General features: G+C 34.4%; 1 protein-coding gene across 4 annotated transcripts; it reads right to left on the bottom strand.

Moving 5' to 3' along the window:
- Positions 1 to 46564: 46564 nt before the first annotated feature.
- RPS10 (ribosomal protein S10) lies at positions 46565 to 123210 on the bottom strand. 4 transcript variants are annotated; one of them, XM_089820659.1, is made up of 3 exons: positions 123057 to 123210; positions 122638 to 122983; positions 46565 to 47170 (listed from the first exon to the last, which is right to left on the bottom strand). In XM_089820659.1, the coding sequence occupies exons 1-3, from the start codon at positions 123171 to 123173 to the stop codon at positions 47118 to 47120; spliced, it is 516 nt and encodes a 171-aa protein (XP_089676785.1). In that variant the 5' UTR covers positions 123174 to 123210; the 3' UTR covers positions 46565 to 47117. The 4 variants fall into 4 exon arrangements, with proteins under 4 accessions (XP_089676785.1, XP_089676786.1, XP_089676787.1 ...); XM_089820660.1 differs by having other exon boundaries at positions 122638 to 122974; XM_089820661.1 differs by having other exon boundaries at positions 122638 to 122968.
- Between the last annotated feature and the right edge of the window lie 20969 nt (positions 123211 to 144179).

Raw genomic sequence — 144179 nt, 5'->3', positions numbered from 1 at the left:
TTCTTGGTGATCCTTGCTGGAAGTGCCATGTAAGTACCATCAATTAGGTTGATAATGATTGAGAATGTTTGTCTTGTGTGCCCCCAAAATTGAATTCTCAATACAAGCTAGATTTGGTAACCACATTGTTGTTTGAGAGGCTTTTGCAATTGGAGTGATGGAAATTGCTTTCACTCTCACTTGCACCAAGCAACAAAATTCTTATCATGGGAAGAGTAAGAAGACTAGGGTTGATAAAATGTTCAATTTTATGGACAATAAATTAATGGAGAGTGTTTTTCTTTTGCTGAGGGAGTTGTTCCACCAAGTTGAGAAATGTCACAAAACAAACACCGACATCCATTCCAAGATCATGGCATGGGCTCTGCAGTTGGGCATTGGGTGGAATGGAGGAGCTTTTTGCAAGTCCATTCCAAGAATTGGGGTAAATTTGGGTGAAAAGAAGAGTGGACTACTAAGGATTAAGGCACCAAGTACATGCCATTTTTGGTGGTTTGATGAAAGATTCAGAAATAAGAGGTTTATAGAGGCCAGAAAGGGATAGTTTACAATGAAAATGGTAGTAATGATCAAGTTCCTGGATGAAGACAGAGAGAGCTTTTTTTTTCACTTTGTGTCACATTTTCCGTATCATTCAACATCCCTGAACTCTCAAGAATCAGTCCTCATAAATTATTATAAGATTAATCTAGAATTTGATGATTCTTGAACGTAAACAACTTTGGTCAGAGAATGTTTTACAACTCATTAAAAGACAAGCTGAGAAATCGTAACTTTGCTAGTTCTCCAATCCAAATTGAGATACACCCCTGAATTTTGTTTTGCAAATCAAATACTCAAAGTTTTGTGCAATTTTCAATAGGAGGAGGAGTAATAGCTTGCAATTTTTTCTTTACTCAGATTTAGTGTCTCAAGTAGAGGAAGATTCCCTAACTCTTCTGGTACTGCGCCTTTGAAATAATTTTGAGTCAAATTCAAAATTCTCAATTGAGAACATCTGAATAGATTTGTAGGAGTGACATCACTTAGTGCATTCTTTGAAAAGTCCACAAATACTAAAATATTATTGGCAAGACATATAGATAGCGGAATAGAGCCAGTTAACAAGACAATTGCAAATTTCGCGTCACTAGAAATATATTGAAGAGCCTCCATATTTTACTTGTTGTAATCTTTGTAATATATTGCTACAGATTGCTAACCAAAGCTCCAAAACAATTTTCAGCAGAAAGAATATCAAAAAACAACATTAATCATATTTAATTCAGTACAAATAAGCTCTTATGTTTGCACTCTTGAAATGCAAACTGTTAAGAAGATTCTATCAAGAATATGTATCTAGGGCAATTGAAATGTATTTTGAAATTCTCACATACATTCTGCTCATTATCAAAATTATGCAAGAATTATATATATTTTTGTGTAGATCCACCAAATATTGGTCACCTTTCAAAGTGATAAGAAGTTGCTTCTTGAATAAAATTTGATTGCACAGAATCATCTTGATTGTTAAAAAAATGTTATATCTTTAATATTCAATTGCAAGCATTTAGGGAAAACTGGAATCAAATGCAATATGTGAATAGTTAATTTTGAGAAATTTGGTCAATAAAATAAAGGAGAGGAAGAATCAGTTCAACCCATATAACAACTACTTCGTGGGACTTCTAATTGTATGCAAGAAGTTAAATATAAAAATTCAAATACATCAGGACCAACATAAAACCTTCATGAATTCAACGTTCAAAAAGATATTGGATAAAACTATCCATCAAAGTAAAACACTTGTACCTTTATTTTAGGTGAAAGCACAACATTGCAATCACGCTGGCAAATCCAACTCCAAAACACAACCGCACTGACACTGCCCACCATCGATCCATCTCGTCTGTATCTCCATCTGCATCTGTCACTGCTGTGTTGTTCCTTTGTGTTTGGCCACCTATTTCACCCCCACCAGATCTCATTGCTCCATTTTCAATATACCTTATGGATGTCCCTATCTAACTATATATCTTTTAATTGCATATAATAACTAATTTATGTGCTTTTTCATGACTATGTTTGACTCATATAATTGTGATCTCTCTAGCACTATGATGTCATTTAATATATCTTGCTAAAGCTTGTAAATTTTGTTCCTTTTGCCATGTCATGTAATATGCCTTTCCTTGTTGCTTATATGTTTTGAAATTGTTGTTAGGCCTTGTAGCTTGTATAATTTGATTGTTGGAGAGCTTCTACAGCTAAGCAAGAAGGTTGTTGCATGAGTTATAGCTTTGCGCTAGAGTATGAAAATTATATATTTTTTAATCTTATGTATATTTTAACTAGACTGTTAGCTTATATGTTTTGAAATTTCTTTTAGTGGCTTAATGTTGTAAGGTCTCTTGAAATAAGACCTTCAGGCAGTTGGTCAAAGTTTTACAAATAATCTTATCCACAAATTTGCCTAGAGCAATTGATTGAATGTTATAAAAGGTGATTGGGTTAAATTTCTTAGGAATAAAGTCAAAGAAAGTATTTTTAAAATATTAAAGTATTTAGCTAGGTCTAAGAAGATTTGTGTACTTTTGACAATTTTTCTTAGTTTGTCAAAGTTGTAGACCGAAGTTTTCATAGCCCAATTTTTGCTTCCTGCAAAGAATGATCATGTCAGATAATATAAGTTAAGAACAAAACAGGGAGACAATCGCTAGATTGTGGTCTAACTTGAAAAGAAAAGGTGATGGAAAATTTTATTGTCCTTGCAAAATTTCTAAGGGCTTAAATTGTAGAAGACTGCTAATCAAAATAGTTAAGAGACATTGTAGGGAGAATGGTCACATTGAAGGGGGGCATGACTATCATCCACTGGTAAGTTGTTCATTATATCATTTTAACAATTTATATACATATGAAATCACTTCATGATGAGTTGATTATCATGGTTTATTTATGTTAATTAATTTTATATAGGTTGATCTCCCTAGGGAAGTACATGATATGAACCACAACAATTCGAAGAATATGGTTTTTGAAGTTGAGGAACATGGAGGTGTGAATATCCAAGGTGAAGATAATAATCCCATGGAAGATGACGATCATGCACCAGAAAACACAATTGAAGATGATGGTATAAATACATTGATCCATGATACATTTAGTCCAAGTGTATTTGATCATGATGATGATGATAGCCTCGATGTACCTCTACTTGAGAAGGCATACAAGCCCCTATACAAAGACTCCCAAACAACTCTTCTCTCTGTTGTATTGTTGTTGCTAAGCTTGAAGGTTATGAATGATTTATCCAACATAACAATGTCACGTATGTTAATGTATGTCATATATGTCTTTATAGTTAAAAAAGGGTGAATAATGTACCACTAATATTGTTTATATTAAAAACTTATATTTTTTGTTGTAGATTGATAGGCGAGTTTCTGTTACCACCATCAAATATTCTACCTCGCTCATATCAAGAATTATCTGTTGTTATGAAAGATATTGGAATGGAGTATGAAGCAATACATGCTTGTCCCAATGACCATATTATATATTAAAAGAACATGAATTTGCAACACAATACCCTATATTTCATACGAGTAGATATCGAACAAATCGACTAACAAAAAAGTGCCTCAAAAGGTTCTTTGTTACATCCCCATTATTCCACAGATGCGACAGTTATTTAGGTGTAGTTGCTTGGCTCAATTTATGGTTTATGTTTGTAATTTATATATTTCTATTGTGATGTTTGTTTACTAATTGTGTAATTGATGATCGTGAAGGTCGTCAAGGTAGTACTGAAAACCTTCCAAAGGGACTAAAAAGCTATCCCAGACAATTTAGTAGGTTACCCTACTACGAGCACTTACAAATTATGCATTTTTTCGATACTATGCATATTGGAAAGAATATAACAGAGACATTATGGAAAATATTGGATGGAAGGCGTGACAAAGAAAAAATTGTCAAAATTTGTAATGACATTCATGAATCCAATCATGCATTGAAGAATTTCATTCACTCAAATAGCAACAGAGATCAAATTAATATAAGTGCCCTTCCTTGGTTATTAACGAAGCAGCAAAGTGATGCCATAAAAGAAGTCATATGAAAAATTCAATTTCCCACAGGATTTGTTGTGAACATAAACAATCTCATATAAAAAAAAAGTGAATTTGGGCCAGGGCTCAAAATGCATGATTGGCATACTTTCATCAAGGTAAGTTATGTTCTTCTGTATTTAGAATATATTCATAAACTATGTGTACTATTTGTTATGTTATGTTAGAAAACAATGAAATGATTGGTTTATAATTACTGCAATGCATGCTTCCTCTATCTCTCCCAGAGCACTTCAACAATAACATCAAGCAAGTGATATACGATCTTGAAAAATACATGAGGTAAGCAGTAATATCTGTTCAATTTTTTGAATATATTTATTATATTCATGATTTTTTTTTCTTGCTATGTAATCCATTGTATATTATTTTGTAAAGTCTCCTATCTATATATTTTTTGTGACTTGAATCTCTTAATGTAGGTGGTTGTCATCTAAAGAAATCCATAAAGAAGATATAAAATATTGGAAGAGAAGAATTCCTCATTTATTGTGTGAAATGCAAAAGTGTCTACCTCCAACTTTTTTTAATGCATAGGAACACTACCTCATACACCTAGTTGAGGAGATTGAATTGTGTGGACCTGTACACACTAGGTCAATGTGGATGGTTGAGAGGTACTTGAAATCTTTGAAGGCTTTGGTTTGACAAAGAGCACATCCTGAGGGTTCTATGGTAGAGGGATATATGGTATACTAGACTATGGTGTACATTACTAAATATCTTCCTAAGTTTGCATCATATATCCATGTAGATCGCATTTGGGATCTCGAGCCTTTTAAAAAATTAGAAGGGGAGTACTTGATGGGGAAAGGTACATTGAGGAAAGTGAGAGGTAATAAATTATAAGATGTTATTGTAATAAATTATTTTTTAATCTTCAAAATAAATCGGTTGTAAGTTGTCTATTTTATTTTTGTATAGGTGCTCAAGAGTGGGATGCACTACATTTGTATATTGCAAACAATCTTTGATTAGATGACGGTATGGATTGAATGATGTCAACATTTTGGTCGCACATTAACATGGGAAGGTGTATCTTCATTGGTTAAAGAAGCTCATCATAATGGAGATTTCAATGTTACGCAAAGGGAAATAGATTTAGCACGTGGTTCAAGAGATTTCCAGATATGTACAAATTTATTAATCACCCGTATGTTTATCAACTCATGATACAATAATTCTAACATGTTTCACATATTATTGTAGGTTAAACACCACAAGGCTATGTTCTATAATGGTTAGAAATTTTACGTCAAAGTGAACTGGATGACACGAAGAAAACTTGTGATTCAGGAATAACTACAGTCTTTCAAGTGACTAATATTTCATCTAGAAATGACTTACATCCTCGAGAGTCTGAAAATTGATACTATGTCATTTTGGATGATATACTTGAGTGTGACTTTAGTTCCTTCAAATTAGCACTCTTCATTGTCAAATGGTATAGGCTACGACTTAATCTAAATGATCCTGATAGAACTGTTATTGAACATGATAATGGATTTATAATGGTTAATACAAGGTCGTTTGAGCCAGTTGGGGATGAGCCTTATGTTCTTCCAAGCCAATGTGAGCAGGTATTTTACTCAGAGGTTCCACATAAATCGGGTTGGTCATTTTTTGTTAGACATGAATCGAGAGGAAGGCCAATAAAGTATAATGCGATGGACGAAGAAGATATCAAAGAAGTAGAAGATGATGTAGAGGATGATCACGATTGATAGTTATTAGATGATGTTCCTGACACAAATTTTCATGAAGAAGAAGAAGATGATGATGACGATGATGCTACTACTAATGATGATGATGAAGATGATGTTGATGTTGATGATGATGATGTTGATGATGACAATGATGACGACGACAATTATGGCGAGGATGATGATGATGATGACGATGATGATGATGACTAGGAGGATGATGATGATGATGACGACGAGGATGATGATGATGAAATTTAGAGGTATGCCATCAATCCTTAATCTATTTAATATTCATTTCTTGATAGAAATATATTTGTCTTTTATTGTTACATAGTTTATTCATTATCTATTTAAAAGCTACAAGTTTCAACTACAAATAGAATATTGCTAATCTAAATTAACTATTAATATAAATTAATTAAATAAAACTATTTAAAACACATATTGATGCGTGAATGTATTGAGCCTTATTTTCTTTCAAGTCAAAAGCATTTGTAAGTGTTTAGTTTAGAAAAGGGAATTCATTAAATATCTATAAAAGGGAGTTGTACCTAGAATAAAATTCATAGGGAAAACATAATATAAGTGCTTACCCAATTTTTTGGTTAATAATTCTGCCTCTGTAGGTGATGTAGAGACCCTAGGTGGACTTGCAATCATTCATAACAAGAGGGACTTCCATAGTGTTCTCACAACACCAACCAAGCATCTTCATAAGATCCCTCTCCTTGATCCAAGCCAACCCCATAACCTATCAGAGTGCACACCAAATCCTTATGCCACCTTAGGTTCTACATCTTTGGAATAATCCCATGAATGTCCCTCAATCCATCTAATGGATTCATCCAAGCAATCTAATCAACAAACTATGAAATGCTCACAATGCCTCAATAGGTGCCAAACTTGACTTCACCTTAACTTGGTGTTTCCTCCACCTCCACACACATCAAACAACTTCAAATAGCATGTCCCCAAGGTGACTAACCCCTCAACTCATCAACTGATACAAAAACCCAATTTTAGCCCTTCACTAGGCCTACTTCCCTAGTAGGCTTATAATGTGAGCCTGATTTAAGTGTTATATTGTGTACCTTTTAATGTTTTTCATTTTTATGTGATGCTTATGATGGATTTGATTATGATTATGATGTGATTATGCTCAAAATAATTGAATTACATTTGTAGGAAATTGAACCCCTTTCAGGAGCATCCCGCACAGTCTCATGGATCGACAGGTATAAGTCAATACTCCTTATAGACAGTCTATTTAATACACTTATCAATAGTAAGATTGATGTCTTCTAAGATCTCTCCCATTTGCAGGTACCAGTGAATAGGTTTTTGTCAGAAGTGTCTTCCTTGAGTGAGGGAAATATAGGAATAGAAGAGGAAAGTGAGACATGCAATTTATCTAGAACAGGGAGATTAACTAGAGGTCAAAGGACTAGAAGGAAATTCAATATACGCATGAATTTTTTCCTTGCTCAAGGGGGGTCATGTTCTTATGATGATGAGATGGAAGGCGACATCGAGGTGCCCTTGAGGTACCAACATCTACAAAAACATTGGATACCCAAGGAACTTCCTCCAATAAACATTGATTTTTGTGTTGACGAGAGGATATATCACATAACACCATCATCATTACATAGTTTGTGCCTATTTTTTATGGACGGCATAAAGGTGTCTTACAAAAAAGTTTTAGAATTGATGGATTATGTTGGACCATGTTACGATTAAAAAAGTTGGATGCATATTGTTCAATATAAAAAAAGTATGCATAGGTATGCCCTCTCGGAAAATTATATACAACAACAAGACAATAATCAAAGTAAAAGTGTGGCTATATACATTGATGGAAGGCCAAAAGAAACAGGGAATATTGTGGGTTTTATAAATAGTACACGACTTGGGTCAACTATAAAGCAACCCAACTGCATATTTGAGGCCCGCGAGGGAAATCGTGTATTCAACTATGCGATAAAATCAATACGTACAGGGGAAGAGCTTCTTATTGATTACAATTTGAACTGCATAGATACAAATGAGGCTACTATCATGGGAGTGGTACATACTATTAAACAAACTTCTAATCAATGACTCCAACATACCATTTAGTCAATAAATTTTTGGCTAACATTTTTATACTTGATCTTTAACATAGGGGCACAAAATGGAGCAATTGCCCGGAGGGGACGCTGGCGATGTTCTCAACTCATCTATACATGAGCAGGTAAAACTCATTGTAATTGTGCAAACTAGATAGAAGCAAAATATTAGTTTTTTAATGTTGTTTTCTTCATTGTTTTGGAGTAATTTTGATAATACTAATACTATTGTTGTCACAAAGGGCTAGTGATTGGAGGGAGGGAAAGGAACTTGCAGTCTCTCAGCAGCCCCCCCCTAAGGAGGACCCTTTCTATATTGATTTAGCAGAGACCGATGACTCGATCGGTTCGATTAAAAAGGTGCTAAAGAAAATTGGTAGAGAAATTATACATTTGGCAACCATAAAGCCTACTACTCAGGAAATAAAAGATAAGGGAACTGAATTGTTGGACACCTCTAAAACCTTAAAAGTAAGTATTAATGAAATTTTTAATTATAACAAGAGTTCAATAATGGTTTTTATGTTATGCTCTTTTATGAAATTAATTAAAATATGGATGCATTGTCTTTATAGAGTTTTTTGCATGATTTTGAGCCCCATTCCCATGATGAGGGTGCTGCAGGTGGTTCAGGTAGATCGCATGTTCCATTCCCCACTTGTGTTTTCCAATGAATATATATAGGAATGATCATAATCATTTACAAAACATGCTCGAACAATCCTTTTTTTTAATGCTCTAACAATCTTGTCCATGCTAGTCCACACATTCTATATTTATGCATGCTCTAACAATTTTATTCTTCAGCTTCAAATCAATTGTATCCTATGACAATGCCGCCTCCATCCAGGACAACCACAAATCTCTTTTCGACTGCTGAGTCAACAACACGTAGCTTACAGGCATCAACTGTTGCACCATCTACTGGTACACAAATCCCTCTTTTCCTCTGTTATGACAGCAACAAACAGTTTTTTTTTACAACTTTTTAACATCAATTATCATTTGTTCTTTTATACTTCATGACAAAGACTAATGAAACTTATGAAACTTTTTGCAATAGGGGCTACAACATCATTTCCTGGATGTTCCTATGTTCCTAGTACAAGAACGATGAAGGATGTCATATTGATCGTCAGCGACGATGAAGGCATTCCATTAAAAGTAGCCAAAGTTCCAGGTACTTTAAAGTTATTATTATTCTATAGTGATATAATAGTAATTTATTTTTTGATCACTCTTCATTGACTAATGATCCCATGATTGTTTTGTAGGGAATGATGTTTTTTGGAGAAAACTTGGTGATGAGTGTTTGCGAATATTCGAGACCACCTTGCATACCTGGAGGAACATCATATCCTAACTAAAACCCCAAACCACTATTTTGATTTCATATCATTGCTAGAATAGTTTTCCTTTTCATCCATTTCTTGAACTATATTAAAGGTAGCTTCACTTCATTTATGAGTCTAACATGTTTTTTTTTCGCTTAAAAGGTGAAATAATCAAGACAAACCGTTGAAGGATGATCTTATAGAGAGCATGACCCAAATCTTTGGACCTCGTGCATTCGAGAGAAACAAGCTCCTTGAAAAAGTTGGTTTATGTTTGAAGTATATTAGGGACCAGTACAAAAAAAATTTACTAGGATAACCCCAGGTACGAGTGTCTGCCCTATGTTCCTGAGGCTAAGTGGCAAGCTCTGATTTTGGATGGAAAGTATAAAGCTGACAAGAAAAATAATATTACACTAGTAGAGAGTACAACAAGGTATGTGATACTGTTGAGAATGTAATTATGTACTAATTAACCTCTATATTTATACTATCTAACATATTTCAAACTTTTCATAGATTGCCTGACACATCAAAGGCAACAAAGGCAAGACTAGAAAAGCACGGGACACACAAGCTTGGCTCTGGTGGTTTTTCAAAACTTCAAGCATGAGTTGTAAGTATTAGTAAATTAAAAATTGTATCAAATTTTTTATATAATGTGATGGGAAATGCTAGGATAGACTAGCTTGTCTATGTTCTTGATCCTCAACTTGGATCTTAGTGTTCCTCCACACCAATATATGATGCAGAGTAACATGCTTTGGAAGCACCAACAAAATCCTAGCACCTTGGAACAACTAAGCAATTCAAGTTATCACCCCAATCCTTTGTTCTCCACAAGAACATTCAAGGCTTGATTCACCTTCAAACAAGGAACTAATCTGCTATTACAACTGCTCCTTTAATTCATGGACCCAACTCATCACATAAGGTTGCATACTAGTTACTTCTCCCTTGTACCATTCAAGGCCTCATACACCCAACCTTGACACCAAGTGTTTTGGACAACTCCAACCCTCTAACATAAATGGAAACCAAAAAAAACATCAACACAACCCAAAACAAATTAGGTCTAAGGAAAACTTGATGTTACCAGTCATAGGGTAGATTGTAGCACTTGACCTTTATTCTACACACCCAATCAAGAGTGCAATTGGATCCTCTAGGACTCCCGAACACCAAAGATAGCTTAGAAAAACTCCAACATGACCAAAATAAGGTGTAACAAGGCTTGGAAACCCTGCTAACTATTTACCATTTTCCTTTGATATTTTAACTACCCTCCATTGGTTGATGAAACAATGCAAGTAAAATTCACCATACCACGCAAAAATGCAGGGCTCAGAGTTCAAGAGATGCCTCATAGAAGAGGATAAGATAATTGGCTTCCAACAAGGCTATAGAGTTGTGGCTGAATGGCTACGAGCTGAAATCAATGTGGAAGGTTCTAATAATGATGCATCTGAGCCATAGGTAAATAAGTAAAATGAAATTTATTTCAAATTGAATAGTTTACCAATTAGTCTATTTGATGTTAAGTTCCAATATAAAGTGATCATATCTATTTTATGAAAGAAATGATAACAATGCCTAGGATGTTGGAATGCAGCCTAACAATCCTTCTACACAATCTGTGGGTGCTGAAGGTTCACATGATGTGCATCCCAGTGGTGGAGGTATACATTTGCTATTAAATTTTTTATATGTAATTGCAATTGGTGTTTGGATTAACATAACATTTTGTATAGTAGCTGTAGAGGATCGAGGGGTCGATGTTCATGAGCGTGTTGACTTTGAGTCTAGACAAAATGATGTGGTCAGATCAGGTAAAGAGCACGATAGTTATGTTATTTAAAATAATTAAATACTTGTAACAATTATAATTAATTATTTTTAATTTAACTCTTTTATTTTTTATTGCAGAGGACCCCCCTTTGCAATAGCATAGGAATTATAGATCATCAAGAACAAAGAACAGAACAATTCATGAGGGGGGAATTGATGATGACACTGATGCTCCTCTTAGAGCTTACATAGAAAAAAGAAATAGAAAGAAAACAAAGAAATGATTTTCATCTACATACCTTAATTGATAATGACTGAATTTTATGTCTCAATGAATTTAATTATGTGCTAATGAATGTTTATGAATTATGTGTTAATGCAAAATACTGATGAATGTTGCATGTTAATGAATCTAATGTGTTAATGAATGTTATCATGTGATATTGATTGAATGTTACATTTTATTAATGGTTGAAAGAATGAATGAATGTTAGATGTTAACGGGGAATGTAGAGTGATGTTAGGGGGAGGGGGGTGGGGCCAAATGAGCTTCCACCTTCACGTGGTTGGCCTTGTTTAGTAGAGAATATTAAACTATTCTCGAAACAAAGTGAATCTCAATAAGATACTAAATATTTCTCTATTTTGTCCTATGTTTAGACTGTTGTCCTATGCATCTAAGACTTCATGCTTTGAACTGTCATGAAGTTCTAAACTTGTAGCTTTTTTATTGCATCCTTGGATCTCAGCACTGTCTTGGGACTGTGTTATCACCAATGATACACCAGGCAACATTCATGAGAGAGATCTAACGTACAATCCTTGGATAGCAACATAATAAGATCTTCTAGCCTATTAGAAAAGCTTCCTCATGGATCGATGGAAGAAATTGATCATGCTTAAATTCCCATAGTTTGGTTACCCAAACACAGTTATAACTGAACATTCATGATAGGCAAAAAAGGAATGTGAAAGAAGCTTTGGGATTGAATATTCTATGTAAAGTAAATGCCTGAAAGGAATGCTTTGAACCTCAACAAGATCAACAGCCATTTCATGACTGTTCTGATAGTTATCCAAATATGTACGGGAGCTTTAGAAAACATTAAATGATGGATAGAACTGGTGAAAAGCATCACAACAAGGAAAAATTTGACATGTCTACATAAAATTTGAAAACAACAAGAACTAAAGTCTGTGGCAGAGATTTGGCCATCAAATATGTTTTGGGAATTCTAGAAAAATTTCTCTTACAGTCAATACAGTGCATTGCTAGGTAAAGCTAAAACCTCAATTCCAAATTATTGCGTAACTGCAAGGTCAGCTTATCTTGTTCAATTTACTATTGTTGAAAGCTTGGATTTGATTTGAACAATTGGGTTTCATTTGTGAATTAGCAATCTGCTTTTCAGTTGTGTTTTACTGCTACCTAGGGCTTACACTAATGGGTACAAGGATTAGGTGAACTGTGGAGGCCTAGGCTCCATGGCATTTTTATGATAGTACAAACTGTTGTTGAGACACAAGGTGGTGCCTGATTGTTTGTTGAATGTACATGTCTGTTATGGTGTTTTTGACCCTGTCCTTACAAGGTTGAGTTTCATTAGGTGTTGTCATCACACATATCCTTCATTGTATTTTTGGTTGTATTTGCAAGGTTGATCTTCATTGTTGATTGCAGATACATATATCCATTATAGGTATTTTGTCTCTGTAGGACGTGGAGCTCCATGTGAGATGAAAATTTGGCCCATTGGGAATTGAAATTTTTGCAACTTGACTTAGACATAAGGGTTGGGTACGTCTCGATATTGTGGCAGCAGAAGAGATGGTGGACGACTTTGCATTTATTGGTTCTGGATGTGGTGTAAGGTATTTTTTTGTTTGTAAAAATGTGCCAACTGATAGTTTGAGGAGGTACTAGTTATTTTGTTGGGCACATGACAGGGTCAAGGGAAATGGAGGTCAGACCAGAGGGAACTCAAAATTTGGAGAGCTCTGCCAAACATAGTGCTAGTTTTAGGGAACAAAAAGAGCAACATGGGAACATTGGAAAGGGAAGGGTGGAGGCCACTTTGCATTCAAAAGGAAGGGATTCAGGTCAGGAAATAACTTCATTGGTTTTTCTGTTTTTAATATTTTCAGGCCATGGACTCATTTTTACCCTTTTTTAATTTATGATCACCACTTCCTAAACTATGTTGCTAGTATAATTAGCTTTTTTCCACTATTATATATTTGATCCTAACCTTGTTTGGAAACGTACTAGTTTTATGAGTATTGCTTTCCTAGGTTTGAGGTAGTTTGAGGATCTATGAAGTGAAAATAACTTTGTTTATCTTCTTGGACAATAGTTTACCAATACCTGTTGTTCGCAAGAATAAAATACATAAATGAAATAGTGCCTTATATTATTATCAATTCTTCAATGGGATCTTTACATACTAGAGTGTTATTGTGATCGCTATTTTTTGCCTTCATAGAATCTAGTTATGTTGACCTTCACTGCACGTAACAATATTTTTCTCTGAATCTTGAAAGCTTTCTGTGTGACTGTCGCAAAAATTGTTCAAAATGGACTCTAAATTTCAAGACGCATTTTTTCTAGTTTTCAACTATTTTTTAGAGTTTCCAAAAGTTGGGAGCATTTCCTTCTAGTTTCTTGTTTTCTGAAGTGGCATTTTTGAAAGTTTTGGTCATTTCTTGGACTAGGTGCACTAGTTGAGTTCAAATTTCATTTATATAAAGTTTCCTAGTAGTCATCTCTGGTTCTTGTTTGATAAAAAAAAGGGCTTCTAGAAAGCTTCTCACATGCACATACTACACAGACAAATTTCACACTCACACACCCACAAAAAAATCTTCACACACGTGCACGCGCATGCATGCATAGTCTCATTTTCTTTCTCACACACATTCACATCTTCTCACTCTCTTACACACACACATTATGTCCACCTCCACCTGACTCACCCAACTCAATCTCCCTCACATACACATTACTCAACTAAATCATACACATGCACACTCTCCCCCCCTCTCTCTCTCTCTCTCACACACACACACACACACATATTTTATCCATGGGACTCAGTCAACTTAATCTCCCTCCTTCACTCTCTCTCTCACACATGCACATACATTTTATCCATGGGACTTAGTCAACTTAATGACACACATTATATCCATATGACTCGCTCAACTTAATCTCTCTCACATGCACATTATATCCTTATGACAACTCAATTTCACACATACATAATATGCAAATGAATGTCTCATCTTAGTCCCTCTCTCACACACATTATAGCCCAATAATTCACTCAACTTAATCTTTCTCTCACACACATGTATCCACATAACACACTCAACTTAATCATGATGTGATTTTAATCTTGTGTGCAACCCTTCCTTTTGTTCAAATGCTAGTAGTGATTTCTAATTCTTGTGGCATTATACATGTCATATGCCCACATGCACATAGACATTTTATCCATGGGACTCGCCAAACTCAATCACACACATTACATCCATATGAATCCCTCAACTTAATCTCTTTCTCTCACACACAATATCCTTATTAGTCACTCAATTTTTAACTTCACACACACAGAATATCCAAATTATTTTGCTCAAATTAGTCCCTCTCTCACACACATTATATCCCAATAACCTACTCAACTCTCTCTCTCTCTCTCTCTCTCTCTCTCTCTCTCTCTCTCTCTCTCTCTCTCTCTCTCTCTCTCTCTCTCTCTCTCCTCTCTCTCTCTCTCTCTCTCTCTCTCTCTCTCTCTCTCTCTCACACACACACACACACACAACACACTCAACTTAGTTATGATTTGATTTAATCTTATGTGTGTAATCCTTCCTTTTGTTCAAAACTCTAGTAGCCATTTCTGATTATATGGCATTATGTATATACATTTTTTCATTCCTATACTTCCACTGATTCAGGTGGAGAAGATGAAGGGAAGCGGAAAGGAAGAACTGGAGATAGATCTAGTCCGAGCAAAGTAGCAAGATCAAATATGGTAGTGGCAAATGATTGTGAGCCTTGCAAAGGCGTGGCTTCTCCTAATGGAGTTGCTCATTCAAGATACCCAGAGAATCTCATAAATGAGGAAAATTGGACCTTTGGTAGTACACAAAATAAAGATGGCAGGGGAGATGGTCAAAGGAAAGTCTTACATAGATATGGCTTTGTTAGCGAGTGTTTTGAATGGGTCCAATAGTGGAAGTCTGCATGGTTGACACTGAAATTAATCACACTGCAGGCAAAAGGTTATGTAGTTCCAAAAGTAGAAAGTAGTTATCTTTGGGCTTGTACTTGCCTTATAAATATTGCAAGGTTATGGCAGGTGGTTTTTGTATTGTGTTAAATTGTTGTATCAGAGACATTGGATCTTTCCTTCATTTAGGCATTGCAGCCTTCTTTGTGCTACTTTGGTGCAATTTTCTTAGTTCCATAGCTATTGTGGGCTTCATTTATGTGCTATCTACTATGGTGGGTTATCTAAAGCTAGACTTAACTTCTTATTAAATGAACTTATTGATTTTATTGTTCATTGTAGTATATTGAAACTTCAATTTTAGATTTGTTTCAATTATGTTGTTTCTTATATATATCTTGCTGGGAGATCTGTGCCCAAATCCTTTTACCCCCTAGTGTTTTGGAAGCTGGTGTGTGCAATTTTGAGTAACAATTGAGATCCATTTTTTTTCAAAGAAATTAATCAACGATAAATTATCACTCTACCTATGATGAAGCACATTGGTCTTCCTCAACCCTAAGAGTGATGATCAGATAAAGCTTCTCTTCCACTTTGGGTAGCGACATTGTTTGAATTTGAAATGCAAACATTTGCGTCAATGACACTTTCAATAGAGAGGACAAGCGGGTGCATTCCTTGTCTACGAATGCAGACATATAAACAATTATGTGATCGTAATATTGGATATAAAGAATTGTAACTCTCTCCAGTATTTGATGAGTATATGGTTTATATGGTATAAATTTCACTTTGTTGTTTTTTACATATGGAAGATTAATCCTTGTGTAGTTAGCAATCTTGTAACATCAAAACCTAAGTGATATAGTGTTCATTATCTAAGAAGTGTCAAGGAGAGTTTTTTTACAAAGTTGTCCTTGTGTAAACCTAAGGGATTTTTCAATCAAAAAGACATTATAAGATTCTTTACCTTCATTCTAAATGCAGCATCAATATCTCCATTGCTTGAGACACTGTAATAGCTACTTACAGTAAGTTACAATTTTATTAAGTTGGGGACAATTTTAAATTTGCTTTTGTTTTTTACTTGAGAGCCTTTTCTTTGAGGTTATTTCTACATATGTGGTACTGCATTATTTCAGGTTCTTGGATGTGTCTTTATTTGTTTCATATTAAAAAATAGTACTTAGGGAAATATACTTTGCTAATATTTTTTAACGTGCCTATATATTTTATGATTAGGCAAGTCTGATGAACCTCTTATTGTTCCAATAGTAACCATCAAGAACTTGGTAAGAAGAGGCTATCAGCATCTAATTATCTTGTGTCAGTTCTGTCATTTCTTTTTTTCAAAGAGGATCATCATAAACTATTCATTAGTATTGCTTAGGGATAAACATAATTGTTTTCTCTAACAGGGGTAGGGAGTTTGAGTTTTCACAAAGGGAAGAAATATGCAGTTTATTTTGTCTTACTAGTCCATTATTGTTGTTTTTTGTGGATTCAAGGCATGATATATGGTATTTAGTAAGCTTCATTTGAACCATTTTTACGAACATGCTTCTTATTGACATTTGATTGAATGGCCTAGGTAATAACTTGTGTAGTAGCTTTTTTTCGTGGCAATACACATGGAATATTGATTATGTTTAGTTTGGGAGCACAGATGTTGTGGATGTATGGGAGCTTTTGGATCACAAGGACATTTTCTTTAATTGGAGGTAGTTTCCCGCCCAAGGTTTAAATTTGACCATTTCCTCTTTGTTGTACATGAGTAATCATTTTTTCAGTTTGGAGTTGCCATTCCTAGTTTCTCTGGTTTGTATCTTTTATCAATATATTCCTAGATACGATTAGCATTGATTATGTGTTTTTAATTGTATTTTTCAACATTCAAATTTTTTCGATGTTGCCATATGGAATGTGTTGTGCAGGTTGGAGCTTGTTGCAACTATAAAGGTATCTAGTTTTAATCTTTCCATCTTGAGCTTGCATTGCAGAAACGTATTACAAACATTTGTAATTATGTTGTTTTAAGGAATTCATACTACGCTATCTTGAAAACCCCTATTTCAATAAGCCTTTATTAAATGCTAATGTTTCTCAGTTTAAAATTGTGTTAAAAATAGTAGGTTGACTTCGAGTTTATTAAGTATTATAGTTTTTTATTTATGTATATCTATATTGTGCTTTTCTCTTTCTGACTGCTTCTTTGCTTTCTATTTGTATTCAGTGTTGTTGCAAATTTTAGTATTCATAATGTCCCATTCAAGATTCCCAGTTCAAAGTTACCTTTATATGGTCTAAATGTGTGCCTATACCCCCACCAATTTTTGACCAATTGTCTTATTCATCTTAAACTTTTATTAACTATTGATTATAATGAAGCAAATAGATATATGAAAGATAAACTCATCAAGTCCATGTTTTATGTATTTAAAATGATATTTCTAAGAGGAAGCTTGGTAGACATTGGTAGAGAAGATAAAGTGTGGTAACCTCTAGAATGACATATAAATGTTATTATTTCTACTTTCTGCTATCCAAATAAAAAAGAATGCCACACGCTAGATTTTACTTCCAAAGCAAAGATACAAAATCATATGTTATCTGATAATTACCAATTGGTAAAACTACAAGCCATTTGAATGAGAAATAGTATGGGACAAATTGTCAAAGACACATATCGACATGAACATGGGCTTAGCTCTTGAGATGCCTCCAGAGGGCAAGGTTAATATTAAGTTATTTGCATCACACAAACACGCAGGCACACTCTAATTAGTAGCCATTCTTGGCTCCCCAAAATCCTATAACTTCTTTTTCTATCCCTACAACGGACAAGATTTGATGAAATACTTTAATTTGGAGTTGAATTAAATATCAAATTGCTTTGGATACCTGCAACTGGATTTCTTTTTTGGATCACATTTTAAATTGACACATGCTTAAGAAAAAATAACTTCCATCAGGCTTGGACAAAAATCATAATCTAATTACCAAAATTGTAAAGGTCATCTAAAAGAAGCCAGCAAATTTTTATTTTTTGTTTTACTTTGTGTCTATCGCAATTGCGATGTCAACCACAAGCATTGTGATGGGGTCGTCGTAGCAGCGACGCCCACTGCCATCGCAATTGCCAGGGTTTCTGTTGCAATTGTGATGTCAGCCACAACCATTGCGACAGGCTTGCTGTAGCAGCAACGCCCAACTGCCGTCGCAATTTCTAGGGTGTCCGTTGCAATTGCAACGTTAGCCACAAGCATTGCGACGGGGTTGGTGTTACAATAAAGGGGTTGCATAGCAACAAATATGCATCGTAATTGCAACTGTAGAGGGTAGACATCATAATCTAGAATGAAAAAACAATGACGTCTATTACTGTCGCAGTGGCGACACATTGATGTCGTAATTGTGACACATAGCTATTGCAAATCAATGCCAAATGTATTAGTGTCATGATGATGATGGTTATGATAATGGTGATGAAGATGATGATGATGGTGATGAAGATGGTGGTGGTGATGGTGATGATCAAAGTTATAAGAACGATGATGGTGATGATGATGATAACATGGATGAAGATGATGATCAATGACTCCCTTGAACAATCCAATAAGGATAAATAGATGACAAGAAATACTCGATTTTGTCTTTAAGAATGGGATTGATTCTTATAATAGATCTCATTGTTATTAGATACTTGCACGCATAGGTTGGGATAACACCTTTCTTTTTCAGAAATGGACATTTAATGGTTAATCATTGTCTTTGCATAGTTGTGAATAATCACTACTAATTAGTTTGTTCACTTCACTTGTCAATATTTGATTAATCTTCCATACGTGGTGATAAAGACAATATCATGTTGATTGTTCATAATGTGACTATCTATTTGTTGGTAGGAAAATACGTACATATTTACACACACACAACTATGGTTGCATTTATGTTGTTTGATGTGAACATGGGAACACTTGAATGGTGTGAAAAATTTTTTCCTTTGATATTCAACCTTCATAATCAATACCTCTTATAATGGTTATAATTGATGGGTGATTATGATGATCATTTGAGAAATACACAAGGTGATAATATTTACATGATTTAGAACTAATATTTCATGTAGATACAAAAAAAATTCCTATCATAAGACTAGTGAGTATAACATTTAAACCAATTGCCTCCAATTAATATTGACTTGAATATACAATCTACTATTTTATCAATATTTTTTTTTTGGTAAGTCTATTACTTTCATTTCACTATTGATTGCTAAGAATTACTAATCTTTTTCACGGGGCGACATGGATATACCACAAGACATAGGTGACCAGCTCACACACCTTCTTCAGCAAAGATAAACCTTAATTATTGTAATTGTACAAATTATATAGAAACAAATGTCCTATTATTTTGTTCTTTTCTTTATGGCTTTGGAGTTATTTGGATGGAATTTTAATGATATTGATGTCACAACTTGATACTTATTAATAGTGAAAAGAAAAAATGATAGCAGATCAAATGCGATTTAAAACATGGGCGTCATTTGTAGATGACATTGTCCGTAGTGCTGACCCCATATTCATGGCCCACCAACTCATGCAAAGATACAGTGATGAAATTATCAACATTATCCTCGAGAGAGACCTAACCGAGGAGACAGAGGCATTGAAAGAAGAACTGATACTTAGAGTCAATTCTTTGAAGGTAAGTAGTAATTAATCTTAAGAAATAATAGAAGTTAAATAAATGTTTATATTTTGTATTATCTTGTGGATCATGATCTAAAATATTATGTGTTCTTCTATAGGATTTTTTGACACCTGTGAGACCCACATGGTCAACATGGTGGGGGTTGTTTTAGTCTCAAATTGGTTTTGACAATTGAGTGTTAACACACTTAACCAATTCTTAAGTTGATGCCAAGTATAATACAAAAGTCGAGCTACAGTGTGTGTCGAGCTAGAGATTCAATAGGTGTTGAGTGAACTTTAGGTGCTGAGTGAAGTTCAAGTACCAAGTGATAAGTGATGTTGAGTCACTATAGGTGTCGAGAAGAGTATAGATGACGAGTGAAATAGAATCACTATAGGAGCCGAGTGAGACAAAATTCCTATATGTGCCAAGCATCAACAACTAGTAAGCGCCGAGTAATACATAATCAACATATGAGTTTGTGCCTTCACAAACTCAAATGTAAACCATTTTTTGATCTAACTTAGGATGAATCTTGAAGGATCTTGAAGATAAGATCAAATATTTTGCATTACCTATGTAATCATCATGCAACTAATAAGAAAAATGGAGAAGGCATGCAACCAATAGGAAAAGTGAAAGAATTGAGCAGGAAATGAAGAATGAATATTGATCGTAGATTCATACCTAACCCTAAGTCTTCAAAGCCTTTAAAAGGAGGACGAAACCCCATTATATGTATGCATGAGTAAGAGATTATGGGAGAATGCTAGTGAAGTGCAGAAGGGTGTAAAGACTTAGAAAGAGTAGCACAACATTGCAGAATTCAGTTGATCAAGAATAGAGTATCAGAGTTTTGAAGAGAGACATATCAGATCAAGCAAGGATCAGAACAAACAGAGCAAAATGAGGATTTGGAATTAGCAATTGAAGATTGCAAGTCTTCAGGTCAATACTTTCTAATACTCTCTAGCCATTGTATTAGGAATGAAAATCCTATGATGATAGGTTGGTTTAATAGCCATGTTGTAAGCCTTTCAACAAGGTGCTAAATCCTTTACCAAGGTAACATTCCAAGTGAGTTTTTGTAAATCATTTAACTAGGTCACTTTTACCAGGGTGTAAATTCTTTAACAAGATAGACCTTTCACAGGGAAGACCATTAGAAGTGGTCAAACTTTGTAACCTTAAATTGTTACATACTGCTACAATGATACTTTGTGGGTGTCATCCCCACCCCAATTTTACCTTCTCATTTTGGAGGGTTTTTGGGTTACCAAAATCTTGTGTTATCTATTTTCATGCATGCTTTTACTTTTATGTTTATTAGATGAATTAGATGCATGTGAATGATTTCAGTAAAAAGATTTTGAAAAGGTTAAAGTTAGTTACTTCTCATTCACCCCCCCTCTCAAAAGTAAATCTTCCCACTTATAAATTCCAATAGGTTGTAGCTCACAACCTTCATGTACGTAACACTTCCTCTTTACAACATTACTGAAAATTACAGTATTATTACACCGTTGAGTTTATTTAAGGAAGATTTAGCTATGACTGAGCGTTATTCCATACTTGGGTCTCTATTTGAACTAGTTGGATATATGCCAACTCTGTATATATATTTAATCCATATATTTAGCATTACTGAAAATTACATTATTATTACACTTTCTCTTAAATTAATACTTTCTTGTATTCCTATGAGAAGAAATAATGCAACAACTATACATATTGTGAAACAATATGACCAATAACAAAATATTGTGGCCCTACTAGTGCAACATTGTTTGTTTTAATCAACATTATGGCACTTAACTTTTATTTTTAGATGTTTCTAGCTAGTACCCCATTTGATCTTTATTCATTGCAAATGTCTTTGCTAATAATGTATTCTTTATCTCATGATGAAGTGTGGACACCTCCTTTGGTTGTCGCTTTGATATTGTTGAGTGCATTGTTGGCAAGGAGCTTGCAAACATCTTCGACTATGCCAAGTACAATTGGTAAATCCTCGTGTTATATTTTGTAATGTGCTAATCATGCATTTTTTTTGGGGTGGATTTTATACTCATGGACCTATTTTTTGCACTAATAGATATACCTACAATTGATAGAACAAGATAGAACAATACTACTGAAGTTGAACCATTTCCTAGTGTAGCCTATATGACAGCAATAACTTTTGTCCTATTGTCTTTCTTTTGTTCTAAGGACAACTATCCTTTTCCCTCTATGTTCGTAGCTTGTTGCATCTCACACTATATAAGTGAATTCCCAAGGCTAGAGGAGGGTCCAAAGTCTATATAATTTTTAGTGTTTATGCTATTGTTTGTAGTCAGTCCATTTTTATTTCTATTAATTGTATGATGTATTCAATTTTGCAAGTCTAAGAATATTGAATAACAAGTTTTTCAAATCTGGAGTTGTTATTGAGTTTATACTAGTAATGTATTAGTTTCAAATAATATTAATACAAGAAGGGAGTTTTGAATATCTGTGTCTCTAAATTATGTCTCCATTTTCATATGCTTGTTACTTTGGGGTTAAGTGAGAAAAATTCATGTAATTTAATGCATCTTAGATAGGTTGTATGTCAATTGATTGTTGCTTTTAATTCAAGGAATTAAGTAATTGCTTCCATAAATAGGGTTTCAAAGCATTTGAGAGGGATATCATAAGAATGGGGTTTAGGGTTAACAGCTAATAATTTTAATTGCAAGGCAATTATATAGGTCAAGTATTTACTGATGCGACTCTATACAACAAATGGATAAGGCACTGATCATAAGTTGTGATGAAAATTGATGTAATTGTTTGGTTACACAAAGTACATATAAATAAAATCAATTTTACTTTTTTGTAATGAAGAATCAAATTGTTGGTCTTGACTTATTTGTAATAATATTTTTCTAAATTATAGGTAGCTACTGTAATCAAGGAGTTATTACAAATATGAGAAGAATTGCGACCATTATGTGCTATAGGGGATAAGATCTGGAGAGAAGAGTGTGAATGAATGAACTATGAAAAAGAATATCAAAAAAAATATAGTCATTCTCATCCCTAAGGTGCACCCGCCTTGGCCCTATAGAGCCTAAAGTGTAGAGAGTCCTTGTTATTCTATGGAAGTTGGTCTATATTTTAAGAGAATTTAGTTGAATATAGGAAGTAGTTAACCATTAGACTCAATCTTGTCTTCTACATCCAATCTTCATTTATTGTCATGCAAAATTGATAGGGATATGTAAAAACCTTATTTATTCCTTATATCCCTAACTCCTTTTCCTTCACATTGAATGAATATATTGAAGTTGGGACGATGCAGTTACCTCTTTTCAGTCTGTCACCCCAATTCATTACATAACTGTTAGAGGGGTCATGAAGGTGCGACACGATCATCTCAACAGTCAGGGCAACTTCATAGCTCATAAGGATAGCATCCAATTTCAATTCCCAAAGTTGTGACTAACCATACATCACATGGTCATAAGTCAAGTTCTTCCTTAAGAATACCTTAGGGGGGCCACGATTTCCATAAGCGTCAGATCTTGTTAGATCAAGGGTTGAAGATGTAAAAATTTTAGCCAATGCGAGAATATGAGCTTTTGACAAATGTCTTGGTGGGTCAGGTGCATATGAGGTCCTTATCACATCGTTGCAAGAGCTAACAAGTTAGGACTTTAAAAAATTAAGATGGAAAACTCTCGCGCATTCTTTAAAATGTGAATAATGTAAATCCACTTTTAGGAATCTAGGGGAAAAAGTCTTTAGGGTAACATAATTTTAAGGATTTCAAATGGATATGGATAACCTTTCTATGCACCTTGCATCCATATTTTCTTCAATGATGACCATTGTACCTGCTATCAAATCTCCTTGCAATTAACAACCTTTGAACTCACCTTTAATTCAATCTCTCTCTCTCTCTCTCTCTCTCTCTCTCTCTCTATATATATATATATATATATATATATATATATATATATATATATATATATATATATATATATATATATATATATATATATATATATATATATATATATATATATATATATATATATATATATATATATATATATATATATATAGAAAATGATTTCATATAACTAGCTAAGTTTTGTATCTAAAAAATTTAGGGACTCATGACAAGATTTGTTGGATCCACAAATAGTGACCTTGCAAGCCTTGTAAAGAAGGTTGTGTACACTCGAAAGTGTCCCACTCTAAACCCTTCTATCCAAACAATTCCATGAGTTTGGAATGCTTGGATGCCGGCTTAGAGCTCCCTATCCACGGAGTGCAAGAGAGTATATTTCAAGAATAAAAAGGCTCTCAGATGAGCCTTAGAGATACTCTTCTTGCTAGTAAACCATGCAATGGGAGGTTTCAAAGACAAGATGCAAGAATGCAAATGTCCCAAGGAATTCCTCAAGAATGCAATGCAAATGAAAATTAAGCTAAGATGATAATGCAAAATGCAGCTATGCTAAAACATGTATGAGATTGTTACAATACCATTATTAAGCTATGTGAGATTAAGCTACATGTAAAAATGAAAGCTAAGGTAAGCTAGAATGCCATGATGCCATGGATGAGAGAATGTAGACAAGAAATAGAAGTTCTCCACAAAGCTCCAAAGAAACCTGTTAGAAAACCTACAGCATAACAATATTCAAAAATGAGGATGGATCGATTGAGGGGGAAAGCTCTCTCCCTTTTAAAGATGTATGGACGGTAGAGATCAAGATGAAGATGGTGGATGATCAACGGTGGAATTTGAAAAGAGGAGTGATCCATGTGCACACACAAATCAACCAATAGAATATAAGTTGACTTGTCATATAAGACAAAAGTCACAAAGCCTTTTCTTTTAATTGCAAAATAGAAAAAGGACTTTATGTGTGCACTTTAAGTGGGTTAGAAGAATGGGGTCTTTTATTTAATTAAAAGGGGACATGTTCTTTTAATCAAATAATGAACTTAGGATAGCATAGTCAAACTATAGGTTATAATCAAATAAATTGATTATTAGCAATTTGGCTTAGGTAAGTGATTAAATTAATTTAGCCAAAATGTTGAAAAGGGGGCTAATAGTCTAGATGACCATTTTTAGGTGATTACAGGTTGTAATGCTTAGTCCTATTGCTTATCTAGATCATGTTACTTCTCCCCTATCAAGAATTGCAACAACAATCAACCTTGATCAGGTACTTTTTTGTAATTATTTGTTAAATACATTTCTATGCTTTAATTCATATGTATACCAACTTTCTTTAATGCTCACCATTTTTGCTAACGGATATACTTGGCTCTAGGCATCTATGAATACAATACATCAACGTAATTTACAGAATCATCTATTGAATATCAATGCAAATTTATGAATATCAATATTGCATTATACATTCTCTTTTATGCTGATTTAATCATTCTTTAAATCACATTTTGGATTTTTCCATTTGTTTTATGGGAAGTAGTTGCTAGGGGTTTGAGGTTATGGATCTGTAGACTCTTCTAGGACTTCAAAAGATGTTGATCTTTAATTACTAGTGACCATATAATAAGTTTTGATAAATATTTATTTTTTATTTTAGACTACATATGTCTAAGCTTATGATTGGAGTCGACATCTTTTGGTTAGAAGTTAAGCTTATGTGCACTACTTAACAGGTTTGGGAGATAATGGGTGGGAGCCAAAGGGAGGATTGATTGCAATGGGTTGTATTTTTCATTCTTTGTTAAAAAAACATTTGAAAAATACTTTTTTTTTCTACATAACTTGTTTTTGATGTATGGTTGTAGCACTATTGAAGAGCCATCTTAAGTTAGCAATCATTGACAGTATCTTAAATTGAGATAGCTACATTTACTTGGTTATTATAAAAAAAATTCATATTCAATTTTCAAAGGAGTATTCCTTCAATAGATGTAGACTAGTTCATATTTAGTTTTCAAAGGAGTATCCCTTTGATAGATGCAGACTAATTTTGATCGATACATTCCATCAAAATGAGCTTTAGAGTTTAAGTTATGATGATGCAAAAGCTAACTAGAGTAGTCCATTTCACACCATTATAAGTGATCAAGGTTAGCCTAGGTTCAAGATGGAAATGATGCAAAATGCATTGTTTGCACTGTTGCAAAGAGTTTAGTGCAAACCATGGTCAAGGATATGGAGCTACACGTTCATTATTCGCACCATCGCAAGGTTATTTGTTAAGTTAAGAACCTAAATCATGATGGTGCAATGATAGTTAGTCTAGTGGTTATTGTAGTTTTGTAGCAGTTGGTGGAAAGAAACAACAAGCAATCATGATGGAGTGATCAATGGTTGAAAGGTGTCTTCGTAGCTTCACAGGTCTACACAATCAATGAAGAAATGAAGCAGTGAAGTTGTGATGGCATAAAATAGTTGATTGTGAGACAATTATCTTTGCCTTTTCATTTCTTTGTAACTGCCAAACATTTCATGTCTAGTAGTTGTAAAGCAGCAATTGTTTTTTAAAAACAAAACAAGTTCATCAAAATTTCCACCAATGCATTGACCAACATTGGTGGAACTTTCAACCAATCTTGGTGGCAATTTTGACCAAAGATTTGTCCTGAATTTGACCAATGCATCGACCAACATTGGTGGAACTTTCGACCAAAGATTTGTCCACATTTCAACCAATGCATTGGCCAACACTGGTGGAACTTTCAACCAATCTTGGTCAAAAATTTTGACCAACGAGTTCACTAGGATGCAATGACAAAACAATCCAATTTCAAACAAATAAATCATTGACATTTTGACCAATACATGCTTTTGTCAAAATTTTGACAATAAAAATATCGACAAACCATTTGGTCAAAAATTAGACCAACGTGGGTCAAAATTTTGACCAATTTTCATCAAAAATTGAGTCAAATTTTACTAGTGTACCGATTTGTAAAAATATACCTTTAAAGAGTCTCAAAGACATCATTAGACTTGCACATGACCTTGTATTTCTAGCAACTAGGACATGTCATCAGATCATGCAAATCAGAGTACACAACACTCCACTTTGCACTTTGTACAACACTCTAGCACTTAGCACTCTACACAACAATATGCTCAACACTTAGATGCACAACACTCTAGTGCAAATCATGATGATTGGATACAAGTTGGAGATGTCTGTATCACTACTAATGGACCAGACATTTATTAGCATCATTTGTGAGAGTTGAGTTAGTTTGATGTAGGCACTAGTATAGGATCATATGTGGATATGTTATTACATTCTACTAGCTCTACACCACCCCCATCTTAGCTACACACTCCCTTGCAATCTTCATTACTAGAGAGGATTGAGATGATTAGAGATATAACTTTTTTTGATGACACCATGGTGCATAATGATGACCATGTTTCTCCTTAAACCCATGTATCTCTTTTAAATTTCTTTTTTACAATAATAGATACACATGTATATCCATGTGCTAATGTTTATAGATGCATAACATTTTGATATGCACAAGTAGTGAAGCATACTACTTCTAATGTGGGCTTAGACCATGGTGGAAGCTAGGAACAATATTATGGATGTAATACCTGCTACAACTGGGAGGATTTGATGGATGAGACCCCTATTAGTGCTTAGGTGACTTTCAAATTTGCATGTACATGTACAAGTGTATGTATGTGTGTGTAACAAATTATAGTACCAAATTTGCAGGGGTCAGATGATACTTCACAACCAGAGGATATTAATGAATCTCAATCAGATGAGTACTCTATTCTTATGTACCTTGATGACTCTCTACTTCAGGACATGATATTTTATAGAGAAAGCAAATTTCCACAATCCATAGATAATCAGTAACATTTTTGGATTCAATTGTGTCATTGTTTTTACATCAATGTTTTAGGTTACTTTGTGATCCATCATCAGGATGAAAGATAGAGAGTAAAAGTGAAACACAAAGCCTATAAAATAAGGTTGTTAATTGTTTGGTTCTTATAATTCCTTCTTTAATTTTCTCTCTTGGTTTCTTTCTCAGGTTTCCAATTAATTCACCTCCTCTGAATTAGTCTTCTCTATCCTCTGCCACTTGTCCTTCTCTCTCTCAATCCTCTTTTGTAGACTTTGTCTACTACTTTGTCTCTCACTTTTTCTCTCTATTTTTCATCTTGATGATGGATCACTAAGTGTGATCCAAAACTTTGATTCAAAAATAATGACACAATTGAATCTAGAAACATTAGTGATGATATTTTTAGTTTATCATTGATCTTCTTGAGACGTGTGTTTATGATTCATGAAAAAAAAAGAAAATGAACAATATTTTAACCTAAGTAGATTGAGGAGGTTAACAAAGGTCACAAATGGAGTCTATATTGGCTTTGGTTGGTATGATCCCCTCTCGGTATTCTCCTAACCATGTATCTTCAGATAGGTTGGTTGACTATAGTAGGGATGGGAATGGTGCTCATTCATTGATGCCACCTCAGATGAGTTCACCAATTACTTTTCCTGTGGGGCCTTGGGGTTCTTCTTCTTCTCCAAATTATACGGATTTGAAGATAAGGGGGGATAAGAAGGGAAAGATCTCTATGGTGGATAGGGTTGATAAAGTTTTTGTTTGGTCCTTATGCTATGAAGTTGGTTAATGGAAGAAGTTTGAGTTTTGTTATTGATCAATTGAGGAAACATGTTGAGACTAGGTTGTTTCCTATATCTTGATCTAGTGCTCTTGATTTTGATGAAAATATTGTGTGAGAGATTGACTAGTTCACATATGAAGCTTCCTCTAATGTGATTATATATAGATTTAGGGGATTCTCACCTAGTCTCTTAGGGCTCCATGCTTGGATTTCAAAGCATTAGGAACCCATCATTTCAGACTCAACTTAGTTTTTTATGTAGTTACTAGGGTATTTTCTTTTCCATATTTGTGAACACAATAGATAGAAATATCATTATGTGTGAGCATGTTTTCATGTGGGAGGATCACTGCCCATTGATGATTAAACCCTAGAATAAAGAGTTTAATATGTATTCTAAATGGTTATATAAAATGCTTATGTGGGTTGGATTCCCCTACCTCCCACTTCATCAGTTGGGTGGATTCACTCCTTAAGTAAGTGGGTGAGGTGCTAGGAGATATTTTGATGGAAGATACAAAGTCTTCTGATATTCTTCATTCTACCTATGCTCACATTTTGGTGGATATTAATGCTTCTAAGGGATTTCCTATAGAGATTAAACTTATGCTTCCCAAGGGCTATTGGATCCAACCATTGGACTATGAAGGGATTCTATTTAGATGTAGAAGGTGCCTCAAACCAGAGCATGTGGTAGCTAAATGTGACCTAGAGAAAATAAAATCTAAGAAGCCTTCTTCATGGTGGAAAGGCGACTCTCCTCTGTTAACCCCAACTGATAATGCTATTAATGTATGTGAAAGAGTCATATCAGTTATTATGTTATCATTGATGTCGAGCCTTAGTTGGTTAGAAATTATGCTAATTCAATAGAGTTTCATATCATTTAATTGATGAAGAGGATTTGAAGAAAGTATGATGATGTAATTGTTTAAAAGTGTATGCTAATCAATGGCCACTTGAATGTGTTAGACTTTGACATTATAATTTTGGTTTGATTGTTTAACATGATTTGATTAATTATTGAGATCATGTATAAGAAAGATAATTTGGTCAATGAATTAAGAACCACAATATTAACTGAGCTACTACAATTGTCAATGAGCACTTGATGAAGAAATGAAGGTGTAGTGTCAACTGAGCAATTTCAGTGTTGACTGAGTTTAGTGTTGATCGAACAAGATGTAATGTTAACCAAGCATGGAAAGGAAAAATAATTTAAGAAAATATTTAATCTAAGACCAACATTTGATGAAAACAAGGATTATTCAAGAAGTTTCAAAGATAAGGATGAAGTTTACTATGAGATCTATGGCTAGAGGAATTTAAAGAAGATATGATCAAGGAGATTTAACAATTGGAAATAGAGTGCAAAGTTCAAGGTGGAAGTATATTTCTCGAGCTTCTAGATTTAATGAACATGAACTTGATGAAGATCTAACAATTTTGATTAAGTAGCAAAACCTGAAAGATTCTAAAGGAAAGAAAAATAATCTATTTAAAGGATGAACACAATGTTTATTATTGTTAATTGTTGCTAATTGTATTAATGTTGAACAAGTTGAAGAAGTAAGGAGGGCCAAGAAAGAAATGTATTGTGAAGATTAAGCAAAGGAAGTGCTAATTTAATGTGCGAAGTGTGTGAATCATCCATAAAGAGACCAAAAAGAGATTGTGCACAAAGATTGAACAAGCAAGACAGTGCTAAACCTAACAAATCATTTCATTGTTTCTCTCTAATCATTGTAGAAGAAAATTCTCTTCACCTGAATGGACTTAACAACATTTTGAAATCCTATATGGTGACATTCTATTGAATATTCTGTAAGTCCTTTAGAGCAAGCCATTCTTTAAAAGTTTTAAAGAATGAGTAAGGTGTAGATGCTATGCCCTTAATATTGGTGTATATAGGGTTATGAATAGTCAACTTGTGGCTATCTTAATCCTTAATTAAGTCATGTTATCATTATTATATTATTATTTAGGTAGGCAAGTTGGCCTAGGTGTTATGTAGGGTTATGTCTATTCAACCTAAGCATAATTAGGCATATATAGGAGGTTGTGAGTCTTATTTCAACATCATATTGTGAAGTGTGTTCTCATTGGAGATATTTGGAGGTTGCCCCCTCGAAGTGGCCTATTACTCTTAGTTATTCTCAAGTATTTATATAATATTTCATATTATTTCTTCTATTGTGAAAGTTATTTCATTACAAGTGGAATAAGAGCATGATCTTGGCACCATGGAGGCAAGATTTTTTCTCAACTGTGGGGTGATTTTGGCAAGAGCATAACTTTCAGAATTTAGCAATTTTTTCAAATAATTTTAAAGGGTTTTTGAAGCCCATATAAAAGAAGATGTAGTCCAAAATTTAGAGGAATTGGAACAAATTTGAGAGAATTAATATTTCTACACAATTTATTAAGATCTTCATATCTCTCACACCTTGCTGAATTGGAGTATAACTTGTATTGGGTTTTTAATGCATAGTAGAGGATCCTAAATTCAAAGCTTGGAGAAATTGAAAAACAAAAATAAGCAAGATATTGCAAAATTGGGAAAATTTTCTCTCAAGGCAACAAATTTGCTAAATTTTTGTGGGATTTTTTTTGAGTAAGGGTATCTTGGCCCTAGTAAGTTACAGTGAAAAATAAATAAATAAGAGAATTTACATTTCGTTTGTGTGATTTATTTCAAAAATATTGGTTTCCATCATGACAGGGCCTTCAACAAGAGGCAAAAAGAATGCTACCACACTGAGGAAATCCTCTAATCAAGATTGGGAAGCAACAAAGGACAGTAATCCCAATGAGGAACTTAGTAAGTTCAAGGAAGAGGTGAAGAGGGATATGTGTGACCTATGAGGAGATATATCAAATATACAAAGCATCTTAAGCACCTATATGAATGAAACAAGGAAGGAGCTCTCAAGAAATCAAGGTGAAACCTTCAAGTCGACTAATAATGACACAAATTTTATTAATCCTATGGGATCTAGAAATTCTTTTGAAAGGTGGATATGCAAAATTTGATGGAAAGGATCCTCTAATATGGATAAATCTAATGGAGAATTTTTTTGAAGTACATCAAATCCCATATGGACAAAAGGTCACGATGGTTTCCTTATATCTAGAACCAGATCAATTCATTTGGTATTGTTAGTTTTGTACTCATAGGAGGAAAAAGGGACTCACTGTATCATGGTCATTTTTTATGGAAGAACTCCAAGCACAATATAGCAATAGTGTGATAGAAAACTTCTTTAGCCAACTTGCTAAGCTTTAACAAACAATATTAGTTAATGATTATATTCAAAAATTAAAAAATCTATCCTTAAGAGTGGATACAATTACAAAGGACAACTTGAATGATTTATTCTTGGGTGGTATCAAGGATCACATTCAACATGAGGTACGCATGTTTTGTCCCAGCTCAGTAAATAAGTCTTTTAGATTGGCATGTAGGATAGAGGAGAAGTTCTTGATTCCTAGAAAGCAAGGGGCTAATGTGACAAGAGAAAAATGATATTCAACACCTTCTCTTCCTCAACCTACTAGGTTAATTGCACAACAAATTGAGGAGAAAAGAGAAAAAGGGTTGTGTTTCAATTGTGATAGAAAATATAGTCAAGGACATAAATATAGTGAAAAGAAATTGTTCTATATTGAAAGTCCCAAGTGAGGAAGAAGAGGATGAACCCATATCAAAGGAGGACAAGGAGTTAGGTGAGGAATCACATGATTCTCAATCAATCATTTCTTTTCATGCACTTTCAAGTTTCAGTGCACCACAAACTCTTAAGGTAGCGGGTTTCTTAAAGAAGCAGAAAGTAATAGTGTTGATCGACTCAGGTAGTACTCATAATTTCATCAACAAAAATTTAGCAACTCTTCTAAATTGTTTTATATATCTAGCCCCAGAATTTCAAGTTTTGATTGCAGATGGGGGCACAGTTAGTTACTCAGGGAAGTGTCATATCATCAAATTATCCATGGGTGCAACGGATATTGTTTTGGGAGTACAATGGCTTACTACATTGGGAACAATTGAGATGAACTTCCAAGAATTATTCATGCAATTTCAATCAAAAGGAAAGGTAGTAGAGCTAAGGGGATTGAAGGAAAAATCCCCATAGATGGTAAGCTCTCATCAAATGCAAAAGCTTCTTAAGAAAGGTGTAGATGGAATTGTGGCCCAACTATGTTCATTAGACGTGTCTCAATCTAATGCTCTTACTCATCCAAATTTACAAGCAATAATTGATCGTCACTCAGTGATTCTTAGAGCTATGCCTAAAGGACTTCCTCCTAAGAGGGATCATGACCATGCCATACAACTAGTTCCAGGGAGCCAACCACCAAACATCGGCCCTTATAGTTACCCACACATACAAAAAAGTGAGATAGAAAAAAATGTTCAAGAAATGCTAGAGGTAGGAATTATTAGGCATAGCCAAAGTGCTTACTCCTCACCTTTTGTGATGGTGCGTAAGAAGGATAGAGTACTCAACAAGTACACCATTAAAGATAAGTTTCCTATTTCAATCATTGATGATCTTCTAGATGAATGAAATGAAGCTATGTATTTCACCAAGTTAGATCTTAGATCGGGTTATCACCAAATTCGAATTAAAGAGGAAGATATTTGTAAGACAACATTTCAAACTCATGAGGGTCATTATGAATTATTGGTGTTGCCATTCGGTCTTACCAATGCACCATCTACATTCTAAAGTTTGATGAATTCCATTTTTAAGAAGTTCTTGAGAAAGTTAGTGTTAGTGTTTTTTTATGATATATTAATTTATAGCAAGACTTGGGAAGAACATTTGCAGCATGTAGATCAACCATTACAATTACTCGAAGATCATCAACTCTATGCTAAGCCATCCAAGTGTGCTTTTATTCTTAAAGAGGTGGAGTATTTGGGACACAGTTTCAAATAAAGGAGTAAAGGTGGACCCTAAAAAAATTAAGGCTATCATGGAATGGCCTATTCCAAAAACTATTAAGAAGTTGAGGGGTTTCTAGGGATTGACAGGATACTATAGAAGATTTGTGAAGAATTATTGTTGTATAGTAGCACCCCTTACCACTCTATTGAAGAAGGATTCTTTTCATCAGAATGAATCTACTAATGTATCATTTGAGCAATTGAAGAAGGCTATGTGTACAACTCTAGTGTTTTCCACTCTAGACTTCACCAAGGAATTCATTGTGGAATTTGATGCTTCTAGAAATGGGATAGGAGCAGTTCTCATGCAAGAAAGTTGACCAATTTATTCTGAGAGTTGTTAATTAAAAGGTAAAAATCAACTCAAACCTATTTACGAGAAGGAAATGCTAGCAATCCTTCATGTAGTTAAAAAATGGAGGCCTTATTTAATGGGTCAACACTTCAAGGTTAAGACAGATCATGATAGCCTAAAATATTTTTTGGAACAAATAATATCGTCAGAAGAGCAGCAAAAATGGGTCACTAAGATGTTGGGATATGACTTTGAAATTGTATACAAGAAAGGGAAGGAAAATATTGTGGAGGATGCACTTTTTAGGAAGGATGAAAAAGATGAAGCCTTATTGTGTGCCCTTTCAATATTACTAGAAAATTGGGTGGTAGAAACCAAAGAAGAGTGGAAAAATGATGTTGCAACAAGTAATCTCATCCAACAAATAAAAAGTGACCCTAGTAGTTCAGACAAGTTTTTTTTAAAGGGGGATGTTCTTTGGTATAAAGAGCGCTTGTATCTCTGCAAGCATTCTACTCTCAAATACAAGATTTTCAAAGAACTACATGAGTCCCAAATTGGTGGTCATTTAGGATTTTTGAAGACATACCATTGGGTCAAGCAAGATTTTTTTTGGGAAGGGCTAAAAGGTGACGTTAAAAAATTTGTGGCTGAATGTTTGGTTTGTCAAAGAAATAAAGGGGAAACAATTAAGACACCAAGTCTCTTGCAACCTTTATCTATTCCTAGCCAACGTTGGGAAGAGGTATCCATGGACTTCATCACAAGGATTCCCAAATCTAAAGGTCATACTGTCATCATGGTAGTAGTTGATCGCCTCACTAAATATGCACATTTCATTGCATTATCACATCCTTTCATAGCAAGCGTAGTGGCAAAAGTTTTCTTGGAGAATATCTAGAAGCTACATGGTACACCTAAGGTTATTGTTAGTGATTGTGATCCTATATTTACTAGTCACTTTTGGCAAGATTTATTCTCATATTTGGGTACTCCATTGGCTCATAGTTCTTCATACCATCCTCAATCATATGGGAAAATTGAGGTTGTTAATAAATGTTTGGAAGCATATCTACATTGTTTCACTTCAAAAAAACAACCTCAATGGATAGATTGGCTACCTCTTGCAGAATGGCGGTACAATACCTCTTTTCATAGCTCATAAAAAATGTCTCCAATTTTGGCACTTTATGGATATCATCCTCCTTCCATCACATCATCATTAAAGGTGTCACCAAGAATTCAGGCAACAGAGGATCACTTGCTTCATCAACAAAAGGTACTTTCAGGACTTAAGGAGAATTTAGCTATGGCACAAAATGAAATGAAACAACAAGCAGACCAACATTGTAGTGAAAGAAATTTTGAAGTTGGGGTCTGGGTCTTCTTGAGATTGCAACCTTATAAACAAATCTCAATGAAGCAACAAAAAAAGAATAATAAGTTGTCTCTAAGATATTATGGACCATACCAAATCATGCAAAAGATTCGTAGTGTTGCCTACAAGCTTGATTTGCCACCAACAACAAAGATACATCCAATTTTTTATGTTTCTTGTTTGAAGAATGTAACTAGGAAGAATATTCCTACTCAAACAGTACTACCAGAACTTGATGAAGAAGGAAGAATAATTTTGGAACCAAAGTGCATTCTTCAAACATGCACAAAGAAGTTGAGGAACAAGACCATGACTTAGTATCTCATCCAATGGAAGAACTTACTAGTTGAAGAGACCACATAGGAGGATGAGGAGTTCATTCAAAAGAATCCACACTTAGTTAGCATTGAGGACACTGCTTCTTTCAAGAGAGGGGGCATGCTACACCCTTAATATTGGTGTATATAGGGTTATGAATAGTCAACTTGTGGCTATCTTAATCCTTAATTAAGTCATGTTATCATTATTATATTATTATTTAGGTAGGTAGGTCAGCCTAGGTGTTATGTAGGGTTGTGTCTATTCAACCTAAGCATAATTAGGTATATAGGAGGTTGTGAGTCTTATTCCAACATCATATTGTGAAGTGTGTTTTCATTGGAGATATTTGGAAGTTGCCCCCTCGAAGTGGCCTATTACTCTCAGTTATTATCAAGTATTTTTACAATATTTCATATTATTTCTTCTAATGTGCAAGTTATTTCATTACAGTAAATGATCTTTGGTGAAAATTCTCTAGCAAGGTCCCATTAAAAATGTATGTAACCTTTAAAAAGGCCGGCTCCTAATAAAGCTCACTTCAGAAGAGTGAAATTTTTTGATTGCAAGGTCCCATTAAAAATGTATGTTGCAAGTTTATTGCATGTTTATTATTTATTGTTGCAACTCAGATTATGCATGAAGATTACTCTGATGCTCAATATATTAAGTTGACAGTTTGTTACAAAGTTTATATCAATTTATATTTTGATGTTAGATATAGTTACCGAGTTAATGATATGAAAGAGTAAAGTGTTTAAGTTGGTGAAAAAATATTTATAAGGCATGTAGAATAACTAGTTATAACTAATTCACCCCCCTCTTAGTTATCTAACATCCTCAACACTATATGGTTTTTAAGAGTTCATCTTAGGCGGTTGAGCCAAATATTCATATCACTGGGTTTGATGTGGGTTCTATGGGTTTTGGTCAAGTGGCTCCTAGGAGGGCCTGTTTTAATTCTTAGGATAAGTTTGATGGTGCAGCTCCTTTTGGTGATGGTGTTGATGTAGGGTTTGTGAGCTTTGGTCATGTAGCTCTAGGAGGAATTTTCTTACTTCTCCTCATAAGGGGGTTGATGGTGCAACCCATTCAATTTTGCGTATTCTTGATATGATTCCCATTAGGTATGTTGGTGTTTTTTATAAGGTCTCTGATGATTTTGTTGGATTTTTTTGTGTTTAACCAATTGATTAGTCCACTGGTGCAATCCTTGATATTGATACTTGTTCTAGGGGAGCATCGGGTTGTGGTTCTATTAGCTCTATACAACGTGTTGGCATCTCTAGGGGTGTTAGGAAATCTATATTGGGTTCAATGACTTGACAAGATGTGGTTGCTAAGGTGGAAAATGGATGGATCATGATTAAAGGAAATCATTTGATGAAGTCTTTGTCTTCCTTTGAAATGACCCATTGATCTCAAATGAAGGGAGCTAAAGGAAAATCATAATGTTCCCTTTGCTTGAGGTTGAGGGGCCTTGTTGTTCTTTCCCTCATGTGCAGTTTGAGTTTTAAATGCTTACTCTTTTAAAATTGTTGTTTGGTTGTGTTATTTTGGGGCTACCAAATTGTGTTTTCTTTGGTAGCGTCTTGCCTTTTTGGGGTTCTAGATCCCCTAAAAAATCTCCATATTTTATCTTAATAAGAAAAAAGGTCACAAATGAAAAGCTAAAAAGTAGATGGTTGATAGGTAAAAGAAAATAAAATTGTGATTAGTAAACAAGTGAATCAAGAAGCAATTCACATTCTAAGGAACCAAATGAGTACATGAGTAATTGATTCTCACACTAAAAATGGTTTAATTATAAAGCATGCTCATGTGAACCACACAACTAGTATGTTGCTATCACAACAAAAATCTTGTAATAATATAGAAAGGAATATTTACTATCTAGAGAATTGGAAGTAGATGGCTAGATATGTGACATTCAATTTTTTAAGTAAGCTTAAATGTGCATTGCTATTTATTTTTTTTGGCAAGATGTGTATAGTGTGTAACATATAAAATTAATACATGTGAAAATACAAAGGAGAAACCCCACATATGAGGGGAGAGTACAATCAAGAAGTGGAGTTTAGACCTTGGGTGGAGGAGTCAACCAAACCTCAACACACACTTTATCTACATAGTATACAAAGATGACTACACAAAAGAAAAGAAAACCAAATCCAAAGAACCAATAGCACAAAGATTGCAGTGTAGTGAGCTCCACTCAACCCTTGAGAGAACTAAACACAAATCTAAAAATAGTCAAAATCTCATGTGATGCCTCAATGCCAACAACATTAGATATACATGAGAGAGGAGACAACTAGATTTGAGAAACATGTCCACAAGTTATAGGAGCATTATTATACACCACATGGTTCACAAAAAAGTTGTTGATGGTAGTCCAATATGACATACACACCACTGTCAAAGCACCAAACTTGCCCTTAGAGAAGATGCAAGCCAAACAAGTTGTAAGAATTTGCCTAAGGCAATAATTCAATGCCAAGATCAAGAAGCTCAATAGATAGCACAAGAGAGACAAATGAGAATGGATATCAAATGATTGGATGAATACATCATAGAAGAGCCTTGTATATAAAGGCAAATAGAATGACTAGGAGTCAAAAAAGAGATAATCATCACAATTAAGGACATGTCCACTAAGGGTGGATTATCCTCCATTGTGCATGAATGTACGTGCAATAATGAGAGGATAAGAATACATAGGTGTATCTCATAAAGAGATATAGTAGACAACATGTGCTCAATTGGAGTGCAAACAATTGTATTGTCTACATGACAACTCATATGAATATGCAAACTCCTAGGTGTCTACATGACAACTAATATAAAAATGAATTATCCTAAGTAAATTTAAGTAAAGTGTAAACAGTAAATACTTATTTACACCAACACTCCCCTTAAGTGCAACTTAGGGGAATGCACTTAAGCTCACAAAAGCTAAATGAAAATGCATGATGGGTCTCGGCTACTAGGCCATGTTAGGTACCTATGTACAATATGGAATTGCAAAAAAATGCCATGCAATCTCTCATAAAGCAGAGAAAGAGGGAAAACCACATGGGAAAGACCCCCCTTAAAAAAGAGAGATAAGTACAATAAAATAAAATGAGAGAGAAGAAGACCTTATGTTAGGAAAAGATCCCTCCCATAAGAAAGAAGCGAGAAGTCAAGTGACTCCCCTTACTGAAATATCACGCACCCCCAAGAGATCTCACAAATGGATATACTTGACCTTAGTGAAGGGTTTGGTGAAGATGTCTGCAACCTGCTCTATTGTAGAACAATACCTCAACTCAATGACCTGCTCATGTATTAGCTCTATGATGTAGTGCATATGAACTTCAATGCGTTTGGTTCGTTGATGTTGAACTGGATGTTTTGAGATCTCAATAGCACTTTGGTTATCACAATAAATGACTGTAGACTATGGAAAGTTGAACCCAAACTCCTTTAGGATATGTCGTAGCCATATAGCCTATGTAGCTACAGTAACAACCCCTCGATACTCAACATTAGCCAAAGAAAGAGCAATAGTATCTTACTTCTTACTCTGCCAAAAAATGGGGCCAAAACTAAGATGAAACATTTAACTTGAAGTAGACTTGTCGGAATCAAGATCTCTTGCATAATCTGAGTCTGTGTTTCCAACCAACTGAAGTCCAGTACTTGTTGCATAGTGTATCCCATGTGTATGTGTACCCTGTATGTAGTGCAAGATGCGTTTGGCAGTCTTCCAATGAAGCTCATGTGGCTCTTGCATGAAGCAAGAAATCATGCCAACTATAAAAGCTATGTCAGGGTGTGTATGTGTCAAGTAAATAAGACTCCCAACCAATTGTTTGTACAATGTAGCATTAACAAGTGGAGTGGAACACTTTGCCTCTAAGTTAACACCTGAAAGAAAGGGAGTAGGTGCAGGCTTACAATCGCTCATGCGAAAGCGAGAAAGTAAATCAAGAGCATACTTGGGTTGAGAAAGTGTGATCCCAGCTGAAGACTATGTGATCTCAATACCAAAGAAATAATGAAGTAAACCCAAGTCTATCATAGCAAATCTATAGAAGTCTTGACACTGGCAATGATGGATGAAGTACTTCCTGTAATGATCAAGTCATCTACATAAAGTATGAGTATCAAGTGTGAGTCATACCTCCGAAGAATGTAGACATTTGAATCTGAATGACACTTGGTGAATCCTATTGAGAGTGGGAAGGAATCCATCTTGGCATACCAAGCCCTAGCAACCTACTTAAGGCCATAGATAGATAGATCTCTTCATGAAGATCCCCATTGAGGAAAGCACTCTTCACATCCATCTGATGTACAATCCAACCATGAGTTGCAGCAATAACTAGTGTCAAACAAATGAAATTCATCTTAGCTATCAGTGCAAAGGTCTTAGTATAGTTAGTACCAGGAACCTATGAGAAACCTTTGGTAAAAAGTATAGCCTTATACTTATCCACACCTCCATCTGCTACAAACTTGGTCTAATAGATCCACTTACACCTAACCAACTTTCTTCCCTTAGGAAGAGGAACTAAGTCCCAAGTGTTGTTTTTCATTAAAGAGTTATATTTTTCCTCCATGGCCTTGTCTCATTCAGAAACCCTTGATGCTTCCTTAAATGACTATGGATTAGAAGCAATGGAAATATATGCATGTGGAAATGATTTGTGTTGTGCCCTTGTCCTCCTAGTATCTGAAGGATTCCTCACCAATGAACTTGTTGAATCAAGTGTTTGTTGTGCCCAATGAGGTCTAGTGGAAGAAGAAGACGAAATATCCTCAACTATTTGTGGACCCTGCGAAGTTGGTGTCCTATGAGTCAAATTTGAAGGAATATCATCTTCTGAGTCACTATCATCACTTTCCATGAAGGAGGAAGAAGGAGTTGAAGGAGCCAAACTTAGACAAGTTTTTTCAAAGTGAACACTCCTCTCAAAGAAAATTTCATGTCTCTAAATCCACGAGTTTGTATGCCTTAAGGTGGTCAGGTTATCCAACAAATATACACGGTTTACTTTGAGGTTCCAATGCCTTCTATTTTTGTGGAGGTATCCTTGCCCATGTTGGACAACCAAAAACTTTAAAGTGTTTTACACTTGGTTTTCTTCCACACCAAGCCTCAAAAGGTGTAATTCAATCCAATGCCTCATGGGGACTTTTGTTTTGGATGTAATTGGCACAACACATATCTTCTACCCAAAAAACTTGATCTAGAGGCTTATGTTATAGCATACAAGTGCTCATCTCCTTAAGGGTTCTATTCTTCCTTTTAGCAACACCATTTTGTTGTGGAGTGTATGCAATTGAATGCTGAAGATCAATAGCCTCATGAGCACAAAGTCTATAAGTCTTGAGTTCACATACTCCCTTCCATTATCTATTCGAAGAATCTTGATGGCTTTCCTTGATTGCTTCTCAACTTGAGCTTTATCAAACACTTCACTCTTATGAGCAAGAAAGAAGACCCAAGTGTAGCGTGAAAAGTCATCAATGAAGGTGAGAACATAATGAGCCTTTCCAAATGATAGCACTGGAAATGGGCTAGCTACATCACTATGAACCAATTCAAGTACAATAGTATCTCTCCAAGACTTCCTCTTGTCAAACTTCTCTTTGGGATGCTTGCCTGCTTCACAACCTGTACATACACCCTCTGAATACTTGATTTGAGGTAGACCTATGACCATATCCTTGTTGCTAAGTTATCGAAGGTAGCAGTAATTGAGATGTCCAAACCTCTCATGCCATAGTTTACTTTGTGAATTTGAGTGGGTCAACAAGGCAAGGGAAGTGGACTTAGGCACAAAATGATAAAAAGAATAAAGGTCTTGTATCATGATTAGCCTTTCCAATTGCCACCATAGAATCATCCTTTAGATTTTTTACCATAACTGAATTAGGAAGGAACTCCACTTTGTTGCCACATCCATGGTGAGTTATTCGGTAGATTGAAAGGAGGTTGGTGCTAAGGTTGGGAACATGAAGAACATCCTTGAAAACTCCATTATCCAACTCAACATTCTCTTTTCCTTCAACTTCCACTTGTGTGTCATTTCCCACATAGATGTAAGGTACATGTGATGATTTCAAAGAGAAAAAATGCTACCTTGAAGCACCCATATGATGTGTAGCTCCTGAATCAAGAACCCATTCCTCAAAATTATTTGTACTTGCTACCAAAGCGTGTCCCTTACCTTTTGAAGTGGATGAAGATCCCTTATCCTTATAGGCATTTGACACATCAATTTTGTGTTTCCTCATAATGTTTAGCAACTCATCAATTCGCTTATCTTACACTCATGTTCATCATGACCATTCTTCTTACAATAGGCACAAGTTTTCTTCTCCCTTTTGTTGAAGTTGTTCCCCTTATTATTGTTGGAAAAAAACTTGCCTTGTTGTGAGGAAGATTGTTGTGTGTCATCTTGTGGCTTAGCCTTCCACTGCTTTTGCTTCTTGTTGGAATTTTTACCACCTTGATTCCCCTTATTAGCCACCAAGGCTTTGGACTTGGAAAATTGGAGAATTCCCATACTGACTAACTTTTCATGTTTTAAGACCAACATTCCTAAAAATGACTTGAATGAAGGCTTAGTGAAGGTACTTCTCATTGTTAACTTGTGGGTATTATAACTTGAAACAAAAGCCGCATATTCAGGAGGAAGATGAGTCATCACATGTTTGATCAACTTTCCATCCTTCATGGGTTCACCACAATCCTTAAGTTGTGCCCTATACATGTCTACTTGGTAAGATAATCTTTGATGGCGTCAAAATTCCTAGGATCCAATTTGAGAAGATTGTCCTCAATGGTGTAGGCTATATCTTCATCTACTATCCCATACAATGCTTCAAGTTTATTCCAAACTTCTATTGGATTGGTAATGTTCCTGATGTGATATTTGATAGGATCTAAGATATTCTTTAGCAAGGTTGCTGAGGCCATCTCTTGTTTTCATTCCCACTGTTCTTTACGAGACTCATTAGCATCATCATTAGGTTTCTTTGCTACATTAGTTACAAATGTAGTAAACCTTTTTCAACTAATGGTTCCTTTATCTTTTCTTTCCAAGTAGCATAATTATATGGTGTTAATTTAGAAAAAGAACCCATAATGCAAAAGAAAGAGCACAATATCAAGGAGATAGAAGAACACAAGACACACACCCCCTTTCACTCAATCAAATAACCCCCACCCCCCATAAAAAAAGATTTGGCACTTGATATTTAGTGCGGATACAATAGCCACTTGCTAATTTTGGGCCGAAGTGGAATTTTGATTTTTGATATTTACAACTGAAAATATGAAGCTATATATGACTCAACAAGATAAGATACAAGAACTCTCAAGGATCTAATTAATTACAAGTGCCAAAATAGGCTAAAAATGACTAAATGTTGAAAGTACCATGTCTACTTAGAATTACTCCAAATTGATACCAAACTTGGAAAGTAGACAAAAAATTATGCTCTTTCAAAAAAAAATAGCACCTGAATATGTGTTCATATGAGCCCGAATGAAGCCTTGGAAGTTGTAAAAATCAAGATTGGCAATTTTCAGAAAAAAAATTAGGAACAAAGATCACAAACAACCTGCACCAATGTGTAGATCACAAAATTGTACCCCCCCCAAAAAAAAAGCTCGAAAAAAAGAGTCTGTATGAGGGAGATATTGTTGTTTGAAAATCACCTCTGTAATTATTTTACCTGAATCGTTGTCGCTGCACCTCCAAAAATCAAATGACTTTAGATTTCACCTCAAATGTCCAATTTGATGAAACAAAAGTTGATTTGGGAGTTTTTTTGACCTTCTGAATGTGATAACAACATCTGATTTGCACCAACAAGCTCCAATCTTGACTTGCAAAAAAAATCTCTCCAATGGCTATGCAATGAAGCTCCTACAAGCTCTGATACCATGTAAGAATTTGCCTAAGGCAATAATTCAACACCAAGATCAAAAAGCTCAATAGATAGCACAAGAGAGACAAATGAGAATCAAATGAGAATGGATATCAGATGATTGGATGAATACATCATAGAGGAGCCTTGTATATAAAGGCATCTAGAATGACTAGGAGTCAGCAAAGAGATAATCATCACAACTAAGCACATGTCCACCAAGAGAGGCTTATCCTTCATTGTGCATGAATATATGTGCAACAATGAGAGGATAAGAATACACGTGTATCTCATAAAGAGATTTAGTAGACAACATGTGCTCAATTGGAGTGCAAACAACTATGTTGTCTACATGACAACTCATATGAGTATGCAAACTCTTAGGTCTCTACAGGACAACTAATATAAAAATGCATTATCCTAAGTAAACTTAAGTGAAGTGTAAATAGTAAATACTTATTTACACCAACACAAGTTAGTAAAGTTGTAGATTACAAATTAGAGAAAACCCTCATTAACGCACAAAGAAAGCCAAAACCATGAACATCACTAAACACTTGCTTAGACAACATATATTATGTTGACAAACACTAACTAGTAGAGGACAACAAAGTGGATTTACTACCAACTACAAAGATAAAGTGATCAATGGGAAAGTACAAGCCCACTAGCTTGAAACAAAGGAAAGAAAGAAATGAGCTCCAACCATCCAACAAACCATTAACCCACAAATTTAAACATTTACAAGTACCCACCACACACTGGCAAATATACCAATTGAAAATAACAAGTACTAAAATGGTTTCCAATCACAAGAACCAACAAACAACAAGGAACATGAAGTTTGTATACATATCCCAAGAAAATAGAGGAAGAGGACCCCTAGCTACAAATGAGTCAAGACGGTGTGTCAAAAAGAAAAGACTTACGAAGAAGTGGATCCTCCATAGCTTCCCTAGCCCATGAGACTAATTCTTGTAAATCAAGTGTACAACCTTTGTTAATCAGAGTATCTGACACACCATTGACTTCCCTATAGCAATGTCGGATCTAGTAATGCTAAAAAAGGAGAAGTAGCCAAACTTCTTTATTTTCCAACTGGGGGACTTGAATTTCTTGATAGAAACCATGATATTCTTGGAATCTCCTTTAGTGACCAAATTTGATACCTTGTAAGAAGCATCGAGCTTGACTCCCACGAGGAGAGCCCTTGCCTCTACAATGTTGTGTGTCCCCTAGGATCTTAGCAACTAAAGTTGTCATTATGACACCTTTGAAGTTTCTCATAACAACACTAATGCCTGAGATGCCTAGGTTGCCTCTAGAGTCCCCATCAAAAGTTCATCTTAATGAAATTAAGAGGTGAGGGTTTCCACTTGATATCCTTTCTATTACTTATCCTCAATTTGTTCAATAGGAGATTTTCTTTGAAAGGAAGCAAGATGTGATCCCATTCAACCGAAATGTGAGTTTTATGGAATAAAACACAAATCTGCACTTTTAGTCTTCATATAAGTAGTGACAAATTTAGAAATAGATGCTTCAATTTTTTTATAACGGCTCCAAGGGAGCTAACCTAATTGCATTTCTATGTATGTTTGAACTAAAAAAGTATTTAAGTACTACATTAAGATGTGAAAATTGAAGCAAATTATGTTGATATTAAGCCATAGATGTATTGAACTACATGTGAAGTTTTACTAACTTCCTTCAAATCCATGTACAATACGTGATGAAAGGTTGCTTGCACTCCTCCATAGAGAGGACAAATGGTATGAGCAAATGACTTCCATAACTTTACCATTTACATAAATATATTTAATAATATGAAAAAGACATGCTACATCTTGGAAAGAAATGAAGATTTTAGGTTTTGCATAGAAACTACATTTACATGCATACTCCATACTCCACATGCAATGCATTGTACAAACAAGTACAACTCATAATTTGTAATCCACATTCCTCATTTTTTAACAATAATTCAGTTTTCTAGTATTATTATTTACAATTAGACAATATAGCATTAACAAGTATAAATATCTTTACACATTTATCTAAAAAACTACTAAAAGATTTCAATTCAAAACTTTCTACTTGAAAAATTATTTGATACTAATTCAAAAAAAATTATTAATAGATTCAATACATTAATTAATTTGTCTACATTTAAAGTCTTTTGTCTTACTAATTTATAAATACTATACTTGTTATTTTTATTGTTACATTCAAATGATAATAAAAATTAAGATAAAAGAGAGAATTTTTATTTACTCATTCCATTACTCCATCCCTTCTGCCATTAATTACCAATTGTACACCAAATGCTTGTTTATAAAGGTATATGGAAGTGTCCCTTACAATAGAATTAAAGCATATTAACCATCCCACAAGTTGGAACCATAATTAGGGCTATAGAAGCATGATGTGACAACTCTTACTAATACGGTCGTGGCAATATATCATATCATGGAGCAAATATTTTATCAAAGATTTATTCCATTGTAACAGCGCCTAGTTTGTAATAAAAGACTGCAGAAGTTATTGTGTAGATTTTCAGTGTCAAACTCAAGCATATGTTTAGGTTCAACAACTTAACAAAATTAATGGAAAAGGTAGTGCAGATAGTGCAAACTCTAATGGAAGCCACATATCATACTTGTGAGATTTAAGACAAACGATAAACGTTCTGTCCAGATAATATTTTTTTGTATGGAATTTTCCTCCAGCTTGACCATCTTAATCTCATTTTATCTCTCTGCTCTAGCTAGCATTTTAATTTTATGTTTTGAACCTTTTGTAACAAGGTGCGTATAGAACGGTAAGGATATATAGAATCAGATGTAATCTATCTATACAAAATGGGGTTCAAATACAAACTTGATACAATTTTTGTACAAGGATTCTAGAAGCCTCCCAGATCACAACCAATATAATTTTGTGAGATTGATATCATGATAAATTTATTCCTACTACACGACATCAGAAATTTCATAATTCAACTGTAACGAAGACAATCTTCAGAATGATATGGACATATTTTGTATGCACAATAAATTGCTATTGGAAACTAAAAATTTTTAACCATGGTCATGCTTATTAACTATAGCCCTATGGATATGAAGATTATGTGATTGTTAACAAATCTCGTGGCCCTAATTTTAGCAGTTCCCTTTTCTGGGATTTCCAACGTAAACACTTCCTCAAGAATCATTACAAGTTCAACAGTACCTAGGCTGTCTAATCTCAAAGTTCTAAAGGAAATTTGATGGCCTCAATTTTATCAGTTCCCTTTTCAGGGTTTTCAAAGGCAGGCACTTCCTCAAGAATCATTACAAGTTCAACAGCACCTAAGCTGTCTGATCTCAGACTCTCTTAAAAGTTACAGAGTGAATAACCTGCCAAGGTTACAATTGCAATGTCTTAAATTAGACGCATAGGATCATCCAAATATTTTGGACTTATCTGCTTCAAGGTATTATAGCTACAAAGTATTTCAAAAAATAATTACTGAAATGGTTTATAAAAAACTCATGACATGCTGAAAAGAAGAAATTTCATTTGAGCCCAACGTGTGAACTCCATTTCAACAAAATCAATGGTCCTTATCAAAAGGTTCCTATCATGGCATCAATCCTTTTTGGAACTCATATCCCCTTGAAGGGCGCTGCTTGAACCACGCACTGCAATCAAATGTTATTAAAAATATGATAAGTGGAAATGAAAGTACAGCAATTAAATAAGGATAGCATTAAATACAAAACATAAAAATCTTTGGCTGGAAATACTATGATAATTAATGCGTAGAAAGCTTATAAATTGCAATTAAATAAATATTGCTTATCCAACTACTTGATAATGGGCTTAGAAGAAATACACTGAAATTTCCCAAAAGAAAATCCACACCTAACAGGAGACGGGCATAATGGAAAACCTTTTAACATTTACAGCCCAAAAGAGATGAACACAAATAAATTATATTATTAGATTCCTTGCATTTGGGTGCCATTCCCTGTGATTTTTGTGACTGGTGTGTCTTGAAACAATTGAGATTCTTGCTCGTGACTGTAAATCAGGGTTTCTTCCCTAATGACGCCAGAAAAATGTACTCACAACAGTAACACATCATGGAATTAGTTGCAACTGGAAAATGTACATGCAATGAGTTTAATCCTTACTGCATTCAAAAAGCGTTGAAAAATGGGATGCATTCTTTATGTTTCACATACTCTTGAATAGATAGGAAAAATAGTTCTATTTCATCTGACACTTTTAACACAGCTTTGGATGCTCTGTTATTTTATTGAAATTATTAAACAGATCGATTTTTGATAAAAGCACTTGCTTTCCATCTACACCTCCCCACAAACATTTTTCCCTGTAATTATAAGTATTCATCCTTCCGAGTTTCTCTAGCAAACTTCATTGTGATGTTGATTATTCGTCAACAAAGTTTGTCTGCTTCAAATGATAGCTACAAACAGGATTATCAACAGGTTGTCTTGACTCTTAACCAACAATCATTTGGTGACATCTATGCAGCCAAAAATATGCACCCAATTCGACCCTTTTGTAGTTTATTTATTAATTTAAAAGTCAAAGAACAGTTATATGCACCTGGTTCGACCCTTTTTGTAATTTATTAATTCATTTAAAAGTCACAGAACCACTGTTCTGCGACTTTTAAATGAATTAATAAATTACAAAAACAGTTGAATCGGGTGCATATTTTCAGCTATTCATTTCTCCTACTAACAGCATTTCCATTTTCAGAGTGAGGGCATTGATTTTGTGATAGGCCCTTCCTATTCTAGCAAAGCATTTACTAAGAACTACTGTGCAACAAAAGAATTATTCTCTGAATTCTCAGTATGTTGTTCACCATATATGATTTCTTATTCTAATTATACTTTTGTAAAGCAACTGATAGTTCGTTTGTAACAATTTACAGAAAAAAACAATTCTGGCATTATAGCCAAAGAATTGAATGCAGCTCTTCATCTAGTTATGTAGGAATCAATTTTCCCACCTATGGGGATGCTAGCAATCTCACCACATGCCTCTCAATATACTGAAGATTTGAACACAATTAACATAGAATTTCTTTCTATTGCATTAAAACTTTAAATTAAATTAGTTACGGCATTCATCAAGTAAAAAGAACAGGCTACAAAACATATTAATGGAGCTTTCCAACCTGGAAAAATTAAATGAAATTGAAAAATTAATATAATAAACTATGAAGTCAAACACATTAAAGAGGAATTATTTTAACAGACCACATGGAGACATGTCTTCCTAATAATGTTTGGAAGCATGAAAAGAGAATATAAACCCATAAGCCCAGCTTTTTGTGACAGAACATCAACCACCTACCCTCTATACAGTCAGCATTTGAAGTCCGCAGCACATACTTTCTTCAACATCCAACTGATCATAGTAGCATATAATAGCATTAACTGACAAGCACAACTTTTGTACCACAACCAACTGCCTTACAAACCTTGCTCAAACTTCTGGCAAAAGTACGTCTAGATTGCTTCCTGCTTCTATATGATCTCTATGTCCTGTTTCCATGAAACCTTTACTTCTCGTGATATGAACTCTGCAGTGTGCTATCATTAAATCACTTTTTCTTTCTCTCATACAATCATTTACCATTGTTTTTGTACAATCATAATTAATTGTTGTCACTCTTTCTTGCAGTTGTAAAACCTACCCTCTATGCAGTCAGCATTTGAAGTTCATACCCATCCTTTCTTCAACATCCAACAGCCCATAGTACCATATGATGGCATCAACTGACAAGCACAATTTTTCGTACCATACAACTTACTGCCTTACATACCTTGCTCAAATCTCCAGCAACAGTATACTGACATCACCATATGCCAATATTGCTTCCTGCTTTCATACAATCTCTATTTCCTATTTCCATAATACCTTTGCTTCTTACTGTGATATGGCTTCTGCGGCTTGCTATCATAATCATTGTTGTTATACAGCTGTCAATAATTATTGTCATGCAATAATTAATATATATTCTCATGTGGCCACTTTTTCTTGCAGTTGTACGAACCTTTCCTTGAAGTTGTAATTGGTTCTTTCCTCCTTGTTCATAGGTGATCTTCCCCACTGGCAGTCATATGGTCTTCCCTTTCAACCTTACTATTGTAGTGAAGTCTCCCCTTCAAAACGCCATATGAGTACTCCTAACTGTTGTCATACAACTACGTATCATTCACTTAGCACTTGTAGTATTCACAGCAACTACTACAGTAGAACCATCGACAGTTCATTTCATGCTCTTAGTCTTGTCAATCCTCTATTTTGTCTACTTAATTGCATTCTGAAAAATTGTAAGAAGCTGAATACAGTAGTCCTTTGGAGGCACTTGCCTACACCGAAAAAACAGATTGGATGCTCTAGTTTGTTGGGAGAGTATATTATCTTTTTTTGGAATTTTTCTGTTGGTAGAATTTAACTCTTGTCCTAAGGAGAGGGCATCAGGAAATAATTAGACGCCAATCTAACAGAGCAAAAAAATCAATGCAATATACAACCTTTTTCCTAGGTTTTTTTGCAAAGTTCAAATTTTAATGAGACAAAGCCATGTTCCTCAAGCTTTAAAAAGCAGGACTTTGGTGAGTATTTTGGAGTTGTGTATTTTAGTAGTGATGGCTAGAAAAATAAATCTACAAGTTACAGGTTTTCCACCCTCAACTGTATGTCTTCAATGCGGAAGACAGCTATATGTAAAAGCGTTTTCAAAGTATGGCACTGCTCAAGATGACTCTAGAGAAAAACCACAGCTACATTTCTAATGATGATTCAAACATCTTTGCAGTTGAGCAGAGCTGGTTCAAAAATGCCTGCACAAAAGAGTACTAAAAAAATAAATGGGCAACACCAAACAAAATTCTAAAATCAAAGCCATGCCCACACCTGAAACTCCCAATTGGTAGAATCTGACTACCACAGAATCCAGAGTGTGATGAAGCAACAACCTTGAGGACCATGAATTGAAGGCATACATAGAGAACATTAGTGTTGTTCTCCAAATGCTCTACTTCAACAACTATGATTTTGAGCCGTAACTTCATTGTATGGCATCCACCTGCAACAAAGAAAGCCAAGCATCTTTTGTGTACTAGATTAGGGGGTGTGCATCGTGTACAGGCCAGCTGAGTCTACTAAGCTCTTCATACCCTCTTCCAGACTCTCAATTCAGACACCAACAAAATAACCTTCTGCAGCTTTCGATTTTGACCACTGTATTTGTTTGGGCTAATCTTGTCTTAGAAAAATGATTTTTATTTCATCTTTCTGCGATAGGTTGAATATGGAATTTGTTAAAATACATTTGGAATAGCTTAACCTAAAAACATGAAATTGAAAATGATAAGAAATTAATTTTACCTTGCTTTTATATTAATGAAAATTCTAATGTAGTATTTACTATTTTGTGAATGATTTATAATTTTATTAATATATATGGCCTCCAATAATAACCATTTTCTGAAAGGTGGAGAACCTGGAGTTCAAATGAACAGAAGATGATCTCTCATGTCGAAGAGTTATGTTAGCTTTTGACTACATAAATATATCTCCAAGTCAAATTTTAGGAATTTTCAAGTTGATTTGAATGGTACCAACAAGCTCAAATTCGCCATGTAAATTGTTGGTGTGGAAAGTGGTATTTGAGTGCTGTCTAGATGCCACCTAATTAAATAGACCATCATGGCATTATTTGGCAGGTTTCAGGTTTGCATGCTTTTAAATAAGGGATATTTAATTCAAAGTTAGGAAATTTGAAAAAAAAAATACATCAGAATTATATAAATTAGGAAATATTTAACATTCACAATCATATGTTTATATTAGGTGTTACGTGCCCAACTAGCTCATAAAATGAGGAAGAGAGACCTTGGAAAGGGCTTCTATTATGGATACATGGATATGAAGAGAATAATGCAAGGAAAGCAATCTGGAATTTGAGAACCAAAAGGGATCCTTTAACATATCATCAGCCATCAAGAACCCACAGATTTGCCATTGTCAAGTTGGTAAGATCTTACTCATTTGCAATGTGATTTCAAAATGCTATAAGAGAGGATTTGAAGAGTTCTTGACAACAAACAATTAACTTCAGAATAAAAAATTTAGGGGTGAAAAAAGCTTACTTCCAATTTTTGTGTAAATTATGGAATGTCTTGTTTGAATGCATCAAAATTGTTTCTTAACCTCAATTTATGTATGCATGCAAATAGGGAAATTCATATGGTAAAGACGAGAATTCTCAAGGAAATTGAAGCTTTTTTGTTACTTAAGAATCTAAGATTGAAAGATCTGTCACCTACTTGACAGAAATTCAAATAGGTAGAATATTCAGAATTTCATTGAAGCAAATATTTAGCAACTGGGACTGATTTCTTGAGTACGACTATCAGATATTTGTGGCTGCATGCAGATGACTTTTTGGATGTCCCACATCTTCCTTCAGCTTGTATAAATCTTTCCCAGGCCCTGTGATGATATCCCAAGTACTGCTGTCAAATTCCAAGGACCACAATTCAACAGCTAGAGGCTGCATTTCAATTCCAGAAAATGTGCTAAAAATCCAAGCCCTGCTTCCAATATAGTAACAGCGATTAAACTTCATTATCAGATTCTGCCAAGAAGAGAGGGTTTGTGTCCCATTCTAGTAGAGTTCAGGGTATCTGCCTAGATTTCTTCCCTCACCAGTTTGAAGGCAAAAGAGAAAATATCATCCAGATTTTTTTTTAAACAATTCCATTGGTATCTTATAGATCATACAAAAAGGCATCAAACAAAACCTTATATTACTGGGCTTGTGCAATTTTTACCGATAATTAATATTTGCTTCACATTAAATATACCACCTCAAGTTATCGGCAAGGGATGATAAGTGGCCCCCTTTCAAACGATGGCAATGAATAATTAGATTCTTATTAGCAAAAACTATAGATTTTCGTACATAGACACCATTATTAATTTTGTCCCCTTGATTAGGTTTAGCCTATGGAGAATAATCAATTAATAGGATAACATTATTATTTATTTGCTTATTAGCTAACCAAGAGGGGAAAATAAAGTCCTCCCTTCCCAAGATTGTAGGTCCTCTAGCAATGGAAAATTAGGATGTTGTAGAATCTCTTCACCTTCACACATTTCATCCTCAACCAGTAAGTCCCTCCATTATATCAAATATTCCCAGACCATCTTGTTTCTCAACTTCCCATCCCCAGTGAGCAATACCTTCAAGAACTACTACCAAATTTCCTTCCTCATCTAGTGGGGATAGCTCTAGAGATACAAATGTGTGCTGGCCTAACACCTTGAGACATGAAACATGAAACACATTATGTATTTTCTGCCTTTTGGTAACTCCAGCTCAAACACGTCTCCAACTGTCCTTGATATCCTATAAGGCCCATAGAAATGAGGTTTTTGTTTTTGTCGAACTGCTCTTCTTCAGTGCAGATTGTTTGTATGGTTGTAGACACAAGAAAACCAAGTTCTTGGCCTCAAATGATCGCTCAATTCTATACCTATTCGCATACATGTTCGATTGATTGTAAGCATGTTGAATGTTGTCTTTCAATGTCCTAAGGATATCCTGATAATTTTGTATTGCTTTTTTCACCTGAGGAGCCTTGCTATCATCAAAAGCCAAATCTACAAATGATAAAGCATCATATCCATACAAGGCCCTATAGGGGGACATGCCAATCAACATATGAAAGACGATATTGTATCAATACTCGACCAAATGAAGCCATCCAATCCAAGCACATTGCTGGCCTTAAACATAATTTGGCCATCACTGACTATGGTTCTATAAAGCCTGTGCAACTTGAACACCTCTCTAAAAAGTAGATCCGCAACCTGAGGTGCTGAAAAATATGTAGCAATGGCAAAGAAATGTGCATACTTTCTTAACATGTCCACAACTCCATAGATGCAATATTTTCTCTAAACCCTGAGATGAAATCCATGGACGTTCCTTCCCCATTTTGTCCAAGTACAAGCAATGGCTGATGAAGGCCTACGGGATAGGTATGTTTTCACTTGTTTTGCTAACAAGTCAAACATTCTCTAACATGTTGCAAGTTTGCGACATCGTCCATAAGACCCTCCAAGAGACTCATGCACTTGACAATATGTTTCAAAGAAACTTGGATGTCTTGCTAGAGGGTTATCATCTGATGCCTCATAATCTTGTCCTTCAATTAGATCCTGGTACAAGATAAATATAGTCATTATAATAAATCACATCATCTCTTACACAATATACATCATCTTGCATGCATTCATTAATCAAATCAAAGGAAAAAATGTCTTTGGTATACTCAGCCAATGATTGAGATTTCCAATAAGCTGAAATATTAGTTAGAGAGAAGAGGGTGGGCTTCCTAGAAAGAGCATCAACAACAATGCTATTTTTTCCCTTGATAAATTCCACATCAAAATCATACACTTGAATCTTGCTTACCCATTTTTGTTGTTCATTGAGATATTTCTATTCCAAGAAATACTCAAGACTGTTGTGATCAGTTCTGACAACAATTTTGCACCCACTATATGGTGTTTGAACTTAGCTAGCACATGCATAATAGCTAGCATCTCCTTAATCATAAGTGGAGTACAATCTCTCTAGATCCCTAAGTTTGTTCTTGAATGCAATAGAGTGCCTATTCAGCATCAAACTACTCCAATCCCTTGACCCAATGCATCACACTCAACAACAAATGGTTATATGAAGTTAGGTAGTGCCAACACTAGGCATGTGCGCATGACCTCCTTGAGCTTATCAAATGTCACTTGTGCCTCATCACAGCAATGGAATGCTCCCTTTTTTGTGAGATATGTCAAGGGTGATGCCAATTGTGAAAAGCCTCGCACAAATCTCTTGTAGTAACAAAGACCCAAAAAAACTCTAAACTCTTATATGTTCTTGAGGGGGCAGCCAAACTAAAATTGCTTGTATTCACTCCTATTGTACCTTAACACCATCAACTCCAATCACATGTACCAGATAAAGAATCTTTAACATTTTGAACTCGCATTTGAAAGCCTTCACAAACAATGATTATGCTTCCATGATACTCAAAACTACATCCAAATGTTGCAAATAGTTATTCCATCTCTTGTTGTATATCAATATATCACCAAATTAAACTAAAACATATATCTCTGGACTCGAACTCGGGGAGTCCCGATGCCAGGACTCTTGCCGGCGGGTGAGATGGAAAAGACCAAAAAAACATAAAAATGCTTTGTTTAATAGGACTTTTTTGGTTTGTATAACATGTTATTGACCTAAAAAGGTCATTCCACCATTTGCTTGTGCTCACAAGAGAGAGGAAAGAATTAGAGAAGAATATTGGAATTTTGAGAGAAAAATCAACAAACCGGTTTGCTCTCCCGTATTGATTGCTAATGGTTTGTGCATCTTTCTAGCTTGCATTAAAGCATTGAGAGGAGCTTAAGGGAGCATTTGGAGGAGGTTTCTACAAACTTGTATTTCCATTGCTTGTGCAAATTTGAAGAGGTAAGCTACAAGTTGTTGCATTTCTTTGTGTTATTTTATACTATGTTTTAAACTTTTACATTTGTGTTTTTTTAGTATTTTTACTTCTCATTTTGTTTAAATTTGTTTGGTCTCTACTCTCTACTACTAGTCTACTATTTTTTTACTTCTCATTTTGTTTACATTCATATTGCGGCAGGCTGGCAGCGAACAGTAACTCATTGAAATTTGATATAATGTCTCAACAACAAGGTGAGGGAAGTGGAAATAGGCCTCCATTTAACCCTAATGCAGACCCAAGTGCAATAGCAAGGGATAGGGCTTGGAAACATGCCATCCCGGGGCACAAAAAGGAAGTTGTTACATGTTGGCATTGTGGTGCGGTATATAATAGGGGAGGAATAAATAGATTGAAGTATCACCTAGCACATATACCTAGACGTGATGCTAAAAAATGCAAAAATGTACCCCAAGATGTTATGTGAGTCATGCAAACTCTTCTAGAGGAAAAAATGGAGCAAAAAGAATTGAAAAAGAAGCAACATGAAGAAATGGCACAACTAGCCGGAGCCTAATAGGTGTCTTCTAGTTTTCGCTCTCCATTATTCCCTACTCTACCTACAGATACCACTGCTTCTATGAGTGTGAGCATTGGGCCTCGCATTCGCAAGCAAAAATCGACACTTGATTCTATGTTTGCTCCACGCACGGCTCCAAGTTCACAGCCATCGCTTGAGGGCATGGGTTGGAACAAGGATAAACATGATTATGCAAAATTGGCACTTGGGGACTTCTTCATCTACAACAACATTTCATTCAATGCAACAAGGTAATTATTTATGTAAATTTAAATTTAAGTCTTCTCTTGCTTTCAAAGTTACAAGTTTCAGCTTTCAATAATATGTTTATTTTGTTTATTTTAATTTGTATTTTGTTTTCAAATTTATTTATAATATACTAATTTGTTTAACTTTAAATTTTATTCTATTTGTTTTAGGTCCCCTTATTGGCAAATTGGAATCGATGTTGTTGCTGTTTGTGGTCCGGGGTTCAAAGCCCCTAGTGTTGAAGAGCTAAGAGGGCCTTATTTTGAACCAAAAGGTGGTTGATGTACAAGTTGAAATCACGAAGCAGCGTGAAGTGTGGAAGAAAAAAGGTTGCACCATCATGACTGATGGTTGGACTGATAGGAGTAGAACACTCCTCAACTTTCTTGTTTCTTCATCAGGTAAACTGTAATTGTACTTAGAGTCTTAGACATTAAAAATTTAGAAGTAGAACTTGCACTTAAGTGATTAAGTTTATAAATTTTGAATTTATAAATTATGATTCATCATTAATCATTATACTAATTTGTTTCTTTTTCTTCAGGTGCCACGGTTTTTTTGAAATCCATTGATGCCTCAGGAAAAACAAAGAATGTTGAATATCATTGTGGGATAATGGATGAAGTGATAAAGGATGTGGGTGAGGAGAATGTGGTGCAAATAGTTACTGATAATGCAGCAAATTATGTTGTTGCAGGAAAGCTTCTTATGGAGAGACACCCTCACCTATTTTGGACCCCTTGTGCTGCTCACTGCATTGACCTCATGTTAGAGGATCTTGGTAAACTCCCTTGAATCAAAATAGTTATAGAGCGAGGAAGGAGTGTATTCAAATTCATATATAATCATACATGGGTCCTCAACCTCATGAGGAAACACAATGAGCAAAGGGAGTTGTCTCGTCAAGGGGTCACTAGATTTGCAACCAACTTCCTCACATTGAAATCCTTGCTTGATTCAAAGGGAGGTTTGAGATGCATGTTTGTCAATGAAGAGTGGCTTGCATCATCATATGCAAAGACCACTGCAAGGATTGCTGCAGCTGATCATATTTTTGACGAGCCTTCTTTTTGGACATCGATTGCTAATATTGTGACGGTAATTTTCCTTTTTGTCCTCATTTCAACTTTATTTTGTTTATGAAATTATGTTATAAATTATTGTTCATTTTTTAAAGAAAAAACTTAAAGCTGATTATTTCTTTTCCAACTTTCACAATGATTGCAGTTTGTAAAGCCGCTTATTGTTCTCCTACGAACTGCCGATGGAGAGAAGCCCTCAATGGGCTAAATTTATGAGGGCATGGATAGGGTGAAGGAGGCTATTCGCTCTTTTTTTTTTGCAGGGAATCGAGATAGGTATGGGCCTATATGGGATGTCATTGATAGACGATGGCACAATCTACTTCATAGGCCTATACATACAACGGCCTACTTCCTTAATCCAGCATACCAATTCAGCCCACATTTCAAGGCCGATGATGAAGTGTGGAGTGCCCTCTACGATGTTGTAGAGAGAATGTCACCTAATTCAGCAGTTAGCACAGATATAGTCCGTGAGATTAAGCTATTTAAGAAAGCTCAAGGGGACTTATTTGCACGAGAGTTGTGCAAGAAAAATAGGACAGCATTGATGCCTGGTAAACACTAAAAATCGTTGATTCTATATCCTAATTTCTAATAGTAATTATATTACCATCTTAATTTGATAAATTCAAAGTGATTGATATGATTCAAAAATTTCTTGTTTCAAATGCATGGTGGGAGATATTTGGCACAAAGGTGCCAAATTTACAGAGGATTGCGATTCGCATCTTGAGCCAGCCATCTAGTGCATCAAGATGTGAATGTAATTGAAGTCTTTTTGAGCACATACACTCAAAGAAGCGCAATAGGTTGGCAGTGCAAAAATTAAATGATCTTGTCTTTGTTCACTACAACCTTCGCCTTCACCATAGATAGATCCTTAGCACCGATACAACACTGATTGTATTAGAGAATGTTGATCCTCATGCAGAGTGGAACACAAAGGTGAATGATCCTGTCTTCAGTGATGAAGATGTGGAGTGGGTAGATCAGGTGGATCGAGAGGTTGAGGCAGTAGCAATGGCAGTTGAGGAGGCTAGAGCACGAGGAGACAGAGTGGAGGACCCTAAGGCTAGGAGTGATGGATCCCAGGTTGATGACGAAGATTATGTGCATGAGGAGGATGATGATGATGAGGATGAGAAGGAGGTTCAGGGTCAGCCTCAGACACAAGCAGAGAGGATGGCTCTAGAGTCTTCCATGACTTATCTTAGGCGCACTCGTAGGAGGACATAGAGGATGGCTCTAGTTGTTATTTTGATATATGTTTTGAACATTTGAATTTGATACCATGGATTTTGTAATCCATGAATATTGTAGACATTTGAGTCTTTGATACTAAAGTGACACTATGTTTATTACTTTATAGTTTATAACTTTATATTATGTTATTTAGTTTTTTATCCTTCAAAAATTTGTTTTTATACTTATGTGATCTATGCAAAATTGTGTGTGTATTAAGTAGCTTCTATTTATTTCAATTATTGTGTATTTGATGTTAATTGACTAAAAGATGCATGAAACAATCTTAAAATCCTTAAAAATCTTTGAATTTCATGAGTTTCTCAATTTTCCGAGTCCTTGCCAAGTCTGGTTGCCGAGTTCAAATCCGAGTCGGATTTTGACTTTCCGAGTCAGAGGCGAGTCCGAGTCCCATAACACTGGTTCAAACCCATGATCAAGTGGCCAACTAGGAAGAGTATCCCCAAACATTGCACTGTACTTGTTAACACTATTTGGATATTAATATGATACTGTGGATCACTACTGGGGAGAGATATACTAGATACAAAAACTGGGCTGACCATTGCAAATCATCACATCTGAATAGAGCCTCCATCCTCCTTATTGAAACTACTTGAGGACTAATGTCTGCCATAGCCTTAAGTCCAATTATCTTACCATCTACCATAAATTCAAACTGCATTTTTTTGAAGTTCTAAATATATTGCTCAAGGGACTCTAACCACTCGAGACCCGTATCCATATTACTAAGCCCAAGTAAATAAAAGTCACATGGTAAGGTGTAGTCTCCAATATGAATGCTCAACTAGGGAGTCACTTTGGTGCAACTCAATGGAAAACCATCAACTATGACATTAAATCCTAGAATCTCCTTAGTCTGAAGCCCACTTTTCATTACTAACCTCCCATCACTAATATTATGTGTAGCTCTATTATCTACTAAGGAAACCATCCATTATCCCTTAAGGCCACGCTTCATTTAAAAAGGGTGACTATGAGGAACTCTGAAGGGTAGCAAAATTGTGGAGTCTCTTTGGCTGAAGTGTCCTCCAACTCTATCTATTGCTGGTCCACCTGTGCATCATCCTCATCAATACTGACCTCCTGCTTGTCTTGTCCTTCATCATCAGTGAGCTCAATCAAATGCACTTTTCCTTTCCCAAGGCAACCATGACTAGGCTCCCAAAGTTCTGAAACACAACTTTTTCCTTCTGAGTTCATTCCTGGACTACTTTTTCCTTCTAAGTTCATTCCTGGACTCTTGATCAACCTTGAAAGAGATCTTTGGCTGATTAAAACTTTTTTTATCAAATTTCCAAGGGCTGAAACTTTTCTTTGGTGGCCAATAAGATGTACCCTCCAAATCAAGAGCTAACCCATTAGCATCATGTAGGAAATTAGGCCTATGGACCTTAACCAACCCTTTCAATTTGTCACTTAAGCCTTCAACAAAAAACATTGTGACTCTTTTTTGTGACATGTAATGAACCATGACAAAAACAATTTGGAACTCATTAATGTAAGTCTCCACATGTCCTACTTGCTTCAATTAAACCAATTCTCTATAATAGACTTCGATATATTTTATGTAAAAATGATTAATTGGCGTTTTCCCAAATTCTGCATAGGAGTGTATCGTGGCATGATCCTATGATACTAGTCCATGGTGCCACCAATCACATGCCACTCCCTCTAGGTGCAGGGTAGAAAACTATATTTGCCTTTTCCTCCTCCAAGGGCTTGAGTGCTAAGAATGTGTCTTAACTTGTGGACCCATGACCTTATTATTGCCCATGTTCCATCAACGGGTGGTAAAAAATTTTATTCAATGCATCCTTATATTATACAGGTTGTGCACCCAACATAACTTCCCTCTAGGCCTCCTGTCTTGCCTCTCCAAAAAAAAAAATTTAACTGCCATAATTTTTTGTACAAACTTGCAAAACATTAACAGGAGGATTAGTGCCAAGGGTGAGATGTAGATAGGAGAACTGCATGCAATCTTGATTTCTGTGCAAATAAACATGTAGGTACTAGTGACGTGTGCTCTTGCAGTTGGCAATCCAAGGGCTAACTTGATATAGGTCTTGAACATAGGGATGGATGAGCTATGAGCAATAGATAGTTGTGAAGGTGGATGGATGCAAAGCCATCTCTATTCCCACTAGTTGAGAATCAATTGAAGGTTGTTAAATGGAATAGGTCAAATCATCCTATCCTATCTCTAGCATGCCTAAATTAAATAGGAACCGTTATTCTCATGAACTAGTAAACAATGGAGTTTCTTCTGTTAGTTTGTGGTGACTGATCAAGGAAGTACTGTAAATACTTCATAGATTCTTTGAAAAAAAAAATTTGGGCTACTATTCGCCAATGGCTAATATTCGCCAATTGGCTATTGTTTATATTTGCCAATTTATGGCCGACATGTTGTAACTAGTTTTTACCCTAAAGCGGCAAAAATACTTGTATAAAAGGGCTTAGGGTTAGAGATTGTTTCATAAAGTCTGATGCAAAAATTGGTTCTTGCAGCAGTATTGAGCTGGAAGGGATTACGGATTGTAATCAGGTTGTAATCACTAGATCGTAATAATATTGGACTTGTTGTTTGGTGGACGTAGCCCAAGGTTTGGGTGAACCACGTTAAATCTTGGTGTCTTGTGTTCTTTTTTGTGTGATCTATTATTTTCTAATATTGTTTATATTTGTATGTAATTGTTATTTCCGTCTGAGGTTTAATCCTAACATCTTCAATGTCAATATTGGAATGAATTGTGTATGGACCCTAAGCTTGTGAAGAATCTCTATGCATAGCAATTTCTTAGTCATTGTTTACTAATGCATATGTAAATTGCTTAGTAAATTAGATGTCTGATGTGGGAGTATGAATCTGGATTTCTTACTGATTTAAGGAACGGGGTTGCAAAAACTACATCTCAATATTGAGACATCAGCTAGCCAAATGTATTGTCCGTGAATACAAAGGGGTTGTGGCTCAGATGCAGTGCTTAGACCATGTTCTATAGCATGTGACTGCTCATTGGTTGGGTCATAAGCTACGAATATGACATGGCCTATGTGTGCACAAGGTTCTTACCCATTATTACTTCATTTTGTCTCTCAGATTAAAAGTAAACCCCATACTCTAGGGCTGCAGTTCCAAAGTGCACATGGTCAGAAGACCCAATTTTAATTGGTTGCAATGTTCATGAGGAAACCAGAATGTTACCTAATACTTGAGCAATTGTGATTACGAAAGAGATGTAGAACGAATGATGTTCTCAACTATTGATAAAATGTACTTGGGCCTAACATTTGAAGGGCACATAAAAACTTGTAAATGATGTTCAAAAACCTGTAAATGTGGCTGAAGAATGGCATGTCCCCACTATTGGACCAAATTCTGATTTACCAGTTTACAAAAAACAGTATACAGCATTCTTGTGACCCAAGAAAAAACATAGTGGCTTCACTGTAGAGATGAATATTAACTCTCCTAAATTATTGTATTATAAATCTTAATATAGTAGTTGTGATGTACATCTGATATTATGTTTATATATTAACTTATGAATGATATATAACAAGTGACGTTCTCAGCTATTGATTAAAATGTACCTTGGGTCCAACATTTAAGGGGTTATATCAATTTCAATATTTATTAGTGACGCTGAAAACCCCACAATGGTGTTGAAGCACAATAGTGTGCCACATTAATTTACCAATTTATGTAAAATAGTGTGCCCCAACCTTGCAACCAAGAGAAAAACATGGTAACTGAATTGTAGAAGGTATTCTATATATTTATGTGTCCTTTAAACATTTTGTATCATACAATTTTCCCTCCAAACCACAGGCATCAATTTTATTAGTTGAATGTAATGTCCCCTTTTAGGGTATACCTGATTTTTGCCCAAAAATTACAATTTCAACAGTACAATTTATTTGCGAAGAGTATTTCATAACTATATTACATTATAGTGATTTTGATCTTGTAATGCCCCCTTCCTAATTTGCCCTAAAATCACAATTGCAACAAATTAGGGTCAAGGCTAAATCTTACCAATTAAATATCTTTGTAATAATTATCCCCAAGACTTGAACTCTGCAGTCATAAACAATATATACAAATACACACACATATAATTAGGGTTAGGCAAACCACATCATATTCACAAATTATCAGTAATGCCACACAAACATATTAAGGTTTGGATGAAGAGACATAATGGGTCTCCATTCAAAGCCATTTCTACACCAGGTCCAAGAGGGATGAATGTCCACCACAGCCCTCTTACTTTGTGGCTTGTACCAACTTTCCCCATCCTGCCTCATCTTCTAGAAAACACATACCATTAAAGAGTTGGGCAGAGGTTGTAAGTGGGTTCCTCAACTTTCCTTTGTTTGGGCCCTCTAGTCCTAGGAGCCATTCTGATCAACTCCAGGACAGCCTACGTACATAGTCCTCTCAAGCCCTCTTTGCATACACCTCAGGTCCCTTCCTTTCTAAATGGGTTCCAGAGAGTCAAACATCTCACATATTTGTTATCATAGTCATCACCATTGATATTAATATATGACAATCAATGTAGACTTGAGCATTATTCATTATATATATAAGCAAAATACATTTATCTAATAATTATGATGGACAAGCATGATAACATAATATGTAATGTCCCCCACTTAGCCAGTTTGGAGGTATGTTGTCGTTAGCCCATTCTTGTATGGTCCCGAGGGCTAACCAGGACTTCAAAAGGGATCCTGAGGTTATTTGGCCTAGTCCAATTTAATTACAAGCCAAACGGAGTTCGTTTGTTGGGTTGTCAAGAAGACTTACTATTTTTAGTAAGCCAATAGGGGGATGCAGTGCCTTCAATTTTCAGTGACAAGATGAGATGCCTTTTATTGGGCTCTTTCTAATGAGCTATTATATGTGGGATTTCGAGTTTATTTGGTATATTATTTTAATGTTTGAAGTTACAACGATAAAGTGACTATTTAAATTAAATATTATAATGTTTCATAAAGTCACTTTATAAAAATCAAGAGTCCCCCTTTTGAGTACATACATGGACTCAGTAAAAAGAAAAAAAGAAGTAATATTAAAAGTCATGTATTATCCCACATTGGCAAGACGGAAGCGTAGAGCAAGTGAGGAAAGGATTAAAAGGAAGAGGATAGCTCTCATTTATGCAGGCTTGGAAATATCAAAGAAATTGGAGAATTTTCTGGAGATTATATCTCAATAGTTTGAAGGACGAAATCCCTTCAAGCTGAAAATCTTGACGCCATTGAAAGATATGCTCTTGAGATTCAACATGGTAGCAATCTGAAAAAAGCAAATACGAAAAAGCAGCCCGGAAAAAGCGGAACTGAAAAAGCAGGCGGAAAAAACAATCCGTAAAAGCAATTCAAAAAGCGGAACCGAAAAAGCAGGCTGAAAAAGCGGGTACGAAAAAGCAGGCCGAAAAAGCAGTTCGAAAAAAGCAAAGCAGAAGGGGCAGCATAGAAGGAAATTATTTCAGCCATCTACAACCAGGTTCTTTTGTTAGTATTGTTTTTAGAATGTTATAAGCTTTCAGCTGTAAGTGTGCATTATACCAACATTATCATTTTGTAATCCATGTAAATGCCAAAGTCTTGGCCATATTTCATGAGCATTGTAATATTCATTGCAAGTAAGAAGATAATAGTTGCTGGTGTCATTTAAGCAATTTAATATCATTATTTATCAGCTAGTTAGTTTGCATACCAACTGTTTGTAAAAATGTCAGTTGGCTGTAGGTGTTCATTTCTCATGCTTAGATCATATATATGCACTGAATATTGTCAAATTTTGTAGCACACTCATGTTAGGTCATTTGTGTAGTCCATTGTAATCTTCTAGCACAAGATTTTCATTGATGCAAATTGTAAAAAGGTCATTTGAAGCTAGCTGAAATACTATATCAGTCATACGTCCCTTGCATGTGAATTGATTGATGAAATTCCTTGAGCTTTCATCAGCATTTTTGAGGGCAGATTTGAGGAGGGTTATTACAGTGGTATCAGAGCTATAAGTCCTGCCATCCTGTGGAGGTCTTATAGGGAATTTGGAACAGCCAGATAGAGGGGAAAGTGTTTGACGAAATGTCAAAACACTAAAATTAGAGCATTTTTTGTTTGAGCATGCGACAGGGGCCTTATAATTTCCGCAATACCAGAGCAAGACAAAATAGGACTTCAGACCTGCAGAGCAAACAGTCTAGTTCATCTGTGTAGGTGGACATAGAATCCAGTCATACAGACACAGAGGAGGTATTTTTTCATCAAGACATCAATATGGGTGACCGAGATGACAGGAATGCTCGGGATCCTGGAGAGGAAAGATTCTTACAGTTATTAGAGACCTTGGCACAGGGACAGTGATTAGCAGAACAGAGGGCACAGGAAAAAAATCAGAGAATGGAGGTTATGATGCAGATGATGGCTCGTCAAATGGGGTTGAACGCTAACATAGGTGGAGGAAATAATCAGAATGGGAATAATCAGGATGGGACACATAATGGAGGTGAACAAGTCGGGAACAATTTCGGTCATGCACCCCAGCAAGCTAGGACAGTGAGTTCGAGGCCCATGACTCCCACATTTCCTCCTAGAGCCCCAGAGCAGCCCATACCAGAGCCCCAGATCACTGATATACAGGACCAGTTGAGGAGAGATTGGGAAGCCGGAGGTCCAGATTTTACTATTGCAATTACCTTTAGCGAGTATATGGATGTGCGGATGAAACATATGCCACGTGGACATGACAGGAACCAGAGCTATGAGCTACTGAAGAAAGTAGGGAAATTTCAGTTACCATATTATGATGGCTCGGGGAAGTCTACAGCAAGAGCTTGGGTTCAAAAGCTTGATACATACTTTCAATTGAACCCTATGCCTGAGGAAGAAGCTATTCAGTATGCAGCAATTCATCTAGATGGGTTAGCACACGAGTGGTGGCATCATGGTATGGTCACTATGGGTCATGCACACATTACCTCATATGTGGAGTTTACGGAGAGACTGATTGAACGTTTTGATAGGAAGGATCCAGAACTACATTTCAAGGAGTTAGCTTAGCTTAAACAATGGGGATCATTGGAAACATACACTTCAGAATTTCAGAAACTTGCAGTGTTAGTAACAAATGTATCTGAACGGAGGATACTGGTTCTATTTATGGATGGGTTAGTCGATCCGTTGAAAGGGTGGATTAAAGCTCTCAACCCTCCCACTTTGCAAGAAGCCATTAAGAAAGCTCGTGACATGGATTCCTCTTCAGCTTCTAAAAATAAATTCCAAGCAAAGAGTTTCCCTTCGAGGAAAGATAAGGACAGTAAACCTTTTCGTAGAGAGGGTCAGCCACCTAAGGAGGAAAGTAAGAGGTTGGACAATGAGACACTTAATGATCTCAGGAAGAAGAAGCTTTGTTTTCATTGCAGGGAGCCTTGGGATTTGTCACATAAGTGTCCATTGAAAGCAAAAGCCAAGCAGATGGAGTACTTTTCAGCCAAAGAGTCAGTGGATGGAGATTCAGAGCAGTCATCAGAATCAGATGGAGATGATAATTCTTCACATGAGGAAGCACACAGTGATAGCACGATAGCTCAGTTGTCCAGTATACAGGAGGCCGTCACTTTCAGAGTTAGGGGAACTTTGGATGGACAAAGATTTGTGGCACTCATTGATACAAGGGCAACACATAACTTCATTGATGAAAAGTTTGTGAGACGTAGAGGGCTACATACAGAAGAGCATAGGGGATTTAAGGTGATGGTTGCCGACGGCTTCAAAATCGACTATACCAAGAAAATCTCCAACTTGCAGCTTCGTTTGGGAGATTGACATGGTGGGAGATTTCTTTGTTGTCAACATTGGTGATCAGGATATGGTGCTTGGGATGAATTGGATGAAATCTCTGGAAGAGTTTACATTTAACCTCCAGAAAATGGAAATGAGGTTTGAGGCAAATGGTAAGAAGATAGTACTCAGAGGTTTGTCAGATGGGAGACTACGAGTGGTGTCACTCAAGCGGATGCAGAGTTTCTTCAGACACGACCAGGTGCAGTGGACAGCAGAGTTCAGAGTAATGCCTGAGGTGACAGAGCAACATAAATAGGAGTATCCCCCTGATGTACAAAAAATAATAACCAAACATACTAAGGTGTTTGGCGAGATACCTCCAGGGAGACCCCCGGATAGGGGAATCGAGCATATTATTGAGTTAGAGGAAGGGGCTAAGCCAGTCATCATCACACCCTACCGCCATCCAAAGAGATATAAAGATGAAATAGAAAAGGCAATCAAGGAGTTGATTGACATGGGGCACATACGACCAAGCAAGAGTCCTTTCGCTTCTTCAGTAGTATTGGTGAAGAAGAAGGATGGTACAATGAGGATGTGCATTGATTATAGGGAACTAAACAAGAAGACAATCAAGAACCAATACCCTATTCCGCGCATTGATGAGCTTATTGATGAATTGCACGGTGCCTGCTACTTCTCTAAGATTGATTTGAGATTCGGCTACCACCAAATGCGGGTTAGAGAGGTGGATGTGGAGAAGACAGCTTTTAGATGCCACTATGGACATTTTGAGTTCTTAGTCATGCCCTTTGGGTTGACTAATGCCCCCGCCACTTTCCAGTCCTGTATGAATAGAGTATTTAGAGATCAGTTGAGGAAGTTTGTGTTGATTTTTTTTGATGATATACTGATATACAGCCGTACTTGGGAGGAACATTTGAAGCATATTGATGCAGTGCTCAACATTCTAGAGAGGGAGTCATTATATGCCAAGATGAGTAAATGTGAGTTCGGGATGACAGAGTTGCTCTATCTAGGGCATATTATTAGTGCAGGAAGTGTTCGGGTTGACCCAGACAAGATCAGGGCCATTCTAGATTGGCCACCGCCGAGGAACATTTCGCAACTCAAGGGATTTCTTGGGCTTTGCGGGCTCTACCGCAGATTTGTGAAGGGATTTTCACAAATAGCAGCACCACTTACAGATTTGACACAGAGAGACAGTTTCAAGTGGTCAGAGAAGGCGCAGGATTGTTTTGACAGGTTCAAGGAGCTGATGAGTACATGCCCTGTTTTAGCCATTCCAGATTTCACCAGGCCTTTTGAGCTGCAGTGTGATGCCTCAGGAGAGGGCATAGGAGCTGTCCTCATGCAGGACAAACATCCCATCGCATATGAGAGCAGGAAATTACGAGGTGTTGAGAGAACTTACAGCATCTATGACAAAGAAATGCTAGCAATCATGCATGCGCTAGCTAAGTTCAGGCAATACTTAGCAGGGAGCCGATTCACAGTAAAAACAGATCATAACAGCTTGAAACATTTCCTTGGACAGAAGGATCTCAATGACAGGCAACAGAAATGGGTGAGTAAGTTACAGGCTTATGATTTTGACATAGTCTATGTCAAAGGGAAGAAAAATATCGTCGCAGATGCTTTATCCAGAAGGCCTCATTTGCTTGCTGTTGGGATAGTCATGGACGATTGGAGAGAGTTGATCTTGGCAGAGTATGCCAAGGATAGTTGGGCATCTAGTGTTATTGAAGGAACTATTCAGGATAGTCAATACACTGTTGTAAATGATTTGATCATCTACAAGGAAAGGATTTATTTAGTACTCGAGTCTGCTATGAAGCAGAAGATTCTGAGGGCATTTCATGATTCACCATTGGCAGGACATCTCGGATTCTTTAAGACATATTGGCGGGTGAGAGAGCGGTTCACTTGGAAAGGACTCAAAACAGAGGTGCTTCAGTTTGTTAGGGAGTGCCCAGTATGTCAGCAGAACAAACAGGAACATTCCTTTCCAAGTGGTTTACTACAGCCCCTACCCATACCAAAGAAGAAGTGGGATAGCATTTCCATGGATTTCATTACAGGCCTCCCCAAAGTACAGGGTCGAGATTGTATTTTTGTTGTGGTAGACAGATTGACGAAATTTGCACATTTTTTTGCGATTTCGTCCACATATTCAGCAGTACAGACAGTAGAGCTATTCTTTCGAGAGGTATTTAGATTACATGGGATGCCACGGAACATAGTCAGCGACAGGGATAGTAGGTTTATGAGCCACTTTTGGCAGGAGTTGTTCAGGTTGTGTGGAACAGAGCTAACTCCAAGTACTAGTTACCACCCCCAAACTGATGGGCAGACAGAGATAGTGAATAAATGGGTTGAGAGGTACCTTCGAAACTACATTGCAGGAGAGCAGAAGGCTTGGGTGAAGTGGCTGCATCTAGGGGAGTACTGCTATAATACCTCTTTCCATATGTCTATTCAAATGTCCCCTTTCATGGCACTGTACGGGTATGATGCTCCTAATTTTTTGGATTTATTATTTGGGGACAGTAGGGCGCCTAAGGCCAAGGATATATTGCAGGAGTGTCAGGACATTATGCGATCCTTGAAGGAAAATTTGCAAAGGGCACAAAATCAGCAGAAGCAATACGCTGATCAGCACAGGGTTGAGAGATCTTTCGAGGTAGGAGACATGGTGTACCTCATGTTACAGCCGTATAGACAGTCCTCTCTCAAGAGGAGTGGAGCAAAGAAATTGAAACCACGCTACTATGGACCATTCAAAGTAATCAGGAGAGTGGGTGAGGTAGCTTATGAGTTGGAGCTGCCTGCAAACAGTAAAGTACATAACGTGTTCCATGTGTCACGCCTTAAGAAGGCATTGGGGCATAATGTGGTGCCTTCAGTAGTATTGCCACCTCTCGATGATGAGGGAAAACTTATCTTGATTCCTGAGGCTATACTTGACTCCAGGGAGAGGGTGCTTCGCAGGCGGACTATCAGGGAGTACCTAGTAAAGTGGAGGAACCTACCAGTTGAGGATGCGACATGGGAGGCAGAGGAGATTATTTAGCATCCTGAGTTGAGATTGCTTGGGGACAAGCAATTTCAAGAGGGGCGGACTGTAATGTCCCCCACTTAGCCAGTTTGGAGGTATGTTGTCGTTAGCCCATTCTTGTATGGTCCCGAGGGCTAACCAGGACTTCAAAAGGGATCCTGAGGTTATTTGGCCTAGTCAAATTTAATTACAGGCCAAACGGAGTTCGTTTGTTGGGTTGTCAGGAAGACTTACTATTTTTAGTAAGCCAATAGGGTGATGCAGTGCCTTCAATTTTCAATGATAGGATGAGATGCGTTTTGTTGGGCTCTTTCTAATGAGCTTATTATATGTGGGATTTCGAGTTTATTTGGTATATTATTTTAATGTTTGAAGTTACAACGGTAAAGTGACTATTTAAATTAAATATTATAATGTTTCATAAAGTCACTTTATAAAAATCAAGAGTCACCCTTTTGAGTACATACATGGACTTTGTAAAAAGAAAAAAAGAAGTAATATTAAAAGTCATGTATTATCCCACATTGGCAAGACGGAAGCATGGAGCAAGTGAGGAAGGGATTAAAAGGAAGAAGATAGCTCTCATTTATGCAGGCTTGGAAATATCAACGAAATTGGAGAATTTTCTAGAGATTATATCTCAATAGTTTGAAGGACGAAATCCCTTCAACCTGGAAATCTTGACGCCATTGAAAGATATGGTCTTGAGATTCAACATGGTAGCAGTCTGAAAAAAGCAGATACAAAAAGCAGCTCGAAAAAAGAGGTACCAAAAAAGCAGGTGGAAAAAGCAATCCGTAAAAGCAGTTCAAAAAGCGGAACCGAAAAAGCAGGCTGAAAAAGCGGGTACGAAAAAGCAGGCTGAAAAAGCAGTTCGAAAAAAGCAAAGCAGAAAAGGGCAGCATAGAAGGAAATTATTTCAGCCATCTACAACCAAGTTCTCTTGTTAGTATTGTTTTTAGGGTGTTATAAGCTTTCAGCTGTAAGTGTGCATTATACCAACATTATCATTTTGTAATCCATGTAAATGCCAAAGTCTTGGCCATATTTCATGAGCATTGTAATTTTGATTGCAATTAAGAAGATAATAGCTGCTGGTGTCATTTAAGCAATTTAATATCATTATTTATCAGCTAGTTAGTTTGCATACCAACTGTTTGTAAAAATGTCAGTTGGCTGTAGGTGTTCATTTCTCATGCTTAGATCATATATATGCACTGAATATTGTCAAATTTAGTAGCACACTCATGTTAGGTCATTTGTGTAGTCCATTGTAGTCTTCTAGCACAAGATTTTCATTGATGCAAATTGTAAAAAGGTCATTTGAAGCTAGCTGAAATACTATATCAGTCATACGTCCCTTGCATGTGAATTGACTGATGAAATTCCTTGAGCTTTCATCAGCATTTTTGAGGGCAGATTTGAGGAGGGTTATTACATAATAGATATATCAATTATATTATTCCTAGTGAAGTAATTTGAATAATACTTGCTGCAGATATGGTTTTCTGCCATACGTGTCTGACTCTTGGATGATAAGAAGGCTGATTGCATTTTCTGAATATAATATTAATAAATGGTAAACATATTCTTTTTGGTGGCAATTTTTTGGTTATAATAACCATTCTATTGAGTATAAATTCCAAGGTGTTGCTAGGCAATGTCATTTCTGAAGATCTAAACACAAACTGGAGGATGGCAGTATTACAATATTAGATACTTTCTATATTTTCTCTCTCTTTGGCCTTTTTCTAATGGTCACTCTTTTTGTAATGTTTACATAAACTTCGTTTGTTCATCATGGAAACTTTCTTTATCATTCTACAAGAATGTTTCTATTTCCTCTCTCTTGTTCGTTATAAAAACATTCTCTTGTATCTTATATATATAGATCATTCATGATCTTTGTTTAATAACACATTCATTATTTTACCTTGATAGGCAGCAAGTTGATCCTTGATGTTAGAGATTGGAGATTCTAAATATGCACCCTTGTTCTCTATCAGACCCTTAATTTTTTAATATTTCCTTTGTTATTAAATGCCATCATTGCGTGGATATGACAGAACTCAAAAAAGAAATAATCAATTAACATCAATAAAATGGTCATGATGATTCCTATTGATGGCATCTCCTAAATCCATTGAGATCTATACAAAAGCTTTTGTCCTAATAATCAACACTACTAGGAGCTTGAGGGGAAAACACAATAAGACACCGAAGACTGTCCTCCACAACTAAGCCTAGGAGTGCCAAACAACCAAGTCAACCAATTCCTTGGCCCACAAGCACTCCAACTCAATGAGTTTAAATTAGGTGAACCCATACTCTTGTGTCTCCCTATTATGTTTCCTTGCCAATTCCTAATATGATTACTTTATGAAAAATTAAAAATTAAATGAATAATTAATTCAATAAATTAATTAATGCTTCCTAACTGATTTAATAACAAATAGTAGACTCGACCATATTGCATACCAATCATTCTACCAAATATTATAGTTGGCTGCCTTTCATCTGAATTAAACTTAGATTCTGATTTCTTATTTGTCTGCCTTCCTGATGCCACACGAAATGCTGTTTCCAAATCATTCCATTCATTTTAATGATGTATCTTCAATTCTGCTATCTATAACTTTGTATTACGAAGTAATTGGTAAAATGTTTGTTATTTAAGAGAGACCGAGAGGTCTATATACACAAAAGAATAAAGCGATGTTTCCTTAGGAAACGATCGTAAAGAATAGAAACATTCTATTCTAGCTAAAAGAAAGCTAAGAAAGCTAACAAATAACTATAGCTAACTAAATATTAGAAGCGATGTTTCCTTAGGAAACGATCGTAAAGAATAGAAACATTCTATTCTAGCTAAAAGAAAGCTAAGAAAGCTAACAGATAACTACAGCTAACTAAATATTAGAAGTTTTCTAATATTTAGTTAGCTGTAGTTATCTGTTAGCTTTCTTAGCTTTCTTTTAGCTAGAATAGAATGTTTCTATTCTTTACGATCGTTTCCTAAGGAAACATCGCTTTATTCTTTTGTGTATATAGACCTCTCGGTCTTGTTATTTAGTTAGCTGTAGTTATCTATTAGCTTTCTTAGCTTTCTTTTATCTAGAATAGAATATTTCTATTCTTTACGATCGTTTCCTAAAGAAACATCACTTTATTCTTTTGTGTATATAGACCTCTCGGTCTCTCTTAAATAACAAGCAAGTATTTTACCAATTACGTCGTAATATGGTATTAGAGCCAATACGTAAAAATATTTCGAATTTATTTTTGAGATTTTCTTTACAACCTGTAGGGTTTTTGTTCTTGAGAAAATCATCTAGGGTTTTCTATGTTTGTGTTTCAAGCTAGCAATCTAATCTTGCTTCTTCAAATCGCATCTGGGTTTTTTTGGAGGAAAATCTACAAATCATGACTTTTTTTCGTCGTTTTCTTTTGCAAAATACGAGCTCCTAGGGTCATTTTGTTTGCTCACACATCTGGAATTGCTGGAGGGTGATGTTTTGCCTGCAACGCGCGATTTCTTGAGGCCTTTTTTTTCTGAACTCTTGCTTGCAACGCGCAACCAACAACCTTTTTAAAAAAAGGGTCATTGTTTTTACATTTTTTTGGTACATATTGTGTCGTGACTTGCCTCCATTGATGTCTCTGCCCAAAAACAACCTTAGCTCGGCAATTTGCAACCTCAGATCGCAATTTTTTGGCCTCCAAAACTCTATTTTTCTACAAATCCGAGGTATCATAGCTACTGCTTAGGTTTTTTTCAAAACCCTAATTTTTTGAACTCGAAATTTTCTTTTGATTACAGACTCTTGATGGGTTTTTGGAGAGCTCAATTGGGTTGTCATCCGTTTTTTCTGGGTGCCACGATTTTTGTACCTCAATTTTTGAGCCAGCAGATCTGAAAATTGACAACATATTCTTTCTAGGTTTTTCGAGCTCTCTTTTGGGTCATCCCTCAATTTTTTTGGGTCTTGCATTTTGTTGCCTTGAAAACGTGCCTTCACAGATTTTCACATTTTTCATTGAAAAACATGCCATGGCATCTCTGACAAACATTCTGCTCGAGCACAACTCAAAATTCTATGGTCACAATTATGGCACTTGTAAGTAGCAGACCATGGCAATTTTTGAATATTGGAATACCGACCAAATTGTTCTAGTGTTACGAAGCATCAAACTGCTCCTAGTACTAATTAGGATACATGGACTCTGAATAATCGAGAGGTGGTGATTCTTCTCAAATTATCCATGGCTAATAATCAACTCTCTCAGATTTCATCCGGCAAGATAGCTGTCGAGATATGGACACATCTCAAAGGTCTTCATGAGACTTCTAACAAAAGCAGAGCTTTCTTCTTGAAGAACACTTTGTTTTCTATTATCATGGATGAGTGAACCTCGTTCCAGGCACACCTGAATAGGATTCAGGAAATCCATGATCAATTGCTTGCCATCGGTCGCAAGATGGAGGAAGGACATTGTGGTTATCACTCTTAGGAGTTTACCAAAGTCCTATGAGCATTTTATCAAGACTCTCAACATCATGTCTTCTGGTGTTGATTTGAAGTTAACTGATCTCTGCACAATTCTGCTTTAGCAAGATCGGTGGAAACAACAGTTCAGTAGCAATTCCAACTCCACCTCCACAGAGCAAGCCCTTGTTGCTAAATCCTTTCAAAAGGATAAAGGCAAATTTTAGCAGTCATCTCAGTAGAAGTCTTCTGCTCCAGCTTCAAACGGCTCCTAGAAAGAAAACATTCAATGCAACTATTGCCACAAGTTTGGGCACATGAAGGTTGAATGTCGAAAACACTTAGCTGCACAATCTAAGCAATCAAGATCATAGCCCAAAGCGAACAATGCAGAGCACATTGAGCAAACTGAATCTGCCTTTTACGCCTTCATGGCTAAAAGACCTGCAGATCATGTGAAGTCGTCTACCTGATACATTGATTCAGGTGCCTCTCGTCATTTCATTCACCGCAGAGATTGTTTTACTGACTACTAGCCTCATTCTGATTCTGTTATTTTTGGTGGTGGAAAAGAGTACACCGCTGTCGGTGTTGGTTCCCAAAACTGCAGATTGGAATCTTACGAGCCTTGCCTGCTCGATGTTGGGTTATCCAACCGGTTGTGGCCAACTTGACAAAACCAATCAATTCGATCTGAATCCTCTGCGCTTGTGGCTCTGCAAAGCCAAGGCGGGTACACCTGATCCTGGACAACAATCTTAAATCCAAGATACTTAAAGTAGATTGATTAAATGCAATGAAAGCTTCCCGAAATGGCAAGAAGACTTAGAAAGTTTAGATCGCTTAATTGAATATAAATCTTTGAATATATGATAACTTTAATAAACTTGTGAATGTTGAAATAAGATCAAAAGTGAATTATTAAAAGAAATAGATATCAAACCCTTAAAGGAAAGAGGCTAGATTATTGCCAGCATATAAATTAATAATTATGAAAGAGTTAATGATCAGTGCCAAAATTCAAAGAGGCAATAGAGTCAAAACATACATTTTCACATACAACTCTATGATATCTTATATTTTGAATCTATAAACAATCTAATCATCAAGATGTGACAAATCAATTGTATTCATGCATATTTGAACTAGTCTATGATGTTTTAACCCTTATAGAGACAAAGTAGATACAAATAAGGAAACAATATAATATTTCACAATATTTGTATTTGTCAGGTTCAAATAGCAACAAATGATTTGTTCCACTTATCCTAATGACAAATTATTTATAGAAAATGAGAAATAATCATAAAGGACGAACTATGTAGTATTGTAACTCTAAAAACTTTAAATAAAATAGAAACTCTTATTGATTATGTCATAGTCAAGATTGCATTGAAGACATTCATTCACTGATGCTCAATTCGATGCAACTCGATCCCAAATAACATATAAGTTTTTTGCCCAATAGTTCAAATTCCATCAGCTTGGTTCAATATCCAGTCTTTGCCAATAAGATTTAAATTATAAATGCTTGAGAAAATTGCAAAGAGCTTTTTATATTGTATATATGAAAAATTGTGTCTTGTTATGTTTTTACATCAAATATTTATAAAATTTTGAAAAGGTGCAAGTGAAAGGATAAAATTACTCAGGCACCTAATCCTTAAAAATACACAATAATCATAAACCTTACATTTTGGCAACAAAAGTATAATCTCAAATGTGCCTTAGAACTTATTAAATGGTTATAGCAAGCAATCATATCTTTTTTAAGAATACCGGTTTCCTTATGCGATAACGGGAATCATGTTCATATATTATGGGTACTAAGAATGGACACCATTACTGTGAAATTTCATCCCTCCTTCGTTCACGAGTATAGCAATGACATCATTGTCCTAAGTTCCTGGTCTCATCCTTAGTTCACATGCTTGGCTTGTGTAAAACTCCTCCGCTTGGTCCCAGAGTGGTCATCTCCGATTACATACTTGCACAAACACATAACATTCATCAAATATTGATGATTAAATAAGACACAAAACTCATTGCTTCAGCTGTTCTAGAGAATATTGCCATCAAAATCTCACTCATTATAGGGGAAAACATGAGTTGGATCTCTTACTACAAATACGATGCTTTTCTGATGAAGATGGGATCTACATATGAAATCATTGGCAAGATATCAATGTTAGCCAAGCCACAAAATCCCATCGCAATGCTATCATAAACTGCATAATCGCATCATCAATTCAGAGCATCACGAATAGAAATGGAGTTGTTCCTTCAAAGTTGGTTTGATGGCAAGATACATCATTGCTCAGTGTTCCACCACTTGACTTCATCGATTCATCTTGGGCTTTCTCAATTAAAAAGGCACAAACCACAGATTACCATTACAAGGAACAATCTCTGTATTGTCTTCTTTCAATTCCCGATGGCACAAAAAAGATGACGTGGATTTGTTTGAGCCTTCCATTTATTAATTCATGCTATAATATATTCCTGTGACGCATGATATATTTTTTATTTGAATTTGGGTTCATGAATCTCTACCACCTTCGAGTTTTACTGGCCTCTTGTTTGTAGACACATCAATATATCATCGTTCGACTCTTTTCAAATTGTAACCAATGAGTGAAAACAATATTGTAGATATAATTATCTGGGTCAAGGTCCTTGGAAACATATATATTTGTGACACATAATTATTTCCTAATCATGCTTCGTTTTAATCTTCTCCAACCATACTTTATTTGATATCCATCTTTTTATGCCTTCACTGCTTGCTGACTGGATTGCATTCTTTAATTGTTGGTTCATGCAAAACAATGTTGTGAAGGTGCTTGGATGAAGGTTCAGATTCGTAAAATTGGGCTCCATCAATCGGCAAAGGCAACGTTCAGATTCGATCTCCCACAAGGAATCTCATTTTCCTTGATGTGTACTATGTTCTAAGGATGGAACTAAATCTCCACTCAGTCAATCAGTTAATGCGACATTCTTTACACTTGGATGTCATATTCAGTTCACATCAGTATACAATCACTATTTGGGCAACTCAGTCTACTACTGCAGTGGGTCTTGAGGATCATGGTCTTTTCCGACTTACTGATTCTAGTGATTCTTGGGACTTATCTTTGGCTGCTCGGAGGTCTTTTGTTAGCACACTTTGGCATCAGTGATATGGGCACTTAAATGTGCATTATCTCTCTCAGCTTGCTTGAAATTAGCTTGTCTTTGGATTGTCATAGATTTAGACTCAGCAAATTGGAGTTTGTGATGCATGCCTAGCTGGGAAGCAACATAGTACACCTTTCACAAGTGGCAATTCATGGCGAGCTTCTCAGGCACTTCAACTTGTTCATGTCGATATCTGTGGCCCTATGGCCACTCCTTCTGTTCTTGGGTCCAGGTTTTTTTTGTTGTATGTTGATGATTTCAGTAGAAAAATGTGGGTGTATTTCCTTAAAACGAAATCAAATGTATTTCTTGTACTTTAGAAGTTTAAACCTTTCATTGAAAAAGAGTCTAGGAAATCTATTATTACTCTTAGATCAGACAATGGGGGGAATTTTGTTCTAATGATTTATCTAGCTTCTTCGATACTCATGGCATCAAATGCTAGTTAACCACGCCCCACACACCACAACAGAAAAGTGTAGTTGAACGACGGAACAGAACAATCATCAAGATGACTCAATCCATGCTTGAATACTGACATGTTCCGAAGAAGTTCTCAGCAAAAGCAATCAATACTGTAGTTTATCTTTTGAACCGGTCACCCACAGTGCTAGTCAAAGATAAAACTCTAGAAGAGGCCTAGGCAGGTATCAAGCCCAGAATTAGTCACTTGAAGGTTTTTGGCTCCCTTGCTTTTGTTTGGATCCCTGATGCGTCACGCACCAAGTTAGATGCCAAGAGTCAGTAACTCATTCTTGCTAGATACAATAGTCTTCACAAAGCCTACCGCATGATCGATGTTGAGACATCTGTCTTATCTACAATCGTGATGTAGTCTTTGATGAGCAGTGAGGACCTTTCATACTTGTTTCTCTTGTTCCTGATCCAGCAGACCAGCCTATGAAGGCTCATGATTTGGGAGTTAGGTTTCCATTAAGTCCACCTAATGGGAAGGCTCCAGTAGCTCTTGTAGCTTCAGTTATACCAGTGATTCCTGTACAAACACCTCCATCTTCTCCTACAGGATCACCTCGATTTGTACATGCTTCACTTGAGTCTGATCTAGATTCTTCTGATGAGGAACCTAAACACCAAGCATCTCCTGATACTAATGTTGGTCATTCTCCTCTCCGGCCTAAGTGGTGGGCTAAGACACTTGCTGATCTTCGTGATGATGAGCTCATTGATGGGAGAACTGTTAGAAAAAAAAGCAAACCTACAGAGTCTGTTAACTTTCCCCATGGCCAACATTCATAGTGTGTTTGAACCTCAAACATATTCTGAGGCTAAAGGAATTCCAGAGTGGGAACAGGCCATGACATCTGAACACCAGAGTCTGATGAAGAATAACACCTTGGTCTTTTCTGATCTTCCACAAGGGAAGAAACACATTGGCTGCAAATGGGTTTACAAAATCAAATACAAATTGAATGGTACTTTGGATAAGTACAAAGTTCTTTTAGTTGCGAAGGGCTTTTCTTAGCGTCAAGGCATTGATTATGAGGAGACCTTTGCTTCTACTACAAAGATGAACACCATTAGATTAGTCCTAGCCATGGCAACACAGTTTGGCTGGAAGGTCCATCAAATGGACGTCAAGAGTGCTTTCCTAAATGGTGATCTCCATAAAGAGGTATGCATGATGCAACCACTTGGTTTCAAGGTTGTTGGTAAAGACCATTAGGTTCTTAGATTGGTAAAAGCTCTATATGGCTTGAATCAGACCCCTCGGGCATGGTACATAAAAATTGATAAGTACCTTAGTGATCAAGGCTTCAAGAGTTCATCTGACTCAAATTTGTACATCAAGACTACTGACAGTGACATCATCCTTCTGGTTATTTATGTGGATGATTTGATCATCATTGGCAGTTCGACATCTTTGATTCAAGGAATCAATCAAAATTTATGCCAATCTTTTGATATGATTAACTTTGGTCTCATGCATTATTACCTAGGTGTTGAGGTTTGACAACAGTCTTCTAGTATATTCATCTCTCAATCCAAATATGTCAGGGCTCTGTTAGACAAATTTTGTATGCAGGATTGCAAGCCTACATCTACACCCATGGAGAAAGGTCTCAAGTTAATCGCCAAGCCTAATTCTCCTCCCGTTGATGATACTACATACAAGCAACTAGTAGGCAACCTCATCTTCCTCTCCACTACTAGGCCTGATATCAGCTTCGTAGTCAGCTACATCTCACGCTTTATGACAGCTCCTAAGGTTGATCACAGGATGGTTGTAAAGTTTGTGCTTCATTATGTGAAGGGCACTTCAGATTATGAACTTATTTACTCTCGAAGTTCTAATCCTAGACTCAGTGGGTTCACAAATTTAGATTGGGCAGGCTCTGTTGACGATAAAAAGTCAACTTCTAGATATGTGTTCAATTTGGGATTCGGTGCAGTCACATGGACCAGTAAGAAGCAGCAGACAGTTTCTCTCTTCTACAGAGGCCAAATACAGAGGGACTATTAAGTCGAGATGTGAAGTTGTTTGGCTCGTCGAATTCTAGGGGATATGCACGTGTCACCAACAGGACCAACTACTCTGTTTGTTGATAACGAAGGCGTTATCAAGTTAGCCCAAAATTCAACCTTCCATGAACATACCAAGCATGTGGATGTTCACTGTCACTACATACAACAGCTAGTTGAAGACGAGACAATAGATTTGCAGTATGTTCCCACCTTAGATCAGACTGCAAACATTCTCACCAAGCCTCTTGGTCCTGATAAGTTTGTCAAATTCAGAGGATAGCTTAGTGCTGTGGATAGATTAACCATTAAGGGAGGGTATTACAATAATAGATAAACATCCATTATTAGTTACAGGTAATCTATTGTAAAAATTATAATGTTTCTAATATTTAGTTAGTTGTAGTTATCTGTTAGCTTTTTTAGCTTTCTTTTAGCTAGAATAGAATGTTTCTATTCTTTGCGATAGTTTCCTAAAGAAACATTGTTTTATTCTTTTGTATATATAGATCTCTCGGTCTTTATTAATAACAAGCAAATATTTTCCAATTACTTCGTAATAGTTTAGGCATTTCCATACTTTCCATCAAAGCATTTATTTGCTTCTTGAGATTTTTCTTGCTATTCAATTGGTTCCCATAGTTAGCAAATTTCCTATATCTTTCTATAGCTGAAATAAATGCAAGAGTGCTGGTCACTCAAACATCAATAGCAAAACCAAGATAATACTACCCCACAGGATGGCAGGAAACCACTCTAATACCACTATAATGAACGCAATCGGCATGCACTCCTATAATGCTGGATAATATCATTTTTGTTTTGAAATATCTTGCAATCTTGTGGTTTTTCAGAATATGTGATTTTTTATTTTCAAAATTATGGAGAATGACCAAATGGAATACAATTCAATTACTATTGAACACCAAACCAATAATGGATTTGCAATTCTTATTTCAACTTGGAGGGCAATTTGCAGCAGTACAAAATTAAATGCCAACTCTACAACTGAAATAACCACACCTAGCAAATGGACACAAGGATCTGAAGTTGAACACAAGTCTGATGAAGATATCACTGCCTCTTAATGTTAATCACAAGCCTCGAATATATAAATGCTGCAGAAGTCTGACGCCAATGTTGACGTCCAAATTCAGTAGGAAACTCACCCTCAAATGACGTCAATCAAGACTGCCTGATTTATGTTACGTCTTTCTGCACATAGACACACCCACATCCAGACGTGGGGGCTGCACGAATCTGGTAACTGAGCTTTTGAGCAGTAACAATGCTCTCTATAGAATCCATTAAATGTCGAAGGATAAAAAGTAGCTATTTCAAAGTGTAATTTGATACTTGGTCCCTTTTGCACCATTACCCATTGGCTTAGACAACCAAAAGTTTGCAAATTGAGCCAATGCTTTTACACAAATGCCCCAATAATCATGAAAGTTTTAAATAAAAGACCCAATAATGTTCTACTATTGGTACCAATAAACTTGAACAATTAAATTAATTGCTAATATTTTCCCAAAAAATGGGGGGCTATTGGCTCATTAATGATTTTCTAGTGGGCTTTTAATTGCAAAATGTAGTGCACAGTTATAGGAATGCCCTTGGGTACTAGTGTTGTTCCCCTACCTTGCCTTTTTAGGAGATGCAACCTTTCGTATGCCAGTTGACCATTCTTAACAGCTGAATCTTAATTTAAATCTAGTTTTCAGAATATAGATTATTTTCTTTCAGGCTGCTCCTTAAAATGTTCTAAATGTCTCCAAAGCTGGCAACTTGAACAGTTTTCAAAGAATTGACTGAATTTTATTTTCATAACCTGCCCTCCACAATTGCCTATTGATTTCCTCTGAAAAACAGACAGCAGACTAGGAATATTGACAGGGCCCACCCAAATCTTCCTCCATGAAACGTGTGGCTACCTTAGACAAAAGATATGCAAAGACTTCAAGACAAGTAGTGACTGATATAAATACATAAGATCATAAGCGATAATGATAAACTCAAATATTTGACTGAGTCCTCTAAGAGACCAAAACTCCTTTAAATATTCAAACAACTCCTATGGTTGGCAGCGGATATAAAGGTAGTTAGCATAATGTCTTCATAAAATATAAAATGGGTTATTTCCTTCTACTGTGAAATGGCAGACTTCGATGGAGGTGATCAATTTAGACTAAAACTACACATGAGCTCTTTTATCATTCATACATATGGGATGGAAAGAATAATATTGTAGCACTTTCTTCAGGTTAGAGTAATAATTACATGAATGTAAAAACTGTTCGTGAATGATAGAGCAGTCCATCTATTATCATAAACTTGCCTATTAGTTACACATAATTTCCTTATATCATTTGCATTGGAATGCCTTAATTTCTGGGTTCGGCATTACACTGAAAGTCACAGCTTTGGACCCCACAAATTTGGATCAAATAATATATTAAAAAATAAAAAATCATATAACTAGAAAGCCCTCAGTTTTAAGTTTTAACTTTCCAAAAAAAAATATTATTATATGTTATTTTAAATTCTCTGTTTTACTAAGTATAGATTTGTTACCGAAAATAATGACATATTCAAAATGATGTCCAAAAATTCTTATGAAGTAACCTTGCACTCTATATCAATGACTTTATTTCAATGAAATATTAAAAAGATCAAATCTAATCTATATCCAAATATGTGTGTTATGGACATTGAATGACTAAATTATAATTATTGTATTAGTTTTGAAAACACTCAATAAAATTTATTAGAGAAATACAAAAAAATAGCAGAGCAGTAAGTATCATCTTAAGGTTTTATGTTAATAAAATTAACATATTTATATTTTGATTAATAATAGATTTTGTGGTCAATGAATTGATGGAAAACTAAACAAAATATAATAGTACTTCATTAACAACTGAGTTACCAATTTGGGTTTGGGTAAAAGGATTTGGGTATATTTACAAAACAAAAAGTTGGGTTGGGTAAGTTTTGGGCACATCCATGCAAAATGCATAAAAATTTATTAAAAAGTACATAGTTTAACCTAACAACGGGAATTGTGTTATATATATAGTCAATTAATAATAGTGAGTTAAAAGTAAAGCTCATCTTGGATGCAAACAAAAGATTTGGTGATGTTCCTCTTGAAAATTTGAGCTATTCCCACTTTGAATCCTCCAGCTTTCACAGCGCCTTATGTATAGATTTCCACCTCCCACTCTCTCTCCCACAAAGTTTTCAATGTTAGGTAACAATGCCTTCAAGTTTGTGCAAGGAAATTTAATCCTATGATTTTTAAAGTTAAAAGTTGAAAAGGTTCTTTTACTAGGAAGCCAGGTTTGGACCCTGAACCTCAGGTCCAGGTCTAGATTCGCGTCTGGGTTTGCTAGGGGTCTGAGAAGGGTGTGGATTTCTAACAATGGATCAATCTAAGTCCTTGTTGGCACAAATCCGAGCGAACCTATGAGGATCCGCTGCAGTAAGGTCCAAAATATGAAATAAAACAACTTAAACTAATGTCTTTTTTTATATGTTTTTATGTAACCCTAAAAGAAGCCTAATAAAAAACATTTCACTCATCTAATCTCTCCATCTGCTCTCTCATTCTGGTGTGCCCATTTTGCAAGTTTTAAGAGAAGGTTGTAGAAATTGTTTTTTCCAATGATGAGAATCTAGATATAGTTGCAGCCGGGGATGAAGCCATTGATCCCTCATTGTTTGATGACCCATTTGATCCTTGAAGGGCATTTGATACTAAAATCATTGATACACTATTAAACACTTGTCATTTATCATTATGTTTCAAATTTTATTATTTGATGAACTTCAACTAAGCTATGTAATGAAATTTCATTTTGCAATTTAGTAATTCAATGCATGATTTTCTTAACAATCATTAACATAGATTAATGAGCGGGTATTTTATGTTTATCTTTAACATTTGGCATCAATCAATGATCAAGCAACATATATTCGTACTATGAAATGACTATGTTTTGTAATTATGCACGTTTCTCTCTCTTTTTTTTTCTTTTTTTTTAGTGTATGTATATATATATATATAGACACACACACACACACACAAGAAGCCACCCATGAACCCAACTGGGAATTTATTTTTTTGCCTGAACCCTCGAACCCGAACTCAAACCCAAATCTGCCCCTGAACCCAAATTGGTAACTTAGTTCTTTTGTTGGCAATAGCAATCTAGATGGTAATCTTCCCACTAGATTTAGGGTTTGGATATATAACAAACACAAGTCTCTAACACACTAAAGCTCTATTAGGGCTTCTTTTGTGGGTATCCTAGATGATACTTCAATTATCTTTTCTACCCTTTTGACTACAGCCATCCCTTCTAGCTATCTAAACCATCCAAACCTATTTGCTGGGTTGAGTTAATTGATTTTCCACACCAATTCCCTCAAACAAAAAAAACAGAGCTTACAAAGGCTTCCTCAAGCCAAAAATAGCCCTATATAGAAGGTGAACATGTTTTATCTCATAAAAAAGATAACAAAGTTTCTCTAATATTATTTATCAAGCAAAGCAAGAATTTTAGAAGTTATATTGGGATCCAACCATATTTCGTCTGTTAAGAATATTAGCAGTAAGTGTATTGAAACATCTATGATCAGAAGTTAGAAATTGATATATATATATATATATATATATATATATATATATATATATATATATATATATATATATATATATATATATATATTTTGGCCACATTAAATACTGCATATATATATATTATCATTTTTAATATAATCTTGCACCTTCAGGTATTGAAGATATCGAGTGTCTCATACAAATGTTTCACCGCCAATAATATAGAGTGATATTATATCACTTATAGTTGTCATAAAATTATAAAATATAGAGTGACATTATATCACTTATAATTGTCATTGATTATAATACATATCCTGCGATGACTGTTGGTTGCACCAATTAATGAAATGGGAGACATCTCTTGTCATTGGGTATGTGCGGGTATATATTATGATTAGTTATCGGGTTTCTTCAATAATATAATAGTTGTTATAAAAAGACACTAATGTGTATATCTGTTGGGACATAATCATGTAGGGTCATAACCTTACTTGGTTGTGTTTCAATAGGTATATATATTAGTCTCATTTGTATCTGCAGATCATATCAATCAAAGTGGCATACAGATCTCAGATCAAAACAAATATTACTGCATTAAGAACATATATATAATTGAAAAGTCAAGCACTCAATAAGGAATATAGAAGTCTACTAAATCATTAAATCAAACTGAAATATAACTGATACGTCTCCACCAACTAAGATCCAATAAACTTTACATGGTATCAGAGCTTAATTGGTAGAGAGACTATCATTCTGATTTTATAATTAAAAGGGACAATATGTCAAATAATGTAAGAATAGAGGACAGACTTGAAGGAGCAGTAAATTTCTTTTCTTGGAAAATTTGAATTACTACAATTCTTGAAAAATTAGAACTTGAATCTTTTATTGAGTCAAATATTTCAATTCCTGAAGATGAGGCCAGGAAAAAATAAAGCCAAGAAAATCACTGTGGATTTTGTAAAAGATCATATCCTTCCAGCTATATCAGATCTAAAGAAAGCATATGAAGTATTCAAAACAATTAAGGATACGCTTGAAATCAACAACTCAACTAGACTGATTACACTGAAAAATCAACTAATGAATACTAAAATGAGTAAAGGGGTACAATCTCATCATATTTTGCAAAGATTTCCAAAATTAAAAATCATCTAAATGCTATTGGAAGCAAAATAGAAGATCAAGAACTATCGATAAAAGCACTTAGAGGATTTCCATTATCATGGGAAGCATTCATTCAAGTAATCAGCAGATCTACTATACCTCTTTTTGATCAACTAAAGAATGATTGCATATTAGAAGAATCAAGGCTAATTTCTAGAGGGATCATCTCAAATCAAAGAGGAAGAAAATCAAGCTCTTTTTTCAATTTCAAATTACAAAGGCAAAAAGAGGAAATTTAAAGGAAAGAATTATGACAAAAAGAAAGCAAATCAAAATTACAAAAGAAAAGATTTTTCTAAAGAAATGTTATAAATGTGAGAAACTTGGGATACTTTCAGAAATTATTTGGAAAGGGAAAACGTCTTAGCTTCTTTAGCTATAACAAAGAAAGATGAAAATCTATTATACTATTCCACATTATCAAGTGAGATAAACTCTAATGAAAATGTCTGGATAATAGATAGTGGTGCTTCCCATCATATAATAGGATTTAGAGAAAATTTTGAAACCCTTGAAAGTTACATCTTTGAAGGAGTCACCATTGAAGATAATTCCACCCATCCAGTTAGAGGAATTGGGACTTGTTCTATACAACTAAGGACTGGAGTTACACTAAAATTAAAGGATGTTCTATTTGTACCAGGTATAAAAAGAAATCTAATTTCAATTTTTGGAATAGCTAATGAAGGATTCCAAGTCATTTTCAATGAAGACAAAGTTTTGTATTGGCCTAAAAACTCAAATCTAAAAAATGCCATCACCATAGGAACTATAAATGGGACCTTATATAAATTATGCAATATCCAAAAGCAAGCTCTTAATCTTGAAGTAACAAACTCCAATGAAGTATGGCATAGAAGACTTGGACATATTGGATTTAGTTCACTTCCAAATGTAGAGAAAATCACCTCTGGAACATTGAGTCTAAGCTCAAAACACATTGGTGTCTATAAAGGATGTGCTCTAGGAAAGAACATTAAAAAACCTTTTCCTCCTAGTGAACACAAGTCTAAATCAGTTCTAGAACTAGTTCACTCTGATTTATGTGGGCCCATGCCAACACTCTCTCTAGGAGGTTACTCTTACTACATCATATTTATTGATGATTACTCGAGGAAAACTTGGATTTACTTTCTACAAGTTAAAGAATCTAATGAGGTTTTGTCAAAATTTAAAGAATTCAAAAAAATTGTGAAAAATCAAACCTCGAAGAAAATTAAAACTCTAAGATCTAACAATGGGGGAGAATATACTTCTGAAATTTCAATGTTTTTTGTACTTCTGTTGGGATTAAGAGGAAGTATATTGTACCATATAATCCTCAACAGAATGGGGTAGCAAAAAGAAAAAATAGAACTATTGTTGAATCTGCAAAAGCCATGCTTCATGATCAAAACTTGCATTTTTCATTCTGGGCGAAAGCCACCAATACTGTTGTATACATTTAGAATAGATGTCCCCACTCTATACTAGAAAACATAACACCTGAAAAAGTCTTTACAGGGAATAAACCTGACTTAAGTCACCTTAGAATTTTTAGTTGCCTTGATTATATTCACATACCTAATGAAAGAAGAACTAAGTTAGATCCATCCGGAAAGAAAGGGATATTTGTTGGGTATAGTGAAAACTCAAAAGGGTATAGAATTTATGTTCCTGGACAAAGATCAGTTGAAGTAAGCAGAGATGTCATATTCGAAGAAAACTTTGGATTAAAACTAGCCACAAATATAGAAGATGAGCCCATTACAGACTTAGATGAAAATCCTTTAACTAAAATTCAAAGGGAGAACACATCAGAAGGATATGAACCATCTATAGATACAAAAGATATAGATTACTCCAATATCAAGAAAAGGCCCTTATGGGCAAGAAAGATGATTGAAGAAAATAATGTTGAACCAGATGAAATTTTCCGAGGAAACAAAATCTTGTTATACTGCCCTAGTAACTGCGCTTACAAAATTTGAACCCACAACTATTGAAGAAGCCATTACTTGTCAAGCATGGAAAGATGTTATGATTGAAGAATATCAGTCGATACTACAAAATGATGTCTAGAATATCGTACCTAGACCTAAAGACAAATCAATTGTTTCTTCAAAATGGCTATATAAAATCAAATATGTAGCATATGGTAGCATTGAGAAACATAAAGCAAGGTTTGTTGCTCGACGTTTTTCCCAAAAGGTAGGCATTGATTATGAAGAAACTTTTGCCCCGATTGCTCATTACACTTCGGTTAGGACAATTATTGCAATTACACCAGCTAAAGAATGGAAGATACATCAAATGGATAAGAAGACTGCATTTTTAAATGGAGTCATAAACAAAGAAGTATATATTGAACAACCTGAAGGCTTTGTTATAAAAAATAAGAACCTATGTGTGTAAACTCAAGAAAGTTCTTTGTGGTCTTAAACAAGCACCTTGAGCTTGGTATGAAAGAATAAACAGCTACCTCGTCAAATTAGGATATTCTAAGAATGAAGCCAATCCTAATATGTATTTCAAAATCTCTAATGATGATATGTTAATACTTGTGTTATATGTTGATGATCTATTGATAACAGGAAATGATCATCTAATTGAAAGATGCAAACAAGATCTTATAGCTAAATTCGAAATAAAGGATCTAGGTCTAATACATTATTTCTTGGGCCTAGAAGTATGTCAAAAGAAAGATCATATCTTTCTAAATCAGGGTAAATACACTCAGGACATCTTGACTAGATTTGGAATAATGGTTAGCAAACCACTTGCAACCTTAGTTGCCGGATTTGTCCCCTGCTGCCCGGATTCGGGTTCGGGTCTGTACGGGTCCGAATTCTTCCCTGGGTTCGGTTCAGGTCCGGGCAGGGTTCTTAGTTTTGACTATGGATTCGTCCAGGTCCTTGCTGAAGCGAACCCAAATGAACCCACAACGAACCCAAGGCTAAAATAACATTAAACAGTGTGTTTTTTTAATTGTTTTCTTATGCAACTCTCAAAGGAACTTAATAAAAAACATTTCACTCATCTAATCCCTTACGTCAAGGAGGAGGACGATGATATAGCAACATATGGGACTAGTGGAACCAGTTTGGGTTCCAATGACGAAGATCTAGATATAGTTCAGTTGGGGATGAAGCCATTGATCCCTCATTTTGTGATGATCCATTTGACCCTTGAAGGGCATTTGATACTATGATTATTGATAAACTACTAAAAACTTGTCATCTATCATCATGTTTCAATCTTTATTACTTGATGAACTAGTCTTTCTTTTGCAATTTAGTAATTCAATGTATTATTTGATGAACTAGTCTATGTTTTGCAATTTAGTAATTCAATGTATAATTTTCTTTACAATCATGAAGATAGATTAATGAGCGAGTATTTAATGCTTTTAGATTCAGGTAAAAACAGGTTTTGAAGGGACCCGAAACCCTTTGGCATTTGGCATTGATCAATCATCAAGTAACAATTGTTCATATTGTGAAATGACTTTGTTTTGCAACTATGCATGTTTCTCTTGTGTGTGTGTTTATATATATATATATATATATATATATATATATATATATATATATATATACACACACACACACACTCACGAACCCGTCCCCGAACCCGAATTGGCAACTTAACTTGCAACTCCAATGGAAACTAATCTACACAAACTAAAAGAAGCCGTGCATTCAAAATCTATTGATCCTACACTCTACAGACAAATTATTGGGTCTCTCATGTATTTGGTAAATACTAGGCCCGATATATGCTATGCCACAAATGTATTAAGTCACTTTATGTGTCAGCCCAAGAAGATACATTTAATGGCAGCAAAACACATCTTGAGATATCTACGTGGCACTATTGGTCTTGGATTAACGTACAGAAATGTTGAGATCAAACTTGAAGGCTATACTGATTCTGATTAGGCTAGATGCTCCTTAAACCATAAGAGTACAACCGGATGTTGTTTCAATCTTGGATCAGCAATGATATCATGGTTCAGTAGAAAACAACCTACAATTGCTTTGAGCTCCATCGAAGCTAAATACATGGCAGCCTCCATGGGAGTGCGTGAAGCAGTATGGTTATGGAAGCTATTATTTGGATTATTCGGAAGGAAATTAGATCCCACAATGATCCATTGTGATAACCAGAGTTGCATCAAACTCTCCGCCAATCTAGTGTTCTAGAATCGATCAAAGCACATCAAAACTCCATACCACTATAGTAGGGACATGGTTGACAAAAATGTGATCAAGTTGATCTATACAAGCATTGATGAATAAAATGCCGATATTTTTACAAGCCTCTTACAAGAGTGAAAATAAAGTACTTCAGAGGTAAACTTGGTATGACAAATTTGAAATTGTAATTTATATATATTCATGGATGTTGAAAATTAGATTGTTTACAAACCTGTAAAATGACATCACTATATGTGTTTAACATCACTATTGTAAGGTGACGATCTTATCAACAGTTGACCAACCTTTTAACACCAAAATGTTGAAGGAAAGTGTTATCATTGTTCTTCGGGCCGAATTTTGTCGGACACATTGATAACCATCATGGTTCTTCGGGCCAGATTTTCCAGACACCATGAAAATTATTGTTATGGTTATTCAGGCCAGATTTTGCCGAAAACCAAAATTATTAATCCATAGTTGAGTGGCACCTATATATATATATATATATATATATATGTATATATATATATATATATATATATATATATATATATATATATATATATGTTTCAAACGCTCATTGCTAAAGAGGGAGTGTTAAGAATATTAGCAATAAGTGTATTGAAACATCTATGATCAGAAGTTTTATATATATATATATATATATATATTCTCATTCTTAATATAATCTTACACCTTCAAGTATTGAAGATATCGATTGTCTCATACAAATGTTTCACCGCCGAAAATATAGAGTGATATTATATCACTTATAATTGCAATCGATTATAATACATATCTTGCGATTACTGTTGGTTACACTGATTAATGAAATGAGAGACATCTCTTGTCATCGGGTATGTGCGGGTATGTATTATGATTAGTTATCAGGTCTCTTTAATAATATAATAGTTGTTATGAAAGACACTAATGTGTATATCTGTTGGGACATAATCACGTAGTGTCATAACCTTACTTGGTTGTGTTTCAATAGATATATATATTAGTCTCATTTGTATCTGCAGATCATATCAATCAAAGTGGCATACAGATCTCAGATCAGAACAAATATTACTGCATTAAGAACATATATATATATATATATAATTGAGAAGTCAAGCAATCAATAAGGAATATAGAAGTCTGCTAAATCATTAAATCAAACTGAAATATAATTGATACGTCTCCACCAACTAAGATCAAATAAACTTTACATCATCAACACAAATATCATACTCTTACTTGTCAAATCAACGATTTATAGTATAGCTTGGTAGAAATTAATAAGTAGATCTGAGAAACCTAGCAACCTATTCCCAATAGTCAAATCTGCATCAGCTTTTCCAACAAAGGTTTCTTCTATCTGATATGTGATAAATAAACCGGACAAGGGCTTGTTGCTTCAAAAGGGTTCTTGGGCCTAGAACAAGTTTTTCCTAAACCATGAAAACATGGTTTGTTGACCTTATTTGACTCCAAAACTACACAATTGAGTCATGATAGCAATATCACAATTTAATTCCCTTCAAACATATCTCCAGCTAGTCTAGTTGGTTGAATTACCCAACATATCACTACATTTTTGGGGCTTTTCAACTCTATCTTCAATTAGCGACTGCATTGGGAAATTCTTGGAAAGAATGGTTACATGTCTTTCACTATCCATTCCATCTATAATTTGCTCAAATGGTGGTGGAAATGGATATTTCCAAACCTTTACCAACCAAAGTTATATTTAAAAACTTTTACCAACCGAAGTTAAATTTTAAAACCTTTACCAACCGAAGTTAAATTTAAGGTTGGCACCAAGCAATGGACTACAATGGAATCACATTTAGATGCAAACAATGTTATGCCACAAGCCATACGGTGAACAAATGTCTAAAATTTCCTTTCTCAACTAACAAAGCATCTCTTTAAAGCAAGCAATCTAGTGGAAAGGAGAAATCTTAGTCATCAATGTATTTTCCCTCCTATCAATTATCATATGCTAAGAACAAGGCATCTATATGCCTCTTTACAGAGAAGTGTGATTCCTAATAAGGTTGATAGTTCCCCTCCAAATATTTTTGCAAGCGGTATGGAACAATAAGATTTTTTTTCCTTGATGTAGGCTTCTATGCAATGTGTTGGACTCAAAATTGAGGATATTCATGGGGAGAAAACAAATTGTAGATAACAATCAAGCAAAAACCAAATGTTTTGAACATAGCAATAAATGACAAGTGTAAGATGACTCTGCAATCCCCCACTAAGATGGAAAATAAAGGGCCTCAATGTTGGTTAGGAGATAAGTTCTTCCCGCTATGAGTTTAAAGGTTCATCTTCAACGCTCCAAGAGCCAAAGCATGAACCTAATTTTATTTTTTGCAAGCTTCTAATTAAATTCATGGACCCCAAGACAATAATTCACCTACTAGAAAAATATTGTATTAAATGTAAAGTTATAAGAATTTCTAAATTTTGTCAAAACTTAGAAAAGACAAAACCAAAAACCCTACAACTATCAAAATCCCCAAAACATAAAATAATAAAATTCATAACAAAACAGAGATAAATATTTGATGTATGTATTGGAAGGAGTAATATACTACATAAGCATAAGGTTATTGGTGTAAATAGCTATAAGTGGAATGTGGAAGAAGTCCCTCAATGTCCATAGTTAATGGTGAGACCAAATGCAAATTTATATTTGTAAGTAATTTGTAGGACTCAAATTTAATTGTCCATGCACTATTAGAAAATTATAATGTTTCTTTAATGGTCATCTTAGATATTCTTTAGTTTATAAGGTAGTTTCTATTTTCGTCTTTAGTTCATGATTGTTTCTTTTACAAAAATATCATCTTTGTAAATCTATACAAGCAGCTTTTATCTCCTTTGTTTAATACAACTGCAACAACATTGATTTACCATAACATGGTATCAAAGCAAATCAATGGGACTTCATAAAATTTTGCAAATTTTTAATGAAAATTTGAGCTTCTTTTGATCTCGAATTTTTTTCCAGAAATTTGCTTTTCGATTTTTAGAAATAAAAATCGTTAAGAGGTATTTTATGAAACTTTTGTGGTTCATCTTCGAGGATTTTTGCTGAAAATCACAAGCCTGGTTAAGGGTTTTAACCCCGTGATTTCTTGGTTGCAGCGAAAGTCTCTATTTTTTAAGGGCAGCAAAACACAAGACTTTGAGTGGTAAACCAGCACTTGCAAGCACATACAAGTACATGCAACCCTCAAAAAATAGAGACTTTCAACACAACCCTTACAAAATAAAGATTTTCATTAAAAAAATCCTTTTAAAAAATTATGTTTTCATTATTTTTCCCTTGAAATATTTATGATGGGTTTTCGTAATTTTCTCCCTTTAAATTTTTTGAGGGGTTTTCATAAATTTTTCCCTTCAAATTTTTTTTGATGTGTTAACATAGCTTTTCCCCTAAAATTTTTTATATGGGTTTCTATAATTTTTCCCTTAAAAAATTATGATTCTGTAATTCACAAAGTTGGGTGTGATTTCTTTGTGGATTTATAATTTTTTTCCTCAAAAATTATCTAGTGGGTTTTACCACTTTTCTTTAAAAAAACGAAGCTTTGAATTCTCTGGTTTTGATTGATTTTCCACCTCAAAAATTGTATTTGGTTTTTTTGATTTTTCTTCTAAAAATCGCGTCTTTTTCACAAATTGTTTTGAGGCATCATGCTCATCTGCAAAGTTTGGAGGGTTTGGCAATTTTTCCTCAAAATCATACCAGTTGTTCTCGGTGTTTGTCTCTATCTCCAAGGAAGAGCAGCTTTGCAATTCCAACATCAAGTTGAATATTTTAGGATGATTTCTAGTCATATGTTTTGCTAATTCGGGGAGGGTTAGTGGCAAACTCATCTCGGTGGCAAAGTCAATGACAGGCTCTTGTCTCTTGTTGCAAAGCATTCTGAAGAAGGGGGCACCCTTCTCTATTCTTTTATGGATGAATTTTGGCTTCTTGGTCATTGGCATTTTGTAGATCCACGGAGAGTCTCAACAGCTGCAAAAAATATTTAGAATTTCTGACCAAAAGACATCAGTTAGACAATGAACATTAAGGGAGGGTATTAGAATATTATAATGTTTCTTTAATGGTCATCTTAGTTAGTCTTTAGTTTACTAATTTTAGTTCACAATTGTTTCTTTCAGAAACATCGTCTTTGTAAATCTATATAAGGAGCTTTCATCTCTTTTGTTTAATACAACTACAACAACATCAATTTACCATAACATGCACTAAGCTCCCTGTTTGATTAAGAGGTGGCAAATAAACATGCAAAGCATCTCTAGGTAATCACCCAAGAAAATAGATAGCAACCATTTTTCTATTGCTCTTATTGTATTTTGTGAAAGGGCTCTACTATCTATCACACAAATAGCTCCACCTTTGAAACTTTCTTTGTCTAAAGAATGATGTTCTCTACCAAGCAAAATGGAGTTAAAGGAATAAACAGAAAAATAAATGTTTCAATAATATTAAAAAGGCCACAGTTCACAAAGAGATCACTTGGTCACATCACAAACATAGCCAGCCAAAAATGAGGCCTACGTTCTATGGCTTTCCTAGAAACCATGGCAGACTGGACCGGCAAAACCAAACCTAGACCCAAGGTTTTCTAAGTAAACCAATAACTTAGGTAAATATTAGCCATGCTAGGATTCTATTTCTTTTTCTAATAAAATACTATATAAATACAACAGCAGACTGGACCAGCAAAACCAAACCTAGAGACAAGGTTTTCTAAGCAAACCAATAAACTTCGATGAGAATTAACCATGCTAGGATTCTATTTATTTTTCTAATTAAAATGTATATAACTACAGTAAATTCAACACAACTGCTAACTGACAGTCCATGAATTTCATCATTCATTTCTTATAATTGACAAATTGTGATGATTTTTGGAAAACTTCTATCTGTTGTCACCCTACGATGGAGAAAAAAATTGGTTGTTTAATGGTCCATACTGGCAGTCCATAACACCTTCTAATCATGTAAAGCCAAGAGGATTATGGCAGTTTGACTGGATGGCCAACATATTCAACTAAAGTATTGTCGATTATTATAATGTTTCTCTCATTGACCCCTAATAGATCATGTAAACCAAAAAGTGCATCCTCCCATTACACCTTGGACAAGCCTAAATTGCCATTTTGCAATTTTTGACAGACCTGCTGTGACCTTTTCACACATCACCACATTGCAAATGGGGACACCCTGTTTTTGCTAAAAAGCCAAGTCTTCTTGTTGTCAACATAGTCTCCCAGCCCTTGAAAGACAATGGTGATTTAAACAAAGTCTGGAAATAGAATATCACATAGTTGGCATATTCACCGTTTACTTGGCAAGTTTCTAACACTCGCCGAGTTTTTCAGTCGAGCAAATTTTTCTACCATTAACTCGTGGATTTGAAAACTTGGGCGTCACCAACAAATCAACACGAGTTTTGAAAGAAAACTCATCCACAAGCACAGGCCAGCGATATAGGCCCAAAAAGTTGATTTTTTCAACACTAGTTTTCTATTGTGCAATCAGAGGCTTGACGAGGGGAGAGAAGAAGGGTTCCAAGGTATTCTTCAAGGACTAGACCCCCTCTCTTTTCTGCTAGTAGAGCTGGAAAGAGGAAGATGTGATTGTATTGATGTATTTACTATTTAGTATTTACTTCTAGACTTCTAGTTTGACAGGAACTATTTACTATTTTGCTTCTCGCCATCAACATTTGAAATGAGCCTTGATTAAGTTATGTGTTAAATAAACAATAAGTCTTCATTACCAAATCTTTGTAAACAATTATTCATCAAATCAATTCCTACCATTTATTAAATCAAGAATGAAGATGAACTCTTACTTGTATAATGAAATTATAATATTCGTAACCTTGCTTTATAATTGTAATGTCACCCTTTAAAAGCTTGTAAAACAATAAACAAATGGCATAATTACTAAATAATGTTATCATAGCATAATATAAACAAATTAAATAAAATATAAACATATAAACATAAACAATTAACAAAAACAAAATCATAAATTACCTTTGCAAACAGGTGGGTACCACGAGTCATGTCACTCATGGGCCCCCATGCATGATATTTAATACGGCAATGATAATAGGAAAGGGGAGGAGAAAAGGAATTAAGGGAGCGGAGAGTAGAACAGAGCAGCAAACCGTTTGATCAAGCATCTCAGTCAGCAAAGGTCCCACAAACAAGTCAAGACGTTGCCTAATTCAAAGGAGCATTGATCAAACAGCCAAGCAAGTGATGAACTTGGAAAGGAGTTGGCCAGCCACATCATCAATTGGGCTATCAAATCAAGCCCTCCCCAAATCACCTTGACTTCCAAACATAGCTAAGGTACATATGGCCACCGGTGTTAAAATATGAAAGGCTATGCTATCTCACGCATAATGTTTTATAATAAGGCAAGGATATTTAAATTCAGTCTTTTCTTATGCAATATACAAGTATATGGTATTAAGGAAAATTATTGTTTATTAAGGTCAAGAGAGTCCTTTGGGAAGAGAGTGGTCTTAATAATTAAAGATCAAGAGAGTCCCATTAGGAAGAGAGTGACCTTAACATAAGGCCAGAATATTCCGTAGTGCTAAACATATGCATATGTGTCAAGGGCCCTAGGATAGAGAATACCTCTTCCAAGAAGGACCTTAAAGAGAGCACTTCATAAAAGACGGAAAGGTAGCCAGGGGTCTAAGGATCCTCGAGAGGGTTATTGATCCCGATATGGAGACGTCTTTAAGGTTGGGTGAAGTTAGAGGGTAGAATAGCGAAGATTAATCTATAATTTATGAATTCTAACAATGGGTTTTACAAGTAATCTTACCCTAATTAGCAGGGTTATTACAGTGGGATCAGAGCATAATCCTGCCATCCTGTGATTATTGTTACATACAAAAAAACCAACAAATCAGGAAAATGGCCAAACAACTAGCACAAGAACTAAAAAGCTTATGGAGCAAACTAATCAGAGATTCGAAAGCACACATAAAATGATTCTCGAAGCTATACAAAAATTGGGCAATAATAACTACACTAATTCAGGAGGAGAGACATATTCCAATCATTCATAAAATGTATCCTCAACAGAAAATTCAGCTTTTCAAGATACACTTCCATCATTCCTCCCAACAGGGGAACAAATGACAGAAGAAGAGGAACCAAACCCATCTAGTGTAGAAGAAATGGCACAAATATATGCCCGATTGGATCCGCAAGTCAAGAACGGTATACCTTTCAAAGAGTACTATGAAAGCAAACTATTAGGAAGAAGAAGAGAAGTCGCTATTGATAAAGATCTTCAAAGGATAACACTTCCATACTTTGACGGATCAGAGAGGGAAACTGCTCAATCATGGGTTCGGAAATAGATACATATTTATCTTCTACCCCTATGAAAGAAAAAGATGCCATCAAATTTGCCATACTCCATTTTAGAGGCTCAGCTCATGATTGGTGGCATTATGGCCGTATAACATTGGGGCACAAAAAAATCACAACGTATAATGAATTCACACAAAGACTCATTAATCGATTTGATGATAGAGATTTTGAATGGTACTTCCAAGAATTAACCCACCTAAAACAACTAGGAACCATGGGAGAATATTCACATAAATTCCTAGAATTATCTGTCTTGATACCTGACCTTACTCAAAAAAGGCTCACCCACATGTTTATGGAAGGGCTTAAGGATCCCATTAAGAGTTCAGTAAAACCTCTTCAACCGCATAATTTAGAAGAAACCATTAGAAAAGCAAAAAATGCCAAGAATAATACACCTAAAGAAAGGTCTAAAAACTCTATGTACAAAACATCTCACCAAAATGAAAGACCTCGAGGAGATCAAGGCAGACCTTGTTTACATATGTAAGGAACCATGGAGTAGAGAACATCGTTCAATGTCATGTCCCCTTTTCAAATAATTAAAAATAATAACTTTTGCTAAGGCAGACAGGCTCAAAAAGTGAAGTTTTGGAAAAAGGGGCTAATCTTTGGAAACCAATGGATTAATAAATGAAAATTATTATTAAAATATGTATTATTGACCCCTCTTGGTCGTGAGTTAGGGTTATGCCCTCTTTTAAAGGGATTTGGAGGCATTTCAGGCTCATTCTAGAACTTGATTTTTGCTCATTGCTTTGTTGTTCTTCAGAGGCTGCCAAACCTGTGGGGAAGGAGAGCCAAGGACGAGAATTTGCAGGTTTCCAAGGAGGCTAAGGACGGGAGTTTGAGGCCATTCCATGTGCAAGCTCATGCAGAGTTTGCCCTTGTGTTGAACAATGCAAATTTGTGAGTTTTTGGGTGTGTTTCTTGTAAGAGTTTGGTGTTTCCGGTTGAGTATTTCATATCAGTTTGGTTTGCTGCTGTATTGCATATATTTAGATGTTAAAATAGAGTTGAATACACGAATTGGGTCGTGGTTATAGTTCTGTGATAGATTATTAGTGTTTTGTGGTGATTCTGGGCTATTTTGTGTTGTTTTCGGGAGCCTGATGAGCATTGTTTTTGTCCTTCGTTTGGGAGTTGTTGTGTAAACTCTATATAGATACAGAAATGTCATTTTGTGGGCCGTTATGCTGGCAAAATTTCTGTAAAAATGTCTACTTTCAGATTTAATATGTGAAGCTGTGAAGTTTTTGGCACTATTTCGGGCATACCCGATTTGGGTTTTATTGAGAAACTGGTTGATCTTTTGAAATATTGGTTGTTTGATTTTAAAATCTGATTAGAGGCTTTAAATATTATATAAAATCAGAAAGGGGACATTACATTCAAAAAGAGAAGAATTGTACCAGAAGAACCTATGCTTTAAATGTAAGCTACCGTGGAGTCGTAACCATCAATGCAAAAGAGGACAAATAAATAATATAGAAGAATCAATGGAAGAAAATCTACCCAAAAAAGGCAAAAACGGAGGAGCATGAGCATGGATTCATAGCAGTTACTACACAAGAGAATGAGAATAGAACTTTCCAAATAAAAGGGTCACTAGGGGACAAAAATTAATTTCCCTAGTGGATTCCAGAGCTACACACGACTTCATTGGAAGACATCTAGTCACAAGAAGGAAGTTAAAAACTAAAGAATTTAAGGGTTTCAAAGTGGCACTTGGAAATAGTTCAATAGACAATTGTATCACAAGAAGGAAGCTAAAAACTAAAGAATTTAAGGGTTTCAAAGTAGCACTTGGAAATGGTTTAATAGACAATTGTACTACTCTAGTACCCTAGTTGGAATCAACCTAGGAGGACACACTTTAAAAAGGAATTTTTATGTAACAAATATCCAAAATGATATTATCCTAGTGATGCCATGGATAAACTCCTTAGGGCGATTCATAATGGATAGTCCTAATTCAAAAATATGGTTCAAACATGAAGGGAAGGAAGTTACACTTAAAGTGTTACCAGATTCTTCCCCAAAGGCAGTCTCTTGTAAGAAAATGGCCAAAATACTTAGTCATGACCAAGGAGAATGGGTTGCACAATGTATGGTAATGGATAAATCTAAGCTGCAGGGACAAAATATTCATATAGATATCAAACCAATTTTGAAAAGGTACGAAAGGTTTTTGATGAAATTCCCCTAGGGCTCCCCCCAAAAAGAGGGTTTGAACACTCTATTGAACTAGAAGGGGTGAAACTAGTGATAACAACTCCATATCGACACCTTAGGAAATTCAAAGAAGAAATCGAAAAGACAATTCAAAAATTATTAGAAATGGGCCATATCCAACCTAGCAGTAGCCCCTTTGCTTCTTCTGTAGTTTTAGTCAAAAAGAAAGATGGTACCATGAGGATGTGCATCGATTACAGAGCCCTAAATAAGAAGACCATAAAGAATAGGTATCTCATACCAAGGATTGACGAATTAATGGATGAATTGCACAAAGCATGCTACTTCTCATAAATTGACCTAAGGTCAGGATATCACCAAATAAGAATGAGAAAGGAGGACATTCCGAAGACTGCATTCAAGTGCTACTATGGGCATTTTGAATTTCTAGTCCTTCCATTTGACCTCACCAATGCACCAACAACCTTCCAATCTTGTATGAACCACATCTTTCAACAACAACTGAGGAAATTTCTACTCCTGTTCTTTGATGATATACTTGTTTATAGTAAGACATGGGAAGAACATTTACGACATATTGAGGAAGTTTTGAAAATTTTGGAAACAGAGTCATTATACACCAAAGTTTCAAAATGTGAATTCGGATCAGAAGAAATTGTATACTTGGGACACAATATTAGTGCAAAAGGAGTAAGTGTAGATGAGGAAAAAATCAAAGCTATCAAAGAATGGCCAAGACCCAAGACTCTAACCCAACTCAGGGCGTTCGTTGGTTTATGTAGCCACTACAGGCGCATTGTTAAAGGGTTTTCAAAAATTGCATCTCCCCTCACTAATTTAAAAAAGAAAGGAGCATTCTCATAGAATAATATATCCCAACAAGCTTTTGAAGAACTCAAAGAAACAATGTGTACTTGTCCTGTCCTAGCTATTCCAAATTTCAGCAAACCCTTCGAACTACAATGTGATGCATCAGGAGAAGGAATCGAAGCAATACTCATGCAAGAAAGACACCCAATAGCCTTCGAAAGTCAAGAGCTCACCGAAGCAGAAAAACGTTACTCAATATATGATAACGAGATGTTAGCCATCATGCATGCCTTAGTGAAATTCCATCAATACTTAGTTCATGGAAGATTCATTGTAAAGACGAATCATAACAGCTTAAGATTCTTCTTAAATCAAAAGGATCTTAATGATCGACAACAAAAGTGGGTTAGCCAAATCCCAGCTTATGACTTTGATATAGAATATGTTAAAGGAGTTAATAATAAGGTGTTAAAGGAGTTAATAATAAGGTTGTGGATGCTCTCTCGAGAAGATCCCATATAAATAGTATTACAAGCATCTCCAAGGACTAGAGGGGAGACATTATAGCAACATATGCTAAGGATCTATAGGCACAAGAAATATTAGATGGGAACTTGCCCAGTGAAGATTTCAAAGTTTGGGACAATATAATTCTCTACAAAGGAAGAATATACTTAACTCCATAGTCAAAAATTAAAGGCAAAATACTTAAAGAATGTCATGACAATCCATTAGCGGGTCATCAAGGATACTATAAAACGTACAAGCATATCAAAGAGAAATATTCTTAGAAAGGGTTAAAAAAAGAGTTACTAAAATATATACAAGAATGCATGACTTGTCAAAGAAATAAGGTGGAATTGCAACACCCCGCAAGATTCCTACAACCATTACACATCCCAAACCAAAAATGGGAAAGCATATCAATGGATTTCATAACAGGACTTCCAAGACCCAAGGAAAAGACAGCATTTTTGTGCTCGTAGATAGACTTACAAAATATGCACTTTTTTTTGCCATCTCAACTAAATACAAGGCACACCAAGTAGCTGAATTATTCATTAAAGAATTTTTTCGACTCCATGGACTCCTACAAAATATTATAAGTGATAGAGACAGCAAGTTTCTCAGCACATTTTGGTAAGAACTCTTCCGTTTAACAGGGACAACCCTAACCCCCAGCACAAGTTATCATCCTCAGACCAATGGACAAACAGAAATTGTCAATAAGTGGTTAGAAGGATACCTCAGGAACTATGTTACAGGACACCAATATTCTTGGATTAAGTGGTTACATTTAGGAGAATATTGCTATAATACTGCTCACATGTCAATATGAATGAGCCCATTTAAGGCACTCTATGGATATGAAGCTACATCTTTTGGGAACCTAATAAAACAAGAAAGTTTAGTGCTCAATGCACAAAATTGTATTAATCAAAGTATGGACATCATGAAAACCTAAAAAGAAAACTTGTATCAGGCACAGAATCAACAAAAATTATACGCAAATAAGAAACGAATCAAAAGGACCTTTACGGCTGGGGATTTAGTATTCTTACGACTGCAACCATACAAACAAACATCAATCAAGAAAAATGGTGCTGAAAAGTTGAAACCACAGTTCTACAGACCACATAAAGTACTAAGGAAGATCGGTGAAGTGGCCTATAAGCTCGAACTTCCCCAAGATAGTAAGATACATAATGTATTCCATGTTTCCCACCTCAAAAAGGTTTTAGGACAATGAGTAAATGTGAAGAATTACCTCCCTTGGATGATGAAGGTCAACTCACTCTAACACCCGAAGTTATTCTAGACACACGTGAGAAAAGAATGAGGAATTGAACTATTACAAAGTTCCTAATTAAGTGGAAGAATCTGCCTGAGACAAATGCTACATGGGAAAATCAAGAAGTGATTAAGTTGCTTGAGGACAAGCAAATTCGAGACAGAAGGACTGAAATGAGCCTTGGTTAAGTTATGTGTTATATAAACAATAAGTCTTCATTACCAAATTTTTGTAAACAATTATTCATCAAATCACTTCCTATCATTTATTAAATCAAGAATGAAGATGAACTCTTACTTGTATAGTGAAATTATAATATTCATAACCTTGCTTTATAATTGTAATGTTACCCCTTACAAGCTTGTTAAATAATAAGCAAATGGCATAATTACTAAATAATGTTATCATAACATAATATAAACAAATTAAATAAAATATAAACAATTAACAAAAACAAAATCATGAATTAGGGAACCACGAGTCACGTCACTCATGGGCCCCCGTGCATGATATTTAATATGGCAATGATAATAGGAAAGGGAAGGAGAAAAGGAATTAAGGGAGCAGAGAGTACAAAAGCGCAGCGAACCGTTTGATCAAGCATCCCAGTCAGCACGAGCCCCACGAACAAGTCAAGAGATTGCTGAATTCAAAGAAGCATTGATTGAACAGCCAAGTAAGCAGTGAACTTGGAAAGGAGTGGGCCAGCCACATCATCAATTGGGCTATCAAATCAAGCCCTCCCCAAATCACATTGACTTCCAAACATAGCTAAGGTACATATGGCCACTAGTGTTAAAATATGAAAGGCTATGCTATCTCACGCATAATGTTTTATAATAAGGCAAGAATATTTAAATTCAGTCTTTTCTTATGCAATATACAAGTATGTGGGATTAAGGAAAATTATTGTTTATTAAGGTCAAGAGAATCCTTTGGGAAGAGAGTGGTCTTAATAATTAAAGATCAAGAGAGTCCCATTAGAAAGAGAGTGACCTTAACATAAGGCCAGAATATTCCATAGTAATTAACATATGCATATGTGTCGAGGGCCCTGGATAGAGAATACCTCTTCCAAGAAGGACCTTAAAGGGAGCACTTCATAGAAGACGGAAAGGTAGCCAAGGGTCTAAGGATCCTCGAGAGAGTTATTGATCCCAATATGGAGATGTCTTTTTGGTTGGGTCAAGTTAGAGGGTAGAATAACGAAAATTAATCTATTAATTTATGAATTCTAACAATGGATTTTGCAGGTAATCTTACCCTAATTAGCAGGGACATTACAGCATTCCTCATGAGAATACGATTTTGTACTCACTGTGCATTTATATACTATCTAAAATTTGCTTGTTTCTTTTGTGTTCTCTTTAATTAACTCATTAAATGCATCTTCTCATTGAAATTTGCAAAAAAATGTATTTTGAATTAAATTTTAGCAGTTTTTTTAGGTTCTTGAGTTTTCCCCAATTTTTTTAAAAATGGCTGAGTTTTTCCAGAATAAACTTTTAGAGAGCTTGGTGAGTTGTTGCCGAGTCCGAGTTTTCCAACTATGGAATATCATCTACCTTTGGTTCTAAAAAGGAAAGTTTGTGAGGGACAATGAATTTGGTCAAGCATGAAAAGAGAATTGATCTTTCAAAGCGACTAACTAAAGAAATTTTGAGCATTACAATCAAATTAGTATTTTTTGGAAATTCCTATTTTTAGTAAGTTTGACTGTGTGCTTGATTGGTCTGATTTGAGTTTGGGAGAGAACTTGCTATTTTTAGCACTGTCTATTTTTATTTTCATTGTGTCCTTATTTGGCCCAATTTTGAGTTTTGAAGAACTTACTATTTTTAGTAATGTCTGTTTTACGTTTCATTGTGTCCCTATTTGGCTTAATTTTGAGTTTCCAATAACTTAATGTTTTTAGCTTTGTCTATTTTTACTAAGTTTCATTGTGTCCCCATTCAACCTAATTTTGAGATCAAAAGCACTTACTATTTTTAGTAGTGCTTAGTTTTAGTTTGTTTCACTATGTCCTTGATTGATCTAATTTGGTGTTTTAATAAACTTGCTATTTTTAGTAAGTCTGTTTTTGCTAGCTCTATTTCTAGCAATTGTTGAGCACTCACAGAAAGATAAGCAAAGAGTATCCAGTGCCAAATTCAAAGTAATAAACAATAAGGCAATAGGCCAAAATTACACTAAGTTTGTGAGAAAATCATTGACCTTTCTGAAGAAACATCCAAGAAAAGGAAGGGCATGAAGAATACTGAAATTTCACTAAATTTGGAACAAATCCTCCTCTGCCCTCAAAGTGTGCCTTAGAGAGGCAATTCTTTCTGGCCAAGGAAGTTTTCAAAAATGGAAAACCCCTTCTCCCTACCTCATTTGCACCCAAGAGGGGGAATTTCTAGAGTGCAAGGAATTTCTTCAATATGGGAAAATCACTCCCTACCTCATCTGCACCCAATACAAGGAATTCCTAGATGCAAGGAATTTTTCAAATTCCAAAAATGCCTCCTTAATGTTTCAAAATGTTCCCGAGAGAAAAAAGAAAGATCAAAAAATGGCTACAATTAAGAAAAATCCTTAAGACTCCTCAAATGTGAAACCCCCAAGTGAAAGAGCGTAAAAATGTTGAAAAATGGTTGTGTTGCACAATTCCTCCTCCATGCCCAATATACGCCCAAGTTGTAGAAAACAAGGAAATATCAAAAAATGGCTAAGTATAAGAAATTTCATTGGCTCCACAAATGTGCCCAAAGTGGAAGAACAAGGAAGAATGCAAAAAATGGCTAAGGACAAGGAAATTCCTCCCCTAAGCTCCAAGAGTGCTAATTCTCCATGTGGAAGGAATTGTGTCAAAAGGAAAATCCTCCACTGTGGCTAAAATGTACTCAAGATAGCAAACACTCCAAAAATTGGTGTTGTGTTTGGAAATTCCATCACTCATAATATGCGCCTAAGTCGGAAAAAGTAAAAAAGAATCAAAAAATGGCTAAGTTAGGGAAAATTCCATGATACCCTCTCAAATGTGCCCAAGGTAGAAAAGGATAATGAAAATGTCAAAAATGGCTAAATGTTGATCAAGAGGAGACATGGAGATGTCAAAAAGTAAAGGAATTTCCTTCCACATGCATTAAGAACACTCGTAAGTTTTGATTCTCTGGTACCAAGGAATTTTTCAAAAAGTAACAATCTACCTCCCTGTGTCATTTGCACCAACAATCTACTTCCCTATCTCATTTGCGCCCAAGGTTGTGGATTCTTTAAGTGCAAGGAATTTGTTAAAGTCCAAAAACAATCTTTGTCTCAAATGCACTCTAGAGTGCCAACCCACAATGATCAAGGAATTTTCAAAAAGTCCAAGATATTGCCACCATGTCTCATATGCGCTCAAAGGTGCTACTTCACCTATGATAAGGAATTATTCAAAGTGTTCAAATCCAAATCCATGTCTAATGTGAGCTCAAGGATGAAGTTGCAAAGGGTGATTAAAGTTTGACCAAGTATGGAATTCCTCCCCATATCTCAAGTACATCCAAGTCTAGGATTGAGTAGTAAAATTGAAAAAAGTGGCCAAGTATTAAAAATTCATCTCCAAATCTCAAATATGCCCATGGAAGAAAATTGACTAGAGACTGAATTGAAGTTCCTAAGAAGATATTTTGATATAACATGGCACTTTTTACTAGTCGGAGGATGAAAGACATTAGTGCAAGAAAGATCAAGGATTGAGAAATTTTGTCTAAAGTACAAGGACAACATGAGAAATCTAGTTCAAAGCATTCAAATTCCAAACATTCAAATTCTAGAATTCCAGTTTTAAACAATCTAGTTCAACGCATTCAAGTTTCAAGACCTCAAAGATCAAAGTTCAAGTACAAATTAGAAGAATGTGACATCTTAAATTTCGTCTGCAAATTCAAGACCATAGTCAGGTAGTTTATGTGTGAGAAATTCCATAATGGCATAATCATTGACGAGGGAGTCCAATCAATTTCAAGGAGGTGAATAGAAGGAAGAAAATGATGAAGGAGAGATAGTTCAAAAGAGTTAGTCAAAGTTAGGACCTTGGCTACAAAATGATGCAGTCAGAAAATATTGTTTGTAATGCGTTACCAAATTTACATGGCGATCAGCATGATAACATGGTGTCTTGTCATCTTCATTAGCCAATCAAAGGTATTCAAGTTGACATGTCCAAACTCTCAGCATTTGAAGAAAGGAATCAAGCATATTCTATTTTGGACAAAAGAGCATTAATGATTTAGAGGCAATCTTGCCTTATTATGGGTTGAATTTACCCACTCTCTCACTAAGTAGGCAACCCTCTTCTTATTGGTCGATTTAGACCCACTTATTTATAAAAATTCTCTCCATGGCCTAACCCTAATTAGAGTTGAGATGGCAAAACCTAGGCCCTTTTCAAATCAATCTTCGCCACTCATATACAGAAGGAACTTTATAAAAAAACCTTGTCTTCACATTTGTAATTCATAGATAGACAAATAGTTAGCTTACAGTTGGCTAATTAGAAGTAAAGAGCTTTTGCTCCTTAGTGTATAAGTAGGATAGGAGAAGAAAAAGACATTGTTGTAAGACTTGGCGAAATGAATAAATTATTCCATTGAAGATATGGTGGATTCATGTTTATTTCAACGTTTTGATTGGTGCTCTTCCAAATTCTCAGTCATTCGATAAAGTTGCTTAATTTCAATGGAAAATGTAATGGAGCCTAAAGAATTTCCATAACTTGTACTTTTTGCATCTTGTTGATTATTAGTTGCAGCGTAAAGTTAGGCTAAGCCCATGTCTACGATTGCTTAACTTCGACCATTAAACATGCATAGTTTGCTATGATGGTGTACATTATGATATGAAAAATCCATGCATAACCCTAGGAAGATTGCACTAGTTCCTGCAGAGTTGTAGTTTATCTTGGTGAACTAGAGCTTGGTTATATTGAATTCCTCCACTGGACCACTATCCATTGATATCATCATCCTTGAGAATAGACTAGATTTCTTTCACTCTTTCTGCTTTTTTTACAGTATATTGCAATTGTGTTGATCAAGGAAGAAGCATCACGAGATTGCAGTATTTGATGAAGTTCTAGCCAGTTCTACGGAAGAGGTGATGAATGACTCAAACATAAGTCCCTTTGTGTTACTAAGATATCACAACAATCATTAAGCTTATCGACACATAAAGAACTGATAGAAAATAAAGTTGGAATCACATTTATGATCTTTTGCAATCTTAGTATACATGGGATTTTTCTCAAGAGAGGATAAGATACCTTGGTATTTTATTACGTGTTGGTGTGATCATAAAACACACATCAATTGGACCCAAGATACATTTATGGCCTAGGCCACAACTTTTTTTTAAAAGCGAAAACCTTGTCTAAAGATGATTAATTGACACGAATACTTGGCCTTTCAAACATCCATGAATAGTTAGTTTGCAACTCACATCTCCTATCTTATTTACTCATTCCCATTCACTTTCCATAATATTAATTATTGTTAATGTTTGGTAGCTTCTATCGGATAACTTTATGGTTATTTATATAATTATATATGAGATATAATATTATGTGAGATATAAGCTTATTATTTGAGATATATATATATAAAATTAAGTTTGTATTATTAATTATCTATTTATTGAATAGACATGTCTATTCATTCATCCATGCTCAATACAAATGAGAGGATGTTGCATATGGAAAATATACCTCATTATAGGCAATGCCATTAGATCTGCAGCAGACTCAGAGAAACATCAACATGGTATCAGAGCAAAGTCTGGAAGGAATTTCTCAGAGGCAAGCTGCAAATTTCGTCAACATTGACTGAGTTATTTGCATGTTTGGAATTCGTGGGAATGATGCTAGAAGAAATTGCTCAGATTAAAAATTCACCGGTCTTCATTCTACACCCCTAAGGCAGATTGGTATATATTTCTGTGCATGAATACCTAGCAGGGCATCTATTCTTTTCCTCGCTGCAGACATTTTATCTTTTGTCTTGTATTAGAAGTTGCGGCAGCTGGACGTGGTAATGGAAGGGCTATTTTCTGCAATTTGACAAGAATTCTTCACAGATTGGAAGAAGCTGATTAGAAGGGTGTGCTGGGTAATTGTGACAGGTTTGAACAGCGCCTGTAGCAATTAACTTCGCCTTTCTTTGCTCCCTCTACGTTGGATGTCACTGGTATTGGTATTCTACAGCTGCATAGTGAAAGGTATCTATGGTGAACGATTCGGCTAAAGAAGGGAGATATGTTTTGGGTCTGTTATTGCACAGAAGGGAGGTGACGAAATACTTGGACAGATTAGTGCCTGCATTTGTTATATTCATTAAAGATTGGTTGTTGGTAAGTGATAGAACCTTGGACGGCTGTGTGTGTTGCTCCAGAAGTTATACTCAGTGTTTCAGCTTGGAGATAGATCCTAAACAGTATTAGCAACCCTGCACATTCTCTGGCAATGAAATCTGAAAGTTTGGAAGCTTGACATCTACGCATTCTATCACATGGGTAAAATATAAGTTTGAAAAATTATAGGCGGCACACATCATACATTACCATTATGGGTGCCGAACAACTTATGAACATCTTGATAAGATACCCCACGTAGAGATATGTGAAGAATAAGTATGTAGAATAAAATGTAAAATCAGAAGTGTGTGTGAGGCAATAAGAAGCAGTAAGAGTAATATACACATATATAAAATTAGATTCTCAATCTGGTATATATATATATATATATATATATATATATATATATATATATATATATATATATATATATATATCATACGAGATTGGAGAGCATTCGAGGAGAGTATTAACTTTTAAGCATTGAATTCAAACAACGCTAAAGGTAAGTCACCGAATTCCCACAAGACATTTGATATACATATAAAAGGTATGAGTTCAGATGTTAAATTTCTATTTTAAGGAATTTCTATTACTTTGTAAGTAAATAGAATTGATATTTAAATTTTTAATATTGATAGGGATAACTATTGAGTGTCTATTAATATTATAAAGAATAATATGAGATTTAATAAATTGATAGATTTTATTAATTAATTGATATGTTGCAAGATATCAATATTATTTATTATGATATTAGTTGAGATAGATTTATATGTAGGCATATGTGATTATAATATATCTATGGATAAATAATATGCTAATGGAAATAAATCATGATGATATATTAATAACTACTTTGAATATTGGAATAGAATTTCTCATTTTTCTTATAATTAAAATACAATAATATTATTGTTGTGAATAATTATTAAAAGTGTTTACAATAATATTATTGTTGAGAATAATTAATAAAAGGGTTTTGTACTATAAGAGTTATTTGCCTTGATCTTTTCCTTGAAGAATGTTCTTGCAGGAAAAAGAGGGAGATTAAGATTCAGAGGGAGAAGACTAAGGATGCTATTTGGTTAACCTTCAGTGAACCCGATTTTATTAATTGAGGAGTACACCATATTGATATGGATTCCCTAGTGATCTATAAATTGTGACAATCATGAGGACTGTGATTCATAAATTGTGACCATGTGATTTTAATGGGCCTACCCTGTGTACGTCATGAGGAAGTGACGACTTCCAAATGATCATCACTTGTATTTGGGAGAAGTTGATGTAAGGTGACGATCTTACAATTAACTTGTATCATGAGATCTAATAAATTGAGTGAATGATGAATGTCTTGTATCTCAACATTCTGGGAGGCCATTATTCTTAGAGTGCTTGGTGAATATTATTGATATTTTGGGAGGCCAATACTCTTGATATCAAATGTGATGTCTAAACATTTTGAGTAAGTTGTGAATATCATTGATATTCTAGGAGGCCAATACTCTTGATATCAAATGTGATATCTAAACGTTTTGAGTAAGTGGCGAATATCATTAATATTCTAGAAGGCCAATACTCTTGATATCAAATGTGATATCTAAATATTTTTTGAGTAATTAGTGAATATTATTGATATTCTAGGAGGCCAATACTCTTGATATCAAATGTGATATCAAACCTTATTTTTTGAGTACTTGATGAATATCGGATGTCGATATTTTGGGAGATCGAGACTCTTGATATCAAATGTGATATCTTACCCTAAGTTTGAAGAATTGATGAATATCATATGTTGATATTCTGGAGATCAATACTCTTGATATCATATGCAATATTAAATTGTGGAAAACTTCTGAGATATCCTTATATTACCAATGGTGTAATATTTGTTTTTGTGTTTATCTTCCCTTGCTAAGAGGGAGTGTTAATGTTTGGTAGCTTATGTCGAATAACTCTATGGTTATTCATATAATTATATATGAGATATAATATTATGTGAGATATAAGCTTATTATTTGAGATATATATATATATATATATATATATATATATATATATAATATAATTAAGTTGGTATTATTAATTATCTATTTATTGAATAGACATGTCTATTCATTCACCCATACTCAATATAAATGAGAGGATGTTGCATATGGAAAATATACCTCATTACAAGCAATGCCATTACATTTGCAGCAGACTCAAAGAAACATCAACAAATATTAGCACTCTTATGCTACCAATTGGACTCTGAAAATCAATTATCATTGTTCTTTGGCTCTCCTTTATAGCTTGGTTCCTAAGGCTTCTTGGTAAAGATGACTAAATTTTCTCCCTTTCTTTGCTTTCTAAGAGATTGCATTGCATTTGCATATTCATATTGTACATGGGTACCTAACTTGGCCCAGTAGTCTAGATCCATCTTGCATTGTGAGCTTAAGATTGGATTACCCTAAGTTGCACTTAAAGGGGGGACTTGGGTTGATTAAATGTTCACTAACTACACTTTACTTAAGCTTACTTAGGATAATGCATACATAGTAATTTGCATGTGAGACACTCAGGAGTTTGCACCTTTATTTGCATTGTAGAAGAAATTCCACTTTAGGTGGTGATAGTTATCACATTTCTACTTTATATGTTGTCTCCACCTTTAGTGCACTTATCATCCTCTACATGTTGCACATACTTCATTGAGCAACTTAGTTACTCAGGTTTGTCCTTTTGCCCAAAGAACCCTGCGTGGGTTCGAACCAGTTCGAAATATTGGTCTGGTTCGGGCAAAATTCGGCCAGGGTTCCAATTCCTTGGGAATGGTTCGAACCAGGATTCTAGAAAATCGAACCTAGGCAAATTTCATTGCCCAGATCAAATTTCAAGTGAACCCTAGGCGACTTTGCGGCGTTGGATGGCTTTGTCATTTTTTTTTTTGAAAAATTTGAATATGTTTGAGTTCCACTGCCCTAAAAAGTGAATGTAAATAGGTTATTTTGGATGCTTCTACTTCTCGACTTACAATTGAAGACTTTGAAGATTTTGATGCCCATACTATTGTTGTTGGTGCTGATCCCACTGGCCTTAGTTCTATTGCTGAGTCAACTAATGCAGAAAGACTACGAGAAGAAGAAGAAGAAGAAGATATTACAATTTTATACATTATGATTAATTGAAGCTTGAACTTGAAACAATGATACTTGAACTTGTTGTTATGATTCATGGATCATGATTTAGTTTTAATGTTTTGAATCTTTGATGTTGAACTTGAAAATTTTTAATTGACATGTATGATGGTATGATCTTGATTCATGATGCTATGATTACAACTTACATGTTTAAAGTTTATGCCTATGGTGTTTTTGTTGTTTAAATGATTAACTAATATTAACTCATGATTTTATGATACTCTATGCTTCTAGGCTTCATAAATATGTATATATATTTTATTTTATTTTTACATGTTTTTGTACAACGAACCCAAAACCCTTTCCAAAATTTTGCTGAACTGGCGAATTGGTTCTTCAAACCCGTATTTCAAATCAAACTCGAACCGGCAGCTAAGTTGAACAATGGAGGATGATCCACTTTCGGTGGACATGTACTTCCACCTAGTGTGGGTAGTAAGTTATCTCTTGCCTATCTCCTAGTTATCATGACTTGCCTATTTAAGAAAACACATCTTCATTGTACTCATCTATTATCAACTACAAATCAATTATTGCATATCGAAAAGAATACAATTTTTATTCTTGTCTATCTTGTCTCTCTTGCTTTTGTGTTCTTTATTAGCCTCTACATCTTGGGTTGTTGCTATTGGCAAATTCTTACAACCTATGTAATGTAACCTTCATCTTCATTATTTGATATTCAATTACCATTGTGAGGTAACAAAGCAGGTTGATGGGACTTTTTAGAGTTTGGCGAATTTATTTATTTTTAAATCAAGGCTTTCTACCTTGAATTCTTTCCTCAAATTTATTGGATTATTTTACCAAAAAATCATTGGTCATTTTTTCAAAGGAGTTTCATTTTGCAAATTTTCAAGAATTTTTCCAACCCATTTTTGTCGGCAAATCACATCTTTTTGCAAAGGAGGTTTTCTTCTTTTCCCGCACTGCTTGCCCGCACTTGTTTTTGTTAAGGTTGTAGCTTCAGTCAAATTGAATTGTCCTAGAGATAATTCTTTTATGGTTATTGGTAAATCATCATTTAGAGAAATACCCTTATATCTACTTCCATATATATATATATATATATATATATATATATATATATATATATATATATATATATATTATTGTTGATATATTATCTAATGATGATTAACCATAGAGACGTGTCTCCTCCTCTCATATTTATAAGTCGTTCAAATCTGCATTTGGAACACACCTAACATGGCAATGCTAAATACATTTGCAGCGATCCTGAAAAATAACAGTTTCTATGTTTGATGGGTTGTTTTACTTTTACAATCTGTGTTTTGCTTTTGCTCACATTCTCAATCTATTCCGTGTTTGTTACTCCAGCCCATCCGTTTTCTTTTTTTTTTGTAATTTCTTGGTTTGCAAAATAACTTTTTGCAAATTTTTCCTTGTGTGTACTTTCCCATGAAAGAGGTTTTCTAGGCATCGTTCCTAAGCACCTGAAGGAAGAAAGCTGCATTTTTTCCTGAAAAATCACAGAGATTGTGTGCTCAAATTCAACATGATTTCTCCTACAATCTGTATTGGCTTTTGTGACCTGCCTACAACTAGGGTTTTGCCATTTTTTTAAATAAATATGATGTTTTTTCCATGGGTTTTGTGAGATTTTTTCACAAAAACTGTAATTTTGTTTGTAAAACAGGCTTCATAATTTTTCCACAAAAAATTTATGGATTTTTATAATTTTTCCTCAAAAATTATATATGGGTTTTATGAGTTTTTTCCCAAAAACCATGCTTATGTATTTTTGTTTTTTGCCTAATATTTTTGTACAAAATTGTGGGTTCTTCTCCGAGAGGGCTTACTAATAAAAAACTCATGATTGGTGATTCAATGCCTGCATTTTCAAAACTTTTTTCAAAAATTAGTCTATGGGTTTTGATCGATTTGTCTTCTTATAAATTGTGACTGGTTTTGAAAAATTTTTCTTCTATAAAATCATGTCTAGTAGTTTCCGTTTTTGAAATAACCCCAATAGATATTTACCCAATTTCTTTCTCAAAATAATATTCACAATATAAACATATGAAGATGCATTATAAATCAACAATATAAAACTGTAGATTCTCATAAAATCCATTGAAATATGTTATTGCATTATACATGAGCAATACGATAACCAGCATTCAAAATCCAATCTTAAACACTGTTTTACAGTCCAATTGGAATACTAAGAAAAGAACCTGTAAGCACATACGAGACACCTGATATAATGTCTCCACTGACAATGGATTTGTGTCCACTGTCTACCAACACAAGGGTTTACGTCCTCCCGTTGGATGAAAGCTAAAGCTTTCCAAATAATTCTCACAAGAGAGAAATTGAAATCTGAATCATAGACCAAGCATGCCCAAATGAATGAGTTTCTCCCCTTTTAATCCTTAAAGTTGTGACTCTTTGACTCCCTTCCTATCTGTTCTTCTTATCTCTCCTTGTCACTTTTAGCCCACTTTATAATATTAAATTGACCTTTCCATAATTTTAATTCACAAACTCATAGTCAATTTTAATATTATATGAATGTCTTTAAATATTCCAATGTCTCAAATGGGGACATTACAAATCTTCCCTCGAGATTATTTATCCTCAAGCAATCAATACCAGGATCCCATATGAATCTGCAGGTAACTTTGTAGCCCAATTTGAAAACAAATCCTACCACACTGCAAAGCAAAGTGTCAAAATGCAACCCTTCCATCAACTAGATCCCTCAATCCCATGTTAATCTATGAGGTATCGCTACATCTGTAGGCCGTAAAACTTTGATCACCATTACATCCAGTCTCAAACTGTGTAGAACTACAACAAAATCCTCAAAATGCCTTTAGATACATACAATCAACACCTGGATCCCAAACCATCCCATGTGCATGTTCAACCAGAACAAAATGACGTGTGCTACCATCATATACTTTAGATCCCCAATCTGACTAAGAATCTTGCTCCAATTAAGGTCACAAGCACCATTGTGGTCAAATAATCATGGGAACTCGATTGTGTGCCAACCTACTCTTGGAAACATTACGAAGCATGGGAATGTTCCTTCTGGATACCACAAACAAAAGGGCCATCCATCTTCCCAACTATCTGTACTATATTGCTGCTTTGTGCCCACAGTGGGTGGAGTACTCCAGCTGCCACAACACTGCCCCTCTCACTGTTAGCACTCTAGCTATACTGCTCACCACATCGTTGTCCTAGGCTGATTTGTAATCAACGTTATGTCCCTCTGTCAAGGCAGCAACCTCTTGGTTGCAACAATTGTCAATCCGAAGCTCCTAACCAAAATCAATGTGTACTATCATTGGACTCAAATAGCAAGTTCTCCATTATCCAATCAACATCTACTTCAAACAAAGGGTTGTCTACAAATAGAATGTGATATGAAGTTTTGGTACTTGGTCTTTTGGGACAACTATCCAAGTCATAAGTCTGTTGAATGCTATCAAGTTCATTAATTACTTCTTAGAAAAACCCCTACCTCCCTTTACTCTCATACTCCCAAGAATGATTTATGATCCTAACCCGATTTTCTGCTTCCCGAAGCACAATCTGTGTATTATCCAATGCCTCATGAGCATACTTAAGCTCCTTGTTGAACTCCAAAATCTCATTCTTTCCTTTACTCGATTGATCGACATATATTCCAACAACCTTAAGAATGTAATCCTTGTCAGAAAGCAGACATAAATAATCTGATTTCATAGATTCAAGGGTCGTTTTGACTACTTGCAAATCAACAACAAGCAAATCTCCTTCCACTCCCTTTTGAGTCTTCCTATGGAGATCCTCCACCATCCTGTGAATGCTGTCATAACATACCAAAGATGCCACAACCATATCTTCACTAACCTTCAGTTGGTTCTTTAAGGCATGCATCTCATTATTATCATGTTCATACAACTCATCGTCTTGCAGTGTCATCTTGGACTATTCATTGGAGTTAATATCATGCGTATAAGAAACGTGTGGTTCATCGTACGAAGACTCCAACATGCTATTACTTCGAGTACAATCGGCCTCATCAACATGTTTGTCAAAGCTAACCTCCAACTCACCAACGTACCTTGTACCCTATGTAACATCTACCTAATCACGAGAAAGCTACAAATCAATGGTCATTGATTGCCCTTCTTTTTCAAGATCGTCTATTAGATGATTTTGGTCTGCTGAAAACTCCTTATACAAATTTTTGCACTTGTCTTTTGTAAGGAGATCCTGGACCAATTCAAAATGCTTCTTTTTTTCCATATCGGTCTTGTTTTGAAGTTTTGGATAGAAGTTTATATGAAAATAATAAAAAATCGCTTTGAATTCATGCTAGAAATTCTTTATATTCATCATAAATGTCGAGTACATATGCTCTTATATCATATTGGAAATTATGGGTTAATTGTTGTTTAATTTGAGCAAGATCCTTCGTAACCCTCTCTTGATTAGGCATTTTCCCCAACTAATATTTTAGACTCAGCTACAACCAAAACTTTCCAATTTGCTCAGATAATTCTGTCAAACAGTTGGTGGACGCATAATGTCAATAGATTGCTTCAGCAACACCACAGTCCAACTTTCTGATAGACCCAAGTTCTTTGCTGCAAGGAATTTGTACATCATATCATCACTCTTTCAGAAAGAGAAGCCATAGGTGATTGGTGCCAATGACCCAAAAATAAGGTAAGAAAGTAGTGCTATAAATCTATTGAACCAAAAGCTATGCCCAACTGTTTCTGTGAACTCGTTTTGGTGAAAGTGACCAAGGTACAAAATATTTGTTATGATAAAAAAGAATCCATCAGCCAACTTTGCAATGCTAATCGCAATCACAATCATTGTTTTTGCCTCCCCACCAGCTGCAGATGAAACAACTCCAAGGCTTCTAATTGACATAGTCAAACCACCATATACAATACTTTCGAGCAAATCCCAATCAGAAACTGATGTGCCTATATTTGCTGGTTGAAAATACGCCGGTCATGCAATGTTTATCACAGTTGCAGCTCTGCCATCACTTGGGTTTCAAGAATCTGGAGTGACCTTTGAGCTTTGTGAAACAAAATCATTTACTTTGTTTAGCAGAATAGAATCACTAACTTTTCTTTGTTCAATAGTTGCAAGATTAAATGTTTCCAAGGTTCTACTTGATTCAACGTTGTCTAATTTTGAAGGCAATATTAGCTCCCTTTGTTAATCATCTCTCAATTCCAATGGCGCCTCCTTGTCAACAATTTGTCTGTTTTTGAGACCATGTAAGAGCGGTTCCTTCAATTGCACATTTGTAAATCACTGTTAGCCTTTTGGCAATCTCCTGTTCATGATGCTTCTTTCTTTGATATTGTGTTGATGATTGCCCAAACCGCTGCAATGATTCCAGAATCCTTTCATGAATTGTTACTCTAGTCGGTAATGTTCGTCCATTGCCTACACCCAACCCATAATTTCGTAACAATTTCTGGCAGTGACTATGACTTCTAGAAGCGTTACGCTTCCATAAGTGCTTGACACAATGAAAAAATATATTCCAAATATTTTACATGGACTAGTCATTCCCTGACAGCAATTTTAGACTTTGTGTAATACATATTTGTGCTATGGATACCACTCCCTGCACCTGTCTTTCTCCTGTCATCTCCCACCTTACACGACATCTCATATTACATCAGGTCCCACACTGCGTCACACAGCAATAGAAGATGAAGCTTGCGTTACACGGAACTTGTCCAACAAGATAATAACGCCTAGACGGACATGCCCAAGTGGCCTCTTCCAAATTTCTCTATCATGCCCGAGCTGAACCGACATCTTTTTAGTAACATCTTGGCCGAGAATTATCTCAATTGAAATCTAATAACTCGCAGATATGTGCTCTCCATTACACAGAAGCATCAAAAAACTCAATCAAATATATCTTTCTCAGCCAAATATGTTATCCGCACTTCATTAAACAATGCCAATGTTATAAGTTCCAACCTTAGACAATACATTATTACTGTAATAATGTATTACATGCTCTTTAATCAATTTGACTCCCAAACTTTTTGTTACTTGGAAACCCCCCATATGATAAGAAAAAACTACTTTAGTAAATTTTCTTAAAGTTTGTCTTTGAATAGAAATTTCTAATGAACTATTTTTTTCCAATAACCACACAAGCTAACAGAATACACTCGCTCTGATACCACTAAAATAACCCCAATAGATATTTACCCAATTTCTTTCTCAAAATAATATTCACAACATAAACATACGAAGATGTATTATAAATCAACAATATAAAACTGTAGATTCTCATAAAATCCCTTGAGATATGCTATTGCATTATACATCAGCAATACAATAACCAGCATTCAAAATCCGATCTTAAACATTGTTTTACAGTCCAATTGGAATATTTAGAAAAGAACCTGTAAGCACATGCAAGACAACTGATGTGACGTCTCCACGGACAATGGGTTTGCGTCCACTATCTACCGGCACGAGAGTTTACATCCTCCCACTAGATGAATGCTGAAGCTTTCAGAATAATTCCCACAAGAGAGAAATTCAAATCTGAATCATAAACCAAGCATATGCCCAAATGAATGAGTTTCTCCCCTTTTAATCCTCAAAGTTGTGACTCTTCAACTCCGTTCCTATCCTTTCATCTTATCTCTCCTTGTCACTTTTAGCCCACTTTATATTAAATTGACCTTTTTATAATTTTAATTCATGCTCTCATAGTCAATTTTAACATTATATGAATGTCTTTAAATTTTCTAATATCCCAAAAGGGGACATTACAATTTTCTCCTCAAAATAGCTTTTGGGTTTTTTGATTTTTTCCAAAAAAATATTAACTGGTGTAGCTGGTCTCAAGGTTTTTTTTTCCCAAAAAAATCATTGGAGGATTTTGTCAAAATTTTCCACAAAAATCGTGTTTTCCTATAGTTTGTTTTGGGGTTGTAGTGCTCGTCTGCAAAAGGGTTGGCAATTGTTTTCTCAATATTGTGGTTTCAGTTTCAAAAGCTAAACTTGGTGTCTCTAGCTACAGAAAGGCACGATTTTCATTTTCTCAACATTAGGCTGGAAGGATTTTGGTTAACTTGGTCATTTCCAAAAGTTTTACTGAATCATGGAGGGTTTCAGCAGCAGGCACATTTTGCAAAGGGTTCTAAAGAAAAAGGGGCAGCCTCTATGCATTCGTGACCAAATGGGGGCAGCCTTCTATGCATTTGTGACTAAAAAACCTGCAGATTGTCTTCTATATTGTAGTTAGAATGATAGCCATTAAAAGAGGGTATTAACTAATTTAAGTTTCTTCAATGGTCATCTAACTAGTTTAGGTAGTTTCTATTTCTGGATTTTGTTTACATTTGATCTTTTAAAAACACCATAAGGCGATTGCCTATATAATGCAATCTTTGCCTTCATTATTTGATATACAATTACCATTACTAGAACCCCCTAACATTTAGATTTCAAAACATTGTAATGTACATGACCACCTCTACTTGGGCTAGTTTGGCCACAAATACAAAGACCTACGCATATAATTAACCATAGTATAAATCTGCCAATTTCAAGCTTCAACTAGATGATGATGAGCTCAACAGTTGGTGTATTTCACTTATACTAACAAATTCGTCTATGTCCAAGGTTCACCCAAGGAGAGATCCTTCTTCCATGAACCTTTATTACGATAAACATTGATGGAGCTTCCAAGCTAATCCAAAGCAAGAAGGTAATTCAAGTATATGCAGATCTTTTGAGAATCCATACAAACCATCGTTGGAAGCCTCAGCTAGGACTCACCAGGACTCGCGAGTTGCATCCTGGAAAGTCTAAGATTAGGATTTGGGAATTTTGGACTATGGCTCGGGAGCTTTGCCCTACCACTCAAGAATTTTGGGCTAAGACTGTCACGTGTAGCTGGAAACACCCAGGCACTCAAAAAAACATACTTCTTTTTTTCATTTCAATCTGCTCTTCAGTGCCCAAAATAGGTCTCATTGTGAAGTAGGAATTAAAGTAGACAAGCATTAGAGATCAACGATTAATCTCTTTTTGTGTTTTCTTTTAAACTACAGTTTTCTTCTTTGCCAAGTCCAAGTTTCCAAGCTTTGATGTGAACCTTTGAAGAGTTCATTTGCAGCATAAAGGGACAATTAAATTGTTAATTGGAGGAGGAAAAATCAAAGAATCTCACCAAATTAATCCTACGTGAGCTAAGCTGCTAATAATGCATACCTGAACTCAACAACTTTTAGTGGGCTATTAGAAGCCAAAATAAGACACTACTAATATGACAAATTCTTCAATTGCATGAGTTTTTCCTTTCCCAGCAAGCTACGGCACCAAGTCCCAACAGATGTTGGCAGGGGTTCATCCCTGGTTCCAGGAAATTGCATCCTGCTGCACCAAACCAATTTGTAATTGTATATATGGCATTATTGCCCCATTCTAATGACTGCAATCTATTAGCATGTCTAATGCACTCTCTTCTAATTTTTTAACTTATTTTTACTGGAAAGGAAAAAGAATTCTGGTTTGTCAAGCCTTTCCAATACAGTTTTCAAATTAAATCTGTGGCCAGTTTGAATGAGATATTTATGAATATGTTAATCACCACAAAACAGCGTCTGGAAATGGAAAGATGAAAGAGAAAATGAAATGTTACGTTAGAAGACAACTATGATGCTCTACTAGTCACAGTAGCAAGTGTCTTGTAGCTGGTGGTTGAAACATTGTGTCTATGATACAAACAACTCTGTGACATTGTGCAACGGTTGCTGCCCATTGTATTACACTTCTCATTACCCATGGGGTGGGGAATGAAAGCTATGATATAGTTTTTAGTATGTTTAAACTTTAAAATACATTTATGTGCAGCTTTAAGCATGATAGTGTTGTTGTTTACATGGTTTGAAGTAATGTGTGGGTTTTGACATGGCCAGAATATCTAAAGGCGCATGCAAGGATTTTAAAATTGATTTAATGCATATTTTCCAAACTTGAACTCTGTTTGGACTTTGCGGGACTAATAAATCAAGCTGACCATAATCAGATCAGAACTGACATCAAGATCCAGAGAAATCATAGAGATTTGAAAGATCATTATACATAGAACATTTTCAATACTAGAAATGATCTTTTCATTCCACAAGAAATCAACTGCAAGATGCCCAGATAAAAGAAAAATCATACTAAGATATGCACTAAATATTGAAACATTAATTCAGCTAAAATAATTTACTAAAAAAAGAGGCATATTGGTCTGTATTAAAAATTACAGAGTCAACAATCCAAAATCCATTTATTGTGTTCTTCATGGCATGAAAAGCATGGACACAAAATCAACATGCAGGAAAGTCTTTGGGTCCAATCCTACGAAGAAGGGCCTTTGTGGACCTCAAAAACATCCGATTAGTTATAGGAGACAAGACTCTTTCTTCCTGTACCACAGCTCAACACCGAAATGTCTGAGAAAATCCAATCAAACTCAGATCAACAACTGTAAAATCTTTCCCACAATTTAAATTAGCTCCATTGCACTAAACAGGTCTTTCTCGTGGGGAATTATCAGAGTGACACAAGCACAAAAAATGATTTTTGACCTGGTTTAAAGCGTTAATGTCTTTCAAATTGGCTGAATATTTTGCTCTTACTCAAAATCCACCCATTTAAGATTACTCAAGACTCAAACTCAGTCTTTTCAAAGACCCAAAGAATCTTGTCACTACAATACAGAGGTGTTCTGAAAGTGCAATGCTTGGTTTCGTAAAAAGCATGTAATGACTTGTTCGACGTGACTTTCTCTTGTAGTCTTACCAATTAGCAGGTATACACAGGTTATGGCATAGGGATGGTCATATCTAGAGCGGAGTAATCCTTAGAAATGGAGATCATATACAAATGCTCTCTGATTGTAGCTCTTTCCCTGCTTTAGTTGTTGAACAGACATGTTAGTTAACAGATCAATAGCCCCATGCCTTCCTAGAATGACATTGTATACCTAACTACGCCTCATGGCCCTGACCGTTCTATGATCCTTTGCCATACACAGATACTTCTCAGTGATGAGTTTTCCATATACAAAAGGCAAGATACTCCCAAATATTTCTCTTTAGGTTTTCAAGGATTAAAATTATTCATGGATTTATTTACACCAAGGAATGTGTAGGAGATTTCCACAAAGGTTATGCAGTAGATCTAAACTCTGAACAGAAAGATTAAAGATGTTAAAAACATTACATGAGATAAGTATTTAATGTAAAATTCTAAAATCTGTAAGAATATAAATAGTTTTATAATTTTAAATGTTAAAAAGGGTCAGAAGTATTTGTCGTATAAAGAATACTATTTTTATGGATGTACAAGAGATATAAGGAGACCACAAAAGATGCCTCTGAAGATGCTTGGAGATGTCAAAAGTTGTTTTGCATAATCTCCTGTCTTCCATACCAGAGACATGTCTCTGCCATGGGCATGCATGACCAAGGCAAAACACTTCTTCTGATCTCTATGGAAATGCTTCTCCAAATATGAAATGTTAATTTCCTAATACTGGATGATGGCATCACATCCAAGTTAAAGGTTTCCCCTTAAAGAACATAACCTAAACTCTCTAATAAAATTTAAGGGAAAAAAACACATTATATAAATTCTGTGATATGTCAGACTCCCTAGATAGAAGAAAACATTGTTGCTTGGCTTAACTTTTTTGAAAACAGTTACAGTTATTATTGTAATAAACAACTATGAGTTGACCCACCTAAAGAATCGCTCTCCAGGTTTCTAGTCTCCACAAGTAGCCTTTATTCTTTCCTCTAGAAGTTCTCCAAAATCTAGAACTTGAGAAACAAAACAGAAAAAGGAAGCCCCAGAGGAAAGTGTTTAAGTGCAGCGCTCAAAGCCAGCACTCCGCTAGATTCAAACAAGAATACTGCAGCTAATAGTAATAGCATCATCATCTTTCTACCCTATACTCTCCAAGGCAGAGATAACATAGGAGAACAAATCAAATTTAAAATAGCATATAACTAAGTAATGTTCGGCTTCTTTGTGCTTCTTGAAAGATGGTTAAAATTGAAGAAGTAGACTTTCTGTAATGTACCCAAGGAAAGCTACAGGTTCAAGGATAAACGATAAATTTCAGCACAAATAGGTTTACTGTTCGAGCTTGTATAAGGCGTTGATTTCGTCAGTCTGGTACCATGCGTCCCGCTCATCAAGTGTCATGCATTTCTGTCTACTCTGAAAGTAGAATATCAACAGATTGATTCACCAGGAAAAACAAGCCTATAAATTTGAGGAAAACGTTTCAGCAGTCCTGAGCCAATTGTGTAACTGGAGTATACAATTTTTACAAGAGATTCTGAGGCTGTATAATGATCCACCAAGAATAATTCGCTTGCAAAGAAAATTTAATGTGACATGTTTTATCAGTAGCACAAAGAAGTTGTTCCTTAATGTATTTGACATTCAATTGATTGGTAAGCACTAATGACTTGACCATTGATGATCTCGGGTTCAAGTCCACAATGAATTTAGCGGCACTGCTTCTAAGCTCGTTACACATTCTTTAAACCAAAAAAGTATATGAGAAATGTATATAGTTGTACCTCTAGTCATATCAAGGCGCGTTTTGTAATTAAAGACGAATTCATATTGAGCTCCAAAAAAATGCATGCGCTTAAACCAGAAGAACATTTTGGCCATTTCATTGACATCTACGTCTTTCTCAAGCAGTTGCTTGTGTACCCGTATTTCAAACTGTTCTCTGGACTTCTTATCAATATGAGGGGATCGAAGCACCGTATAGAGCACTCTTTTTCGAGGTAGTCCGACCTTGCGGTAACTCTGGAAGCATGGATGGTTTAGGTATTTTTGGGAAAATGACTTCACCAATATGCGTATCTTGGCGTCTCCAATTGATTCTTTATTTGCTATCTGCTGCTTCTGCAAAATCTGTGCAATGAGAGCATAACGAAGCATTTTAACCAAAAACGTAGGAACAGAGGTAAAAAAAAATCCAATGTACCTGAGATCGAGACTCGGATTGATTGGTGTCCAACAAGGACATGAAACGATGGCAACAAGGGGTCATGCGCTCCAGAGGAGACAGGGGCAACATGCTCCTTTGCTTCACCAACGCCATCAAATTTGTTGTCCCCGTTTTAGAATGAAGGATACCCACTCTCCTACTTTCCTCACGGCATTTTAAACTGTGCGTTCAACTAAAATTTTGTAGTCAGACCTCTTCTCGGGAATGGAAGATTTTAAGAAAGCTTTGCAAAGCACGAGTCCCTGCCATGTGCAACTTAAATTAGGCATATTATAAAGTTAGTATTTAGTGTTTAATTGTACCTCTTCTAAAGGAAAAAAATATTAGAATATATATTGATGGTTGTGAAAGATGTGTACAAAATTTTAGTAGAGATTTTCATATATTTCTGAATTTATATGAGTGTCATTTTAGTTTTGAATAATGAAAAATATTTACATAATTGGAACAACTTATCACCATCTAAAAACATATGTTTGTAATGATTTGAAAAAATAAATAAATAATAATAATAATATTTTTAAATTAATAATTTGCATTATTACTTATAATTTCAAAATAAAAAATCTAATAAATATTGCAATCAATTCATTCTCTCAATACCATCATACATTTATTATTGTTTAATATTTATTTGATAACTGAGATCTATATTTCAACTTCCAATATGAATTAAAAGTCAAAATGAGTTTCAATGACTTTTGTGATTTGAGATTTTTACCATGGTGGATGCATTTGAAAGATCTATTAAACCAATGATTAATATCAAAAAGCACGCTTCATCTAAACAACTTAATATGAAGTTCATGAGTTTTGTTTTAAGGAAGAATCACATAGTAGATATAATATGAACTCCAACTATGAAGGGGACCTTGACTTGATAGCAAACAACCATTCATCAAGTGATAGTTAATTTGTTGTCATCTTTTATGAAATCAAATAGAATGAACTAGTTGATTTCAAACGCATTCAACAAAGTGAAAATTTTAAATCTTACCTTATACAAATTTCTCATTGATATTAAGTTATATATATATATATATATATATATATATATATATATATATATATATATATATATATATATATATATATATATTTTTTTTTTTTTTTTTTTTTTTTTTTTTTTTGAATTAATCTATGAATTAATGTAGAATAATTTTAAACAATTTCATCTTTAAGCTTTTTGGTGTTAAGCCTTTATAATAAGTGACACGCAGTGGCTTGTATTTGCAAAAAGTTGTAGTGGCTTGTATTTGCCGAAAGTTATAATAATTGAAGATTAAAAAAATTATAGTTAGAAATCGATGATTTTTTATGATAATATTTAATATTATTTAATCAATATTTAATTAACCTTTCATATGAATGTAATGTTATTATTATAATGATAAATTATTAATATGTTTTAATGTTAGTTCATCCTCAAATATTAGTAGAGTACTAAGATTCAAAATATACGAACTAATCAAATTTGTAAAATATATTGATGATTTTGGAAATTAAAGTGAGAAATATAAACATTCCAATTAGAACTTACAAAAAATAAAAAATTTTAATTATTGTTGAATTTAAACCCTACCATATAAAATGGGAAATGTAGAATTCCTAGCTCTAAGATAGAAAAATTTAAAATGAAATTTATCATGTCACTATATTAGTTTTATATTTTTAGAAATTTTGGTTAGTGGTTCCTACAAATCCGCTCCTATAACACCAAAATATATGAACCAAGAAAATCATAATCACTAGTTACAAACAAGTGCCACATAGTGGCTAGTACTTGTCGTTTTAGTTTTAGTTTTAGTTTCAGTGATAATAACAACATTGTCATAGTTTATAAATAATTAAGTAGTTTTGTAGTGTCTTTTAAGAATTTTTCCCATCAATCAAATGTTTATTAAAAAATAAAGTGATTAGAAGATAAGTTTGGATACATTTCTTCATATCCATTTCTTATACATATCTTTTTATTTAAGAAATTAATTAAAATATTATTTATTTTTTAATTTAATGAATATGCTATTATTTAAATTTTAATTAAAAATTATATTGATATTACAAAACTATATTTCTAACTTTCTGAGTATTTTAGTATGGTAGTTGTTGAATGAAATTTTTTGTGTTAAGAACTTAAACAGTATAACTTAGATAAAATTGAAAATTTGAGGAAGCTTAGTAGAATCTAGTTGATTAAATAATTTAGGTAGATCATAATAAAGTAACAATTTTAATTCAAATCATAAATATTTTCATCATATTAAAATATTAACTATTTTCTTGATTTAATGAATATGTTATTATTTAAATTTTAAGTAAAAATTATATTGATATCGCAAAAATATATTTCTAACTTTCAACTTTTAGTTTGAGTATTTTAATATGGGGGTAAAAGCACAAACCCGTGTCACCTTTTATAAAGGAAAAGTGATATCAGAATTTAAACTCTTCAACTTTAATGACATAAAAGTGGCATTTGTGTTTAGAATTTGAAGATGATATAAACTAATGAAATGTGTAAAAATTGGATGAAGTTTATGTCTGTAATTTTTTTTTTAAAATTTGAGTGAAAATTTTGTTTATTTTTGAATTTTTAAAGTCTATTTTTTAACTTTTTAAATGTGCTGAAAATATAGAGTTTTTTTCCCGTCAAACAAACATATGCAAATGTTCATATTTTGGTCTGATTATGGAATATGTTAGAATTGACATGTATACCTAGTGCACCAAAAAAGAAAAATTGAAATTCAACTAATATTTTTCAAGTTATAACTGGTCAAAGTCAAAGTTATCAGAAATTGACTATTTTTTTCTCCCATCAAACTTTTTCCATCAAATCTACATATTTTTTAAAGCAAATTACATATTCTTGAAGAAGACTCTCTCCTCTAGTGCAACATAAAAAAAAAATAATTTTTTAACATGATTTACTATTTTTTTTCTATTTTTGAATAGACATCTTCCTGAATCTTAAAATACCTACTTGTAATATTTTCAAATTATAACATATTATCCATAATCAAGATAATAAAAAATTTATATGGTCATAATCTTGACTCCGAGACCTACATGTTTTAGTTTTAAAAAAAACTTTAATTCACTAGGTCAAATTGGCCTTGAAAGTGAGATGTTTGTAGAAGTTCTTAATTTTGCTTGTGTGGTTGCCACCTAGGATGCCACATAGATAGTTACGACCGAAAGTGTTTCAGCTATAACACTTTCGACCAAAAGTGTTTCGACTGAAACACCTGTCGACCCAACAAATTGCTAGCGGTTAGTTTAGTTGTTTCATGTATAAAATAAGATTTGTGTTTTCTTTTTTTTAATAAATATAGAAAATAGCAAAAAATAGAAGAGCATTTTCAGAAGACAATGCTTTTTGAAGCCATTTTCAACAACTATTTCGTGGATTTAATCAAAATTGCAAAGGATCGAATATTTTTAAGGTGTTTTTCCCATCTACTTATTTTTATTTTTATGTATTCTGAATTGAAGCATTAGCTGGTATTTAGTGTTCAAAATCTAAATTGATTTTTTTGTTTCTATAGATTAAAGTATTCAATGGGCAGTAAAAGGAAAAGATCAAGGAAATATGATAGGAAAAGAGATGACAAAATGAAAGGTCATACAAAACGTAACCAAAACCAGGCTACTAAAATTCCTGAATAGGATGAGATTCATGAAGAGAATGAAAGTAATGAAGAGGAAGAAACTGGCAGTTCTATTGATAGAAAGAAATTAAAAGGCATAACAAATTTGATGGATTTGGATGAGAAACTACTTTATAATCAAATTCCATCTAAAGATATGATAAATGATAACACTATTAGAAAGCATTGTCAGAACATGTGGGATGAATATTTCAAAGATAAGAGTATATTTGGACAAGCACAATTATTTGTCAAGTTATTTAGGAGAAAAGATATGAGACCTATTTTAGAGTTGTTGGGTGTTGATAATAGGAAAAACCATGTGCATAATATTAATACAACAATAGTTGAAAACTTGCAAAATACTTATAACAAAATTGACAACACAACTCAAGGAGGTGATTTGATTAATGCACATAGAGCATTGATGACTACTATATTTAGTAGAAAATTGACACATAGAAAATAGGTACGTGCAATTTTTGATGTATTACATATATCTAGAAGAACTATTCAGAGATACATCAAGAGGAGAAATATGATAGATGATAACATTGAGAATAACTCGGTGAATATTTGTAGAGTTCCTTGAAAAGACAGAATTTCTAAAGATGTGAAAAGACAAAGTTATTGAATTTTGGACCACACATTCTCATGTTTCTTCCAACAGACGTGATACTATACAAATTAAAGATCAAGAGACAGGGGCCAAAATTGAACATCCAAAAGATTTCATAGATATAACTCAAAGAGAATGATTTCAAACATTCAAGCAAGAATTTTCAAATGTCAAAATATGTCAGAGAATGTTTGAGAGTTTGTGTCCTTCCTTTGTACAAATAAATAAGATGCGTGAAACTTCTTGTTGTCGAAATCATGTTGAATTTGGTCTACACTTGCAATCATATAAAAAAATTATGGTAGTACTTGATCCTAATTTGGTCATCCCTAGCAGTACAACACAATTTTTGAAGTCCATATTATGTGATAAATTAGAAGATTCAGGTGAGTTCAAAGAGTAATGCATCAAAAATCAGTATGAAGATTGTGGAGATTTATGCAAATTTTCTGAAATGCAAATTAAGAATATTAATGAATCAACACCAGTTTCATGGATGAGATATGAATATGAGACATACCAAAATAAGACAGGAGATGAATCCAAAAAAAATTGTATTGAAGAAGAGTGAATTGCGTTATGATGAGTTTATGACCAAGTTTTGTCCATTGATATATCCACATATCCAACATTGTCATGGTGCACGATGACAAGCTTAATAGTTTCGTGATTTCAAAAAAAAAATTCCACCTGGTTGTATACTTTTAGTTGTAGATTTTTCTAAGAATTATACATTTGCACCTCAAACAGAGCTTTAAGGGCAATATTATCATTTTGAACAAGTTGCAATGTTTGTGCATGTGACCTATAGATATGCACAATTTGAGGTGGATGAGATAGAAAGGTTGGATGAAAATGAACGCATCATCATCAAAGAGGTTCATTTCTATATTAGTGATGATAGAGTTCATGATAGGAGATATGTGGCTCATTGTTTTGCAATGTTCTCTGAAGATCTTAGAAATTGTGGAATAAATGTTTCAGAGCACTGGATTTGGTCTGATGGATGTGTAGGTTAGTATACACGAACTTACACATTTATTTAACTTTATTTTAACTTATATTTATTTGGACATGTCTATTTCGATTTGATACATGTACACAGATAATTGTTTCTACTTATCATGTTTCATGTTCATAGGACAATTCAAAACTACAAAAGCATTTAATTGGTTAGCAATGCAACATGCTAGAACCAATGTTAGGTTTTTATGGAATTTCTTTGAAAGTGGACACAGAAAAGGGGAGCATGTATAAAGCGTGCACTTCGACAACATGAACTTGCAAGTAAATATGTGTATTTAATGTGCATGTTTAATACTAGTAGCATATATTTTAAATTATATATATGCACATTGTATGTACATACAGAGAATAGAATAGAGAATGCAAATCAAATCGTTGAATGGTGCAAAGTTCATTTTGCTACTCGAGATACTGAATACAATAAGTGTTTTTTTTGGGAAGTAAAAGGTGAACTAAGTTATATTTATTTTTAATGTATTTTTCAAATTCTTGAGTTTTTTATTAAATATTTATTTTGAAATACGACAATTACTTTTTGTATTTGTAACAAATATAGATCGATCTAATCCTTACAATTTTCAAACGATTCCTAGTATTAGAAGTTTACATCAAGTGATGACTACAGGAAACCATAAACCTCCAGTAATTAAAGTAAGAGAGAAAATATGTTTTTGTGATGACTGCATTAAAGACAATCTAGTGAGTGTAAGCAAAAATATTGTGAATGGATATGTTTCACATTGGAATTTGAAGGAGATAGTTAGAAAGCCTCCTTTTGAAGATGTTGACATTGACATTGACATTCATGATCATGTATATTCAGCTGATTATGAGTGCATTTTTTATTTAGTAATGACAGGTTTGTGTGCATATATACATATACATAAATTAATATACATATATATATTCATTTTAAAATTAATTTATATTTATCTATTTTTATATACACATAAGAGATATTTTTGCAGTTCAAGCCTTACCAGATAATGTGGAAAATGTGGACTATTATCTTTTAAGATGCACAAAAGCAAAACACAAGTTGCTAGAAGGAACTATAGATGCTGATGGACAATCGTATCCAATTGGATCAGTTGTTATTGAAGGAACATATTATCAATAAACAAGGGTAACTGATAGTGGTATTGAATTTATTGAATACAAGACTAGAGAAAAAGTTTTATATTACAGTAACCATGTTATAGCAACAAAGTTACAATTTTAAGCAATACAAAGAAGAGGATGTCGTGGAAATCAAAAGTGGAAATTATCTATTGAAGAACATGAAAAACTTCTAGAGATAATAAAAACTAGAGAGGATCCTAACAATACAATGTTTGTGGAGCTCTAGTTTACCTAAGTACTTATTCTGGAGCTCTAGTTTAGCTATGTCTATATAACTAGATTATAATACTTTCACATTTAATGTTGACAGGATATTTTTTTTATAAATTTGTATACATTGGATCATTTATCAAGTAGATATGTGAAATTAGACATGTTTTGTTATTTTTATTTAAATTAGACATGAATATCTCATTTAAGACAACCTCTTAGGACCTCCCCTTAAGAAAACCTCTTAAGACCTCCCCTTAGGACTACCTATTACCTAACCTCCCCTTAAGACCACCTATTAGAACATCCCCTTAGTACCACCTTTTAGGTCCTCTCCTTAAGACAACCCCTTTAGTAAATTTGTATGTATTTATATACATTTTTTATGTTTTCTTATTGATTGTTAATGCTCTTATGTATTTATGTATATAATCTTTATGTTCTTATATGATACATGTTCTTTATGTTTGTACATATAATATTTATGTTCTTATATGCATTAACTTTTATTAATTAAATGTTGTAACATGTATTCTTTAGGTCATACTCTTTATATGTTCTTATGTACATGTATATGGTATATTCTTACCTGTGCATTAATCTACAGTCTTATAACATATTAAATTTAGGATCTCCCCTTAAGACATGTCATTAAATATAGTTAATTATACTTAGATTGAGGCATTAAAAATAATAACATATGTACATAAACATGAATATTGAAAACATACTTGTGTACATTTAACATGAATATATTTACAGACATCTATGAAATAAAATATACATTCTTTATGTTTGTATATAATCTAAGTTATGTTCTTATATGTATTAACTTCTATTAATTAAATGTTGTAACATGCATTCTTTAGGTCATACTCCTTATATGTTCTTATGTACATGTATATTTTATATTCTTACCTATGCATTAATCTACATTCTTATAACATATTAAATTTAGGATCTCCCCTTAAGACATGTCATTAAATATAGTTAATTATACTTAGATTAAGGCATTAAAAATAATAACATATGCATAAACATGAATATTGAAAACATACATGTACTCTACATTTAACATGAACATATTTACATACATCTATGAAATAAAATATACATTAATCTACATGCTTATGTATAATTTAGGATCTCCACTTAAGACATGTCATTAAATATAGTCAATTACACTTAGATAAAGACATTAAAATCAATAACATATACATAAAAATGCGAATATTAAAAACATACATGTCTACTTTTAACATGAACATATATACATACATCTATGAAATAAATAATACATTAAATTAATCTACATTCTTATGTATAATTTAAGATCTCCCTTTAAGACATGTCATTAAATATAGTTAATTACACCTAGATTAAGGCATTAAGATGAATAACATATACAAAAACATGAATAACACATACATAAACATAAAATATTAAGACATTAAAAAATCAATAACATGTACATAAACATTAATAAAAATATGAATATTGAAAACATGCATGCACATTCAACATGAACATATGTATATGTAAATCTATGAAATAACGTCTAAGACATGTACATATATATAATAAAATATATTTGGAGAATAATGTACCCATATCAAATGTATAAAAATATCATGTATCAAATGTCTCCAAATAATAGATATAAAACATCAAAGTCTCCATATAAACATGTATCTAGAAATAACATATAAAACATCAAAGTGTCCATATAAACATGTAAATCCAAAATACTATATCAAATGTCTCCAAAATAACATGTATAAAATAAAAGGCCATGATCTAATCAGCTACATCCCCCTTCTAATCCTGGATGTCCCCAAAAGGGTCTATCAGTTGTGTCTAAACCCTGTGTCAAATTATGTACTTGTAAAAAAATTATGTATCATACATATAAATCAAATATATATTTAAATTGTAACATACCTGAGACTCAGGATGTGTAGGATCTGTCAATGTTTGCAGATCACCAAAACATAACATACTATCACTTAGACCCTATAACACATACACAAAAACGCACATGTATAAATTTAAACATATAGACATATTTACCATAATTAAAATTAATTTAAACATATAGACATATAAATACCATAGCATCATGTAATGCTCTACTAATTTTCCTGATAAGTGATATCTGAATCATGCAATGATAACATTATCAGCGTTTAAGTCGACAGTGCCATCTGAAAGCATAGACGTAAATAGACCAGGCTATCTAGCTATTAAATCCTGATTAGGGGAGTGTTTAGGGTCATGAGTAGCTGGGGCTAGTGTTGTAGGGGCCTGTGTAGTAGTAGGAGCAGTAGAAGGTGCAAGAATGTCCTCTTGCCTCTTTGAAGCCTTTGATCCTGTTGTACGTGATAGAATATGAAAAATTTGAGAGCTAATGTCACGAAGTGGAATCCCTGTGACTATAGATAATGCTCGATATGAATCCAAAAGATCAGATACTAAATAGGGTCCCAAACAACGCAATGCATCCAAATCTGAGACTACGAAAACCTCTAGTGGAGAAGGTATGTCTACTGCCCCATATGCATCATCAACACCTATGCTAGATGATGCAACTGTACTGGTACCTCAAGACAGTAACATATATCTACCACACCGATCAAAAGAAATCTCCTGCAACTATGTGGCAACGGTGGCAATGCTCGAATAAATCTATGTCCTAATTGTGCCATCAGGAACACTTTGGCTTGCAAAAACCATCTGTGGACCTCTCGACATAATCAAAAGGTTTGGAACCACCATTGCCCATTTATTAATGGGTGCAAGAGTGTCCGCAGGTCTAAATCTGTCTGAAAGTCTCCCTAGACCCTGCCCAACATGACTTGGATAATTTGTGTAATTAACATCGTGGTGTAAATGAAATTCTAAAAACAATTATTTCTAGAAATATAGAGGGAACTCATCCTTTTGTGGCCATCTATGATGAGTAGCCAACCAGCGAGGATATATGAATGGTGCAACGAGCTCATTAGTACACTTCATCGTAGAGTAGCCTCTAACTCTAGCTCTATATGTATAGAATGGAAACATGGTCTTCACCATGACAGTGGAGACCTCAGTGTCAACCTGTCTATACTTCCTAGTGCTAGTGACACTGTGAGATAGAGAAGAACAAAATGTCTCAATACTAATATCATCAAAAGGGTTGTATGATTCAATGGTCTAAATCATATGAAACAACTCCTCTCATATCGCTATGATCTTCTCCCTATTAGGGAGGGTGGTAGAAGAGGAAAGTGAGGAGTCCATAACCCCTATAGCACGAGATAACCTGACAAGTGTATCTCTAAATAACCGCTCTTTATCCTCAGTGGAGGATGTCGATCTGCGTGTTGTGCCAGACTCAACACTCTGACCCCCTCTATGGACACTAGCATCCCCTAAGGATGTAGGACCACAATCCCTAAAACCAGATGCCATAATGTTTATATGTATATAATTTATGTGGATATGAGTGTGAAGCTACAAGACTGATAAATATCTAGAGATCTACACATGCATATATATATATATACACACACACACACACACACACACACACACACACACACACACACACACACACACACACACACACACACACACACACACATAAACATACAAGTGTATAAATTAAAATAATTAAAAGTTAAATTTAATTTGAAACACACGTACATATAAATACACAACATTAAATGTATGGTGCTATTCAATCATGTAATGTATGTATTTTAAAACAAATTATCTTAGAGACCATATCTAATATATTTTAATGTGTTCATGCAAATGTGAAAAATAAATATTCGTACACGTACATGTATATGCGATAATCTAAAAAATAAAAATTTTTGATTAAATTATAACTAAGTGTACACATGTATATGCGATAAAAAAAAAAATTTCTTGACTGAATTAGATTTTTATTTAACTATAGTGTTAAACAATTTTTCTAAATTTAATATAAATTCATATAAAGGTACATTTTACCTAATGTTTTTCTACATTTTTACCTAATATTTTTTTGGATTTTTTAACTAATATATTTTTACATTTTTACCTGATGTTTTTCTACATTTTTTAACTAATGTTTTTTGACATTTTTACCTAATGTTTTTCTACATTTTAAACTAATGTTTTTCTACATTTTTACTTGATGTTTGACTACATTCTTGTTTATGTTTTAAATAATTTACTAACAAATGTAAAAAATAATTTAAATATATTAAAAAATTAGCAAATCTAAATGATTCACTCATAAAACACATAAAAAATAATTAATTTGACTACCATTAACATTTATTCATCAAAAAACACTTTAAAAAAAAATTAAAATGGAAAAGAATAAAAAAGGCCAATAACCTGTTACGGTCGAAACACCTAGACTGCTCTCCAAGAAATCCAAAAATTGCTATAGTGAAAATGGTAGCCGCAAAGTGTTTTTAGCAATTTTATAAAATTGTGGGGTTTCGGTCGAAAGCTTTTCAATCGAAATGGTACAAGCCACATGGGCACATGGAATTGCCATGTATGTCTGGTCAAAACTGGTACGACTGTAACTATTTTGGCCCTAACCCTCTTTGATATCACAAAGGGTGACACAGCTTTGTACTTTCACCCATGGTAGTTGTTGAATGAAATTTTTGTGGTAAGAACTTAGTTAAATGAATATAGCTTAGACAAAATTGAAAATTTGAGCAAGCTTAGTAGAATCTAGTTGATTAAACAATTTAGGCAGATCATAATAAAGTAATCATTTTAATTCAAATCATAAATATTTTCATCATATGAAAAATTTAGGGCAATCAAGTAATAATATTTAATTTCAATATGTACATATCTTCATTTATACATAAATTTCCAATAATATTGGCATTAAAAATGGAATATGGAGGGAGGTCTAGAAAAAAGGGTCATATAACTCCCAATGAATTGTGTCATGCCCAAAATACGTGGGCAAAAACACACCAATTTTTTTTTTTTTTAAGAGAATAATTAAACTTACTAGGTTCACTATGGTACAAGAGATTGATATGCCAGTTAAAATAAATCAACTCACTCAAAACATAATTGTCATCTAATTAGATACATATGAAGATTAACCATTTAAAACATTATTGAGCAAAATATTAATGAACGATATATAGTATTAATTCTAAGATTGATCGGGTGGAGTATAAGTCTAATTGTTTCATAGCATAAAAATCAAGAACTAATCTCTACTATATCATGTAATATAATAATCCCAACTATAATTAAACTTTATTCTAAAACTAAATCATTTAAAATTTAAGAATTATCCTAGAATAATAATAACATTAATTATATAACTAAAATTGAATGAATGAAATCTAAACTAAAACATACTAAGACAACTAATATTTAAGACGTTTATACTAACCAAACTTATACTAACATTACTTATGAATCTAATATTTATTACAACTAAACTTTAACTAAAATAAATATTAAAACAATCAACACAAAAACAACTAACTAAATTTGAAACTCACTACAAATCTAAGTAATATTACAACAAATTCTAATATCTAACCAATATTAACAGTACATTATAATACTAACAACTTAAATGATATCACTAATCTTAACCCTATACTAAACTAAAACTAATCCTAACATTAATACTAACCTAGCATTAAATCTAACTAAATCTTAAACTAAAATAAATTAAAGAAAAAACATGATACTTAAACTAAATTTACTTAAATTAACTCAACCATATAACACACCTACCACTAACCCCCCCCCCCCCCCCCATACTCTACCCTACACCCTACACTCGCAAGCGCATATTCCTAAAACCATGCGCTTCCCAAGCGCTTTGTCAAGTAAGAGGCACTCTGCACAAGAGTACCTAGCACTGACACAAGCTTACAAGTGATGTGGCGACCATGATAAAAGCAAAGGTAGTTTGAAATATGGATGTTCAAATCTCCAAAGGACATAGGAACATTAGCGCATCCTCCCAAGAGGTTGACTATGGCAAGGAAGGATGGGAGAAAGTACAGGGTGATGTCACGCACAATGAGATTTGACTAGTTTTAAAATTAATCATACCCCTCCAAGCAAAAGCTGGCGCCAAGTGGATACAAGGAAAAGTTAATGCAAAAAGTTTATTTGGTAGAAGATAGATATTTAGGATATTCAATTATATAAGTTATTAACTTATACAATTTCTTGTTATTATATACATATATTTCTTTTTAATATCTAATTTTAAATTTAAGAATATTCTTTGTTGCAATGTGACATTTAATCTCAAGCCCATACAAAATCCAAAGGGCTTTTGCTCTAGGAATGTATTAATTTTTTTGTCATATTTTTCTAAGTGTTGAATTTTTTTTTAGAACAAAAGGCATAAATATAAATATTTGTCTAAGTATAAATACCAAATTTATCCATTATTCAAAGGAGAGTATATATATATATATATATATATATATATATATATATATATATATATATATATATAATGCTATTTAAATTTTGCTAAAACATAGTTAAGCCAAAAATTGAATAACTTCTTCAAACAACATTGCAAGATTGATTTTTGTTTTCAAAAAATCACGAAAATGAATCTACGTTCAACATAATTTTTGTCTCAACATATATAATAATTGAATTTTGCCTAATTAAACATCATCATTCCATCTTATTTTTGATATACATCCATATAACTGAAAAATATGAAAATCTCATGAAAAGTGATATTACTCAATCACTATTTTATTGACAACCTGATTCAAAGGCTCAGCCGGGAAAGAACCAGGAAGAAAACCCGACGTCGTTGCCATTACAACAAAGTTATTAAATACAATTTACATAGGATTCCAATCCCAAAATTACAACAATCCAATTAAAATTTCCTTCATGACCCTTATCAAGGGACCCATATCATTTTCTGCAATACATTGCTAAGATCATGGAGGGAATGAAATCTGACCAGGTGACAAACAAACATAACAAGAAACTAAATCAGACATTCATATCCATACTAGGTTTCCACAATAGGATTCAACATTGAATCAAAACTAGGCAAAGGTGGATTTTTCCAATAGGAGATGTCAGACACAACACCAAAATAGATGCCCAATCGGGGCTATAATTCAAGAACTTTCGTTCTTTCATTTTTACATGCCAAAACTCATACAAGATTTGTGCTAACAGGTAGGGGCCCATAACACCCTACCCTCTCTCCCTCTTCTCATCCTGAGAAGAGACTCTACATTATTGGAGTCCAACTGAATATCGTTCCCGAAATTGGTCACTTCTACCCTATCCAAGGGTGAGTAATGCCAAAACACCCATACAAGAAAACTTCAAAATTCAAGCAAAACATGAAAGAAAAGCATTCAAGAAAACATGGTTTCAATCCTTCCCAAACATACTCAATATACATACAAGCATACCAATAAACAATCACAATAGCATAAGCATGAGACAAGCATGAACAATCTAAACAAAGGAGATGAAGAACTCCTACCTTCACAAAGAGGTTATGGTAAAATGATCAAATTGAGAAGAGCCTTCCTTTCCTTTAATCTTCTAAGACTCCTCTCTAAAAGTAGAGATTGGGTAACAACCAAAACTACTCCAAAAAGGGCCTCTAAATTATATCCAAACTCAACCACCAAAAGGGCAATAACTTCCCCCACTCACCTAAAAATCTAGAAGTTTCTAACTCAACCAAGCCCAAGGTTAACCTCCAAGTGGAGTTGTGGTTATTCAACTCATGGTAACAACTTTCAATTTTCGCACAAAGGCAAAAATAGACTTTTTGAGTGACCTCAAAAGTCAACAAAAGGGGCTTAGGGGGTGGAAAATGCCCCCAACCCATACCTATACCCCTTGGGTATAAAGATTTCATGTTTTAAGGCTTGAGGAATTGATTTGGGACCCAACAAAAGCTAGGAATAATTAGGACCATCTAACAACTCCAAAATGTAGATTAAGCACTAATCCAGATTAGGGGTAACTAAACTCGATTAAAAAAAAATTAGCAAAAAAAATGACATTAACTTAATCTGACTTAGGTCCAAAGGTTAAATAGTTAACCCTAACTAGCATGCTAAAATGCATATGCAATTCATGAGTGTCAAGTGACACTATAAGAACAAAATTACGAAATATTAACATTTACTAATCACAGAATGATACATTCATACATCTCACAAAATAATTAAGTTACGAACAAAAAGGTTTCCACAAATAGCACATAGGGATCAGTTTCGTTCCTCTGTCGAGTTTTTCGGCTAAAATATCCTGCACAGTCATTGCACACATCAGTAGTCCCATAAAATCACATGCACATATGTATATACGTATCAGGGAATCACATAAATTAAAACATACATCTATAAATCAATCAAGGTTTCTCTCATCCTACTCATATTCTTAATCATTAAAATTTCATAATCAAAGTGTTAATCCTACATTTACTTATTTCATCAACATACATGTTCATAAAGCATTAAATGATAAACTCAAATATCTGAAAGTAAACATCACACAACATGAAATAATATAATATGTTCAAGTATCCGATAATGTCTCGATATCTTGAGTCATGAGTATCAAAATAATAATAATGTATCACTATGCTACGATGGGTCGGGGTGAGGCCTTACAAATTGAACCAATTATAATGAAGATAAATGGTTTTTCATAATATATTTAATTGATATAAAATATGTAAACGTAAGAAAAATTGAAATCAATTAAAAATAATTGAACTTGATTGGTTGATATGTTTAAAACTAATTCAAAAATTGTTCAAACTAAATACAATAGTACATTGCTTATGACAAGTACAATAAGTGATTACAATAGTATATTGCCTACGACAAATAAATAAGATTCTATGAGTTAGGATGCTCATTTATTTATTTTTAATTGAATTAAATAATAAACTAATATAAGAATATTATTTAATTGTTAGATAATATTCATATATGTAATTCTTAATTTCTTTATTATATTAATCATAATATTTAATATGCTATTGAGCTATTTAATTTATTTATTTTTGTAAAAGTGTTACTAATAATATTATTATTTAAAGTCTTTTTAATATTCTTGTGGAAAGAAATTATTTAGAATTATATATTTTCATTTAGAGTTATAATAAGATATAATTTCACTATATGAATAGAAAAGATTTAAGTAAATATTATTAAGATAAAAAAATTCAAATAATATATACAACATTTGAGAGACTTTATAGATGTTCATATGTTATAATTGATAATTTATTAATTATGAACTTTTTCTTAAGTTTGTAAAAATATTATTTGATTTATTTATTCTTTTTTATTGATCTTTACCAAACTGTAACAATAACAAATACAATGGAAAGGAAATTAAGAAATCTATGTTGCAAATCATAAGTTTGGAAATTAATTTTATTTGTTAGTACTTCTTTATTCTTTTATTAATTTTTAAAAATATTTTATTTTAGTTAGTATGAAGATTTAAAAATAATTATTTATTATTTACATATAAAAAATTGTATAAATATTAGAAGAAAAATTTGTAACCAAAATAGTCATGGCTATATTACAAATAAAGGTTTCTAATTTTTTTTTTTATCAATAGTATTTTTTTCAATTTAATAAAATATTCTTGATTTTTTGCTATAAGAAATAAAAATACTCAAACTCAACAAGATACTTAATCTAAAAATATAGTATGTAGTGGTTGAAGAAGAAAGTTTAAATTAAGACTATTAATACGAAGGTCCAATTTAAATAGCAATGTGCAGTGCACATCTTCCTACAAACATTCTTTGAATATTTAAATCTCGGCTTACTAATATTAATACACTTACTTAGCTTGATTGTTGCACTGCACTATAGCTTCTTTGTTATTTCCATCCAAAACAGGGGCTAAAACGGATCATATTTTCATCCAATTTAGTACTCTGGTCTATTTCCTACATCGACCCAATAACTAAACGTCAAACATAAAAAAAAAATCTTCACTAGATCAATGGACAACTTTCTAAAATGAAAATTCCAATCTGTCAAATAGATATAGCATCATGATACAAACATAGATCAACAATACCAAAAAAACCTCTAATGGGTAAATAAGAAAACATTCTATCATAATTTCTAATTCATCATGTAATTAACCATTCCATGACTTTTCAATATGTCACATAAATTTATCACCCCAATACAAACACAGTTCAAACATCCCAAAAACCTTATGAGCAAATGGAAAAACATTCTGATAAATTTTTCAATATGTTTCACAAATTGATCATCTAGTAGAAACACAATTCAACCATCCCAAAAACATCTAGCGTAGTGTAACAATCAAGCTAAACAACACTCAGACTTTCTCAAATCAACATTTAATGAAGTGGCTTCTCTTCCTCTGTTTGAACTCATTGTAGTAGGTAATTGAATCAAGGAGACTCTTTGTCTGCACATATGCACATATGACTCCTAGTGTAAGATTGTAACCACATATTTATGCACTATGTATGACAATGATGACAATAGTTGGGCAAAACCCCAATTTTCTCATTCTCCTCAAATGGAGAGAGACATGCTACACATTCAAGAGATTCATTCATATTTTGTGATTTATATCCACCTATCGAGAGTGTAATGCCCTGTCAAGGGATCCAAAGAATTAACCTAGTATTTCACTAAGTTTGGTAGCATTTTTTTTTTTTTCAAAGTAACTACCACATACAACTTATGCACAATAACGGAAGCAATAACAATGTCCATCTAAAGGGTAAACTTAACATATACAACAGATTACATTCTTTAAGATCCCCTTAACGTGAATTACTTACATGAATCCATCTAGTACAACATCCACATGAAATAATATGATAAGTCTAATGTTCAATTATTACATATCCAACTGCTCATTCATCCACTGTACATGTCACAGGGTATGAATGCTTAAAAGAATATACATATATAGAATAAGGTACATCATCCTATTCTAATCCATGATACATCAAAGTAAAGATAAGAACATGATACTCATGATACATCATCATAAGAGCCATTTACATCTATCAGATAGATCAAATAAATAAACTAAGTGCACGGTTCCTCCCAACCGTTAATAGCATCATTAGACCATCGTGGATCCTAGCCATCCCTCCGTGCGTAACATTCCAAGCACCGAAGAGATCATCGGTATTATCATAGTAGGAATGTCACTCCTAAACATCCTACTAACATAAAAAGTAAAGCATAAGATATCATCATCTAACATATGCTAATCATCAATGAAAGGATACATATCCACCATCACGAAGGACGCATTAACCACAAAGTCTCAATGAATCTCAAATGATAAGAGTGGAAAATACACTACCACTCGACTGCGTGGTACCTAAGTGGTCCACTCCCACCGTGCTGAGGAGATAATCTCAAGTCCCAAACAGGTTATCAAAACCACATAGCACACGACTCTAAAGTCCAGGAATCCTAAAAGTATACTAACTCAAAGGTTCCAATCACAAAACAGACATCTACTTCCCAGAGGCACACAATGACATGTAGGAACCTACTATGCAAGCGGGAAAGTGTCATCGCATTTATCTCGTACAAGTTACCCTGGCAGTTAGCTAAACTCCACGGGTCCATATAGATCTCATGCGGCCACTAGTATCCTTTCATACTGACAAGGCATACTATGGAATGCAAGGTCGCAACCATGTGTTCTCTCTATTCCCATCCTAGCCTATACAAGCACTCAAGGCATGGGCGAGAACCAAAACTCTTATCTTGTTAGGTTCATTCAGTTAGTATTAAGTGTGTGAATGTTATCACTTATTAACCAACTTACAATGAGTTACCCTGGTAGCCTCTTAGGGCCCCAGCCCCCATTGCAAGCCACTTCCCAACACTACATGCAGATATCCTACCCTAATGCTCATGGTATCATAAACATAAAGAAAGTCCACAAAATCACCATAGTAAGGATCAACAAATATCCATGATTAAAAATCATTAAATATGCATAAAAGCATCAAATCATCATGAGCAACATCCATAGAAAATCATGAACAAAACAGCTCTCTATTGGCAACTAAAGTATCACTGATAATCAAAATATCCATTGGTTCTCAATAACCAAAATATATCTCAAAATCATACTGATCGAAGACTCCAAAATGGTTGAGTCAAAACATGTCACATCATGACATCATCAATAATAAATCCACATATTAGTCCCATCATGGCGACTAGAATACATCCAAGGATAACTGATCGATGACCAAAATAATGGTTAAGTCAAGGGTTCCCGACATAAGAAATCTCAACTATAACAATCAGTATTCACAACCAATTCATAGAGCATTCCATCACATAATCATGGTTGGGATTATAAAGATCGAGATTAAAACATCATCAAGACATCACATTCACATAACCCCCAAGCCTCTGGTAGACGTCCTATACCGGTCAACACTAGTCAACCCAAAACCCAAAACATTAGCATAATGAAAACACAAAGTAAACACATGTTTTGGTTTTGCTAAGTTTTCAAATTTGAATTCATATGCAAAATCTCAGTTTTTGTATCCCAAGTTTAGAGAAAGAACATTTTCCTACGTTTTTCCATGTATTAATTTTTTTGGATGGATTAAAATTCCCTCTAAACTTCAATTTCCAATTATCACATTTAAAAGACATTTCCACTAACTTAACTTTCATATGCTTCATATATCTTATAATCTTAAACTATTAATTCATAATAGTTAAAACTATAAAATTACAAAACTATTCATCACTAAAAAGAGATGAATTTATAAATCTTTTATTAACAACTTTAAATCTTTTAATATATATATATATTACATATATACATATATATATATATATATATATTTATATTTAAACATATACATACGTACATATATAATATAATATTTATTATATTTTTTTTTTGCATTTTATAAAAAACGGAACCGAATTTTATTAATTTCGATTCATAAAGGAAATCGATTATCAAAGTTTCCATAGAACAAAGCCGAATCGATGATGCCGTCGGCTGTCACTGTGGTGACGATTGCCGCGGGTACCCTGCTGTCGCAGGTACCCTGTGACCACTACAGTCGCGGGTACACTGCACAACAGGTACCGCGCGCTCCTTTAAAGCACGGGTACAGGGTGCGATTCCACCCCCACCCAAGCATGCATTAATATATTTAACATAAAATCGCAACGCGATTTCATAAGTTGTGAAATTCGTTTATTAAAACGTTTCTGCCGTAGTAAGGTTGTGAATATATATAAATATATATTATATATATACATATGTATGTATGTATGTATGTATATATATATATATATATATATATATATATATATAAAATTAAGGGTTATGTATATATATATATGTATATATATATATGTATATATATATATATATATATATATATATATATATATATATATATATATATATATATAATATACAGAATCACAGTATGTTTATAAAAATACAAGCTTTCATTTTCAGAACCTCTCTATGAAACTTGTTCTTTTAAAAATTTTCTGATGACTAATTCTAATGGGTTTGTCCATGAAATTGCAACCCTAATTCGTATTATTTCAGATCTAAACATATAGAATCCTTAAATTAAACTAAATTGCCCAAATTGAAAATGCACAATGAAGACATATGGAAAATACGAAGAAGACAGGGGAAAGCAAGATGCAGAAGTATCATAATGAAATCACAAGAATCTACCCGAATTCTGATGCTAAACTCGCTTATCCTCAGACAACCTACAGAGCAAGCTTCCCTTCTTCAGAATTTTCCCGAATCCTCCAATGCCTCAACTATTCTCCACGCTAACCATACTATCCACGCTATGTCCCCGCTATCTCCAAGCTATTAGGGAATGCCCGAATATAAAGAGCTTTCAGATAACCCTAGAATGCTTCTAGAATCAGCTGGAAGATATCGCCAACTAAGCATGGACCTATTTCCAGCCTTTTAGATAAGCCCTAGGGTTGTAGACACCATGTGCTTAATTGATGCACTAACCCCCGTGTTGTTGACACATGAAAAATAGGGAACTACATTATTTCCCATGCAAACTTATAACTCCAATAACTTTTAAATTAATTTTCATTTAAATATTTATAACTCCCACTTTAATCTTCATAACTTTTATTTTAATTTTTATAACTTTTATTATTAATATTTGTTTATTAATTAATTAATATTTTATAATTATTATTTATTTTAATTTCTAATTTTCTTTTAATTTAATTTAATTCTTTTCTCTCAATTAATTCTCCTTTAATTAATAATCAAAATATCAAAATCATGATATTTAATCTCTCAAATAATTAATTTGTTAATAAATTCTATTTATTAAAACTTAGTTAATAGAAAATTCACCATGGACCTTCATGATAAAATATGAAAACCCATTATAGAACAATTCATAGC

This window comes from Cupressus sempervirens, chromosome 3 (assembly GCF_028749045.1).
Source record: "Cupressus sempervirens isolate cs-2001-9-10 chromosome 3, ASM2874904v1, whole genome shotgun sequence".
NCBI classification, from domain to species: Eukaryota; Viridiplantae; Streptophyta; class Pinopsida; order Cupressales; family Cupressaceae; genus Cupressus; species Cupressus sempervirens.
Note: the sequence above shows the minus strand (reverse complement) of the source record. Positions and strands in the feature narration are given on the sequence as shown.

What these genes read in the sequence shown, in the direction of transcription:
- RPS10 (XM_089820659.1), bottom strand. Translation starts at nt 123,173, where the DNA reads ATGGCGTTGGTGAAGCAAAGGAGCATGTTGCCCCTGTCTCCTCTGGAG. An exon ending in AATCCGAGTCTCGATCTCAG is followed by an intron (nt 122,984 to 123,056) that starts GTACATTGGATT and finishes CTCATTGCACAG; the next exon opens with ATTTTGCAGAAGCAGCAGAT. An exon ending in GCGCCTTGATATGACTAGAG is followed by an intron (nt 47,171 to 122,637) that starts GTACAACTATAT and finishes ATTTGATTGCAG; the next exon opens with TGCGTGGTTCAAGCAGCGCC.